The sequence below is a fragment of the Pleurodeles waltl genome, chromosome 6 (genome assembly GCF_031143425.1).
Source record: "Pleurodeles waltl isolate 20211129_DDA chromosome 6, aPleWal1.hap1.20221129, whole genome shotgun sequence".
Taxonomy (NCBI): Eukaryota; Metazoa; Chordata; class Amphibia; order Caudata; family Salamandridae; genus Pleurodeles; species Pleurodeles waltl.
The window spans coordinates 992,143,080-992,287,258 of NC_090445.1; positions in this window are offsets into that span (position 1 = coordinate 992,143,080).

Sequence of the window (144,179 nt, forward strand, 5' to 3'; positions counted from 1 at the left end):
TCCCGTTGGACAGAGCTGCTGTCATCACTGTGGGCCTCTTCTGTGGGTGGAGTGGACATGTCTGGAACCTCCTGTCCGGTGACGTTGGGTAGGGGTCCTGCAGGGGTTGAAAGGAATGATTATTGCATCTGTGTGTGCCATGGTGTGCAATGGGTGGGTGACCCTGTACCCCAGTGCTTGCATTCCTGTGTAGGACCTTGTGTCCTAATTGTTTAGGGGTCTGTGTGGGTATGTGTAGTGGACATGCATTAGTGATGGGTATCCATGCTTTGTTGTTGCATGCAGGGCTTGGTGATGGGATGTGTGGTTTGTGATAGTGGGACATATGTGAGGAGCTGGAGTAATGGAGGTGAGGGCGAGGGTGGGGGTATGTGATAGCATGCAGGTAGGGTGGGGGATGAAGTAGTTAAAGCTTTGCCTTACCAGAGTCCATTCCTCCAGCTACTCCTGCGAGGCCCTCAGGATGCAGTATAGCCAAGACCTGCTCCTCCCATGTTGTTAGTTGTGGGGGAGAAGGTGGGGGTCCGTCGCCAGTCCTCTGAACCGCAATGTGGTGTCTTGAGACCAAGGAATGCACCTTCCCCCATAGGTCGTTCCAACTCTTCCTGATGTCATCTGTGTTCTTGGGTGCTGTCCCACTGTGTTTACCCTGTCCACGATTCTGCACCATAGCTCTATCTTCCTAGCAATGGTGGTATGCTGCACCTGTGATCGGAATAGCTGTGGCTCTACCCGGATGATTTCATCCACCATGACCCTGAGCTCCTCCTCAGAAAACCTGGGGTGTCTTTGCGGTGCCATGGGGTGGTGTGGGTGATGTGTGAGGTGGTGTGTGTTGTGATGTGTGGGGTGATGTTTAGGGGTAGGTGGTGTTTTGTGCGTGGATGTGTACGTGTGATGGTGTTGTGTGCCTCTGTATGCTGGTGTTGTCTTTGCTTTGCTGTCTCTCTGGCCTTCTTCTACATTTTTGGTAGTAAGGGTTTGTGGGTAATGTGGGTGTGTGTTTTATATTGTATTGGGTATGTGGGAGTGGTGTGTGTATGTGTATCAGGTGTGTGTATTTCGATTTGTCCAATGGGGTTGTATTTTGTAAATGTGTGTGTATTTTGAGCACAGCGGTGTGTACCGCCAATGGAATACTGCGGTTGAAAGACCGCCGCGTGGATTCGTGGTTCGTGATAGTGTGGGCGTATTCCTGTTGGCGTGACGGTGGAGGTTGTGTTATCGCCAGTTTATCACTGACCTTTGGTGTGGCGGACTTGTGTGGGTGTCTAGATTTTGACGGATTCTGAGCTGTGGGTCGTAATAGCAGTGGCGGAATTCAGCAGTGGCGGCGGTGTGCTGGCGGTCTTCTGCACGGCGGTAAGCGGGATTTACCACCAATGTTGTAATGAGGGCCTATAATTGGCTGACACAACCTGACTAGAAATTTGCGGCAGCCATTTTATTTCACGGGACCCAGTCCCCAGGGGTGAAACTCCTAATTGAAAGTGGCATAAGGGGTCAGAGTGATGGTACCTTGACCCCAGGGGTGTGATATAGGTGTGTTTTAGGGGCAAATTATGGGTTTAAAATAATTTAGCTTCACCATGTGAGATAGTCATGAAAATTTATGAATTTCCATGAATTATTCACAAAATATTTGCAAATGTGAACAAATTTGAAAGAAAAACCACAGACTCATTCATACACTAATTCATTCACTCATACATGCACTCAGAGAGACTCATGCGCCCACTCAAACACCCACTTAGACCCACTCATAGACTCCCACTCCCACTTTCAGATCCACTCAGACACTCACGCACCCACTCACAGATCCACTGACAGAAACAGACCCTTGGCCTACCTGTGTTGTGCATGGCTAAATACTGTGCATGGCGCAGGGTTGGGTGATTTAATAGGGTTTGACTGCAAGGCCTTGCTTCAGACCAGGCCCTGCAACCAACCCCGGTCATGCCAATTAATTAATAATTCAAATCACTTCACATTAAAAAACCATAGAAATTCACTGACGAAAACAAATGTTACAGGGACATTATAGTTAGGTTCTGAATTAGTCGTAAAAAAACCATAGAAATTCAGTAGTTATAGTTAGAGTTCTTTTGAGTAACTATAACTCACCCCCTAAGGTCATTATAACTTGCACCTTTGCAATGCACAGCTAATTACAACACATATTATGTCATTGATGAGATCTTGTTTGGCATATTTGATATTATCACTGCAACATTTGCAATATATTTAATGATAAGAAAACTGTGCATGGCAAGGACACAAGTCATAGTTACCTAGGGTACTTGTTATAGTTACTTAAAAGAACTCTAACTCTAACCGCTGAATTTCTATGGTTTTGTATGAGTAAACATTGTATTTTTCAGTGAATATGTATACATAAATATGTATAAAAAATCTAATGGCTCTCACCAGTAGGTAGTTATAGTTAGGGCTAGTTTCCATAGGAAAAGCTTTTTTCGACTTACCTATATTTTTGGCATCGTTTGATGAATCTTTATGACATTTTCGAAAAAGGTGTCCTCTAGGGTCTTGTGCATGGAAAGTTTCTTGGTGATCCCATCAATCAGGGGCCAGGAAAAAGGGGATGGTGGTCAAAAAAGTATGTTTCCCATGTCAATTTCCATGGAGATTTTAGACATACCTGCAGACTGACCCGCTGAATTGAATTGCACCAAATTTGGCACAAAGGTAGCTCTTGGCCTACAAAGCACACTTCTTTGATGTGGTGTAAATCCGTTCAGCAGTTTTTGAAATATTAAAGGAAAATACATTTGCATATTTGGGCAGAGCCTAAGCACATATCTTATGTGAGATCTGATTGTCAGCACTTCAACCAGAAAGTGATGGCAGCCAACTTGGGACCAATAAACCTGATAACACCCCTTTGAAATGCATTGTAGTGAATGGCAGGTTTTGAGGGTCACAAAGAAGAGAACGTATAAAGGGTGATACCAGATTTTAGTTACAATATAAATCATTTGTTGCTAAGGTGATTTTACACTGTCAAAAAGCCTTCTGCTGGGATATCATGAATCAGGTGTGAGAAAACTATTTTCTCATGATTGTCCCATAGAGGTAATGGAAGAGGCTCCAGAAGCTAAAAGTAGATAACTTTTTGTCTGTAAATTCACATTATCTTTCTCATCCATATGAAAAAGAAGTCTGGAATTCTCAGTAAAACATGCTCTTCCAACTGGAGCAGCCTGTCAGTTGATTCCCTTGTGTTTCACACAGTTTCCCAGGATGTTCTAAAGAACAATAGAGCACTAACAATCATACTTATCAGAAACATGCCGCACACCTGAAGCCATCTTGATGAATTCAAACTCGTCAAACTTAAAACTTTTAATTTAGAAAGGAACAAAATGAGAGGTTTCAATTTGTCATAGAAATTATGGTTAGTGCAGTATAAAGAAAAATTAGGAAACACAAATATCTTCTTCTTCTATGTCATTAAAACATTCTGACATACAGACTGAAATATGCACTTTAAACACCAGCAGCAACCTGCCAGTTAACCTGCCAGTTGATTCCCTGGTTATCAGCAGGTTTACTACAATGTTCCAATGAGCAACTTGAGTGCTAACATTCTGAATTTATGCCAAAAGTGTGGCACATCTGACCGTCATTTTGATTTATCAGTGTGGAAAACAGAAAGCATTTTTTTTATTGAGGATACTGCAGTAAGTAAGGAGATTAGGGAGCTTCATAACAAACAAGATTTCCAAGATGGCTACCAGAAAAAAAAGAACTCAAAGGTAGCACAAATATCACCTGAATATACCACGAGTATAGCCCAATGACGAAGTGTGCAAAGCACTGAGTTGTTAGTTTTTTTGCAGTTGTATATAGCGAAGACCTGACCCAAAGGTATTGAAGTGCTTTACATGAGCATCAGTTACATTACACAAGGACATATTCCTTTTGGGCTCTAGGTATGGGAGATTAAGTGATTTGCCCAGAATCAGAGGATGTCAAGCTGATGTCAGAACTTAAACCTGGTTACTCAGTTGAAAAGTCTGCAGCTCTGGCCATAACACCACATTCTCTCCCTTAAGCATAATATATAACCAAGTGAACATCAATATAGCAAATAATTTAAAAGTGCTTTGGGCCAGATGTAGGTAGAAACCAATTTGCGAGTTGCAAATTGCGAGTCCTTCTGACTCGCAATTTGCAACTCGCAAATTGGTATGCAGAAAGGTGTCTTAGACACCTTCTGCGACTCGCTACGGGGTCGCAAAGACCCACCGCATAAATATTTATGAGGTGGGTCGCAGTTTGCGACCCCATAGTGAGTCTAGGCACTCACGGGGATGGTGGCCTTCTGGAGACAGCAGACCACCATGTCCGTGACTGCTTTTAAATAAAGCAGTTTTTTTTTTCTCTTTGCAGCCCGTTTTCCTTTAAGGAAAATGAGCTGCAAATAGAAAAAAATGCAGAAACCTTTTTGTTTGGTTTTTTTTCAGAGCAGGCAGTGGTCCATAGGACCACTGCCTGCTCTGAAAAAACATTGTTGTGAGCATTCACAAAGGGGAAGGGGTCCCTTGGAGACCCCTTCCCGTTTGCGAATGAGTTACCATCCACTTCAAGTGGATGGTAACTGCGGGTTGATTTGCGACCGCTTTCGCAGTCACAAATCAACCCTACATCGCGGTGCAACTCGCAAATAGTTAGGGAACGCCCCTTCCTATTTGCGAGTCTGAAACACATTTTGCGAGTCGGTACCGACTCGCAATATGTGTTTCAGCATCGCGTGAGGGCATTAGCGCCTTGCAAACGGCGTTTTTCGCTGTTTGCGAGGCGCTAATGCCTTCCTACATCTGGCCCTTTGTCACTACTCCATAACCTAGAAAATATGTCCTCATTTTAGTTTTTTTGGAGTACTAGCCATAATTTCTATGGGAATAAAACCTTCTCATTTTTATAATTTCTGAAGGAAATGCTTTAGGTATTACAGTTTTGATTACATCAAGATGAAGTCAGGCGTACCACTCTTTTGTAATAAATATAGAATGTTAGTATTCTAGTTGTTCATTAGAATACTGTGGGGGGGTAGATGTCACGAGCACAGGCTCAGATAATTGAGGGAAGGGAGGAGGGTGCAGAGGCACCAAGTTGACCATGTTGGGCAGGCGGGAGGGGCAGTGGCAGCACAATAGACCGTGGAGAGCAGGAGAAAGGGGTTAGGGGAAACAAACCAACCAGGCAGAATGAGCAAGAGAGGATGTGGCAATATAACAGACCATTGAGAGCAGAAGGAAGAGGCAGCACAACCATACATGACAAAAGACCTGATTCAGGCAGTCTACTCCTGATGCTTTTAAGCCCAGAAGGGTTTTATTGGATCTGACTCCTGACTAAAATCTCCTCTTGTTCAATATAAGTCAATAGGAAAAATCAATACTCCAGTTTATTTTTTTCTTGAAATCATCCTCTTACCAAGTTAAAAATGTTGGCAAGTATGGTACATTGGCTCACTGAGGGGAGGAGGATAGGAAAGAGATGGGTAGGGTGCCAAAATGACCTTGCTGGTCAGACGTCAGGGGTTGCAGCAGCACAGTACACCGCATGGGGTAAGGGGGACATCAGAGCAGTAAAATGGACCATGGGAAGCAACCGGGAGGGGCCAGGGCCTGGCACATTGACAACAGAGAGCAGAGGGGAAAGAGGCAAGGGCAGTAGGCTGTCCATACCGGGCAGACAGGAGGGACAGTTGCAGCATAACTGACCATGAAGGGCAGAGGGAGAGGGCAGGGCGGAGGGGACAGAGGCATGGCGATGGACCATATAAGGCAGGAGAGAGGAGTAAGGGGCATGTACATGCAAACAGAGGGCAGGAGGCAAGGGGGGCAGGACTGAAGCAGCAAGCTGACCATGGAGGTCAGGCAGTATGGCACTGGAAGCACAACACATCATGGAGGGCAACAATGGGACTATAATGGCATACAAACAGGCAACAGAGGGAAGGTGGAAGGGGGTCAGGGCCAGCAAGCTGCCCATACAGGGCAGGTGGGAGGGGCTGTGGCAGCAAGGCTGAGCATGGCAAGTAAGAGGGTTAGTGGGTGTGATGGTGGGCAAGAGGAGGGGGCAGAGTCATGCACAAAGGACCATGAAGGTCAGAAGGGATCGGTAGGGGCTGGACACAGACAAGAGAGGGGAGGGTAAGGGACTTCACAACAGACCAGGTCAGGTAGGCAGGTGGAGCAGTTGTAGCACAACAGAGCATGGAGGACAGAAGGGAGTGGCAGCAAAATGGACATGGAGGACAGAAGGGAAGGAATAGGGGCATGGAACTCAGACAGGCAGGGTGGAGGTGGCAGGGACAGTTGGCAGTCATCTGCTAGGCAGGTGGGAGGCATAGTGGTAGCTCAACCGAACACTCAGAGTAGATAGAGTGGGCAGTGGCAGGTCCATGGAACACGGTGGGCAAAAAGGAGGGAACAGGTGCAAGCACACAGACATCAGAGGGCAGAGAGAAGGAGAGTAGGGGCAGCAAGCTAAGCACAGAGGCTAAACAGGAGGGCAATGATGGGACATAGATTTGGGCAGTGGAGAGCAGGAACAGTGGGCAGGGACATCAAGCTAAATGGAGGGTAATGACAGCACATTGTACCATGCATGGCAGGAGGGAGGGGGCTGGTGCATGGACTCGGACAACGGAGGGTAGGGAGGAGGTGAATGCAGCAGCAAGCTAGCTGTTTAGGGCATGCCAGAAGGTAAGTGGCAGAGCAACAACCACACAGGGCTGTAATGAGGGAGCAGGGGCATGGACTTGGAGAATTGATGACAAGGAGGAGGGGGCAGGAACAGCAAGCTTGACAGACAGTGATATTCTGACGGTAGTGGAGTGCTAGGATATTGGCCTCAGCTCCCTTAAAGGAGCCGAGAGCAACATCCTAACACTGTTCCCACTGGTCAGCCTGGCCGGAACACATATTAAAATGTTCCTGTCGGTCAGCCTGATGGGAACATTGTAATACGCTTGGGGGAATGTCACTGCTATGGCAGTAAGGTCCTCCCTGTGAGTTTGGTGGTTCTGTGGTGGGACCGCTAAACTAATAATGAGGCCCACAGTCACAGGCCAACACAGCCATGTACACACCCACTTACACAACCACACATACCCATACATCCACTCACTAACTCACAGACCCAAAGCAAGGGGTGAGCTGCATTGGCCAATCACCACCACACATGGCTGAAGGCCGTGCACAGCGGTGGTTGGATTAGCATATGGTAATTAAATATTACTTTACTCAACAAAAAAAAAAAAAAGAAATTCACTGAACAAAACAAAGGTTACAGGGACATTATAGCTAAGAAATATAATTAAATAAAAAAACCTTAGAAATTTACTACAAAACCAAAGATTACAAGGAAGTTATAGGTTCAGATTTTACACACGCAAAACCATAGAAATTCAGCAGTTATAGTTATAGTTATCTTAAGAAACTATAACTTGTGCCCTAAGGTAACTATAACACATGCCCTTGCCATGCACTGATAATTACCCCACACATTACATCACTCATGACATCTTCTATGACATAATTGATAATATGTCTGCAAAATTTGCAATAAAATGTATTTCATGAGAAAACCGTGCATGGTGGGGCATGAGCTACAGTTACCTTAGGACACAAGTTAGGTTTGTTGTGATAACTATATCTGTAACTGCTGAATTTCTGTGGGGTTATGTGTGGCACTAAATTACAAAAAGCATGCTTTTTGCATGAAGATCTAGCTTTCTGGTAAATTTAGTACAATTCTTTTAGCCATTTGCCTTTAGCGCTGTTCAAAAATCCCTATGGAACTTGCTTAAGCAAAATGCATTTTGGGATTCCCCTTTTTCTTGGCTCATGCTTGATGGACCACCCTGAAACTTTCCAGAAAGGAGCCGAGGTGAGTGAAATTTTTGTGAAAAGGTAGCCAAAGTTATTAGCAAAACAAAAAATCAATTCCCTATGGTAACTAGGTGCTAACTGTAACTACACAGTGGCAAGCACCACTGTGTAATGAATATTTGTGTGGGTGTGTGAGTGTGTGCCTACGTAAGTGTGTCTGTACATATATTTATAGATCTATAGCTATAACTATACAACCTATACTTATTATACATATAGTAAAGAGTATATACAATATGTATTATATGTAGTAAAAATTATATTATATATAATTATTAATTAATTGTTTTATTACTTTACTATTTAATGATAATTAGACTTAGTTACAGTTAATTTAGTACTACTTATAATAAAATGTACTACATATCAAATGAAAATATAAAGATGGGAGGAAGTTTAGAAAATTATTGTTTACACATTATAAATTAAATCTAAATATTAACAATAGATACTTTAATTAATTCTAGGTTAATAATAAATATTTAAAATTAATTTACATTAAGTTTACATGATAAAACATTTGTATAATTAGAAGAATAGTGAACTTTAAGAATCTTCCCTATACCTTCCCACAAAGATATCTTCACCAAGGTAGCGCAGATCTCCATTTATGTGTCAATCAATCAATCAATCAGTTTTTTTTATAAAGCGAAGCACTATCGCCATTGAGGGCACTGGGGAGCCGTATCTCAGTCAAAGAGAAGTCAAGTCATGTCTTGAGTAGTTTCCTGAAAACTGCCATAGAGAGTGCCATCCTGAGGTGTTTGGGAAGGCTTTTCCAGTATTTGGATGCAACATAAGAGAAGGAGCGGCTGCCACTGCGAGGTTGAGGGAGGTGGAGTGAAGCTGTCTTGCAAGAGTGTGGATTTTCAATCTGTGGTTGATGTATGCCAATCCTTGATTGTATAGTGCCTTAAAGGCCAGCGTGAGGATCTTGAACTGTCACCTCTTCTGGACCGAGAGCCAATGATGGGTTCTGAGGTGGGGGTGATGCGGGTGCGTCTAGGGAGGTCCAAGATGAGTCTGGCTGCTGCGTTTTGTGTGGACTGTAGTCTATTAAGTGGCTGGGTGGGGAGCCCAGTGTAGAAGGTGTTGCTGTAGTCGAGATGGCTGGTGATCAGAGCGTGCATGACTATTTTATTTTCGCAGATGGGTATCCACTTGAAATTTCTGCGGAGCATCTGGAGGATGTAGAAGCAGGAGGAGGCCACCACGTTGATCTGGTGACTCAGCGAGAGCTGGCTGTCAAAGATGCTGAGGTTGCTAACATGGTCAGAAGGGGTTGTGGAGGTCCGAGATGCACTTGTAACCAGCTGTGGTCCCATATGTTGGAGTTGTCAGTATTGAGCTTGAGGCAGCTGTCCTTCTTCCACATGGCCATGTCCTTCATAGCATTGAGGGATTTGGATTTTTGGCATTGTGGGTGTCTTTGGTGAGGGAGAAGATCAGTTGGATATCATCTGCGTGAGAGACTATGGTGATGCCGTGGGATCTAATGATGTTGGCGAGGGGGGTCACGTAGATGCTGAAGAGGGTATGGCTGAGGGCGGATCTCTGGGGTACCCCATAGGTGATGGCTGTGGGTGCGGAGATGAAAGGTGGGAGGTGAATGGTTTGTGTGTGGCCTGAGAGAAAGAAGGCGATTCCTTTGAGGGCACTGTGTCGGATGCCAATGTCATGAAGTGAGGTGGGAAACCATGTATAAAGACTCAGAGAGGTCTAGTAGTATAAGTACTGTTGTTTCTCCCTGGTCGAGGAGGGTTCTGATGTCATCCACAGCCGCGACCAGTGCAGTTTCTTTGCTGTGGTTGGCTCGGAACCCAGATTGTGAGTAGTCTAGTAATTGGTTTTGCTCTAGTTATTCCGTATGCTGTTGGTTGATGACTTTTATGATTACCTTGGTGGGGTACGGTAGTAGGGAGATGGGTTTGTAGTTTTTGTGATCATTGGGGTCTGCTGAGTGCTTCTTGAGGAGTGGGGAGATCTCAGCATGTTTCCAGGTGTCAGGAGGCAGAAGAAAGGAGGTGTTGATGATGTTGGTTAGAAGTGGGCTGATAGCACTGGCTCTGGCGTTGAAGAGGTGGTTTGGGGCAGGGGTCAGTGGATGTCCCTGAGTGGGTGGAGGCTATGCTGTTGGCTGTGGTCTGAGTGGTGAATGGGGTCCAGGAGGTCAGTGAGTTGACTAGGGCTGTGGCCAGAGGTCCACATCAGTGGTTTTGGGTTGAGGGTCGAAGTTGTAGATGGTGGCAATTTTTCTGTGAAATGGCTGTGGATTTGGTGAATTCATTGAAGATTTTGTGAAGTTCTTTGGAGTGGTGGTTGCGGCGTTGATGTGAGTGGTGATTGCTGCTTTCTTAGTGACCTTGATCTGATTGTGTTAGTTGCTAAGGGCTATCTTGAAACCCCTTCTGTCAGAGGGGCCCTTTGTTGAACGCCATTTTTTCTTGAGTTTTTGGCAGCTGCGTTTGATTGATTTGAGCTTTGGGGTGTACCAGCTGGATGGATTGTGGGCGTTGGTGGTTTTGTCTTTTTTTAGAGGAGCAATTTTGTCGCCGCACCTGGTGGTCCAGTTGGAGAAGTTCTTGATAGCCTGGTCATTGATGTGCAGTGTTTAAGGTCTGTGACCAGAGGTTTTCAGTAATCTTGCCCCAGCTGTGGCGGGGGGTGCTTCAATATTTGGCGGTGGGGTGATGAGTGACGTTGATGAGGAAGTGGACGATGTGGTGGTTTGACCATATAGGTTCCGAGACGTGGGCCAATGAGATCCGGTTCCTGGTTGTGCTGGACATGAAGATTGCATCAAGCGCGTGCCCTGCTTTGTGGGTGGGCAGTTGGCTGAGTGTGGGTGCCAGTTGGCTGAGCCTGATGTTGTTGCGCTGTTCTAGGAGGGTGGAGGAGTTGGTGTCATTGGTATCATGGACGTGGAAGATGAGCTCTGCAGAGTAGGAGGTAGTGCTGGGAGTCGACAGCAAAAGGAGAGATTAGGTTGGTGATGGTGTTGCTGAAGCCTGCTCGAGGGCCTGGCAGTGTGTATACTAGGGTGCCACTCATAGATAGTTGTAAATTCCTAGTATATATATATATATATATATATATATATACCTAGATATAAAATGTATGTATATATAGGTATATATATATATATATAGGTATATATATATATATATATATATATGTTTCTTTCATAGTGTAAATAAATGTTTATAAATTCTATTGTAGACTGCTCCTCCATCTGACTTGATATAAGTCTAAAACTTGGCTAAGTCCACAACTGTAAATGTTGGAGTGCAAAAAAAAGTGGTGCCGATCAAGGGGGTCAAGTTACACCTCAATGTAATAGTAAATATACACACAAACAAATTTACATGTGTATATTTACCTTTGTGAATTGGGCCCTATGCATTTTGTTCACTGATGTGAAAGTTCCTAGGACTACATAAGAGTACAATACATCTACCTATTTTCTTTTTCAGTCTATTGTGCCTGAAAGTTGTTGGATATTTACACTGGTTTCAACTTATACCTTATCTTTTTCAAACTTTATCCAAGTATGTAGTGGATGATTGCTTAAGACCAGTCTTGAGGCTTATCTTTCCATTTACTAAGAATTAAAGTTGCCAATCTCCCACAATCAAGATAACACACACCTCAGACTATTCTATGTTAGCACGGTGTATAATTAATAAATCTTCTGTGTACCTATCCTGATCTTTCCTCCTATATAGCCTTTCTGTCTCTAAAGAAATAACCTGGGGTCCTTGAAATGCATGCACATAGTAACACTCATTTTAGAAGAATTTAATATGTAAATATTGTCCGTGTATTCAATGTTGGCTTCAATCCAGCTTCTCATCAGTCATGTTCATTAAACTGGTGAAGGTCAAGTGTCTGCTTTATAAAAACAAAATCACTCTTGGGCTAAAATCCATTGCTTGGCACAGAATCCCAGAATGGCAGACCTAACTAACAATGTAGGTCACGGTTCATTCTTCAACTCTAACGTTTATGTGCATAGAAGTTTCTCATAATGGACCCTATTCAGAAATGTATGTTTGTAGAACATCTCACAATTAGATTTATACCTACACTTAGGTGTAAATATCCTCATGGTTGTCATTCACCATTCCATGTTTATATTTCCATCTAGATGTGGAACATTTAGATCTACACTTAGGTGCAAATATCACCATGGTTGTCATTCTCCTTTCGATGTGTATATTTCCACCTAGATGTGGAACTACAAGTCTCCACCCCTTCCACTGAGGGAGCAGAAACATCTATGGTTAAATGGGTGGTCAAAGTTACTACTAGCACCTTCTGCCTCTTTTTAAAGATTTCCACCACAGAGGTGGAACTCTCCCTAGTGAAACTAGTAGGGAATTTTAAGAAAACCAATTTTAAATTAACAAAAAATAGTTATTTTTCAATTCAAAGTGTTAAAACACATTCTCATAACTCCTTTTCAGCTTCAACTAACACAACAGCAAAGGATAAAACAACTGTATTGAAACTTCACATATTATCAAATTGTAACTTAATTATTTTTAATAATATTCATTTTTTTTAATTAAATTCAATGCAAATGTTTGCTCTTCCATCTTTTAGAGTATTATTTGCATCCAATGTGTCACAATCTTGAAAGCAATTGATACATAATTTTATTTGTGATTTATAATATATATTTTTTAATGTTATTGTGATGGGATTCTGTTTGGGGTATTTAAGGAAGACACACAAATATTTTAGTGATCCTTATGGGATTTTTTTTATTTTAAGTTTTATATATACAGATAAGTGGTCTTAATCTATTTTGTCTCACAGGAGGCACTGTTTCAGCAACTCAAAACACCAGAACAGTGTTAATTTGTTGAAAGACCCCTGTTTGGCAGCCCTCAATGTAAGTTTGCTCTGCTGGAAGGATACCATTTGTATAGTGTGTGTAGTAGAGTGACTGCCATGACTTCTAAGGCCAGGAGGGTCCCTCACTGTTACTTCACTCACCAGCCCACTGTTCTCTCCTCCAAAGACTCCTGTTTGTTAACTCACAAATGAAGTGTACTCACCTGGAGGAATATCATTTGTATGGTGTGTATAGTACAGGGACTGCCCTGACTGCTAGGGCCAGGAGACCTTGTTTCTGTAACTGTAAACACCAGCCCAAAGCTCTCTTCTACATGGCAGTTCACTCCTAAGTGAAGCTTACTCACCTGGGGGGGTATCATTTGTCAAGTATTGGGGAGTAGTGAGAGCGACCTGACTGCCACTTCCGGAGGCACTGATTCTGTAACCCCAACCACCAGCACAGTGGTCACATGCTCCAGTATATCTGTTGGTAAACTCTCAAATAAAGTTTAGTCACTTAGGGTGAGAACATTGGTCAAGTTTGTGTACTAAAGACCATCAGGCACTGTATATGTAACTCCAACCACCATACTAGTGTTTTTTGTCCAAAACCCCTGTGTCTTAACTCTCAATTGAAGTGTACTAACCTGGGAGGATGATATTTGTCTAGTGTACTTAGTACAGAGATTGACATGACCTCTAAGGTCAGGAGCCACTGTTCTCTAACTCAAAAAACCATTCCAGGGTACGGTTCTCCAAATACCCTTCTTTGGAAACTCACCTGTGGGGATGACATTTATCAAGTGTTTGAAGTAGAGGGAGTGACATGACTGCTAATGCCAGGAAGCTCTGCCTCTCTAACTCCAAACACTAATCCAGTGCTCTCGTGCCCAAATATCGCTGAGCCTTAAAACTCAAATTAAGTTTACTCATCTGGGAGGATACATTTTTATGCTGGTTGGAAGAAGAGGAAGTGACCGGAATGCCAAGCCCAATTGGCACTGTGGGGGTTATTCTAATTTTGGAGGAGGTGTTAATCCGTCCCAAAAGTGACGGAAAAGTGACGGATTTACCACCAGCCGTATTACGAGTCCATTATATCCTATGGAACTCGTAATACGGCTGGTGGTATATCCGTCACTTTACCGTCACTTTTGGGACGGATTAACACTCCTCCAAAGTAAGAATAACCCCCTGTGTCTCTAACTCCAACCACAAAAACAATGTTCACTTGTCCAAATCTCTCTATTTATTTACTCTCAATTGACGTTTACTCACCTGGGAGGATAACATTTGTCCAGTGTGTAGTATAGAGAGTGACCTGACTGCAACCCCCAGGAGGCACTGATTCAATAACTCTAAACACCAGACCAGGGGTCACTTGTCCAAATACCCCTGCCTGCTAACTCTCAACTGAAGTTTACTCACCTGGGAGTGACCAAGATACAGATTAACTCTAAGATGTGTCTGGCCACCTAGCTCCATCAAGACCAGCAACTCAAGATTAAACTATTGAGTACAGGAAGGACACCTTACCCAGTGAACAAAACAATGATCCCAAAGGCTTAAAGGTGCATCACCAGAATGGGATTTACAGCAGACACATTCACAATGTACTGATCACATGAGAACTCCAGTCACATATACAAAAAAGTCCTGGGTCTGCCTGCATCACAACCAATTAGGCCTCAAAATGGCCAAAGGCACATCTCTCCTAGCTATTGTTTTGCCTGCACTGGTGGCAAGATGGCATTCTCAGGCGATCCTCCCAAGTGCTAATGATCTGCACATTTTAGCAGCTGCTTAACTTAGATGGGATTGGCATGCTTCACAGATGTCCTCAATACAACCAATATCATGGCTACTTTCCACAATAAGATTAACTGCAAAATAGCTTTGTACAAGGTCTATGCTTAATGTAACACTAAAGTGTTGGAGGTAGATATCACAATACAACCAGTAACATTGTAGCTTTCACATCAACAGGTAGAGCTGCCACTGGACACACAGAGGCTACAGAAGAGACTGCCACTACCAACCTGCATGAAGCCCTCAGTGAAAAAGACACTCCTAGACATCTAGACGTGGAGGATAGTTCTAGCCCATCTGGGCAACCTGGTCAGACACCAACAGTGAGTCCAACTGTGGCCACATCAACATCTCCCACCATGGTTGCCTCACTATCACAGGCCACTTTTTGCCCACGAACCTGTGTCCCTAGCACAGTGTCTATAATCTCATGCCACCCCAGTCCTGGATCCTGAGTTGCAACCAACACGTCTGACAATGAGGGTCCAGGAGAGAGCACCATGTTGCAAGGGCGCAGGCCTGTGTGGGTAGGGTGTGTGGAAGGGATGCTGTGGCCAGCGGGGTGAGGCAACTGGGGCTGCTCCTGGCCAGGACATCATCAGCCATGTTTTGGGGGGTCCAAGGTGTGATAGGCCAGGTAGTGACCGAACTCCGGGAAATCAACAACTACAAAGGGGCATTCATAGGGATTTGTGTGAACAATGGGAAGCTCACAATCCCAACATGACCACCCTAACAGTGGTGATGCGGGAACATTAACACCACCCTGAGCAGGGCTCTACAACACCACTCTACACCGTCCTTTGGTGCATCAACACAAGGCCCTTCTTCATCAGTTCTAGCCACTGGAAGGGAGGCCCTTGTAGAGGAACAAGCCCCAGACACCCCTGCCTCTGTAGCAGCAGATTTCCCCCGCCACGCAAGTGGGGATGTCCGGCAAAGAATCCAGGAGATGCGGATGGCAAGACACCAACTGCTGCCAGCAAGTGACCTCTTCCTAAAGGAACTGTTTTTGTGCCACACATTCACTCTGTTGACTGATCCTGAACTACCTACCAGTTCTAATGGGAGGAGCACTCTGGACTTTGGACTCCCAATGGTGTGGCATTTACTCCAATGATTTTATTTATCATGACTGACACCTTCACTTTATTATTTTCCTTCTTTTCTGTAAAAAATGTATTTACTGCATCAGCACTGTAATAAATTCCCCCACCACAAGCGCATTGTCTGCTTGCTCAATTTCAGCATTTTCCTATGCAGAGATGTACAACCCTGTGAACCATATGATGAAGACATAGCTTACTTGTGCAAGGTGGGATGTGTTACAGGTGCACAGTGTCCTGCTCAGGATTACAACCATTACAATCAATCAATCAATCAATCAATCACGATATTTATAAAGCGCGCTATGTACCCGTCAGGGTTTCGAGGCGCTGGAGGGGGGGGGGGGGGGGGGTGGAGGTGTGCTGCATTTAGCGGTCGAAGAGCCAGGTTTTGAGGAGTCTCCTGAAGGCGAGGAGGTCCTGGGTCTGGCGTAGAGATGTGGGGAGAGAGTTCCAGGACTTGGCGGCGAGGAAGGAGAAGGATCTGCCGCCGCAGGTCTTGCGCTGGATTCGGGGGACGACGGCGAGGGCGAGGTTGGCGGATGGAAGTTGACGTGTGGGAGCGTAGAAATTGAGTCTGGAGTTGAGGTAGGAGGGTCCGGCGTTGTGAAGTGCCTTGTGAGCGTGGGTGAGGAGTTTAAAGGTGATCCTCTTCTCCACCGGGAGCCAGTGGAGTTCCCTCAGGTGAGGGGAGATGTGACATCGGCGGGGTATGTCGAGGATCAGTCGGGCGGAGGCATTTTGGATACGCTGGAGTCGTTTGATGTCTTTGGTTGGGATGCCTGTGTAGAGTGCGTTGCCGTAGTCAAGTCTGCTGCTGACGAGGGCTTGGGTCACCATCTTTCTGGTCTCTGTTGGAATCCACTTGAAGATTCTGCGGAGCATGCGGAGGGTGTTGAAACAGGAGGAGGAGACGGTGCTGACCTGTTTGGACATGGTGAGTGCAGAGTCCAGGATGAAGCCGAGGTTTCTTGCGTGGCTGGCAGGGGTCCGAGGTCGGCGGGCCACCATGAGTCGTTCCAGGCCGAAGGAGAGCGCCCGAGGATGAGGATTTCCGTCTTGTCGGAGTTGAGTTTCAGGCGGCTGTTGTTCATCCATTCGGCGATGGATTTTAGTCCTTCATGGAGGTTTGTTTTGGCGGTGAGTGGGTCTTTGGTCAGGGAGAGGACGAGCTGGGTGTCGTTGGCGTAGGAGATGATGCTGAGGTGATGCTGGCGGGCCAGTTTTGCGAGGGGGGCCATGTAGACGTTGAACAAAGTAGGGCTGAGGGAGGATCCTTGGGGGACGCCGCAGATGAGGTTGGTGGCTTTGGAGCGAAAGGGGGAGAGTCGGACTCTCTGAGTTCTGTCGGAGAGAAAGGATGAGATCCAGTGGAGGGCTTTGTCTTGGATGCCGGCTTCCTGGAGGCGGGTCAGTAGGGTGCGGTGGCAGACTGTGTCAAAAGCGGCTGATAGGTCGAGGAGGATGAGGGCCGAGGTTTCGCCGTTGTCCATTTGATGTCTGATGTCATCTGTGGCGGCGAGGAGAGCAGTCTCCGTGCTGTGGTTTCGTCTGAATCCGGATTGTGAGGGGTCCAGGATGGAGTTGTCTTCGAGGAAGTGGGTGAGTTGTGTGTTGACGATCTTCTCGATGACTTTTGCTGGAAAAGGGAGGAGAGAGATCGGACGGAAGTTTTTGAGATCGTTGGGGTCGGCCTTGGGTTTCTTGAGGAGGGGTTGGATTTCAGCGTGTTTCCAGCTGTCCGGGAAGGTGGCGGAAGTGAAGGAGAGGTTGATGATCTTGCGGAGTTTGGGGGCGATGGTGGCGTTGGCTGTGTTGAAAACATGATGAGGGCATGGGTCCGTGGGGGAGCCTGAGTGGATGGTGTTCATGGTTGCCATGGTTTCTGCGTCATCCACGTGGGTCCAGGCGGTGAGGCGGCAGTCGCGGTTGGAGACGTCGGGGGGGGATCTGGTGGTGGGCCGGTGTTGAAGCTGTTGTGGATGGTAGCGATTTTCTAGTGGAAGAAGGTGGAGAGGTCGTCGCAGAGTTTCTGGGAGGGCGGGATGTCGTTGGCATTGGCTTTTGGATTTGAGAGTTCTTTCACGATGCCGAAGAGTTCTTTGCAGTCGTGGGCGTTGTTGTTGATGCGTTCGGTGAAGTGGGCGCGCTTGGCGACGCGGATCCGTTGGTGGTGTTCACGGTTTGCGTCTTTGAGGGAGGCGAGGTTGTCGGGCATGCGTTCTAGGATCCATTTCTTTTTGAGCTTCTGACAACGGCTTTTGGAGGTGGTCAGTTCGTCTGTGAACCAGGCTGGTTTTTTCTTTCCTTGGTTGGCGGTGGGCTTCTTGAGTGGGGCTAAGGTGTTGGCGCAGTCGAGGATCCATTGATGGAGGTTGATGGCGGCTGTGCTCGGGTCGGTCGTGTCGGGTGGAGGGTTTTTAACGAGGGTGCTGGTCAGTTGGTCTTGGGTGACTTTGCCCCAGCGGCGGTAGGGGGGTAGATGGATGCGGTGCTGCTCGGTAATTTTCTTATAGGAGAAATGGACGCAGTGATGGTCGGTCCAGTGGAGTTCGGAGGTGTGGCTGAAAGAGATGTGGTTGCTTGAGGTGAAGAGGGGGTCGAGGGTGTGTCCAGCGATGTGGGTGGGAGTGTTGACCAGCTGGCGGAGTCCGAGGTTGAGGAGGTTGGAGGTCAGTGCTGCGGTGTTGATGTTGTTGTTATTTTCCATATGGTAGTTTAGGTCTCCCAGGAGGATGTAATCCGGGGAAGCGAGGGCGTGGGTGCTTGCGAGGTCGGCGATGGTGTCGCTGAAGGGGGCTCTTGGTCCTGGAGGGCGGTATATGAGGGTTCCTCTGAGGGTCGTGTTGGGGTCTGTGTGGATCTGGAAGTGGAGGTGTTCGGCTGTCTTGAGGGTGTCGTCAGTGTGGGTGTGGATTTTGAGGGTAGCTTTGTGAGCGATGGCTATTCCGCCGCCGATTCCGTTGGTTCGGTCTCTTCTGGTGATTTTGTAACCGTCCGCTAAGGCGATGGCGATGTCTGGAGCCGAGGAGTCGTTCCACCAGGTTTCGGTCAGGAAGGCCACGTCGGGTGCAGTGGAGTCGAGCAAATCCCAGAGCTCGATGGCGTGTTTTCGTGCGGAGCGGGTGTTGATGAGGATGCAGTTCAGGTGGTTGGGGTTGAGTGATTCTATTGTTGGTTTTGTCGTTCTGATGCAGGAGAAGTTGCAGGAGCGGCAGGAAAAAGGTCCTTTAGTGTGCTTCGGGGACGCCAGGAAGCACTCCGTGGAGGAGCCAGTGTTGAAAGCGTGGAGTTCGTTGGCTGAGTAGCGGACGCGGGGGGCGTGAGGACCAGGGGGGTGGCGCTGGGCGCGGTCCAGGCGCGGACGGGCGCAGACGGGCTTGCCTCTGGCGCGCCTCTGGCGCGCCAGCGGCGCGCCCGCTGCGCGCGGATACGCAGCGCCAGCCATTAAGAAGGGAGGGGGGAGGGAGGAGCAGCTGGGAGGCGGGAGGCGGGAGGCGGGAGGGAGCGGCAAATGGGGGCGCGAGGGGGGCGGGGCCGCAGGGAGGCAGCGGCAGGGATCGGGGAGCGCACAAGGGGCAAAAACACAGAAAACAAGCAAAATTAAAGGCAGTCACAATAAGAAAACCACACAATCAGAAATACAATAATGGCACAATACACGATCGGGGAGACAGCAATCAGGGGGGCACAATGGGGGCAGAAGCGCCAGCGGCAAGTCGCAGAAAAAGCGAAAAAAAAAAATTACAGGACGGCGGAACCGGCACACGGGTCAAGTGAGCCCACTAGCCACCAGGGATGAGGCGCAGGAGGATGCCTGCGGGTGGAGGAGGGCCTCGAACACGCAAACGGCAGCGTGGACGGGGGACACAGGCAGGAGGCAGCAGGTTGATGCTGCGGTCGTGGGGGGCGAGCTCAGGACCTGAAACAGGTCAGAGTTCGCTCACTCGCGACGCGCAGCGCCAGCCATTAAGAAGGGAGGGGGGAGGGAGGAGCAGCTGGGAGGCGGGAGGCGGGAGGGAGCGGAAAATGGGGGCGCGAAGGGGGCGGGGCCACAGGGAGGCAGCGGCAGGGATCGGGGAGCGCACAAGGGGCAAAAACACAGAAAACGATCAAAATTAAAGGCAGTCACAATAAGAAAACCACACAATCAGAAATACAATAATAGGCACAATACACGATCGGGGAGACAGCAATCAGGGGGGCACAATGGGGGCAGAAGCGCCGGCGGCGAGGCGCAGAAAAAGCGAAAAAAACAACTTACAGGACGGCGGAAGCGGCACACGGGTCAAGTGAGCCCACTAGCCACCAGGGATGAGGCGCAGGAGGATGCCTGCGGGTGGAGGAGGGCCTCGAACACGCAAACGGCAGCGTGGACGGGGGACACAGGCAGGAGGCAGCAGGTTGGTGCTGCGGTCGTGGGGGGCGAGCTCAGGACCTGAAACAGGTCAGAGTTCGCTCACTCGCGACGCGCAGCGCCAGCCATTAAGAAGGGAGGGAGGAGCAGCTGGGAGGCGGGAGGCGGGAGGGAGCGGCAAATAGGGGCGCGAGGGGGGCGGGCCGCAGGGAGGCAGCGGCAGGGATCGGGGAGCGCACAAGGGGCAAAAACACAGAAAACGAGCAAAATTAAAGGCAGTCACAATAAGAAAACCACACAATCAGAAATACAATAATGGCACAATACACGATCGGGGAGACAGCAATCAGGGGGGCACAATGGGGGCAGAAGCGCCGGCGGCGAGGCGCAGAAAAAGCGAAAAAAACAACTTACAGGACGGCGGAAGCGGCACACGGGTCAAGTGAGCCCACTAGCCACCAGGGATGAGGCGCAGGAGGATGCCTGCGGGTGGAGGAGGGCCTCGAACACGCAAACGGCAGCGTGGACGGGGGACACAGGCAGGAGGCAGCAGGTTGGTGCTGCGGTCGTGGGGGGCGAGCTCAGGACCTGAAACAGGTCAGAGTTCGCTCACTCGCGACGCGCAGCGCCAGCCATTAAGAAGGGAGGGGGGAGGGAGGAGCAGCTGGGAGGCGGGAGGCGGGAGGGAGCGGCAAATGGGGGCGCGAGGGGGGCGGGGCCGCAGGGAGGCAGCGGCAGGGATCGGGGAGCGCACAAGGGGCAAAAACACAGAAAACGAGCAAAATTAAAGGCAGTCACAATAAGAAAACCACACAATCAGAAATACAATAATGGCACAATACACGATCGGGGAGACAGCAATCAGGGGGGCACAATGGGGGCAGAAGCGCCGGCGGCGAGGCGCAGAAAAAGCGAAAAAAACAACTTACAGGACGGCGGAAGCGGCACACGGGTCAAGTGAGCCCACTAGCCACCAGGGATGAGGCGCAGGAGGATGCCTGCGGGTGGAGGAGGGCCTCGAACACGCAAACGGCAGCGTGGACGGGGGACACAGGCAGGAGGCAGCAGGTTGGTGCTGCGGTCGTGGGGGGCGAGCTCAGGACCTGAAACAGGTCAGAGTTCGCTCAATTACACACAAACACATACATAAAAGTGTCTGTTCACACCAAACATTTTATTCCAGTGTACAGCACATAGACTGTCTATATGTCTGGGCTTTTATGACACAAGAATGTGTGACTCATACTGAGTCAAAGTACATATTGCAGAGTACACCTTCCAGACCACGGAAGGGAGGGATTTGTCAGACATTGTCCAGTAGAACTGGCAAACATTAAAGTGGATGATGACAGCAGCTTGAACCTTATCACATACCACACCAATGTAATCCAACATGACATAATCCAAGATACAGATAGATGGTAGTACAACAGTCCCTGATCCTAGGGCCATCATAATCCAATGACCATGCATCTGATGGTATGACACAAACATATGTCAATATTGTGGCACAGGCACTGTGGCCTGCAATGATGAAAGACATCTACAGCTACATACAGGTCATCCAAGAATAGTGCTTAGCCAGTATGAAGAGCAAATGACTCGCAATCAGTGACTACATATGTCATGCTCACATGATGACACACATAATGCAATTGGCCCCACACATCACAAAAACCAGTCCAATGTGCACTTCTGACCTTCCACCCAAACACTGCCTTGGCACAGGTCTCATACATCCCAACTCTGTGACTTACATTAGCTAGAACAATCCATGTCCACTGTGCATGTTAGAACTGCGTTAGATAGCTGCTAATGTCACAACTCTGAAATGCCCAGATGAGCATGTCATGGTGAAGGTACCTGTACAAAGATAAAACAAGGAGTATAGGTTTGAAAACATACCTATTACACAAATCACATAGCAAGCAACTGGAAATCTAATTACATTGCAAGGAAACCAAGACAAACAAATCAACATCATCAAGGTGGGGATATATTGAAGGGTAAATCTTCAAGCAGCTTTTGACTGAATAATGCAAAGTATCATCTGCCTTGTTTTTGTTAGAACACTCAATTGCACACTTTCTCACAACTATAGTCCATTGTACAGTCACAGTCATGACATCACCTGGCATACTTGCACTCATTAAAAGTAGCTGTCGAGATCTTCCCGCAAGTCAGCTCCTTACTCTTCACGACTGTCATCCTCACTTGGCATTTCAGGATTCTCACCCAGTGGCACTGCGGGCTCTCCCTCTTCTGGGATATTTCTCTGCAGGGCAATGTTGTCAAGCATGCAGCATGTCATGGTGATCTGACACACATTACTGGGTGAGTAGGGGTGGGCTCCACCAGTCCTGTCCAGACACCTAAATCTGGCTTCAGGAGCCCAAAATCCTGCTACACTACCTGCTGTGTTCTTCCATGGGCCTCATTGAAGCTGACTTCCCCTGGCACAGTTGGCTCACTTGTCTCCTGACACTGCTGCCAGCAACACCTGCACCACCTGAGCTGTTGTGTGCCGCTTCTGGGATCAATAATGTCATGCCCAGCAGGTGATAGGGCCCCTGCCTTCTCACCAGAGGAGCTTGAGAGACTAGTGACTGAGGCCCAACCCCTGTATGGACAGCTCTATGGTCACCAGAGAAGCAGGTAAGTAACCCATTTGCATAATTTTGTCTGTACTTCACCATCCTTTCCCTCTTCTCAGGCTAGAATGTGCTCATGTGTGCCAGTTAGACTTCTTGTGTGTCTTTTGTTGTAGTCTGTGCAGCATCAATAGGATGTACAATGAGCAGGTATTGGTGGCCAGTGCCATATGTTTGGTCAAATTCTGTTGTGTGAGGTTGTAGGGGTCCTTGATTCTCCTTGCATTGGATGCATATACTAGGTTAGGTGACATTACTGCCATCCACTGACATCTCTTTCCTCATGATTGTTGTAAATGTCAGACAGCATGTATGTGCATGACAGTATGAGCTTTGTATGCATGATGTATGAGTTATTTGAGAGTGATGTGAGCAATGTGTAAACTGTTCTGTAGAAGGCATACCATGAGTCCCTCTGCCCTTCAGGTTGGCTCACACACCTCAAGACAAATTGCTGCTGGCTACACGATGTACTGTCATGCATGGAAGTGATGGGAATGGAGTGTCATGTAGGTTCTTTCAGCTCAGCCTGCAGAGACCAAGGCCTGCCAAATGTATCTCCCAGTATGAGACCTAGTCTGGGCTGTTGTAGAGTCACTGTACTATGTAATTATGGCACTCTGCCCACTCTATATACCCCAGCAGATCCTGTCATGTGACCAATATGAGGCTCTGGTGGAAAAACCTGCCCTGAATGCCTAATTTATTTTGCTAGATTTGGAATGGGTTTAGAAGTAAATCATTAGTCTAGTCCGTATGTGCATTTACCATTCTTGTCAATGTGTGTCTTAGACTCATGACAGGTTCCTTACTAACACACCACTGTTGTCTCCTTCACATAGATCATATTTTCTCATTACATTCATATTGAATAAATGACAGTCCCACAGTGCAGACAGTGTGCTGATTCTTGGGAGGCCTCTGTAGCTTGGTCATGTAGCAGAAACTGTACAATACATGCCTTTGTTTGTTGGATGACACCTCTGTAGGATAGAAACATATGTCCAAAGGAGTGTTCTGTGGTACAGGTACATTATACAGAACACTACCCCCTGAAGTGGCATAAGCATGCATTTCTTAGGCCACTTGTTAACAAATAGACATGAAAGACACTTTCTGTACCTACCATGCTAGCCCATTGATTGTTAGTCATGTATAATGTAGGGACTGTATGCAGTGCATCAGTCTCACAGAGTGTGAATATGTTGGTCCATTCCTGCCTTAAGAGTTTACCCTGCAGAAGTTACATAGGTGTGTAGTGTTTCATTGTGGATTATACCGCAGTACAGATTGCTAGAGCATGGGCTACCTGATGTCATTGAGTTTGCTTAGTCATTGTATGCCATGAGAAGGTTAGTGGTTTAGTCTGCAGATGAAAATACATATGTCTATAGTCATGTCCCTGTACTTATTGGCTTGTGTGTTTTTCACTTGGGGAGTATTAGAAAATAGAAAAGTCATAGGTTGCTGTTACTGACATTTATGTGATTCAACCACTTGCGATGAAACTTGTGATTAAAATCACTTGATTTTTCATTTGCATCCATGCAGGCCAACACAAATGAGAAAAAGGAACTATGCAGAGCCATTGCCAAAAGGTGCAGTCCCTGGGATTCGACAGCCAATGGCGTGCCCACTGTCAGAAAAGGTGGCATGACCTGAGACGCAGGGCCCAGGAGATTGCAGAGGTCATGCTGGGGATGACCACCCCCCCCACCAGTTCTGGTGGTGGCCTACCCAGACCTTGATGAGTGTTTGAGAACAGAACAGCAGCAACAAGAGAGTGAGTTAAGGGCATATTCCTGCCTGTCACATTGCCAAGTGAATGTGTTAGGTTCTGACAGCTCCCCTTGATGATTAGGAATGAGCTATATGTAACACAGTAGATGAGTGATTGTGTAGACTTGTCATGTGTTGTATACTGATGTGCCTTGCCTATTGGCCCAGGGACCTAGAACACAACTGTGTACACTCCATAAACAACTTACTCTCTAGGTACAACATATGGCTGTGTACAATGATTAATCAAGTAATGTATGTTGTTGTAGTGGGTATAAGTTCAATGCAACAGACCACTACTCCTCAGTGTTACAGGACAAAGACAAGGAAGTAATGGATCACTGTCCTCAGCCATGTGTTTGGGTAAGTGAGCATTCGGCATCTGCCACCCAGAGGCTAGTTGTCTTCAGTGCATGATGGGTGCTAGTGCCTCACTACAGTCTGTAATGTGAAGATGGCCATCATACATGTGACAGAGAATACATTGTACTTTGGGTGCAGCTACCGATCAATACTTTCCCTTGGTAAGTGGGGAATGTCCATTGACATGATTTATGTGCCATCAATGTTGCCAACATTCCTTGTGCCTATATATCAGCATTTGTCCCTTTCTCATTAGCAAATCATTTGTAAGTTGCTCTTTCAAACATGGTCTAGCTGTATTGATGGGATGATGTCTGGATTCCCTCATATATATGCATGGCAACCTGTGTGTGGAATAAGAAATTTACAATGGGGATACATTTCATGTTGTGCCAAATACAGGTGTGTTTCACCATTGTTTATTGGCTGACTTATATCCTCACGCATCCTAACATGTCATTTGGCATGTACCATTGCAGTAGCAATGAGGGACATGACAGGTAGGGCTAGAGTTTTTAACCACAATGTGCATTTCTATGCCACTGATGTAGAATCATATAGCAAAGTGCTTTGCACATGTGAAATGGGTAAGGTTTGTAACCTGACTGTTGGCATGCATCACAGAGTGACTTGCAGTTATGTTGAAATGACATGTGTTGAGGTAAAACCATTCATCCTAAGTCTGCATGACCATAATGGAGACGATGTAGCTTCCAATTGGGCAAGATGTTGAGGACCTTCAACAAGTAGTTGCAAATCACTGGGCCTCTCCAACATCCAAAGGACAAATGCCATCTACTGATACTCTCAGAGTATGCCACTGTAAAGGGTGCCAGACATTTGTGGTGATTTCTCTGGGGCTTGCTGATTCATTGTGTTGTGGATTTTAGGGACATCTCTCCCTGACCTAATGCACATGATCTCTACATTGTCCATTTCCATGTTCAATGCGTGGCCTACATGAACAACAATAGTACTACCTCCATGACTCCATTGGAACAAATATTACTCGGTAAAATGTGTATTGTAGAACTGCTTCCAGGGTATTTTTATGTTCTCTTCTCCAGGCCATTGTACTTTTGTCAGCAACCTGGCAGGATTTTAGAGCATCATTTCTTTTTGTTCGGTCATTATGTATGTGACAGAGAGATGCGTGCATGACCTTGTTTGGGATCTGTGGGAATGAAGTTGTCATTGGCCGACTATTGTATGACAACAGGTATCTGAGGTCTGCTCCATGGGGCAAAGTTTTGAGGATGATGAGGCCTCCTACTAGTTCAACAGTTACTGTGATTACACAACTTCAGACATGTAATTGTTGTTGTCTGAGATCCTGATTTTCCTGTGGGCAACTGTTGACAGTACAGCTGTCATGCATACATATGGTATGGCACATTAAAAGACCATTTAGGTGGAGTTTATTGCAGGGACCTACTTGACATCATGGTAATGTTTGCTAATCAGAGCTGTTCTTCATGTGTGATCATGGACATGTGATCACCCTATTTCTCTTTGTGCATGCAGCATCAGCCCAGGGAAGCATAGGAGGCAGGGCACAGCTGAGTGGGGACGCATCTGGCCATAATACCTTGGGTCAAGACATCACGGACACAGAGGGACCCAGTGGGCCAGAGGGTAAGGGGAGTTCCATGGGGGAGACCGGAACAACATCATCTTCATCATCGGAATCTTCCTCCAGTTGACACTCCCTAGTGGTTGTGGACCCATCAGGCCGTACTCCTGTACCATCTTGGTCCGCAACCCCCTGTTCTAGCACCCCATCCCTATTGCTTCCCGCCCAGATGGCTCTGCCCACTCACCCAAGAGGGTGGGCTTCTACTTTTCCACAGGCACCTCTGCCCCTGTCCTCAGTGTGGTGGCTATTGACCTCCTGAGGAGTATCTCTGTAGGTCAGAGAACCATTGGGAATGCCATTCTGGGACTGGCAACACAACTGCAACAGACAAATACATTCCTGGAAGGCATTCATGATGTCTGGCCTACAGAGATCTTTTCAGACTCTGGCCTCCACAGTGACAGCAGTAAGTCACCCCCCACCTTCTGTCCCCCTTCCTCCTCCCTCTTCCCTGTCCAGACCCCCGTTCCCCTACATACCCTAAGCACACAGACTGATCCGCACGCACCCACCTCAGCACACAAGAGCAGCAAACACAGACACAAGCACCACATTTCTTCCACCTCCAAGTCCTCCCATCACACCAACCTCCCCTGCAAGCACCCAGACCCCTTCCCCCAAGAAGAAGCCCACCCCACCTAAAAAACAGTCCACCCCTACAAACTTAAACCCAGCCATCCCAAATCCAACCCCCTCCAAAGATGATCCCTGAGGTGCCTGCATGCCCAATTGATGCACCTTCCTGTGGAGGTTCCCTGGTAGTTTGGAGTCAAGTAACAGCACAGAGATGTGCCTGTGCATATAAAAATGGACTTGCCAATGGCCTTGGACTTTTCAAGTTTAAATGTAATAAACCCAATTATTTGTTTTGTTGGGTACACATTTGTCCTGCAATTCCTTTTCTACCTCCATGTTCCTGAGTGACTTGTGTTGTATGTCTACAGTTGCATATGTTACAGCCTGCTTGCTGCTCCATTTGCTATTGTTTGCAGTATCTGACTTTGTGGGCAGTGCTTGTGTCCCCCAAGACAAGGGTATATGTTGACTGTATGGATATCTAGGTGTAAATGGAATGGTGGTGTCATGGCATTGTGTGCTGTATTGTATGGTAAGTATTTAATCTTGTGCTGTCCAATGTGAGCATGTATGGTGTTACAATTGTCCCCCGGTATGGATTATGGATTCATCTACTGTGTGGTAGCTTTTGTTTGTGCAGACATGGAGTGTGTTCAATTGTGCTAGCTTTCACTGTGCATGTGTCCATTTAGCTGTGTGCACCTTGCAGCTACTTCATGTAGAGGTATGTCCCATGCAATTGGAGTTGTATGTGCTTTGTTAACTTGCACTTCCACATTGTGCAGATAGGCATGTCATTTGGGTCTAGTATTGTTTGCCCCTGAGGTTCATATAGGGCCAGTTCCTGTGCAAATGTTGTCTAAGGGTCATGTGCAAAGTGATATGTGTCCGAGTGCAGTATACTTCCCTGAGTGCTCCTGATGCCCCATCCCTATTGTGAAGGTATTGTCTGCATAGTGAGCTTTGTATATTTGTCTCTCTGTCTATTGTGCATTCCATTGTCCTTCCATTGTGTTGTAATGTGGGTAATTTGTGTGTCCATTGCAGAGCTGTTTACTGAAAGTGGTGTTTGTGTTCCAGTCCACATCCATAAATATGAGTGTTGAATGTGACAGCAGTTGATGGCATGTGAGGAATGTGAATTTGTGAGCTGTATTTGTAGATGTGATGTTGCTGTGTTGTTGGTGTTGTGTGAGACAACGTTGTGTACACTTCACTGCTCCTGACTGAGATGAGCAGATGTGTGTTTTTGTGTCGTGTTGTGGTGCAGTGTGAGTGACCTGCCCAAATAGGGCGTTTTGTGACTGTGAATATGTCCTTTTTCTGTCTGATTCTGACACTGGACACATTGACAAGTGTACTTGGTGCCTGTAGTGTGACCCCATATGATGTGGCTGATGGCGCAATGATCTGTTGTCGAGCTTGATGACACAGGTAAGTGTGTGTGTGGTTATGGTCAGTTGTGCCCACTTTGGCGTGGATGTTGTGTACCATTGCGGCTCAGCAACAGCGGCAGGACATGTGTGATGGGCTCCATTGTGGCATCAAAAGTCTGAGGGTGCCTGCAGGTGAGTGTTTCCCTTTATACGCCCAGTGTCCTCCTGCTGAGACATCGGAGCTGGACCACCACATTGGCTGTGTGCCACTTCATAATGTGTTCGGCGGCAACAAAGGCTCTGATGGCCTGTTTGTGCTGCCTTGTGACCCCAGCAATCTCTTCTGCCTGGGAGTGTCAGCAGAACAGTAGCATTTTTTGCTCCATAGGCCAACATGACTCGTAATACGGCAGTCTGATCACCAACCCAACGATGGCCAGACTGCCAACACTGCCATGGCGGTCGACATACCGCCAAACTCATAATCAGTCCCTTAGACCTAATCCAATGCTGCTGGATTCTTACAAAGCTTCAATAGGGTGGAGCATTATTACAGGTTACTTTTTTTATTTACGGAGCTTTGTACAGCATGGGCAAGACCTCATGGGCTTTGGAGCACTATATAGTAGACTGTGGATTATACAGAAATAATGCATTGAACAATTTGTCAACAAAGCCATAGGGACTGATAGGGGTGGTAATGTATACATGAATATGAATGCAAAACAGGAATATATGAAAAGTAGAAAGGGAGATTTTTTGAAAGACATTAGAATCTAGAATCATAGAAACACCATCTTTATGCATTTCTACACATCTTAGTGGGTAGGTTCTGAATAACATTAACAAGGAAGGGGGTTTAATGATGACAGTAGCAGGGATTTTCATTGTTTGTGGGGTACAGTTGAAAAGGTTTATGAAAAGATCTCTGCCTTTAGGTTTATAAGGATCTCTAGGCACAGAGAGCTCTTGCGCCATGAAACTTAGGTGACTTCAGAGACTTTGAGCTTGCATGCTACGTAATTTTGTGTGTTTTGGCGCTTTGTAGGTTAGATATGTATCATTTGACTTCTAGACAGAGCAATTTTAGATCCTCAAGGAATAATCATGTATGTTTGCAGTGGCCTATTTTGGCCCCCAAACTAGCAACTGCATGAAGGACTACTTTTATTGGTGCAAATCTTGATTTGGGTTGACATATTAAGAGTGCCTTTGTGTTACTAATCTTGTAAAGAACAAGGGGCTGACGTACATCACACTCTGACAAATATCATCCCCATTGATTTCACTGATTTAACAATTTTTGATGTGCTTTCAGGAGCCATGGCAGAGCCATGACAGAGGTTCCATTAAATGTACAGAGATGACTGCTGGGCTGGTAGTCACCTTTAAGTTGTTGGACGACGGACATAATGTCACCCACCACTCTGCTTTCAAATGATCTTAACACTAAGCAGGAGAGGTCTCATTATTCTCTACTTAGAACATTAAATTTGATTAGTTGAGCCACTGGATTGCCTGACAACAGAATTAACAAACTTAGAGCTAGATTTACGAGGCCCTAGGGCCACCGAGCATCACTGTGCAGTGCGCCACATTTACAAGGTGACGCTAAGCCACTTTTTGTGGCTTAACGCCACCTTGTAAATATGGGATCCTCTGATGCAGTTTTCTGCGTCAGAGGTGCGTGCAATGGGTGTTGCTGTGGGCGTTCCACCGCAACACCCATTGCTTTTGACGCTGCCCCTGATTTACAAGAAGGCGTGAATCTGTGGCAAAGCCAAAAAACTAACTCCACCCCAGGAGTGGTGTTACCATTGCACAAAGAGGAGAATACCTTTTTTCCTCTTCGTTTTAGCTTTTTCCATGTGTGCTGCATACTGCAGCACACAAAGAAAGAGCAAAAGGCCATGAATTATTGTTTATGTGCAGGAAGGTACTCCTTCCTGCACACAATCATTCAAAAATTGCGGTTTGCTACTTCTAAGTGTGTTGCATTCTGCAACACACTAACAAGTGCGAAATCACCATTGTAGATTGTTCATGTGCAGGATTGTTTATGTGCAGATGCCCCCTCAATAGAGACACACTTGTACTATGGTGCAATGGTACCTGTGTTGGCGCTGACAGCTACATTTAGCATCAGCGTAGGGGAAAACACAGGGGTGTACCGTGTTTGAGTAGATTCAAAACTTCCCTGGATTTCCTAAGTGACAATTTGCAGCAAATTTTGGCGCTGCACCACTTTTTAGTAAATCTGGCCCTTCGAAATTTGAAGACCTAAGAACCAGATAAGTGGATCAGAGCCCTCTGCAATACCTTTGCCACAGAAGTGAATACAAAACAGCAACATTTTTACAAAGCATTGGCTGACAAAAGAAATGTGAGGGAGAGTCCATTGAGGCGATGATAGTGGGGTTTCCAAACAAGTAAAGCATCACCTGAGCTCAGTAAGATTTCGCTCTCTTTCTCTCTTAATCCATTACATGCTACATTTATGGGAACATTTTATTCAATAGAAGAGATTAGGTTATGGCCTCATTTATATACACCACTCAACACATACAAAAATGACTGCATCTCCTAAACGTTTTACTTGGGTATAAAGATAACTCATAAAAGATACAAATTTAAAAGTCAAAATATAGATGAGAAATATAACAAAACAATAGTTTTATTCCATCATAAATGTTTTTTTTATCTCATTCTAATATACATGACAACAATATACAAATAAACAAAAACAATATGAATGAATGAAATATAATACAAATATTTACTAATAGCAAATATGAATATTTGCATTATATTTCATTCATTCATATTATTTTTGTTTATGTGTGTATTGTTTTCATATATATGATAATGACATTTCCGTGTATAAAGTTGTATCGTTTATAACAGTGGTTCCCAACCTTTTGACATCTGTGGACCCCCACTTTATCAGTACTGGAACCCGGCGACCCCCACTAAACCATTATTGGAATCCAGGGACCCCCCTAATGAGTCATTACTGAAAGCTGGGTACCTAATCTGTTAATAATATTAAATTCTCTAAGCAGTCGCGGACCCCCTGAGGAGGCTTCGCGGACCCCCAGGGGTCCCCGGACCACAGGTTGGGAACCACTGGTTTATAGGTTATCTCCATACTCAAGCAAAAAGTTTAGGAGATGCAGTAATTTTTGTAGGTGTTGTTTACATTCCTCTGGAGGCTGCTGTCCATATATGTAGAGGGGCCCTTTACGTTCTTGGTAGATTATAGTCCACTCGAGCCAGGTTTATAAAATCGACGCATGCTAGTGACAATAAAACTATGTTTTCACTCATCTGAAATTGCAAATATTATCTCAGACCTAGAAAGTGGGGGTTCCTGTGAAATATTTCCAAGTGGTTTCTCTTCAAAAGCGTAGAAAACGTGTATTTTTTAAAGGCTCCTGTCACTCTCTTTCCTCTTAATCCTGAGAATGGGTCATGTATCCACTATACTTTCTAAGTTCTTAAGTCTTTTGCAAGTGCCATAAGCTGCTGCTGTGAACACTTATAAAAATGAAATGGCTTGGCTTGTCCAAAGTAAAGAAATGATGGTCTTGTCAAGGTTAGGTTGGTGTGTTTGAAGATATTATGTTAGTGCTTACCAACGGATAAGATTTCTGGGTTAAACCTTGGAATTGTATACAGGAGATTGTTGCAGACTGAGTCTGCTGCATCTGTGTAGGCATTTGAATCAATAAACAGAGGAGCAGTCGTTGACATTGCTCCGAAGCGCTACTGGAAATTAATTTAGCGGATCCATTTACAAACAGTGACTTTCATTTGAAAAATACCAAAGCTAAAAATAATTGATTCTTGCTGGTACCCACTCTATTACACAATGGAGCAAAATAGCAAGGACCCTGAAATTCAACGGGATTAGTGTTAATGGTAGGTAATAGTTACCTATCTACTGCAATACGGGTCCTAGTTAGCAACGTGGGAGGATCACTGTAAATCTGTGGTGTTCCTGTCCTACGGAATTTGCTCTTCTCCTGTTTTAGAAATAGTAAATATTGTGATTACAATGTAAAGCTTCTGCTGGCTCTGCCACTGTAAACCTCTGACCTGGCCATCCTCCATAGGCCCATCAGGTCCCAGTGACAGTTGGCCCATCTTATTAAGGGTATCGCTGATGTTTTTTTTTTTTTGCACTGAGAAAACAAAGTCCAACTTTGGGTGTTTGTTTTCTCAAAGCAAAAAAGTTTGCCAAGGTGGAAATTTCAATATAAAACTCTCTTACCAAACCTCTGTGCTCATAAGGGAGCCATTGAATAATATAGAGATAGACACAGACAGACACAGGCAGGTGGGGTTGTTGAATGAATCTAACATGAGTATTCGCGTGCCTTTTTGTTCCATGTGTTTTTGTAGGTAAATAACATTTTATCCATTTTGGGGACATTTTTGTCCTATTTTTGTTTAAGACTTAGGTATGTCTTTGCCATAGACAGTTTCCTTAAGATTTACGTATTTCATTAAGTATCATATTATTTGTGTTTACAGAGGATAAACAACTTGAAATTCTTCTACTTAGCATTTAAATGTGGAACTCTGGCCCCGAATATGAGTCTGGCCGTCCGAAGACAGCAAGACTCACTGTGGGAATCAGATCGCTACTGCTGTTGGGGTCTGATCTCCATATTACAAGATTGGCAGTCGATTTCACTGAGAGACCACCATTTCCACCAGGATCTCCGATGGGTTGATGGCAGTCGTAGTTGCAATCAGCCACGGCGGCACTGAAGTCTGCACCGCCGTGCTGATTACAACCATGTTCTCCGCCAGCCTTTTCTTAGCGGTTCAACCACCATGGAAAGGGTGGAGAAGAACAAGTGCAGGGACCTCCTCCCCAGCACTGTCGGAATGCGCACTGTCTGCTGTGGGGACAGTGCACAAACCTTGTTTTCCACCGGTCAGCCCAGTGGAAGATTTGTAATGGGTCCGGTAGGGACACAACCAGCTCCATGGTGTTCTCCTCACCACTGGTCTGGTTGTCAGGTTTTCTGACTGCCAAACTCGTAATCAGGCCCTCTGTCTTTTCTAAGTGCTTCCACTAATAGATGGTAATGTAAAACAGTTTAATGGTGAATAATGTACTGACCTTACATGTTTTGATTGTATGAACATTGACCTCAAAGCTGGTGTGTCGCAAACATAGGAATAGTATCTTCTGTGCATACCATGTGTTACCAGAATAGCTAGTATTAAAGTATAGTATATTAAAAATAAAATGAAATATAACTAAAATATATAATAGACAATAATGTGCAAAAATATCAAGAGTTGAATAATAAAAATATTTCTAAACAAAACTATTAAAAGTTAACATAAAATGTTAATTTGTAAACGTATTTAATAAATTTGTTTTATAGAGTGAGAGGCAAATTTAGAAAAATTAATTAAAACAGATATTTGTTATCATAATTTATTTAATCTTGCAATCATCCAAACATTAAATAAAAGGGATGGGGTAGATGTGAAATGCTTACTTTATTTCTACAAGCTTTGGGAAAGGTCTATAAATCAGGTAGTGAGGCTTAACACTTTTTTGGCATTTTCTAGAGCATGCAATTACCTTTACTTGCATTGTTGCACTATGAAACATACCAAACAGTAATATATTAGTAGGATGTGGATGATTAGTCTGGAAAGGGTTTTAGAGATTTCTTGAAAGCCATGTGGTCAGAACAGAGAGGCCAATAATTAGGAAGAGATCTCTAGCCTTAGTAACTGTAACAGAAAATGAACATGCTTCAGCTCTGAGACTATGATCCTCAGCAGGAACTCAAAATCAGGACATTGTTCAGGAAGGTTAATAAACAATGATCAAATTATGCACAAAAGCAGGGCTATTTTCATAAATGGTTTGATGCCGATACAGACACTCTTAAGCTCAACAATAAGAATCAATGGCAATAGGAAACAAATTAAGTTGTTGCAGAGTGATCTGGAATAGATACCAACTAGAGAATCCTAGGTAAACTCTGGATGCCAATATTGTGATGGGCTGGTGTTTCAAACATTGTCATTTAGGAAAAGTCAGATAAACGCTGGCAATATTGAAGGCACAAATTGTGAGTCAATAGGAATATTACAGCATTTTCATAGATGGAAAAGCAATCTTGGACATTTTAGCTCACTCATCAAAAATAAGCCCTAGGAGCACACCATACACAGGTATGGAGCTGGTGCCAGTTGAAGTGGACCACTAGCCTTGGGCCAGGGCAAGGGAAATCCCCCCAATCAAACTTTCTGTCTTATCAGAGTTGAGCTTAAAAAATCCTACTCATCCATAAAGCTACAGCACAGAGACATGTCCAAAGGTTTGTTTGCACTGTGTGAAAGTTATCATCCAATCTGAGTATAAGATTGTGTCATCAGTGTAAGCCAAGACCTCAAAATGAAAAGGCCCAACAAGCCTGTTTGCTGAGCAAAAAGAATATTGAAAAGCATGGGGCTCAGGCAACAGCCCTGACAAGCACTGCACAAAGATGGTCCTGAAGGACGAAGTATAACCCTAGACTCCCACATCAGTACCAATACGTATACCTTCAGTAAATGAGATGTGCTTAAACAAATTTATTAATTATGAAAGTGTTCATAAACAAAATGATTTAAATGTAATTTAGAAACCTATGTTGAAAACATTATATTGATTTCTGAAAATCAAATATATCACAAGCACATAACTCATTGCATTCTTTATCAAGTATGGAAATTACATCTATAATAGATATTAGTTTTTGATTCACTTATTTTTTTGTAACTTTTACCATAAACAGTTAATAGGGAAATTGGCCTAAATTGCTGCCGACAGATGGCTCCGTAGTCAAACTCCATTTTCAAAAACTTTGGGTGAAAGGGCATAAATTAGATGGGTAAAATTTCCTATGCTTACTTCAATCCAAATAAAATGAGCAAAGTTGTATATATAGGATGAGTGTGATTGAATATTCTAACTATAACCCACAAATATTGAGGAAATTGTATATATTAGGGCAGGGGAGATATTCCATTGTAAATACTGTAGTACAAACATTGGGGAAAGTACAGTAATTGGACAGATGATATTTACTGTTCTATCTTTAATCTAAATAATTTTACTGATGGTACATAAATAAAGGAAATCAGAATTACTATTCTAACTCCAGTCACATAAATATTGGGGCAAGTGTATATATTGTGATGGATCAACTTTATTATTTCTTCCCGAGTCCCACAAACAGATAGATTTGTGGGAGTGTCATTTACTAGCCTGAGTCCAGTCCCACAAGATTTCAGAAAGTGCACATATATGAGAGAAGGGGGGGGTCAAATTCACTGTTCTAACTACAGTACCACAAACTGGAGGAAGAGCACATATTTTGGAGACTCATATTTACTGTCTGATTCCAGCCCCATATCATTTATGAAATTGAATATATTGAGGTAGGGGGTTTAATTTACAATTCTTACTGCACTTCCGCTTAAATTGTGGAAAGTACATACATTAGGGTGCTCAGATTTACTATAACTACAGACCAACAACCAATGGGGAAATTCTGTATACAGATGGGGAGCCCAGTTAATCTTAGTTTGGGGAATATGCAAATAATGGAGGGATGTGAGTTTGGATGGTTAGATTTTCAACTCTAGCACTGAACACTGGGAAAGTAGATATATTGGAGAGGAGTAACAGATTTACTATCCTAATTCCATTTCCAATGACACCAGGTAAGCTGCATATGTTAAGGGGCTGATTTTCTATTTAATCACCAATCAAAAACACAATCCTACAAACACTGAAAGAAATATACTAGTGGGAAAGGTTCTGTTGTAATGTAATAACTGCAAGTAAGCAACATTTAGTAAAATTATCTATGTTAGACAAAAGTGGTTAAGTACCATACCTTTACTTAACCTTTTAATATACTATACAAAATTATTTTTTATGTAGTAAATTAAATTAATGTTCATTTTTCCAGATGTCAATATACATACATTTTGTAAATTAATATTTGGTCACATATGTATTGTAAAGTATTTTAAATCTGAAGTATATTGGAAAAGACATTTTTTAAATTAAAACTAAATATGAACCACTAATTAGTTATTAACAACAAAATCCCCAAAAGTATATAACTGTGGATTATGAACTCAGTTTTGAACCCCAGTATTTTATTTAAATAAAAATGTTTGCAATATATTATTAACATAAAAAACAAACTTAATCCAAAATATATTTAATTTAATTTTCAAATAATAACATACATGACTAATGACCCTAAGAAAGGAATAGCTTTATAATTGTTTAATTTCAGTTAAATGAGATTGCAACATTTTAAAATAAGCAGGTTCAATGTAACGTTTTAATTTAATTGGAAACTTAAATGTATTTAAAATACAACACGGCCTATCACCCAAAGAGCATTCTCCTCTCTCCATGTGTTGGTGCATATATCCTTCCATGTGGCAATGCACACCCTTATACTGTAGTTCAGAAGTCTATGGGTTCTGTCAAGCATAGTTTTGCACTGGAGAAGGCCCTTCTAGTTGTACCCAGGTGGGCTTTTGTAGCAGGCAAATTGAGAGGGAACATGATGATGGTGCACAGAATACCAAGATTAGGGGGGTATGTATGGAGAGCAACTGGAGTGCATCTGGGGAATGGGCATGGAGATTGGGCAGGTGTGGCAATCAATGGACGTAATTTAGGTGTTTGGTTGATTGTAAGTGTGAAACACTGATTGGTAATTAGATAACGTATGAGTTTCATCTGGGACACTAAGGTCGATGACACATGGTGGGGTTCAGAAGGGATGATTTATGGTGGGGCAGATAGAGAGGCAAGGTTAGACGTACTATTGGTGGGCATTTGCATGGCTAGAGAGTCAGTATATGGAGCAAAGATAAATGGGATACAGGGTTGATTTATGGGGTAATAGGCAGAGCATTTGAGGCATAGAAAGTGGTATCTGGGGCACTAATAGAGTTCAATTAATGTTGGTACATGAAGGGGATACATGCCACAAGGTTGTGTATTTGATTCTTAGTGGAAATAGTAAGTAAGAGACAGAAATAGGAGGTGCAGTGGGCCCTTGATAAAGACACCTGAGGGAAATGGAATTGAAAGGTGGCATAGAGGGCACACAAGAAGTAATTGACTGCAAGTGATGATTGGGGGGAGAGCATAGATGTGGAAAATGTGAGATACAGGCTGGGAAGTGATTGGTATTAGGGGCACTGTTGGAGAAGAGCACATGTAGAAAAGAACACAGGTAAATTAGGGTTGGGGGTCAGGACCTTTTACAATTTGAGCAAAGGAATGAGTCAGAACTAAGCAGTACCTAAAGAGCATTTTGGTAACTTAGTGCTTGGTGAATCTGAAGAGGATGAAGGTGGATAGAGCACTTTTGGCAAAGGAGGTAGTACCTGGAGAGACCTAATTCAAGCAATTGTTGGTGGGGATACCTACACAATGCAATTGTCAGGGGGTTACAGAGGGCAGTCAGCCTCCACATGGAGTCTGACGGTGAGGTGTTTTTCCCAAATATCACTAGTTGTTGAGTGTGCGACATCTGGACTTTATCGAGGTGGCTACCTTGATCATGTAAGCAGTGAACTTACTTCTTGTGTTGGAGGTTTTGTCTGAGATAGACCATGTGAGTTGTGTGTCATAGCATAAAAGAGAATGTTGATGTGGGTGCAGATAACGTTGGCTAGTGGAGTTGAGGAGAGTAGGCTGAGGGCTAAACCTTGAAGTACTCCTCAGATGAGTTTTTGTGCATCCAATATGTACCATGCCAGTTTGACCCTTTACATTCTCTCCATCAAAAAAGAGCAGGTTGGCCAGGGAGCAAGCCTTTGTGCCGATCTTGGGTAAAGGTTTGAAGAGGATGGGGTGTAATGCAGCATCGAAAGCCACCAAAAATTCAGGTAGGATGAAGGTTACAGTCTCTCTGTCCAGAATCATGCGGATGGCATCTGTTGCAGCCACGAATAATGTCTGTGTGCTGTGATTGGGTCTGAACCTTGACTGTGTGGTGTCTAGGAGCTGCTGGTTGACAAGGTGGCCAGTGAGACATCTGTTAATTATTTTTCTAAGATCTTGGGCAGGTATGGGGGAAGAGATTGGCCTGTAGTTGGTGATTCTTTATTAAGGAGGTGACAGTAATGTGTTTAGAAGCTTCCTGAAAGGTTGCTGAGTTGATTTAGGCATTGAGGATCTGAGTGAAGATTTCACTGATGGGTGAGTCCCTTGTTTAAGGATTGGTGTAGCAGGAGTCTGACAGATGTTCTTCCTTAGTGAGGGTGGGCCATATGGTCAAGGTCAGTTTTTCGTCCAAGAAAAAGGGCCTTGGTTGCAAGTGAGATTGTTTAAGAGGTCTTGAGAGGAGTGATGTTGATGGAGGTGGCTGCAGGAATGGCAAAATCTTTGATAATGGTGGAGATTTCCTTCCTACTGTTGGCACCATGTCAATGTGGTCTTTGAGGGCTGTGCACGTAAAGCTCTGAATTTGTTGGTAGTCGCTTCCTAGGGCAGACTTTAAAATGTCTTTGCCCGTGAAGTCTTGCTTATTCTGCACTTGCCCTCCAGATGTTTACAGTGTTGTTTCATCAGCCTGAGTTGTTCTGTCTACAGCTAGCTTGTGTTTGTGTTTTTCTGCGCTTGAGGGGGCTTGATTGTTGGCGCAAGTAGTGATCCAGGTGTTGAGGACAGGAGCCAAATCCATCTCTGGGATGTTTTTCAGTGGGCAGGTGCAGTGATGATGGGATGGGAATGCTGAAGTTAACAAGGGAGTGATCTGTTCAGGTAACAGGCAATGGTTGTTGACCTTGATATTGTTCAGGTAGGAGAAAAGTATGCCCATGAGATGTTTGTGGCATGGGTGGGGCTAATGTTCATGAGATTTTCAAGAAGGGCGATTGAGTTGGGGATGAAGGTGCTAGAGTCGATTATGAGGGGAGCAACACAGTCTGTGATATTGCTGCTGGAGCTGGCACTGGGCCCTGGTGGTCTGTATACAAGGGTTTTGCATAAGATAAAACGAACTGTGATTTACAGCATGAAGGTGAGATTCCCTACTATAGCTGGTCGCTGTGTCTGTGGTGTTGTTGCATCTGAAGGTGTCCTTGAAACTAATAGTGACTTTTGCTTCCGGGCTTGTGCTGATGATTTTGTCTGATGATCTTGTAGTCAATGGGGATGGCAGTGGCTATGTCTGCTGCCAAGGTTGTGGTGAGCCATGTTTCTGTGTGGCTGTGCAGGAGGTCCCTGATCTCTGTGGAGTGTTTAGTAAGTGAGCAGGTGTTGAGGATGCAAGAGAGTGTTGAGTGGGTGTTCTGTATGGGTGTGAGAGGTGGGATTCTGGGTGCAGTCAGTGTGAGGGTGCTGAGAGTGGTGTGTGTGAGAGTGCAAACGTGCAGGTAAATGCTTTCTCTCTGTTGTGGGGAGCATTGTGGCAGCAGAGAAACAAACAGAAGGGCCACGGAATTGATGGGAACAATAAGAAAATGACAAAGATAACTAGACAAAGAAATGGCAAAACAGACAAGCAATGAAATGGCTCACATTTTACTTCTATAAAACTAATGAAATCCAGCAGTTACGGTTACCTGAGCTAACTATAATTTATGACCCCACAATGGACTGCCTAAGACCTCAAATATTACATCACTCATGACATGGTCAGTGACATCACTGATGATATCTCAAATGACATCACTGATGGCATCATCCAGTGAGTGTGAGTTGTTTCTAAAACTCTATGGGGCATATTTATACTCTATTTGCACGAATTAGCGTCATTTTATTTTACTCTAATTCGGTGCAAAACTACCTCCATATTTATACTTTGGTGCTAGACCCGTCTAGCGCCAAATTTATGGAGTCAAAGTCATGTTTTGGAAGTGGAAACCTACCTTGCCTTAATGAGATGCAAGGTAGACGTTCCTGTGCAGAAAATTACTCTATGGCCTTAACACCATATTTATACTCCAGTGCAAAAATGGTGCACGGGAGGGATAAAAAAATGGTGCAAATCTTGCTTTGCCCGTTTTTTAACTCCTGGGTCAGGGCAGGCATTAGGGGACCTGTGGGCCTCTTTCCATGGTGGAACACCATGGAATAAGCCCACAGGTGCCCTCCCCAGGCCCCAAGGGCACCCCCACCCACACCAGAGGAACTGCAGAGAATGGGGGACCCCATCCCAGGTAAGCACAGATAAGTACAGGCATTTTATTGCATTTTATTTTTTAAAGTGCCATAGGGGGCCCTGAAATGGGCTCCCATACATGGCAGAGGGTGCAATGGCCACGCCCAGGGGACCCTTGTCCCCTATGTTGGGCATTGGGGTGGTGGGCATGACTCCTGCCTTTTCTAAGACAGTAGTCATGTGGCATGGTAGGTTTCGGACCATAAAATGACACTAATCCGGTTAGAGTCATTATTTTTTAAAACTCTAACCTGTCTAAAGTCATTTTTTGATGCTAAACCCCCTTCTTCTATACCGCCAGCCACACCTGACTAAAGTATTTTTTTTTTTACTCTAGCCTATCCTTTGCACCGCTTGCACCATTCCATAAATATGGTGCCCGGCTGGTGCACAGAAATAGTGCAAGCCTGTGCTAAACATTTTGGGGAAAAACTGCATTAGTGCAGTTTTGTACCAAAAAGTATAAATAAGGGCCCATGAGTATTAAGCATACATCCAAGGTACTACAAAACTTAAAATAGTATACCTTCTGTACTACTAATTAGTGATACTATTTCTAACATATATTATGTGAATGGCTGTGTGACTGTGTGTATCTATGTGTGAGTGGGTGTCTGAGTGCCTGTATGTGTGTATGAGTACGTGCATGACTGCCTGTATGGGTATATAAGTAGGTATGAGAGTAGCTGTGTGGGTGAGTGAGTTGCTGTGTGATTCACTATATTGGTGAGTGAGTGGGTGTATCAGTGGCTGTATTAGGGAATGAATGGTTGTGTGAGTTTCTGTATAGGTGGGTGAGTGGGTGTATAAGTGACTATGGGTGAGTGAGTGGGTATCTGAATGTTTGAATGAGTGACTGACTGTGTAAGTGGCTGTATGGGTGAGTGAGTGGCTGTTTGGTTAAGTGAGTTGGCGTGTGAAAGGCTGTACTGTAGAGTAAGTGTCTGTGTTAATGGATGTATGGATGAGTGAGTAGATGTGTGAGAGCTTGTATGGATGTGTGAATGGGTATGTAAGTGGTTGTATGGGTGTGTGAGTGTGTGAGTGCTTGTATGTGTGAGTGAGTTAGTGGCTGTATTCTGAGGCTGCATGAGTGAGTGGGTGTTTTAGTGGCTGTACAGGTGAGTAAGTGGGTTTGTAAATAGCTTTATGGGTGTGTGTGTGTGTGGCTTTGTGAATCACTGTATGGGTGAGTGACAGGTTGTATGAGTACCTTTATGGGTGACTGAGAAGTTGTGTGAGTGCCCGTATGAGTGAATGAGTGGGTGTGTGAGTGGCTGTATGGATGAGTGAGTGGTTGTGTGAGTTCTTGTATGGGTCTGTGAAAGGTTATGTGAATGAATGTGTGGGTGCATGAGTGGGTATATAAGAGGTTGTAAAGGAGTGTGACTGGATGTGTGAATGTCTCTGTAGATGATGTCATCAATGATGTAATCTGAGATTCATCAGCGAGGTCAATAGTGATGTCACTGACCATGGCATGAGTGATGTAATATGTGAGGTCATAAGCAGTGCATTTTGGGGGCATGAGTTATAGTTAGCTCAGGTAACTATAACTGTTAAATTTTACTGTTTTTTACGAGTGAAATGTGAGCATAACTTTAACGTCTCTAACCTTTGTTTTCTTCAGTGAATTTCTAAGGGTTTTTAAAAACAATTCTATTTCCTAACTATAACGTCCCTGTAACCTTTGTTTTTTTCAGTGAATTTCTAAGGTGTTTTTAAATTCTATTTCCTAACTACAACCTCCATGTAAACTTTTTTTCTGTGAATGTCTATGGTTTTTAAATTCAATTTGGTAACTATAACGCCCCCATAACTTTTGAATTTTTTAGTAAATATAGATTGTATTTTGTAACTATAATCTGCATGGTTTCAAAATGGAAGTGTGACTGCTTGTATAGGTTGGTAAGTGGATGTATGAGTAGGTATATGGGTCTGTCAGTGAGTGTGTGAGATGGTTTTTAGGACTGTGAATGGGTGCATATGTCTCTGAGTAGATATGTGAGTGAGTGCATGAGTCTGTCAGTGGGTGGGTGAGTGGTTTCATGAGTCTGACTTGCTATGTGTGGGATGCATCAATGTCTAAGTGAGTCTGTGAGTATGTGCATGAGTGTCTGAGTGGATCTGTGAGTAGGTGTTTGAATTCTGAGTAGCTCTGTGATTGGGTGAGTGTATGAGTGGGTCTGTAAGAGGGTGTGTGAGGGCCTGGGTGGGTCTGTGACCTGATATGAGTCACTGAGCAGGTCTATTAATGGGTGCATGAGTGTATGAATGGATCTGTAAGAAGGTGCATGAGCATCTCAGTGGGTCTATGAGTGGGTGCATGAGTCTCTTAGTGGGTGTGTGAATGAGTGTATGAGTGTTTTACTGCCTGAATGAGTGAGTGTGTGATTGGGTGTATATGTGTGAGAGTGGATGTTGTAGCATTGCTCTACTAACATAACTTGTGTCATGGACTTTTTGAAGTTATGATGGGTGTTCCATATATCACTCTTATGTAAGTGCCTGATGTGACATTCTCCTCTATCACATGGGGCTAACCTTATAAATATGGGGATGACCAGTCGGGTAAGTAGGTATTGACCAAACAGAGTTCGAGTTGTGTGTTACCAAAACTTTTTAAAAAATATAATGGTAATTTTTGCAATGATGCTGTTGTTCGCGACGATGCAGGGGAAACTTAGGGCCAGATGTAGCAAAGGGTTTGCGCCTCGCAAACGGCGAAAATCGCCGTTTGCGAGGCGCAAAAGCCTCTTTGCTATGCAGAAATGCATATTGCGAGTCGGGACCGACTCGCAATATGCATTTCAGAATCGCAAATAGGAAGGGGTGTTCCCTTCCTATTTGCGATTCCGAGTGGAATGCAATACCATTTGCGACCGCATATGCGGTCGCAAAGGGTATCGCAGTTACCATCCACTTCAAGTGGATGGTAACCCACTCGCAAATTGGAAGGGGTCCCCATGGGACCCCTTCCAGTTTGTGAATAGACCAAAAACATTTTTTCAGGGTAGGTAGTGGTCCACGGGACCACTACCTGCCCTGAAAAAAAACCGAAACTAAAGGTTTCGGATTTTTTTTTAAGTGCAGCTCGTTTTCCTTTAAGGAAAACGGGCTACACTTAAAAAAAAAAAAAACTGCTTTATTTAAAGCAGTCACGAACATGGAGGTCTGCTGACGACAGCAGGCCTCCATGTTTGCGAGTGCCTAGACTCGCTATGGGGCCGCAATTAGCGACCCACCTCATGAATATTCATGAGGTGGGTCATTGCGACCCCATAGCGAGTCGCAGTCGGTGTCTGAGACACCGTACTGCATACCAATTTGCGACTTGCAAATTGCGAGTCGCAGGGACTCGCAATTTGCAAGTCGCAAATTGGTTATTTGCTACATCTGGCCCCTGGTTCCCGTTGATGCGGTTAATTGTGACTGTGGCATGTTTTTTTTAAAGTGTGACACACATATGTAAACATATTTTAATTACTTCTTGACATCAGTAGTTTATTAATATAATGTGGAAACTCATATTTTGTAACTAATTTTATTATAAAACACTCTCAAAGTATATTTCTCTTTTTGCGACGATATTGGTATTCTCAATGACATAGGTGTTCCCCATGATCATTTGACCTAGAAACAGAGAGATGTGATTGGCAGAGACAATTTTCATTCACCTTCAAAGAACGCTCCCATGTGTTCCTTCTTGAAGAATCCACTTGCTATTAGGATCATTCCAGGAGCTCTCCTTTAGCTTAAAGTGCAGGAACTATGTTGCATTCCTTTTTTGTCATTGTTATTAAACAAAATGGAGGAGTTACCAGCTGGAGCAGAAGACTCTCCTGATGAGGAACCATCGGCTAAAAAACAAAGTATACCATCAGGCAAATCAAAAATAGTGGCAACACTGGTGAAGTGCACAATGTGCAATAAAACTCTATCAGTGGCAGTGCCAAAAAATATCCATGTGGCACAACTTCTATGCCCTACCATGTGAAAACTTATCATAAAAGTCATTTTAGAAGGGCACAGACAGGGAGAGATGGAGAACAACCGTCCACCTTCAGGGCTGCACCGTCTGAGGCTGGAGAGAGAGTGCCAGTGCAAGTGAAGAAGCGGGCCCAGTAATGTCACCGGAGCTAAGGAGAGTTGGCTCTTATTACCTTGACTGTAACATCGGCCTCACATCCAGTGAGCAGTGTGTAGATGTTATTTTGGATGCAGCACGATTATACACCTGTTAATTTTTTCTATAATTTCATCCAGTTTGTTTTGAAGTTACAATCGTTATTCACATTGTTGCTATTTTATTTCGCAAAAAAATGCAGAAAGTTAAACGAAACAAAAAAATTAAAACACAAAGAAAAAAAGAAAAAAAAATGTTCTTCTCAGAACTGTCTTTCATGGTTAAAAAAAAATCAGCTCTATGGTTGTATATATGTACGAAAGACTGCATTATAAATGCATGACTGTGTACGGTTGAGTGACTGAATGGATGAGTGGTGTATAGGCGAGTGAGTGTGTGCATGAGTTGTGTACGGATGAGTGAGTGAGTGCATGAGTGGTGTATGGGTGATTGAGTGTATGAGTGCATGAATGAGTAAGTGAGGAGTGTATGATTGCATGTATGGGTGAGTGAATGCATGAGTGCTTGTATGAGTGAGTGAGTGTGTGAGTAATGTATGGGTGAGAGATTGAATGTATAAGTGGTGTATGGGTGAGTGAAGGAATGTATGAGTGATGTATGAGTGATTGTTGGAGTGTATGAGTGAGTGAGTGCATGAGTGGTGCATGGGTAACTGAAAGAGCGTATAAGTGCATGTGTGGGTGAGTTGAGTGAGTTCATTTATGAGTGAGTGAGTGCAAGAGTACCAGTATGCACGAGTGAGTGTATGAGCGGTGCATTGATGAGTGATTGAGTGCATGAGTGGTGCATGAGTGATTTACTGAGTGCATGCGTGCATGTTTGGGCGAGTGAGTGAGTGCATGAGTGGTGTATGGGTGAGTCAGTGAGTGTATGGGTGATAGACTGAGTGTATGAGTGTATTTATGGATGAGAGAGCGAGTGCATCAGTAGTGTATGAGTGATTGACAGAGTGCATGACTGGTATATGAGTAACTAAATGAGTGTATGAGTGCATGTATGAGTGAGTGCATGAGTGGTAAATGGTGGGCTCAAAGAGTGTATGAGTTCATGTATGGTTGAGTGAGTGCAAGAGTGCATGTATTATTGAGTTTGAGTGGTGTATGGGTGAGTGAGTCTATGAATGATGTATGGGTGATCAACTGAGTGTATGAGTTCATATATGGGTAAGTGAGTGCATGAGTGGTGTATGGGTGATTGTATGAGTGCATGTATGTGTAAGTGAGTGCATGAGTAGTGTATGGGTGATTGACTGAGTGTATGAGTGCATGTACTCTTGCTGAGTGCCATGTCGAGTGGAAAACCGGTGGGAAAACTTAGTCAGAGTAGGAGGAGTGGCCATTCTGTGCCTGCACCTCCTCTCAGGTGTAGTAGGTGAGGTGACCATTCCATTTAATTTTCCTCCATCTTGGAGAGTATGAAAATAGCCAATCAGGGTTAGGGATGAGATCCCTTCCCACAGGATGTGGCACTTAGTGGGTGTAGCCACCCCAAGGTAGGTGGCCCATTGGCCTCTACCAGGTACACCCCCATATGCAGTATTTAGTGGACATCCCTAGACTAACAGATCAGATTTGATGAGTGCACGTATGGGTGAGTGAGTGGGTGTATGAGTGAGTGAATGAGTTGTGTACGGGTGACTGACTGAGTGCATGAGTGGTGTATGGATGATTGACTGAGTGTATGAGTACATGTATGAGTAAGTACATGAGTGCATGTATGGGTGAGTAAATGCCTATGTGGGTGGCTGTTTCTGTGAGTGACTGGCTGTGTGAATTAGTGATTGGGAGAGAGAGTGGTTGAGTGAGTAGCTGTATGGGTGAGTGAATGGTTGTGTGAGTGATTGTATTGATGAGTGAATGGTTGTGCGAGTGTCTGGGTGAGTTAGTGACTGTGTAATGGGTTGTACGGGTGACTGAGAGGTTGTGTGAGTACATCATGGGTGAGTCAATGAGTGTGTGAATGTCTGTATAAGTGAGTGACTGTGTGAGTGACTAACAGGGAGAATGAGTAGCTGCTTGGTTGAGTGAGGGGCTGTGTGAGTGGTTGTATGGGAGAGTAAATTGTTGTGTAAGTGGCTATGTGGGTGACAGAATGATTATGTGAGTGGTTATATGGGTAAGTGAATCATTGTGTAGCTGTGTGTGTGTGTCTGACTGGCTCTATGGGTGAGTGAGTGCTAGTGTGAGGTACTGTATGGGTGGTGGGTGATAGTATGAGTAACAGCATGGGTGAGTGAGTGGGTGTGAAAATGGCTGTATGAATGAGTGAGTGACTGTGTGAGTCCTTGTATGAGTGTGGGAGAGTGTGCATGAGTGACTGTACAGGTGAGTTAGTGCCTGTGTGAGTGGCTGTTTGGTTCCGTGAGGGGCTGTGTGAGTGGCTATATGGGTGAGTGAGTGAATGCTAGTGTGAATGGCTGTATGCATGAGTGAGTGCTAGTGTACATTGCTGTGTGGCTGAGGTATTGACTGTGTAAGGGGTTGTGTGGGTGAGTGAGATGTTGTTTGAGAACTGCATGGGTCGATGAGTGGGTACATGAATGGCTGTATGAGTGACTGAGTCCTAGTGTGAGTTCCTGTAGGAGTGAGTTAGTGTTTGTGTAAGGGGCTGTATAGGTGACTGAGAAGTTGTGTGAGAACTGTATGGGAGAGTCAGTGAGTGTGTGAATAACAGTATGAGTGGGTGACTGTGTGAGTGTGTGAGTAAGAGGGTTCATAAGAAGCTGTTTGGTTGAGTGAGTGGCTCTGTGAGTAACTGTATGGGAGAGTAAGAGTGAGTGGTTGTGTAAGTGCCTGTATGGGTGAGTGAATGATTGTGTGAGTAGCTGTATGGGTAAGTGAATGGTTATGTGAGGGCATGTATGATACAGAGAGTGGCTGTGTGACTGGCTCTATGGGTAAGTGAGTACTTGTGTGAGTGACTGTATGGGTGAATGTGTGCTAGTCTGAGTGGCTGCATGGGTGAGTTAGTGGCTGTGTAAGTGATTGTATAGGTTAGTCAGAAGGTGTGTGAGTACCTGTACAGGTGAGAGAGTAGGTGTGACAGTGAGACTGTATGGGAATGAATGGGTGTCTGAAGCCCTTATCAGTGACTGAGAGGGTTTGTGAGTACATTATGAGTGAGTGAATGAAGGTGTCAGTGTCTGTTTTAGTCAAAGAGTGAAAGTGTAATCTACTGTGTAAGTGAAACATTAGGTATGTGATTGGCTGTATCACTGAGTGACTGTGTCTCTGAGAGGCTGCATAGGTAAGTGATTAGTTGTTTGAGTGTGTGCATAAGCAAGTGCTTCAATGAGTTATTAAGTTGTTGTATTTTAACTACCTGAACATTGGCTCTATTAGACTGAAAGTTTTAGTTGGAAATAGAGAAAAGAAATTCATGTAAAGGTATGGGAAGAACACAATGGCACCTCAGAGCAAAATGTATGTGCTTCAAGAAGTGTTTTGAGATATCTATTGTCATTCAACTTCAGCTTCTGTTGAAAAGCAAAGAAGATCAAGATATGTTAGTGTGTAATCTTCATAGCTACACAGTTGTAACAGTCATTGCTTATTCTGTAAGACTGGATTACAAAGTGTTAAAAATAGAATTTTTCCCTTTTTTACTGTTCTCAGCTTTTATATTTTTTCAGCGTAAGCAATGGTTTGTATAAAGCATCATCTTCAAACAGTGGATTGTAAAAACAATACCACTGTTGCACAGTAGATCAAAGCAAATATGTGATACTATGGATTGCCCTCACCACAATTCATTAATTAGTAGATTTTTATAGAGGTGCTATTGTAATCTAAACAAGCATATTTTAAAACATTTTCTTATAAGTTTATATCTGGTACAAAATCAGAAATAAATGTAAAGTACTCTTAAAATTTAGAAATCCTATAGAAAACATCATCCATGGGAGGCCAAATGATGTTTACACTGCTTATGATCCATGGTAACAATATCCCTCATAATAGTTTATTTCCACAATTAGGACGTAGAACTTTGGTTAGACAAACAAAAGGAGACTTTATTTTTGGTTTTGAAGATTTATTTTGGTTCCAACTTAAGGCTGATACCATTGGAGGAAGTCTATCCAGTTTCAGAGTTTAATTAGAGAGTATTGCATTGAATTGTTATAATAACTCCTTTCTGGAACATTAAAAGGAATCTTGATTTTTGAAGATGTTTGTTTAAAACATTACCACTAATAGGCCAAATCATGTCCAAAAAAGAGGTGAACCACATAGATGAAAAACTGTACACCACTTCATAACCAGAATTCCTTAGAACTTTGGTTGGAGAAAGAAAAGATGCAAGTTTGGTAGTTTGAAAAGAAGGTTTGGTTTGTATTTTAGTTTGATGTCATTGCATTCTGTCCATCCAGTTTCACTCCTTACATAGACAGTGTAATATCTGGAGGTTATATTGACACCTTCATGAAAGATTAAACCAAAGTAGTGAAAGTTCTTCCTGAAAGTGATATTTGTTCAGCTTTGAAGTTTGTAATCTGAGTGACCAATTTGGAACCATCTGCTCTGCGTTGTTGTAACATTACTATAAGGTATTTTCCAGTTGTTTTTATAGGCAATGTAGACACAACATCTGATCTGCAGTTCTGGCATGTTATATCTTAGTTAGCATTTCTGTACAATCTGTCAAAAGGCACAGTTTTAGAATCTGATAATGTTAATCAGAGAAATCGTTCAGAATTGACCACAGTGCTAGATGTGAAAGAGCAGTCTTCGCAGTCATGGTTCGATTTATAACCAACCCCAAATAAATCATAAACATTTACTTCTTCTTGCTCTAAAACTCCAAAGATGATCATAATAAATTCTTGTGCATCATGTTGAGTGTTGAGAGTAAACATTATTGATCTGCTATATGTATCCAAAAGATGTCGGATCCCTTAAGAAGAATGTATTACATTTCTGTCACTCATTAAAAGGTGCAGCAAATTATATAGCGCAGAACACATTTTCTTATCTGATTTTTGTTTAATTTGGTTTACTACAAGTGGTAAGTGGAACAGTACATTGAGAACAACATTCACATAGAAGTTGACACCTGGACTGTTTTCTAACTGGTAACCTACAATTTCACCATCATTTTTAAATTTTTTCCTCTTAGGACCATCTGTGTTCTCCTTCTGTGCTTTCTTTTCTAGAGGGTCTGTAAACTGTTTTGTTATTTTCTGCTGTGGACAGATTATCCGTTTCTCATAAATATGGTACTGTCTTAAATGAGGAGTGCATAGACGTCTTAACCGATTGTACTCTCTTACACAGCTTGCATCAGCACTAACCTTCTAGTCATCTAAGGCAATCAAAAACAAACTGGACAATGTTCTAATTCACAACAATCCTACATATGACATTCCTTCACTGAATACAGAACTTTGAACATTAACTAAAGCTGCATCAGCACTTAAGCCTTGTGATTTATAGATGGTTATTGTGTATGCCAGAGAGAGTGGGAATTGATGCTGCGTAATATGTCTTTTACAAGCAAAACCATACAATACATCGGCCAATCTTCTTCACATCATTTGTCTGATCACATTTTATAGCCAAATATTCTACATCATCTCTATTTGGAAAATTAATGAAATCAATAACTTTACCCATTGCATCAGTTACTAAGCCGTCCTCAACAGTTAAATTATGTTGCAAAATGACTCAACAATTTTTACAGATACGTAAACGATTTTTTAATCCTTCTGTCTTGGATACTGATTTCTCTAAATAATCCAAGTTTGCTTGCAGTTTATATGTCAGTGGTATTGTGAGTCCCTGGTATTTTATTTCCTCAATAGGTGCAATTTCCAAATTCTTTTCTTTATCCTGTTGTTAAAGTTTTTATTACAGTTGGAGCGCTCTTGAAGTGTTGGCATTAAACAAACTATAGATTTGTTTTCTTTTATGAAATTGAACATTAGTTCTGATGCTGTAATGTTAGATGAGAATTAACTCTTATAAAGCAGCTTTCTAAAGTACATTTTCCCACTTTTGGGAGCACTCCCACTCTAATGTCTTTCAGTATATCTGCATGTTCCATATCAGATGATTGGCACATATTTTTAACTAATTCCTTGTATTCAAAGTTTAACCAAATATTCACATTGCCAATCCTGGGAATTTCTTGTTTCATTATGAAAAAATGTTTTTAAAACAGGTTGTCTTTATAAAGGGGTAAGGTGGAGTAGATCACTAAATACAATTAAATGTTTTCCTCCAAAGAGTACATTATAGTTTGTTCTTAAAATCTGCTGTATGAATGCAAGCATTATGTTTGATACCATGCTCACTTCATCAATGAACAGAAGCTTCAGTTTTTTCAATACTTTTGATACCTTATGGCAAGCATTACCAAATAAATTCCAGTATTCAAATGTATTGTCATGTTCAACCGGTAGCATTAGTTGTTGATGTGTGCAGGTAATCCTGTTGGTGCTGTTACTACACATTACAAATTTGAATCTGTAGAATTCTGTAGATAACCAGTGAGAACTTTAATTAGAAAGCTTTTCCCAATGCCTGCTTCTCCACTGATGTATGGTAATATTGGATTATATGAAGAACATCCACATTCTTTCTTCTCATGGAGAAATCCATGCTTTATTTTATCTTTAACTTTGTTGTAAATTTCTGTCCGCTCATTGTTCAATTGCGTCATTAATTGTTCAAAATCCAGTTTCCTCTCTTGCCTGTTGCATTGCAATCCCCATATCATTCATAGCTATAGCTGCTTCATTTTGAATTACTGGTTCTATAAGAGTATCTTGACTTGCTGCAGTAGCACTTTAGCTGCTTTGTGAACTCTCCCAGGCTATTTCAGCAACAATTGTTTGTTCCTTTTCAATCTCATCTTTCAACATTTGTAAGTACGTTGGAAGCACAGAACACTAAATACTCTCTTTTATGGCTTTGAATGACTCTTCATAACAGTCATAGTGTTCAAGTAAATCTGATTCGGCACGCCATGGTTTGAACAGTTGCAAATGTGCCAAGTAGAAAAACTATCTTCTCTCTGAAGTTTGCCAGCTAATCTTTCTATCCTTAATTCGATTGCCTTTTTTGTGTCTCATCAAACAACCACTACATCCAACAACTGCAAATCTTCCTTCTTCTATGTTTTCAGTTAAATTAGTTCTATACGTATAATGCTAAAGTACTTCATAGAAACATGTGTTTTGAAGATGGGGACTCCTTCTTCGGTAGTATGTATCCAGCATGTTAGTATTTAGAATGGCTGTACTCTCAGGATCAAATTCTGTGAAATACTGTTTTTCTGTATTATGACTGCTTGCAAGGCCTAGGCTTACCCGCATGATTCCTCTAGAGTTTAAGAACAAACTTGCCAAGCTCAACCTACCTGTGCATTCATAAGATCCAATGTCTCTTTGGGAAAGCATATTCAAACTGAAACTATATAATTTCTTGGTAAGATTCTTTTCTGCAGAAATCTCCTCCCACGTCTCTTTCATCTCTGTCTTCTCTGTTATATAAGAAGTCACATTTGGAGAAGCAGCAATGGAGTTATCTACAACAAATTGTGGATCCATATTTGCATTGCACATCTTCAGAATAACAGGGTTGTAGTCATGTATATATTTTTATGCTTCTGTTCTTTTAAGGTTGTACGTAATTTTTGTGATTTCTGTGTTAGGGTGTGTCTCACTGAGGAGAAAAAGCTGTTCACTTTTCCTTCTAAGATGACAGGTCATAGGAATCCAAAACAGCACCTTGTGTAAAATTTTGCCTTCAATCTATATTTTCAACTACAGGATTTACCACACCTATTCTTTTGAAATCATAGAACTTGTTGTCTCAATCCCCTGTCAGCAGTTTCATTTGGGATGGCGCATGCTACCTACAGTTCGATGAAAGACAAGAGAGACTCATCAGTTCTGTGCAAAGGGCATCTTTACCCATAGCAGCATGTGAGTATATGGACACCTCTAGCTTGGTATTATTTGCACCAAAATAAATCAGTAACTTCGCCACAAGGAGGATTAACTTTGCTGCAGATGAACGCCATCATTGCTTGAAATCTGTGGTTAAAATATCTGCAAATATTTGCTAGGTCCAATGAGCAGAGTTCTCCTGATGTCTTCAAATTGATGTCTTTTATGTTTGGATTTGATTCTAGAAAGAAATCAAGGAGGTCATCCGATGCATAGCACAACAGAGTGTCAGAAACCAGGTAGGTGTTCTTAGGTATCTCAACATGCATTTCAGCTCACCATTATAAAAATACCAAAACTCATCGGTACCACGTTGACATGCCATCAAATTAAACCAGTTGCATTCCAGATTTCCGTCTTTTCAATGAACTTTTTCAACAAAGTTCCTTACTGACAGATTCTGCATATTCACCCCTGTTTTGAGAATGTGATTTACAGTGAAAGATACGTCAGACAAGTCACTCTCAAATAGCAGATGAAATATATAGGGAATACACTGGCAAAATCTCAGGTACTCTGAGTAAAGTCTAGTTGATATCTACTCTGCTGCTTGTATTTATATAGGCTGGTCATCATACCTACCACCTACTCCAATAGGAAACAGATGTGGGAACAGCAAGCTTCTAAGCTTTTCTCTCAGGCTCTTAGGGGAGCTCTTTTCACTTCTTTCATCTGAAAGAGATCAATAGCATATCCAATAACCTCTTTGAAATGTAGAGGATGAATACTGTAGAGTTTATACATTTCTTCTGATCTGGATCGATCTATCTTTTCAATTTGACCTCTTGATCAAAGTGTGTCATCCTCCATATGTGTAATATTTTGAAGATCATCTACATTTTTATAGTAAATATTATTTTCTACCACATATAATGTTGCTTTTTTTACTTTGTTAACTTCTACTAACTATTGCCATATCATTTTTCTCTTGGTAGGGAAAACATTGACTTCTTCCAAAACTCTCTGCACCCTTACAGTTTCAATATTCTGCTTGAAATCTAATGGCAAGTACACATCTCTACCTTTAAGACATTTCTGGAGCTCAGTTATAGGTAACTTACTAGTCTTTGGTTCCATACAGACTATGAGGGTCATTAGGACCCCGGCGGTTGGTGTAATAGTGGTGGTATTACCACCAACAGGGTGGCGGTACATACCGCCACTTTTATGACATTGACGGTTTGGCCAAAGCCAAACTGCCAATTTAACACACTGACCTCTACAGCGATAATGACAGCTGGGCTGGAGACTGCAGTCTACAGCCTGGCGGCTGTCACTAGGCCACCCATGGCATTATGACCCCACCCACCTCAGTGGTTTCTGTGGCTTCTGTACTGCCACGAAAACCATGGCGGTAGGCACTATCAGTACCAGGGAATTCCTTCCTTGGCACTGATAGTGGTCTCCCCCTCCCCCCTGGCACTCCCTAGAGTCCTCCCCCACCATCTCCCTATCTCTCCTGACCCCCCCGACAAACACACCTACATGCACATACATACACACTCATACACACACGCATACCCACATTCACCTGCGCATACATTATTTCATACACACACACAGCAGCACTCACAAACATACATACTAGCACACATGCAATCACACAACACAACATACACCTACACTCACACCCATTCATGCACACTCGCATTACACCCGCCTCACACCTGCATGCACGCACACAATCACAGTTACACACACCCCCCACACACAACATCCCCACCCCTCTTTCCTGTTGGAGGACCCGACTTACCTGCTTGCAGGGGGTCCTCTGGCAGGAGACGGGACGCAGTACTGCTGCCAGCAGCACCGTCTGCCAGCAGAACACCACCAGGCCTTATCACGGCTCATGATATGGTCGGCGGCATTTTGCTGGCGTGGTGCTGCTGCTGGCAGCAGCGCCACCTTACCACCGTCCGCCGCCATGACCGTAGCCGGACTTCCGCCAGCCTTCTGGTGGAATTCTGGCTACGGTCATATTTTGGTGGATGGTTGGTAGCCAAGGCGACTGTATGTTGGTGCCCGTCGCCGTGGCGGTAGGCGCCATTTGCCGCCAATGTTATATTGAGGGCCTATACCTTAAAAAGGTTGTATACATTGTATAAGTATAGATTCATGAACATTCAAAGTGCCTGTGGAATCGAAACTAGTTCTAATTTGTTATGGACTGCTCTAGCTGGCATTTTATTGTCCTCTAACATATTATAACAATACTTACATATAGTTTGATGTGTGAAACAATCAAACCGTTCCTCTACAAATAAATAAGCTGCAAATTCTTGCCACTTATCTCTATTGTCTTCTTCAGTTTTCGAAGACACAATAACATAGCGAATTTGACTTTTGTAGTGAGTTTGTCAACAACATATACAAACACAGTCTTGTTCCTCTGAACAGGCTGTTTTAAACTTTCTAATCTCATCATGAAAGTTATCAATCGTAGTACCTGTCTCTTGTTCTGCTACACCCGCAGATACAAAGCCTTAATTTTCCCTTCACTCCTCTTTATGTCCAAAGGAACAAAACTGTTCATCATCACAAACCTTTTCCACCTCTGCCACTGTACCATGCAAAGAGCTCCATTAATTTCTTCTAAACATAGCACAGGAGTCTTCACATGATAAGGCCTCCTAACTAAAGTGCGCATTTCAGAGTGGTGTACTGCTGACATTCTAAAATGATAAAAGGTGCTTTGGCACATTTTCTTTGATAGACATGCTAGTGAATGTCCCTGTAGATTTCTATATTTCCTTATTTTGCATGGATTTAATCCTTGCAAAATAGAATTTTTTGTTGCTTAAGACTTTTTCATGGAAAGAGAAGTAGAATATTTCTCAATGTGTCAATTGATTGCTTCTGAACACTACAAATAGTGCTGCAGTTCCACTTATATACAGGGGCCTGCCTATGCCTTCTCTCTACCTCTTCAGCTATGACTTCCTCTACATTTCTAGGTACCATTACGTTTTTTCAGTAGGAGAACCATCTTTCATCTCATAACATCATCCAGATTCATCAACTGCATGCACTAATGTATTCTCATGCAAGTAGCTTTCTTAATTAAAGAAAGGCTCAGTACTACAAGTAAGTCTCCAGTCACCACTGAAAACTTTGCAAACGTTGGTTCTATTGACTAGTATTTACCCTTGACTTTTTCATCTCATAATCAACACTATTTCATCTGGTGTTTTCATTCTGTTTACAATCACAATAAATAGCTTCCTTTTCACAGTAAAGGCCTTATCTACTACACCCTTAACAAATTCCTTTTGTGTGACAGTTTCTCACCTTCTTTTATGCTTTGTCATGTGTCTCATTAGATTCTGATTTACTCTGCTGTGGAACATTCTAACTCTAATTTATTTAAACTGTCTATGCCTTATGGGTAAACTCTGTCCATCATTGTAGATTTTTCTTCTATAACATACTTTTAAAAAACATGGTTTTTTATTTACTTCATTTTGCCGTCTTTTGAAGTTGACCACATTTACATTTTCAGAAATATCTGTGTTCTCTTACTTATCTTTTCTCCTTTTTTTTTTTTTTTTTTATTTTGTCCTCATTTCGTCACCCACGCTTTGGTTAAGGGGGAAAAGCACAGGTCACGGCGAACAGTAGCATGCCTCCAGGTATATGATCCATACCTCTGTTGAGCCGTCCCACCTGTTCTACTTATTATTCTTTTCCCAATCGCATGCCATCGACCAAGTATTATTATTTTCTTTGCAACCTGATCATAACCAAAGCAGCACCCAAAAGGGTAAGGGGAGTTCTAATCATTGGACTTAAGATTTCAAGATTTCAAGAGGAGGAGACCAAACAAAAAACCTAGAAAACACAAATTAATACACTATTGATAAACATTTTCCCAGTACATCCAAAAATTGTCTCTTCTAGAAAGGGGACCTCGTTGTTCCATTTTACACATTCGATTTACCGATGTTTGCCAGTCCAGAACACGGGGAGGAAGAGGTTCAATCCATTTACGACATATTTCTCGTCTAGCTAAAAGCATTAATATGAACAGCAAATGCTCCTGGTGTACTGACAATTTCTGGTAATTTATACCCTGTTCACAAACCCCAAACACCACCATAGAAAGATTTAATTTTAAGTTAACGTTAAAGATTACCTTTAGGATGTTTCCTATATCCCCCCAATAGTTCAACAACTTTGAACATTGCCAAAACATGTGAATATCATCTGCCTTGTCTTCCCCACATCTTGGACAGTTTTTCTGAATTTTCCCAATGGCTGTTAATCTAGCCGGTGTCCAATAAACCCTGTGGAGTGTGAACAAATGATTTTTCTTCAACCCTGCCGGTTTAGTAGTAAACCACAGTTCTGAACAGGACCTTTGCCACAATGCTATAACATCTAGGGTTGGAAAAATCTCCCCCCACTTCGACAAGGGAAGGGATGCACCATCCTCTGCTGTCTCCAACAAAGCATGATACCACAATGCAACTTCTTTATTAATGATTTTCTGGTTTAATTTCCCTTCCCATACGCTCCTCCCTATTTCTCCTGTTCGTCGAGATTTCACCCAACTAGATATCTGAAAATACTTAAATCAGGAAACTGTCCCTCCAGTACCTTCCTGAAATGCAGACCAACTTAACAATTCAGATCCTTCTATTATCTGACCCCATCTTACCATCCCACTCACTCTCAAGGGAATTGATAATTTGTCGATAAGGCATTCAGGAGTACCAGGTGAGTCCTAGATGGGAGCAGAACTATAGAAATAAGGTATCTCTAACGCCCTCCGAAAATACATCCAAACATTACATGCATGTCTAGGGAGCTTCAAACGTACCTTCTTAAAATACGTAGGATGTCCAAATTTATGTAAGAAATGGTCTGCTCCTTCCTCAAGATGTGCCGTTAAAGCTCTCCAGACTAAATTATATTCTGACTTCTTATTCAATAAAATTCTAATATTTTTTAGTTGAAAAGCCAAATAATACCTAAACAAGTCCGAAGACGCAATACCCCCCCACTCTTTTTTTCTACTCATCTTTTTCCACAAAACCCTTACTCCCTTGGAGGCCCATACAAATGAGGATAAATCCCCCTGTAGTTTTTTTAACCAGCTCTTCTTAAACTCTAGTGGAATAGTGTTAAGTAAAAAGGTAAATTTTGGGAGAATGCACATCTTCAAAATATTAGATCTTCCGATTATCGAAAGAGGAAGAGCGGCCCACGCCTTTAGCAGTTTTTTGGTTTCCCTATACGTTATGTCAAAATTTAATTTGGCTACGTCATTAAGATCAGTTGTTAATCGAATACCCAAGTATCTGATCTCATGTTTAACTAAGGGGGAAGCATAAGTCAAATTCCAACACATTATTTCCGTCTTTTCTGTGTTTATACTATATCCGGAAAATCTACCAAATTGTTCCATCAAGGTATTGACCCTAGGTAAAGTAGACCTGACATCACTCGTGTATATCATAAGATCGTCTGCATATAACGCTACTTTTTTTTCCCAACCCCCAATTCGAAATGGAGTAATGTCCTTACAGGACCGAAGTAAAGTTGCCAAGGGTTCAATGTATAAATTGAAAAGCAAGGGAGATAAGGGGCACCCCTGTCGCGTACCCCGCCAGATCCTGAATTCCTGTGATGATTGGCCATTGACCAGGACTCTCGCTGAGGGGCATCTATACAATTCCCCTACCGCCCTAACAAAAGGGGTTCCCAAGCCCCCTTTTTCCAACACAGCCCTTAAAAAAGACCAATTAACACGATCAAAGGCCTTTGCCGCATCAAAAGTCAAGATCGCCAATGGAGCCTTTTCTTGTTCCGCCAGGTCTACTGCAGCAAATAACTCGTGAGTTACCTCATGGAGTTGCCTCCCCTTCATAAAACTCTTTTGATCCAAGTGAATCAGATTGCCTATGGCTCTCCCCAATCTCCTAGCTAAAATCCCTGTATAGAGTTTTTAATCCGCATTCAACAAGGAGATGGGCCTATAGGATAAGCAAGACGTTGAGTCCTTACCTGGCTTTAACAATAAACAGATTATCGCCTCTCTCCAGGATTTAGGTATGTGGGCCCCTTCTACCAACATAGAATTGAATAGCTCTAATAAGAATGGAACAAGTTCATCCCCCAAAACCTTATATAATTCATTAGGTAGGTTATCTGGACCAACTGCCTTTCCTTTTTTCAACGCCTTTATGCCTTCAACAAGCTCAGCCTCATTTATCTTACAATTCAATAAGAGCATTTCAGATTCCTCTAGAACTGCGAGATACGCTTTATCTAAGAATTCTCTGACCGACTCCTCCGAATTAACCAAGCTTTCTGAATATATTTCCTGAAAAAAAGATACAAATGCCCCCTCAATCGTTTCTTGCTCCATACAGATCTGGTTCGTAAGATCAGATTTAACTGATAAGATATGCCTTTTAGAAAGGTCCGACTTAACCTTCCACGCTAATAGTTTACTACAACCTTCTCCATATTCATAGTGTGCATATCGACTACTTTCCCACTTTAACCTACTGCGATTCTCCAAAAAAGCATCTAAGCTAATCCGAACCTTTTCCTCTTGGCGTGTCAGCTTCTCTAATAGGTCGTTCTTCCCTTCTAATCGTGCATTATGCATTGAACCTTGAAGAGTTTTTAGTGACGATTCCATGTCTCCCAGCTTTTCCCTTCCTTCACGATACTTATATATTGCCAGGCTCACAAGCCTCCCTCTTATATAGGCCTTAAACGCATCCCAAACACACCATAAACTTGCTGTTCCTTGATTCAAGTGAAAAAAATCTCTTGTATCTTTTTTTAACACTTCTACTATTGAGTCATCTAGGAATAAAGCGCGATTAATTGTACTCCTAATACCCTTACTTATGACCCTGATGTCCAAGTGTAGTTTTACTGCTGAATGATCTGAAAGGTGTGCTATGTTGTGGGCTACCCTTCTCACCTCTGGGCATAAACTTTTATGTATTAGAAAAAAATCTATTCTAGATCTATGCCCATATTTTTTATTGTAAAATGTGTATCTATCTCCTTCGCCCACTCTCCAATGCCATATATCTACCAGACCTAAATCCTGCATGGCTTGTTTCACCAGTGCCCTCGTTTAAGTTGAGTTAACCATACCCCGGGGGTTGACTTATCATGAGCAGGATCTAACAGTATATTAAAATCCCCACCTAATACCACTGGGTACCTAGCTAGAAGTAGAATATTAAATAGATCTTGAAATGGCGTTGGGTCATCTAGATTAGGCCCGTAGTAACCCGCCACTGTGACCCAGTAACCGCATACACACAGTTCTACCACTACCCATCTTCCCCTAGAGTCGACTTGCACCACTCCTACCTTAAACCTTGTGGATTTTTTAATCAGGACTGCCACACCTTTTATCGTGCTAGTTTGGGAAGAGCATACACTGAATGAAACCCAATTCAACCGTTTAAGCCAGCTCTCCCACTCATTTTGTTGAAGATGGGTTTCCTGCAATATAATGATCTCCTCCCCCGCCAATCGTAAATATTCAAAAATCTTCCTCCTCCTACCTAGCACCCTTAAACCGTTCACATTCCAAGAGAGGAATTTCAACCTTAACTTGCCATACTTAGACATTCCTAAAAGGAAGGAAAATAAAAATCATGAACACGGAACCCCCGTCCTATTTAGGCAAGTTATGAGGACTTTCTTATATTTATCACTTTCAACCCACCTAACCCGAACCAAACCCCTACACCCAGTGACTCCCACACCCACAACCAACACCAACACACCACCAAACCCGCACCCCCCCCCGGGGAACCCTCCCTATTTCTACTAGGATAACCATCCTGTTATCCTCAGTTCGAACTCCCCGTCGGACGGGACTTTCTACTAGGTCTTATTGAGACGCCTTAATCTGATCTATAAATGCACTAACCTCCCCCGGGTCTCTCATGTTATACATTTTATTCTTCCACATGATACGGAGAGCGGCCGGGAACCTTAATTGGACTGTACCCCCAAGAGAGCGAAGCTCCCGCATAAAGTTTCCCAGTTCCCACTGCCTATCTAACGTTGCTTTGGACACATCTGATCTTATCCTAAAAGACCAATCCCCCTTGGGGAAAACTCCAACTTTAAGGGCTTCAGACAAGATTCTTTCCTTAATAGTATGTGTTGAAGTTTATCAAAATCCTCCTAGGGTTTTTCCTTCCGGGATTTTACTTGAATGGGTCACGATGGACTCTTTGAATATCCTCTTCCAGATTAAGCCCTACTATATTAGGGATGACCTCCTTAATCAAAGCGATCACATAGCCCTTAATGTCTTCCCCTTCCATTCCCTCCGGGACTCCCAAAAGCCTAATATTATTTCTCCTCATGTTGTTTTCCAATGTCTCTAATTTATCCTGCAACATCTTTTCTCCACGTTTTAATTGTAAAATATCCTTGGATTGAGCTAACACGCGCTCCTCGTGGGCCTCCACCACAGCCTCCAGCTTACCCAACCGATCTGTTAGCAAATTGATTTTACTTTCCAAAACTTCACAGGCTTCCCGAATCCTAGTTTGATTATTTTCTGAGATCTCAAATTTTCCCCTAATCTCTTTAGTAAGAGAGATTAACAAAGCCTGTACATCCATATCGTGAGACATTGATCCACTAGGAGAATTACCCTCTGCTTCTAACAAGGCTAGTGTCTTAGAAGAGCCCTCTCTCTGCCTATCTAGTTCCTTGTCTAATGGATTTTGGGCTGAGCCTACAGCTAGACAGCCTTCAGCTAGATTTAATGCCCCTAAATCGCCTAAGATCGGTTGAGCGTCTGCCATGTCTTGTGATGGAAGAATTGTAGTCCGAAAATACCTTGTGATCAAAGATTCGCTCTTTCCCTGAGGCTCAATTTGACCTTCCTCCAGGAGGGGTTGGGGGTGCTCCACGATTGACACTGTATGATCAATCCCCCTTACAAAGCCCTCACCGTGAGTCTTAGATCCGGAATCTGCTGTAACTGCTGCTACAGTCTCAGATGGCTGAGTCCGTGGGTTAACACTCACACCCAGGGGGCCGGGCTTACTTTTCCTCGCACCAACCAAGTCTTTAATTTCTGCCCGTACACCCCTGGGGCGATGTTTAATTGGAGACATGCACCGTGAGGCTCCAACACTCTCACAATCTCCTCTTACCCAACTCCCATTTAAGTTTCTCCTAGTAGAAGACCCCGGAGTCTCCGGTAAACTCCCACGAAGAGAACAGCGAGAGGTATAAGATCTCCCACGTCGCACACCCCTCACTGCTTCCGCCCAGATACTGGAGTTTGATGCCTGCTTCCAGGACACAACCTCACCACCTCTCGCCGAAGCCAATAACCTCTTGTTCGCCGTTTTCTCTTTTTTTTATTTTTCCCGACCTAGGCCGGAAAAAACGATACAGAGGGGTAAATTACGGTAATGACGTTTTTTTTTTTTTGGGTCACCAGCCCACCATGATGTTTTCCAGGCCCAACAAGCTGTAACCGAGGAGAAGCCGAGTTAAAAAGACTATTACCCAATATCTTTATGTCTGTAACGTACTCAAGATGAAGAGGACTGGTAATGCTAAGAAACAAGATACAAGATTTAAGGGACCAACCTCTAACAAGCCCCTCCCAAGGAAAATCAAGCTAGATGATAATGCCACACTTTCTGTCACAAGAGCCTATTTATAAATCTGAAATATTCCCAATGAAGCAGTAACTTGTGGTCATCAGTACTTCGTACATAACCATGCCTAAAGGCTTGCTCTACCTCACGAATACTAAGACGCTCTGTAAGTGGCATCTATTTGTTTCATAATACATTTCAGTGCATTGGTTCACTTTGTTCAGTCTAGCAACAATTTTTGGTAAGTATTGTAAAATGTCAAAAATATGCCAAAACTTAACGTTTTCTGACAGAATGCAGCTTATGAAAACGCACTACCAAGAGCAAGGTGCTCAGTTTCTCCACAAGAATTCTGTGCCTGCTTTGTATGGCTGCGTGACAGGCGACGTGTATTAGATGAAAACAAGTTGATGAACTCTGCCTCTGACCTGTTATATCGGGCACCAACCAAAAAATGAATACCCCGTTTCTCCTAGGGAGGCAGACAGTTGTTGCAGCTCCTCGCTCTGTTCACAGGATTTCCCTTCGGACGACTCTGAAGGCCCCCGAATGCCGGTCGAGAGCTCCGGCTCTCAGACCCAGCGCGCAACGCTAATTACTCTTGGATGGCGTGCAGGGCAGATTCTTCCGACTTCCCCCCGGCGTCTCTCCAACCTCAACCCCCCCGGGGGGTTCCTCCGAACGCGGAACCACATCAGCAACTCTCTCGAGCGCCAGCCGGAGAGTTCTGCCTCGCGTCTCGAGTCACGTGTCGTTGGCGTCTCTCGTCCGACGAGAGTTCACGGGCAGCTCGTTAGCTGGCCGTCATGTTCCCCGTCGCACCCTCGGCCAGCTTATCTTTCTTAGTTGATCTCACACATGGTTTTTTATTTACTTCATTTTGCCGTCTTTTGAAGTTGACCACATTTACATTTTCAGAAATATCTGTGTTCTCTTACTTATCTTTTCTCCTTTGTTACATTTTCTGCATTTAGCCCCTTTTGTTTCTCAGTTGCGACAAGATATTGTTCTCTCTGTTTCTTTCGTCACTCACTTTTTGACAGCATTGTAAATCTGAATAGTGAAGTAGAAAGTTATATCTGAAAAGTAACAAAAAAGGTAGATTTATGTTTTAATCATATAGTTTCGCATTCAATATTTTAGTTAGTTAACTAGCAATATAAATGGTTATCTTCTTATGATGTTGATAGCAATATTGTATTAGTTTACAAGTTTTATTTCAGTGTTTTTCTATGTGGGACTGTATGCATTACGCTATCACTGCGATACTACAATATTTAATACTGTGTTCCTATATCTGCATTTTAAAGGACTACTAGTCTTGATAGGTTAATAGGGTGTGTCAGAAATTGCCTACATAGCTGAATGAGTGTATATGCCCAGCTATTTAAGTAATTCTGGCAATATATGACTGTTGTACTAACTGTATGAATTTCTGAATGGGTATGTTAGTAGGTAAACATATCTTACTGTTAGAGAATACAGGGGTATGTGGCCGTGTCTCCAATTGCTTTTCATACTCTTGCATACATAAATACTTTCTGAGTATTTGACTGAATGTAGAACTCTCTATGTTGCTCTGTGACTGTGTGAGACAGAGGATATATGCTTTGGAAACATGTATATTACTTCCTTTATGAGTGGTATACTCTATGTAGTGTTTGGCTTAGGGGTCTGCAAGTACATGAGTAAGTATCTAAAATTGAGAAGAACATCTCTCAATCTCTTAATCACAAAACACCATACTTGGCAGCGTACCTACCGAATATCTCAGAGGTGACTTATTTGTACTAAAACATGGGTTTAAGAATTGACAAATGGGTTTAGAGACCAACTTGAGTGGGCAGTGAAAGTGCACACACATGCTCCACAGTAGTAGGCCTCACCCATGACTAAAGCAGTACTTGTCTACATACATAACAGGATTATGCCACTACTTTCCTATATTTCTTACTGAATGTAGGACAGTACCTACAGAAGTACTATGAGATGTTGCGATAATTGTGTCGGTATGTGATGTTTTGTTTTAGTACCTCTATGGTTTTCGAAATAGGCATGTAAGTCACTGAATAAATATCCTAGTGCCTGTGTCACTAGGTGTGATAGATTCTGCCTTCTTTTGTGAATATGTATATCACTTGCTTAATGGGAAGCATACTGTGTGTAGTACTTGCTGTAGGGGCCTGTGAGTACATGACTTACTTATTTCTTAATGGGTGGACACTCTATGTAGTACTTGGCATAGGGGTCTTCAAGTGCATGAATAAAATCTTCATCCCAAAAACAAATTTCTCTTCTTTTAAACACAAAGCACCATAGTTTATGACAAACTAACAGCATATTTCAGAAATGAGTCATGGCTACTAAAACATGGGTTTCACGGTTAACAAACACCTTGTACATGCCATAAGACGTGGCTGGGCTGACCCATATTTATGCTTAGCAGTCTTGTAATACACATGTGACTCAGTAGTAGTTTAAAGAACAAATCTTACCATATAAGCACATACAAACCAACCTTATTATTTACCAACACCTACCCTAAATAAGTATCTAATACATTCCTCTCAACTTGCACAGTTTCATGCTTCACATACACCTACAGTGCATGTTTTTCCCTTTCAACTTTGAGTCTTGTAATCCTTGCTTAAAATTGAATAAATAGGACTATAACTTCCAGAATTCAAACAAAAATAATCTTTCTGAACAGCACATCATGTGCAGATAAGTAAAACTTTCACATCTACTGATACATTGTTAAGTATAAGCATAACCCTTAGTGTACAGTTTTTTTTCTAGCAATCAGACTGTTAGGGTTTGTGCACAGCAAAGAGCATGTCCCCTCTCACTGCACTAGTGGGTTCTGTAATAGCTCCCTTTTAAACTTACTATTCAAACCCTTTCTTGTTATCTCACCTTCCCCCCCCTTAGGCTTCTGTGTATGTTGTTTAATGTGCTGTTTTGTTTACACATTGGGCCTTACTTTTACCAAGGCTTCTTTAAAACACTCCTCCCTAGGCCATGTGTTAATTCAACTCATTTGCATAATAACTGAAACTCTGCACACCTTTCAAGAACATGTGCAGCATGTGAGGACCACACCCAGCCCTTCGAACCACACCCAGCCCTGTCTATAAAAGACAGCCCCCGAGCCTCACCCAGTGCTTGTGCTCGTCTACCTCCCGCTTACCTGAGAACAGATCCCTCGGCGCTGGCACTCCTGCTCTCTACAGACTTTCATTGGCTTCAATGGGCGCAACTGCTGGCTCTTCCTTCTTCTGGTTTCCGGTTCCTCCTTGCCTCAGCCTCTCTCCTACAAACAACCTGCAAAAGAGAAAGAAGACAAGGTTAGACTGATCAGTATCTCTTGCCAGCAACAAGTAAGTGCAAAACTTTTTATTACCTGAAGGAACTTTGACAACAATTTCTGGATTCGTGTGTGGACGGTTTGAAGCAAGATACCTTCCACGAACATTGTGATTCAGGCTCTTTGTTGCAAGAATACCTTGCGGAGCTTTGTGAAACAAACATTGTTTTTTTTTTATGGAACTTTTAAGAATCGAACAGTGGAAACCATTAACAGCAAGGCAAACAGTAAATCAAGGACTTGCACAAATTACATGCTGTATTTTGATGTAAAAGTACAGTATTTGTTTTCCAAAAGATTCTGGAGATATGGGAAAAGTGAGTCTGCTATTGGGAATTTAGGCTTTAGTTATATTAAGATGAATGTTTGATATTGGTAATTCTGATAACGGTATTTGTTTAATGTTTTAGAAGCTTTACAGTAATAGAAAGCACATCCCAGAGCAGTAACACATTCCAAACCTGGAAACTCGAGACCAGGATCCAAGAGGTACTTTTAGAAGAGAATTTCTAATAAATAAAGGGATAGTCAGGAACCCATTTAGGAATAGGTTGCACTTATCTGTTCTTTGTTTATGTTTCATTAGGCACCAGTTTCTACAGAAGTCAGAAAGGGCCGCAGATTTGTGCAGCACTTCAACAGTGGAAACGCAAGAACGGTGTTGTCTCTCTTTTTTATTTTATCCACTTCCCCCCTACCCTTGAGCTTCTGTTCTTAATGCACTGTGTTAAAAACTAGTGTGCTGGAACAAGCAGTTTCAGGGTGGGGTCGGATTGTCTTCAACCTCCATCAGAACTGAACAAGAACTCAGGTGAGCTGGGCTTTGACAGAAGCACAAGCCTTAAAAAATTTCAGTTCTGGTGGACGATGAATACCGGGGAAGAAATAGAGGGCATTGACGTCACGGATATGGCGCAGGCCCTAAATGAGGACTTGGCTCATAATGAATCAGTGTCTGGCATCTTACAACATATGCAAGAGGATATAGAGAGATTAAAGATGGAGAATACCTCTTTAAAACAGGATTTAAGCAGGTATAAATTTAGGGGATCTCAGTGGAACACAGCTTTTACGCCTTTGTTTAAAACCACCTCAGAGACAGGGGCGCCATCAAAACATACAACTTTGCCTCCCCCAGTTGAGGTTACTGTTAATGTTCCTAATGCTGTGCCCTTAGCAGCACCTGAACGTTTTCATGGAGATAGTAACAAATTCCATGTTTTTATCCATCAATGTCAATTACACTTCGTTTGTAAGCCACAACAGTTCCCTACTGATGCTACGAAAGTGGCATTCGTCTTGTCTTATTTGGGTGGCACAGCAGCCAATTGGTCAATTCCTTTCGTGGATAGAGATGATCCCATCCTCCATAATTGGAATCAATTTAAACGTACCATGACCAGCCTTTTTGCAAAACACACTTTCATGCAGGCAAGTGATAATGAGCTTTTAAATCTTAAACAAGGTAACAAGGATTTATTGACCTATCTCACTAGTTTTAATCGTTTACTCACCGAGACACAGTGGCCAGAAGGAAAGCGTGTCTCCCTTTTTTATAAAGGTTTGAGAGACGAGTTAAAAGACGCGCTGGCTCATATCGTTGATTTGCCAGAAGACTATTCGGACTTTGTAGATTTAGTTGTGAAATTAGAACATAGACTAGGAGAAAGAAAGGGAGATAAATACAAACTGGAATCACAGTTAACTTTTATTAAACACGAGAAGAAAGACACAGATAATAAACTCCCTGAACCTGAGCCTATGCAAATAGGGACACTCAGAGGTCCACTCACATCAGAGGAAAAAGAAAGAAGGAGAAAACTTCAATTATGTTTATATTGTGGCAGGGCAGGTCACTTTGCCAGAGAATGTCCAGTAAAGCCTAAAACTCCACAAAAGGGTGCTGTTTCCTCCACCTCCTCAACTGAATCGGGAAACGATTAAGCTCGACAAGGGGAGAGGTTACTTGTTCGAGAAAACATTTTAATCAAACCTCTAATGCTGCAGCCTTCATGGTACCGCACACACCTAGACATTTCATAATTCAGGTCGTTTTAATTGTTACTACCCAAGTGAGGCATTCTCTCCCTGTCCTACTGGACTCAGGCGCGACAGGAAATTTTGTGGATAATAAGTTAGCTGAAAACTTAGGACTTCCTATGTGCCTAAAGCCTTGTCCAGAAGCAGTATGTGCAGCGGATGGGTCAGAATTGACCTCTGGATTAATCACAAAACAAACAAGTCCACTTGTTATGGTCTGTCAGAACGGGCACACAGAGGTGATTAGCTTTGATCTGATAGATACTCCTAATTTTGGTTTGATTCTCGGGGTACCCTGGTTAACAACTCATAACCCAAAAATTGACTGGGTGAACAGAACTGTTACTTTGGATTCCTCTTTCTGTAGAACCAATTACTATCAAGAAGCAGGTACAGAACAGAGCACAATATTACACTGTGCTAGTGTTACACAAGATGAACCAAGTCTCCCTCCTGAATATTCTGACTTTAAAGACGTCTTTGATCCAGTAAAGGCTAGTGTGCTGCCCCCACATCGGTCTTATGACTGCCGTATAGATCTTATCCCAGGGGCCCCTTTACCTAATAACAGAGTATATGCTTTGACTGACGAAGAAACCAAATACTTAAGAACCTACCTAGATGACCTACTACAGTCTGGGTTCATCCGTCATTCCACATCTCCGGTATCATCTCCACTCTTTTTTATCCCGAAGCCGGATAAATCCCTGCGCGCGTGTATCGATTATAGAGGACTAAATAAGGCTACAATAAAGAATAAATATCCTCTTCCTCTAATACCTGTGTTGTTGGATCAATTAAGACATTCTACTGTATACACTAAACTAGATCTGCGGGGAGCTTACCACCTGGTCCAAGTAAAAGAGGGGGATGAGTGGAAGACAGCTTTCAAGACAAAGTTTGGTTTATTTGAGTACACAGTAATGCCCTTTGGGTTATGTAATGCCCCTGCGGCCTTTCAGTTCTTTATAAATGAGGTCCTACACGAATTCCTGGACGTTTGTGTCATAGTATACATAGACGACATCCTCATTTACTCTAAGAACTCAGAAGAACATACCCAACATGTTCGTGCAGTATTATCAAAGTTAAAAGAAAATCATCTTTTTGCTAAGTTAGAAAAGTGTACTTTTAATGTCAGCAAGGTGGACTTTTTAGGATACTGCCTGTCACCTCAAGGAATAACTATGGATGTAAAGAAAATCAGTGCTATTGCTGATTGGCCAGAACCATCCTCTGTAAAAGATATTCAGAAATTTCTGGGTTTCGCCAATTTTTATAGGAGGTTTATTGCACATTTTGCAGACATTGCGGCCCCAATAACTACCTTGTTGCGGAAAGGGCAACGATTTCTTTGGACTGATGAGGCGGCACACGCCTTTCAACTCCTAAAACAAAAGTTCACTTCAGCCCCAATTCTGAAACATCCTGATCCTGACTTGCCCTTTTTTGTTGAAGCGGATGCTTCACAAGTAGCTTTAGGAGGAGTTCTCTCTCAACGAGATATAGTAGATGGCCAGTTACATCCTATAGCCTTCTATTCCAAAAAGTTATTACCAGCTGAACAAAATTACACTGTGGCTGAAAGGGAACTACTAGCTATCAAAGTAGCCTTTTCAGAATGGAGGCATCATTTAATGGGAGCCAAGTACCCAGTTACAATCTTTTCTGACCATAAGAACCTACAGTTTTTTGGATCACTTAAAGCACTAACACCACGTCAGATGCGCTGGTTAATTTTTTTTAGCACATTTGACTTTGTTATAACCTATAGACCAGGTGCACAACAAATTCAATCTGATGTGTTATCTAGATACGGACATACCTCAGACATGAAACAAGATAAAATAGGAGAACCCATTATTCCTCCCCAAAAGTTTTTGGCACCAGTACAACAGAAGGATTTCATCACAGATCTATATAATGCACACATGCAAATAGCACCTCAGAATTGGTTAAAGGATTCCCATAACACAATACAACGAGGTTTATTGTATCACGACAACATGCTGTTAGTGCCCACCTCTGAATTACAAACACAGGTGATAATTTGGCATCACACCTCACCGTTGGCAGGTCATCCTGGTTGGGTAAAAACCCTGGAAAATGTGCAAAAACACTTTTGGTGGGACACTATAAGAAAGGACATTAAGCAATTTGTCACTACCTGTCCAATTTGTGCAAGACATAAATCTTCTCATAAGGCCCCTGACGGCTTGTTAATACCAATGCCAACACCCAAGCAACCTTGGCACAATGTGAGCGTAGACTTTATTGTAGGCTTACCACCTGTAAAATCCTTCACAACAGTGTTGGTTATAGTGGATTTTTTATCTAAAATGGCACATTTTGTACCATTACGGAAATTACCCACGGCGGCAGAATTTGCCGATATTTTTATAAGGGAAATTGTGCGTTTACATGGTTTGCCAAGCAAAGTGGTGTCAGATCGAGGGAGCCAGTTCAACTCTAGATTTTGGAAAAAATTATGTGAAAAACTGAAAATAGATGTGGCATTATCCACTGCTTTCCACCCAGAGACAGATGGACAGACTGAACGACTGAACCAAACCTTACTTCAAACGCTACGTTGTTTATTGGCTGATTATTCTAGTGAATGGTTGGAAGCTCTCCCTGTAGCGGAGTTTGTTTATAATAATACTGAGCATTCAGCTCTACTTTGCTCACCATTCTATTTCTTGCAGGGGTATCATCCAAGAGCTATACCCATTTTGTTAGAAGAGTCCCTGTTGCCTACAGTAACGGATAGACTAACGAGGTTAGGACATACAAGACAAAGCCAGGAAACATTTATTAAAGTACAAGGAAAGCATGAAAAGACAAGCAGACAAACACAGATCTGAGGCCCCAATGTATAAAATTGGTGACAAGGTATGGCTCTCCACAAAGAACCTAAACATAGAGGGATCCCGAAAGCTGCAACCACGTTTCATTGGACCCTTTAGTATAACTGCCATAGTAAACCCGGTAACAGTAAAATTAGATTTACCAAAAGAATATCCAGTACATACTACATTCCATGTGTCCTTGCTTAAGCCGTACAACCCAAAAACCTGACCTGAACCACCACCTCCACCCATACCAATTAAGGGAAATCTAGAATATGAAGTGAAAAACATAAAAGACTCAAAAAGAATTAGTGGACGTCTGTTTTATTTAGTAGAATGGAAAGGATATGATGAATCTGAGAATTCATGGGAACCAGCATCATATGTACATGCCCCACAGCTGATTAGACGGTTTTATTTAAAAAACCCAGGAAAACCCCGTCCTGTAGGAGGGCCTTTGAGGGGGGCAACTGTTAGGGTTTGTGCACAGCAAAGAGCATGTCCCCTCTCACTGCACTAGTGGGTTCTGTAATAGCTCCCTTTTAAACTTACTATTCAAACCCTTTCTTGTTATCTCACCTTCCCCCCCCCCTTAGGCTTCTGTGTATGTTGTTTAATGTGCTGTTTTGTTTACACATTGGGCCTTACTTTTACCAAGGCTTCTTTAAAACACTCCTCCCTAGGCCATGTGTTAATTCAACTCATTTGCATAATAACTGAAACTCTGCACACCTTTCAAGAACATGTGCAGCATGTGAGGACCACACCCAGCCCTTCGAACCACACCCAGCCCTGTCTATAAAAGGCAGCCCCCGAGCCTCACCCAGTGCTTGTGCTCGTCTACCTCCCGCTTACCTGAGAACAGATCCCTCGGCGCTGGCACTCCTGCTCTCTACAGACTTTCATTGGCTTCAATGGGCGCAGCTGCTGGCTCTTCCTTCTTCTGGTTTCCGGTTCCTCCTTGCCTCAGCCTCTCTCATACAAACAACCTGCCAAAGAGAAAGAAGACAAGGTTAGACTGATCAGTATCTCTTGCCAGCAACAAGTAAGTGCAAAACTTTTTATTACCTGAAGGAACTTTGACAACAATTTCTGGATTCGTGTGTGGACGGTTTGAAGCAAGATACCTTCCACGAACATTGTGATTCAGGCTCTTTGTTGCAAGAATACCTTGCGGAGCTTTGTGAAACAAACATTGTTTTTTTTTAATGGAACTTTTAAGAATCGAACAGTGGAAACCATTAACAGCAAGGCAAACAGTAAATCAAGGACTTGCACAAATTACATGCTGTATTTTGATGTAAAAGTACAGTATTTGTTTTCCAAAAGATTCTGGAGATATGGGAAAAGTGAGTCTGCTATTGGGAATTTAGGCTTTAGTTATATTAAGATGAATGTTTGATATTGGTAATTCTGATAACGGTATTTGTTTAATGTTTTAGAAGCTTTACAGTAATAGAAAGCACATCCCAGAGCAGTAACACATTCCAAACCTGGAAACTCGAGACCAGGATCCAAGAGGTACTTTTAGAAGAGAATTTCTAATAAATAAAGGGATAATCAGGAACCCATTTAGGAATAGGTTGCACTTATCTGTTCTTTGTTTATGTTTCATTAGGCACCAGTTTCTACAGAAGTCAGAAAGGGCCGCAGATTTGTGCAGCACTTCAACAGTGGAAACGCAAGAACGGTGTTGTCTCTCTTTTTTATTTTATCCACTTCCCCCCTAGCCTTGAGCTTCTGTTCTTAGTGCACTGTGTTAAAAACTAGTGTGCTGGAACAAGCAGTTTAAGGGTGGGGTCGGATTGTCTTCAACCTCCATCAGAACTGAACAAGAACTCAGGTGAGCTGGGCTTTGACACAGACCATGCAGTAAAGCAGCACATGGCACACGTACAATATGCAGTTCCATGGCAACAGTTTGTGAACCAACCTCTCATACATCTAGTCTGCACCTCAGAAAAATTGCATCTTAGTCAACTATTAATAAATGTATAAAAGCACTCATGCTACCACTCTTATATCATCTCAGGTACTTATAATAAGTTTCTATATATTTTGTACTATCTTTTAACAATCTCGCATAGACATCTGCATTTTAATCAATTTTATCTTCTTAGAATTAAATGTAATTTACATACCTAAGCATTCAGTTTGTTGGAGAAATATTTTTTTTGTTGCTCTTATTAGATAGAGTCAGTAGTCTCAGCAATTGTGAAAACTAAGCATAAGAATGGCACACCACTCTCATGCTAACCAACCATAAATGGCAATCTTTTCAACTTTGCACTGTCTGATACTGTGGAAGTCAGCAAATAAAAACATACCTTTTATATTTTAGTTTTGTACGTTCAGTTCTGAATGGTTAGTATGTGTTAACCCTTTCATGCACTTTTCTAAAGAAGCCCATTATGGTGGACTTTTTTTGCACATATTAAAGTCTTAATCACAATTATGACACATTTGTGAGAAAAAAAGGGGCTTTCAAAAACATGTTTAGTTTGATATTTTATGACTTTAGGACTACAGAACAATTTATTAGCAATCCCTCACTAGGAAATTAAACCTTTGTTAAACAATAATGCATACAAACACATTTTTTATGTTTTAAAGACAGAGCTCTCTCTTTAACACCCTTCCCCAATACAGAATTAGCAAAGTTTCATAGCGACCCACTACAACTAGTAAGTCATAAGTTTGAAGCACATTCTAGAAGGGGCATGGTAGTGACAAAATGAGCTGCAGCAGGTGTAATTTACTGTACAGATTGAAAAGCATGTCCAAGTCTGTATTACGATTTTTTATTTTTACCATAGATCAACTTATTAATCTTTTCAAGACATTACCTAATTATTTTCGCCAGCATATTCACAGCATCCAATCAAGTATGTTTTTTTAAACCTGGAGCATGCCTTCATGCCTTCATTTTAACTGCCTTCCATTTTCAAAACTGCCTCATTCATCCCCAGCCTTCCACTGTGTGGATTGTGGGCCACAGGTATGTCTTTTGGGCTAGAAAGGCTGCTTGAAAGAGTGGTAGTGATGGAGACTTCGGTTTGGCGAATGTAGACATTAATTGGATTAGCCATAGAGGGTTAAAGTGGCGTCAATTGCTCCCTTTCATTCAAAGCGTTGTGAATTCCCAACCCCCCTGACCTCATGAATGTGCACCAACTGTGGTTGAAATGACCTAGGCACATTGACTGGAGTAGGACTGGAAACCCTAATGGAGGATACCTTTGCCCAAATTATGTCACTTTTCCTTCACACTGCCTTAGTGTACTCCAACATATGCCAAAGGTAGAAATGAAAGAGGTCAAATCAATTCTGTCCACAGGTTAACAAAGCCAGGAAGCATGTTAATAAACCTATTTCTTCATTCCTTCAGAGACCATAATATGGGCTGTACCTATGACAACAACCTGCGCTTTGACATGGATGGTATTTATAGAACTGACAGTGTGCACTTCACAGACAAAGGCAACAGGGTGATTATTTCCAACCTGAAACTATGCATCTGATCTTACATGTAGCTGTCACATATTCACACAAACACAAAGGCTTTTCTTAGAGCCACCCTATTGCCCGAATGGTTTGCTAATTGTATTCATTAAAATATATATTTTTTCAATTTTGTAAAACATTTGCGACAATGTCACAACCTTTGCAACATTGTTATGACTGTGCCAAACAAAATCAGTCATTCAATAGAAACCAGTCCATTCAAAATTCATAACTATATATGTAAGAAATGTTTTAAATCACACTATGGACATAACTTTCTGAATAACTCTATGAACCTATCTGTGACCTTCTGAGTGTGTCTGTGACTGTGTATATAAAGGTTAGAGTGGGTCTGTGAGTGGGTGTGTCACTACATGAGTAGGTCTGTGGGTGCATGAGTGTCTGAGTGGGTCTGTGGATGGGTATATAAGTGAGTCTCTGAGTTGGTGCATGAGTCATTGAGTGGGTCTGTCAGTGGGTGCATGAGTGTCTGACTGGGTATGTGAATGAGTGGGTGCTTGAGGGTCTAAGTGGATCTGTGAGCGTGCGTGTCAGTATATGAGTGGTCTGTGAATGGGTGCATGATTGTCTGAGTGGGTCTGTGAATGGGTGTGTAAGTGTCTGAGTGGGTCTGTGAGTGAGTGTGTGAGTATTCAAGTGGGCCTGTGAGTGGGTGCATGAGCGTCTCTGTGAGTCTGAGACTGAGTGCGTGAGGGTCTCAATTAGTCTGTCAGTGGGTGCATGAATGTCTGAGTGTGTCTGTGAATGGGATGGGCGTATAAGTGTCCAAGTGGGTCTGTGAGTGGGTGTGTGAATTTCCAAGTGGGTCTATGAGTCGCTACATGAGTGTCTCTGTGGGTCTGTAACTGGGTGCATGAGTGTCTGAATGGGTCTGTGACTGGGTGCATAAGGGTCTGAGTGGTTCTGTGAGTGAGTGCATGAGGGTCTGAGTGGGTCTGTGAGTCAGTGTGTGAGTGGGTGTGTGAGGGTCTGAGAGGGTCTGTGAGTGGGTGTGTGAGTTTCTGAATGGGTCAGGTGAGTGGGTGCATAAGTGTCTCAGTGGTGATGTGAGTGGTGCCCCAGTGTTTGAGTGGTTCTGTCAGTGGGTGCATGAGGGTCAGAGTAGCTCTGTGAGTAGGTGCATGTGGGTCTGAGAGGGCCTATGAGTGGGTGTGTGAGTCTCTGAATGGGTCTGTGAGTTGGTAAATGAGGGTCTGAGTGGGTCTGTTAGTGGGTGCATAAGTATCTTATTGGGTCTGTGAATGGGAAAGTGAGTGTCAGTGGGTCTGAATGGGTGCGTGAGGGTCTTAGTGGGTCTGTGAGTGGGTGTATGAGTGTGTCTGTCAGTGTATGTGTGAGTGTCTGTATAGGTCTGTGAGTGGGTGTGTTAGTGTCTCAGTGTATCTGTTAGTGGGTGCATCAGTGTCTGAGTGGGTCCATGAGGGTCTAAGTGGATCTGTGAGTGAGTGTGTAAGTGTTTGAATGGGTCTGTCAGTGGGTGCGTGACGGTCTGAGTGGATCTGTGAGTGGGTGCATAAGTGCCTGAGTGGGTCTGAGAGTGAGCGATTGTCTGAGTGGGTCTGTGAGTTGGTGCATAAACATCTGAGTGGGACTCTGAGTGGGAACACAAGTGTCTATGTGGGCCTGTGAGTGGGTGAGTGAGGGTCTGAGTGAGTCTGTGACTGGGTGCGATATATTTGTTAATATCACGCTGCGTAAAAAAATTATTTTAAGGTCCTAATTCCACCCTCAAAGATCCCCAAATCACAGCCCTGGAAACAGTACTTCCACCCTGACTCCTTATGCCACTTTTTGTTTTATTTTTCAGCCCCGGGTACCATTTTCCGTTACCTAAAATGGTGGCCGCAACATTCTGGTCAGGTTGCGGCCAGCCAACGACAGTATTCCTATTGGCACGTGCATTCATGAATATGCCACGATCTCTTCAAAAACATTGCAACGGATTGTAGCCCTAGATATACAAATTTATTTTCCCTTTAATATCTCAAAAAGTATGGAATGGATTTACACCAAATAGCAAAAAAGCGTAACCTAAGTACCGAAACGTACCTTTCTGCCAAATGTGGTGCAATTTCGCCCAGCGGTAGGTTGTAGTTGTGTTCAAAACTTCTATGGGAATTAACATTGGAAATGCACGTCATTTGACCCCACCTTTTTGGTGCCCCCGCTGGACAGATCACCCCGAAACTTTCCATGTGCAACAGGAATCACCGACACACTTCTTTGGGAAAATGTCATGAAGATCTGTCAAACTGTGTCAAAGATATAGGAAAGTCAAAAAACACTCTTTCTATTGAAACATGGCCCTAAATACACCTACCACCAGTAAAAAAAAAAATACAAATATACATATATATATATATATATATATATATATATATATATATATATATATATATATATATATATGTATATATATATATAGGTATATATATGTATGCACATATTTATATGTATATATATGTATATATATATATATATGTATGTACACATTTGGATATATATATATATATATATATATATATATATATATATATATATATATATATATATATATATATGTATAGTGAGAGAAAGAGAGGGGGGATGAGAGAGACAGAGAGCGAAAGAGTTCTTTGTCTATAACAACTGAGGAATAATTCTGCTGTTTGTGGCAGATAAGGGATAGCCCTGTTGACTGTACTGAGTAAAAGATTAAAAAAGCTGATAAATTACTAATGTTTGTCTATGATTCTTGTGGAATTGCCCTGCTGTGTTTAGTGCTAGAGGGAGCTCTGCAGCCTAAACTGAGCAACGGATCAGTCAGCTAACTGCCGGATAGTTTTGCTGTCTTTAAAAAACAAGCTTTTGCAAAGCAATGGGTCTCGCGTTAGCTCAAGTAAGAGCTATTAGCGTTGTAATATCCTAACTGGACCTTTTCTTGCCACATAAATTGAAAATGAAAAGTAAAACATTTGGCACAAGCGAGCGTATTCAAAGCGCCACAGCCACCATGAGTGGGAAGGAGAGACACAAAAGGAAAAGGAAGTTCGCTTGCAGTCAAACGTTATCGGCAAGCATGCAATTATCCGTGTAACAGGGTCGATGGCCAAGGTGGTGACAAAGCTGCCCAGAGGAGGGACAAACGTAAAGCATTTACCATTGATGACAAAGGATTTTTGAAAGGCAAACCCATGAATGAGTGATAGTGATGGGCATGTGGTAGGCGAGGTTAAATGCCCACAGATAGATTACAACACATCAGAGCTCTTGAGAAATGTACTCAGACAGGATGTTCGTTGAGCAAGAGGTGGGTCTACTATCTTTGACAAGTGAGTGATCAACTAAATCTTTCACTGTCCGGGGGTCACTTTATTTCGTGTATCTGTGTTGGTGTGTTCCCAGAAGGCTGCATGATGCTAACATTGCTACCTATATCAATGGTGCTCAATTAGCAACTTCGGAGTGATGGAAGCAAAAGTACCCCTGCACAAATCTGAACTCATGGCTTGCAAATTACAACAGATGTCAGAGGTGATTGATTATTGTGCTATGTGCTTATGCTGCTGTGGTATCCAGCCACACCAGTAAATACATGCAAGTTGTAGGTATGCCACACACAGGGTTTTTACTGTTTCCATGTACAATTTGGCTCACACTTTTTTAATAATGACAGTTACACTTTGAAATCTTTGATATTCGCTGTGGTCTGCATATACACATTTTACCCACTCCATGGTTCCAATTATCTAAGGTTTTACTGGCAACAATGAAAAACAGACAGAGAGCGCCCTGGGCTGCACCAAGTGGACCCTACTGGTGGGCATACTAGTATGCATGGACTACTTTTAAGAAAACTAGTTTAGGGTTCGGGGATTCACTTGTACACAATTTGTAACATTCGTAATCAGCAGTATCATATACATCTCATAGTAAGTATGTAGAATATAGGCATATTCAGACTTTCATTAGGTAAAAGAATTGCAACATTCATCTTAGTACATAGAGAAGATGAAGAAGAAGGGCTAATAAAAATCCAATATAAAGTGGGATACATATGCATTTTATATTTTACACACGATGCCGCAACAGCCAAAATTTTTCGTCCTATTGTGGTTCACAGGCATGGGACCTTTTCAAGGCGTATGGTATTTAAATAAGGGTCAAGTAGCCATCCTATGGTATGCAAAGTAAAAACAATAGTCATTATGCAAGTCTGTAGAACCTTGAGAAATGATTTAACCAGAATGATTAGCTCTAGAAATCGTGAGGATCGTGTGGTCCCGGCATGGTCTCTGCTGGGTTCGTCAAAAGAAAAGAGGAGGTGTGGAACACTACGGTATACGATACTGGTTATCACGAATGCTACACTTTGTGTGCAAGTACATCCCAAATCCTGAATTAGTTGCTGAATTGTATGGGGTAGTGGTCCTTCTCTTAAGGGAATATGCACACAGGTCTATGAAAGTTATCACAATTTGGAATTATTTGAGTATTAGGATCTGGAGACCCCTTGTTAGAATTCTTTCACTTTCAAGGTAGTGCCACACGCATTGCTTTAATGTACTGTTTCACTTCTTAGGTTCTGGTGTAATCTGCCAGAGTTCCCAAAGTAAAAGGGCTACAATTGCCACTGTCTCCCCGTTTGTCAGTGCAGACCTGAGGGTATTAGTGTTGGGGGAACTTGAGATTTCTTCCAATGGTACCTTGAAGTCGCCTGCAAGGGCTGCGGGGACGACGAATGTCTCGCCGGTACAGTGTGGTCACCGATGCACTGCTCAGACCTGCGCCGGAGATCCACAGGACGCCCTTTGGTAAGGACCTAATGCCTGGAGATTGCACCCCATGGTCATCATGATCATGGCATGAGATGGAAACAGATTGTAGTCAGTACATGACTGATCTATAATCTGCTGTCGATGATGAAGAACTGAACGCTCCACCAGCATATTCTGCGTGCCCAAAAGATTTAGGATGGGTCTCACATGGCAGTGCCCTGGGGCTTACAAAAATCAGAGTTTTATGCTAGAGAACTATGAAGAAAGAGTGTGTGCTGTTTCACATATCTGGTAGGAAATCGGAGAGACAATGAGTCCTGTGCATTGAGGACTGGATCGTAAGGCAGTCACTGTTCTCGCTGCCTCTGATACCCCAGCTCACATTCACAAAGTGGCAGCTGCCCCGTTCCGGCAGCTTCCACTTTGCATGTCGATTCCACCACCGTTCATTGTTACATTTTCTTGCAACTAACTACAGACCTTCCGCCCCATCTCCCTTCTGCCTTTCCCAGCCAAAGTAATAGAGAAGACCGTCAACAAACAGCTGACCACCTTCCTGGAAGACAACAACCTGCTCGACCCCTCACAGACCGGATTCCGAACCAACCACAGCACTGAAACCGCCCTCATCTCAGTCACAGACGACATCAGAACCCTGATGGACAACGGTGAAACAGTCGCCCTCATTCTTCTCGACCTCTCGGCTGCCTTTGACACCGTCTGTCACCGCACCCTAATCACCCGCCTCCGCTCCACCGGGATCCAAGACCAGGCCCTGGACTGGATCGCCTCCTTCCTCGTAAACCGCTCCCAAAGAGTCTACCTCCCTCCGTTTCGCTCAGAACCCACTGAGATCATCTGCGGCGTACCTCAAGGCTCATCACTCAGCCCGACACTCTTCAATGTCTACATGAGCCCCCTCGCTAACATCGTACGCAAGCACGACATCATCATCACCTCCTACGCCGACGACACCCAACTTATACTCTCCCTCACCAAGGACCCCGCCAGCGCCAAGACCAACCTACAAGAGGGTATGAAGGACGTCGCAGATTGGATGAGGCTCAGCCGCCTAAAGCTGAACTCTGAAAAAACTGAAGTCCTCATCCTCGGCAACACCCCGTCCGCCTGGGACGACTCCTGGTGGCCCACGGCACTCGGCACCGCACCGACCCCCGCAGACCACGCCCGCAACCTCGGCTTCATCTTGGACCCCCTTCTCACCATGACCAAGCAAGTCAACGCCGTGTCCTCCGCCTGCTTCCTCACCCTCCACATGCTCCGCAAGATCTTCTGCTGGATCCCCGCCGACACCAGAAAAACCGTGACCCACGCCCTCGTCACGAACCGCCTGGACAACGGCAACACCCTCTACGCTGGGACCACCGCCAAACTCCAAAATCGCCTGCAACGCATTCAAAACGCCTCAGCCCGCCTCATCCTCGACGTACCCCGCAACAGCCACATCTCTGCACACCTGAGACACCTGCATTGGCTCCCAGTCAGCAAAAGGATCACCTTCCGACTTCTCACCCACGCACACAAAGCCCTCCACGACAAGGGACCGGAATACCTCAACAGACGTCTCAACTTCTACGTCCCCACCCGCCCCCTCCGCTCCTCTGGCCTCGCACTCACCGCCGTCCCTCGCATCCGACGCTCCACAGCGGGTGGGAGATCTTTCTCCTTCCTGGCGGCCAAGACCTGGAACTCCCTCCCCACCAGCCTCAGGACCACCCAGGACCACTCCGCTTTCCGGAGACTCCTAAAGACCTGGCTGTTCGAGCAGCGATAACCACCCCCTTTGTCCCTAGCGCCTTGAGACCCGCACGGGTGAGTAGCGCGCTTTATAAATGCTAATGATTTGATTTGATTTGACCTCCTAATGTTACAATTTGAAAGGACTTATAGTATGAACATTGGAGTCACAATAACTTTTGTGGTTTTCAGTCTCTTTTGGACATTACGATTTGCGTTGTGTGCTTGCAAAGGCTGCAACTTACTGCATTGTAGGCTTTGTGAGTGTAAAGATCTTTCATACACCTAGCCAAAAATTATTACAAATAAACGTTAATTGGCGGAATAATATTGCTAGCGTTTTTATTTTCCATTTCTTGAAGTAGTTTAAAAGTTGAGTGGTATTTTGCAGAGGATTTGTTTTCTAGTTTACTTATGGATTTGCCTGTTTATAGCTGGACATTGAATTATTTCGTATTTTCTGTTAAGTGCCACCAAATCTTAATTTATTTATTTCAGGTTAAAGCTGTATAGAGGTACGCTTTTTAATTCCCATATTTTTGTATATAAGCAGTAATTGCCGTTTACGAAAGGACTCCTGAATGCTAACCATTACACATTCTTTTCTCGTCTGTGAAGACTATTTTATGCCATGATCAAGCAACGAAGGAATGCAGCAATGTTGCTCCTGAAACCTTCCTGTGCCTGGAGTAATTAAACCTACAAATTATCCGAAGGCTCCACTGCGGAAAAGGATTGGTAGACTGTGGTCAAGACACATATTTATGGATTTTCCCTTAAGCTGCTTTTGTTGAGGAAGCTTTGATAAAGAACATGTGATATCAATCACCATTAACTCTGCATGGTTTCCATGTTTGGAACGCTCTGCGTTGCCTTAGACTTACTATCAAAAACCCTCTTTAATCTCATGATATCTGTGTGAAGAAAATATTGCCACTTTTTTCATTTTATCGCAATACCGATGAAGCATGCAGAAAATTGTGCACACACACAATAACGCTCGCATGAAACATATAATGCACGAACACAAAACGGCAGCCTGACGCATGCACCCACATGTATACGCAAAACAGAAGAGCTGCTTTTGTAACTCTAATACTTTCCCCATGGAAGATCTATAGGCTACAGACAAGCGAGATAGAAGAAAATATATGTTGCAGAGTGTATTTCAATGGTGTTTTTGCAAGTTTTACTTGAATTTGATATTCAAAATCCATTCCATGTTAATAATTATTGTATGAATGTATTGTATGTGTCCAATTTCTGGCCTCGGTTTTGCTGAAGATAACGTCTGCAGCTCAAAATGTATTTCCTGTTTCTGTCCTGGTCATCTAGGGCCATATGTACGAACACATTTTCCCATTGACACAGAATGGGAAAAACCCTTTGCTACATCTGGCCCCTAGAACCTGCTGAGACAGACCCTTCACCATCTTATTACCAGTGGCGCGAGAGAAGTGTAGTGTGTATCCCCGATGAAGCAATGCAGGGTCTAAACCTGTTGTATTTGAATTCAGACAAATAGAAGCATTGGCAAAGGCAGTAGATCTTAGTTGTAACTACGCCTGCAAACAAAAACATGCAGAAGCCACCTTACATGGGATAGAAAATTAAAGGCACACCTATTGGCTTTACGAGTGCTTACTAGTGGTGCCAGTTATGTGATAATGTTATTATTGGTGGAGGTATTGAAAATAGGGATAGTGGTGGTGGCTTTGTTGGTTCTACTGATGTTAGTGATTGCAGTACTATTGATGGCCCCAGTGATGACGGTACCAGTAATGGTATTGGTGGTGGTGGTGGTGATATTGGTAGCATTGGTTGTGGATGGTTGATGGTGATGGTATTGGTTGCTTTTGCTTTGTGGTGGTTGTATTAGTCGGACTGGGAGTGGTGTTGGGGGTAGTGGTAATATTCTATTGTGTGACTTTGGCAGTGAAACAAATAGTTGTATTGCTATTGGCAGTTTTGGTACTAATAGTGATGGTGTAATATAGTGGTGGCTGAACTGATGCTTCTGGTAATGGTGTTGGTAATGGTACTGCTCACAGTACTGTTGTTGATATTAGTGATATTAGCAGCAGTGACATTGATTGTATTAGTGGTACTGGTGGTGATATTTGGGATATTGGTGATGATATGAGTGGTGTTGGTGCTAGCATAAATAGTGTTGGTGTGATTTTGGTGCTGGTTTACTATTGTGCTGGTGATACTTGATGTGGAATTAGCAGTTTTGATATTGGCGATGGTATTGGTGGTAGTAATGGTGGTGCTGGTGATTCCACTAGAGGTGCTGGTGATGGTGATGGCATTGGTGCTAGCAGTTCTGCTCTATTTGGTGGCGTTGGCGATGGCATTGGTATTGTTCATGGTAATGGTGGTATTATGGTTGTGGTATTGGTGATGTAATGATGGAGGTTGTGCTGGTGATGGCTGTATGGGTTTTAATATTGTTGATATTGTTAATGGTGGTATTTTGCGCAGTGGTATTAGTTAGCACAGGTGGTATGGTATTCTCTGTGGTGGTATAAGTTGTGGTATTGGCAGTGACTGTATAGATGTTAGCTTTATTCGTTCAGATGATATTTTGTGGGGGTAGCGGGGAAATTCGTATTTGTTTCATTGGTTTTGGTGTGTGGTATTAGTGTTATTGGTGATGGTAGTATTGGCGGTGGTGATATTGTTGTTGATGATTATGTGGTATTAATCATGGCACTATCAATATTGTTGTAGTGGTATAGATAATGTTTGTGTATCATTGGTTGTTGTTGATAGTGACATCATGTTATTTGTGGTGGTACTGATATTGATAATATTAGAAGTGTAGTGGTATTGGTGGTATTAGTGGTGGTAATATCTGTTTTATTGGTATCAGTGGTGATACTGGTGACATGGATGATGGTACTGGTGGCGGTGGTGGTATTGGTTTTGCTGGTGGTATTGGTGTTATGTGTCACAGGTGGTGATATTAACGTTGGAATAATTGTACATTTGGAGGTACTTGTGATCTGTGGTATTGGCAGTGTGTGGTATCGGTTTTAGTCTTGGTAATAATAAAGTCAGTGGTAGCGCTGGTTGTATAAATGAGACTAGTGATAGTAGGAGTAATGTTGGGAACCTGGGGAAACACAGATAGCAAAGCACATTTCTTCATTATTTGTTTCTGGGGTGTTCTGATTGAGAACAGTTTCGTCGTGAAGGTGAAGGAAAGCATTAGAAGGATTCCGTTATATTTTTTCACTCTTGAAAAATGAAGCAGAAATAGTGTTTTCCCACTTTGTCAGTTTCCCCGATGAGCACTTTATTCACTGTGCTCTGGTTCATCTTCCGCTGTGCCACAAATGAAATACTAAACCGTTGAGCAAGAGTTTTCATTATCTGCACACCACGTTCTGACGAGGGCTGGGAAAAATGTGGGTCACAGTCAATGAAAGCAAGCATAACAGGTTTTTAAGTTTTATTTGCAGAGTTTGTATGGGTGAAATACAGACATGTGCTTGCCAGAGTAAAAGGGATAAATAGAGGCGTGCCTGGTGCCCGGGCTCTCTCAGCTAAGCAAGTCCCACGGCAGGGAGGAGTGGGATGAAGTCATGTCATAGCTGTTAGCCCAACTAATATGTCTGCAGCAGTGATCATCTTCAGCCAGACATTGGTCAAATAAGGCCTTGTGGGAAAATACCTTAAACACAGATCTAACCAGGGAGGGAACCATGAAGAAACCACACCATAATGGAAACTTTTTGTTTGGCCACTGCTGTTAAAAATCGTGGGTGCTGTGCATCTGTATAAACTTTATGTATGAGATTAAGAACTGAGGCCCATATTTATACTTTTTTGCACAGCATTTGCGTCATTTTTTGTCGCAAAAGCGGCACAAACTTGCAAAATATAATTGTATTTTGTAATTTTGCGCCACTTTTGATGCGGCGCAAAAAACGTATAAATATGGGCCTGAGTGTGACACAATATATGATGGTTAAGCATAGTTTTAGCTGAAAATAGTCCCTCATGCATTGTAATGCAAATAATCCATAGGAGGCAGAATAAAACACCAATGGCCAATAGCATTAGGTGAGACAGAAATGCTCCTCTGATTGCCATTGTCTCAAACTAGTCGCTGAAAGAAACTCACCAACATAAGTAATTGGTTGAAGGGGACTAAATGAAAGCCCAGACAATGTTTTTTTCTAAGCAGTAGGTCTAGCAGATAGCTGCGTTCTCAACCCACACCTAAAAACAAACAGATAATAACTTGACAGTCTAAAGAAATCCTGGCGAAGCTGGGTTTCTATATTCTGTAGAACATATATTTTGTCAGGTCTATACTCTGCGCAAAGTAGGACGTGCTGGTGTTAGTATTAATATTGTGAGTTCCACTGCAGAATAACTTTGTCACTTACCGCCTTTGTCAGCCGCTGGATTATGCCAACTGTTGCCCCGCCTTACGTAGTTTTCAATTGCAGTGAAACATCTGTTTACCAAGGTTTAAAACAAGCCACATAACCTAGGGGGAAATACATTTCAAATGGCAAATATAATTCATTCAAATTTAGAACAAAATAAATTACAGACTTGCAAACTGATAGGCGATCATGATTCATGAACAGACGAGGAAAGATTAAGCACAACCTTTTTTGACAATTACACCACGCTCACACACACACATGGTTGGTTTTAAAAATGTCCACGCATTTATAATTTGGAGCAGACATGGCAAACCATTAAAAAAAAACTCAAACACATCTAGAGGAAGAAGTGTCTCTCCCTGCCCACTTAACTATTTTTATCTTTTAGACTCAGTACTACATCCCCGAGTCCTATGATGGCTGCCTTCAACATTTTAATTCATGGCAGAGTGCTCGCTTCTGCAGGTGCATGGTTCTTGCAGGGGCAAATCGACGCGTGGGAAAAAAAGCTCCCTAGCCCTATCAGATGGCTCTATTTTTTTTCATTGGGATTAGGGACTCTAGTGAGATTCCCTCAAACATAACCGTCCATGCATACACATATTTTTCTTCCCTAATATCTTGAAAATTACCTAATGGATTTACACAAAATCACAAAAAACACACTTCCTAGACCAACACCTAGCTTTGTGTCAAATTTAGTGTAATTCCGTTCAGCAGTTTTTGAGGTACTGATTCTTACAAAAGTTTATAGAAAATGAATAGGGCTTTTGTGTTTTGATACCCCTCCCTTTTTCTCAGCTCTTACTTGATGGATCACCCCATATATTTACATGAAGAAACTCATTAAATAAGGAAATCTTTTTGGAACGTTTTGTGAAAATTTGACAAATTGCACCAAAGTTATTAGCAAAGCAATACAGGCATTTCCTTTGGAAAGACTGACCTAACTATAACTTGCGCTCCCCCTACTCAAGCCATTATAGGACCTAGGAAGCTGACCCCCCTTGGCCAAAACTTACAAAAATAGGTGGGGACCATGCAGCTCCCCTCCCAGAGTCTCTCCGGCAATGGGGACCCTATGTCTCACAGCTCTTCTCCCCTAGAAAACACGTCGGACACCAGAGGATGGGCCCCCAGGGGTTCACAATTGGCACACGGAGACTAATGGAAAGTCGGCCCTGGGGGACCTCAGTGCTAAAAGTGGCAGAGGAGAGAGGCTGTGTGCCTCCTCCCCCTTACAAATACATTGGGCTCTAGGGGATGGGGTCCCCCATGGCCAAAAAGGGCCCAGGGAGTGGTGCCACACACTCCTCCCTCTCCCCCAAAAAAACAACTACCATCCCCCACGGGTCCTAGCCCACCTCAGGGGTAATTAGAAAGAAGCATGGGAGACCGTGCATCTTTTTTTTAAAAATGTTGCCATGGATTTGCTGGTCCTCTGCTTATCCATAATAAAATTAAAGAAAAAAATTTGCTCCAGGCGTGCAGAGGACCCTTATGTCTTGTTTTTTTTACATTTTTGTTAGGGCATAGGTCCTGAGTCATATGACATGGATGAGGTGGTGCCAGCTAATCAGATCTCATTTTAGATTTGTTGGCTCAACGCATCCTCCACAATGTGAAATATATTTGCATTTTCTGAACCTTAATTTTTCCAAAACTATAGAACAGATTTACACCAAATTTGGCAGAAAGCTCGATCTTGGTTCCTGAAAGAGTGTTTGTTTGTCATTTGGTGCTAATCCAGTCAGTAGTTTTGGAATTATTAGAGGGAAAAACAAATATAGCTATCTAGGGATGCATTACCTCCGTGGATCTGCCCCCAGAGCAGCGCAAGTTAGCAGATGCCCTTGGGGAAGCACATTCATGCAAATACAGTGCATTTTCCTTGTTTGCGCCAAGTGCACCTTTTAAAAGGTGCACTCGGCACAAACAAGAAAAATGCGCTGTATGCGTAATAAATCCTGGATGCACTTATTTCAAGCCTCAAATCATAGCCCACAGATAAAACCACTGACAAATCACTCCACTTGCAGCCCGCAGATTAGAGAAGCCATTCTCCTAAAAAACCACAATGAACACTACTTCCTTTTCTTGTTAATCAGAAGCTAGATTTTTTAAAAGTTAAAGACGCGCTCACAGATTGTAAATCGTCTGGCAAAAAATTAGGTGAGGAGATGCCTTGAGTTGTGCATGCTGGTGCAAGTGACTGCCAACACGATGAAGACGGTACAGGTGGACAGGATGGGGAAACAGGAGAACAATGAATTTATAGTAGTGTGGAAACCAGAGAGAGACGTGGAAGAATGAGAGACAGAACAATAGAAAGAAACACACAAAAATACTACAAACACAAGGAATTTGGAAAGAGAGTATTGAAAGATGATTCACCAGGAGGTGCAGTAAAAATTAAGATGGATGGATTTTTGAAACATAGTTTACCTGTATTAATGTCCATTCTTGCACCTCCGGTGTATGGTTCCACTTTTGGGCCCAGTATTCAAAACAAGTAGTATCCTAGTGAAACATAACACTAAACATCCTTGCTAAATAAATTACTAACTGTCTGTATTCTCTATATATCCATTATTTATTCTAAAGGTTCTAAGCAAGAGTATTAACTGCTTGTATTGTGTGTATTCTCTGGTTCTCCATCACACACAGTAGTGCAGACTGCCAAACTCTAAAGGTGCGGTTTACTACAGGGACATTATAGTTAGGAAAAATAATTTTAAAAAAGCTTGGCAATTCACTAAATAGCCAAAGGTTACAGGAACGTGAAAGTTAGGAAATAAAAATTAAAAATCCTTAGAAATTCACAAAAAAAACAAAGGTTACAGAAGCATTATAGTTAGGTTCAGATTTTACACACACAAAACCATAGAAATTCTGGAGCTATATTTATCTCAAGTAACTGCAATTCATGTCCAAAGATAACTCTAACTTGCGCCCTCGCTATGTACTGTTAATTATCCCACATAGTACATCACTCATGACATCTTGTATGACATAATTGATAATATCACTGCAACATTTGTATTGAAATCATTGATGAGAAACCTGTGCATTGTGGGGGCATGAGTTACAGTTACATTAGGGCACCAGTTATAGTTACTTTAGATAACTATAATGGCTGAACTTCTACAGTTTTGTGTAGGTAAAACCTGAACTGTAACATCCCTGTAACCTTTGTGCATATATATATATATATATTAAACCTACTGGTGGTCGCCAGTACTTAGTTATAGTTAGGACCTAGTTTCCATAGAAAAAGTGTTTTTTGACTTTGCTACATCTTTGCCACCATTTAACGAATCTTCATGAAGTTTTAGGAAAAAAAAAGTTTCCTCTAGGGTCTTGTTGTGCATGGGGTGATTCATGGAGTGGGGGCTGATAAAAATAGGGGGGTGGGGGAAGTGTATTTCCCATGTTAATTCCCATAGAGATCTTACATACCACTGCAGCCCAAACTGCAAAATGGAATTACACCAAATTTGGCAGAAAGGTAGCTCTTGGCACAGAAAGTGCCCTTTTTGTTATTTGGTGTAAATCTGGTCAATAGTTTTTGAGATATTTAAAACCAAATGTCTATATCTGGGTGGAGCCTAAGCACTGATCTCATGGTGAGATTTGACTGGCTGCCAGCACTTCAACCGTGAAGAACTTGCAGCCATCTTAGGACCTGTGTACATGATAGAACCCTGTTGAAATGCATTGTAATGAATGGCAGGTTTGAGGGTCACAGAAAAGAGAACATATAAAGGGTGATAACGGATTTCAGTTACAATATAAATCATTTGTTGATGGTACCATAATCTTTTAGGAATTGTGATGTGTTCTAAGATGATTTTACCGTGTGAAAAAGCCTTCAGCTGGGATTTCATAAATCATGTTTGGGAGACAACTGTTTTCTCATGAATTTCCCATATAGGTGATGGAAGATGCTCCAGAAGCTAAAATGAGAGCATATTTTCTCTAAATTCACAACATCTTTCTCAGCTATATGAGAATGAAGTCTGATATTCTCAATAAAACATGTACTTCCAACAGGCACCATCTGTCAGTTGATTCCCTTGTGGTCTACTGCACCCTCCCAGAGTGCTCTAAAGAACAACTAGAGTGCTGAGTGTAACTTATGACAAAAGTGTGGCACACCTGAAGCCATCTTCATTGGATCAAACTGGTAAAACTTAAAACATTTAATTTAGAAAAGAACAAAACGAGGGGCTCATTTTGTCATAGAAATTATGGTTAGTGCTGTAGAAAGAAAATTAGGACACGTTTTAAAGTGAGTTCTCAAATATCTTTGTCTTCTTTTCAATAAAGCATTCTGACATGCAGACTGAAACATGCACTTTCAACACCATCAGCAGACTGCCAGTTAACTCCCACAGCAACACCCATTGCACGCCCCTTCCAGGTACAGTGCTGCATGGGAAGGGGCCATATTTAGAAGGTGGCGTTAAGCCACAAAAAGTGATTTAATGCCACCTTGTAAATACAGCGCTGTGCTTAGCACCACCGGAGCAATACAAAAAGTGACACTACTGTGGCGCTAGGGGCCTATGAATACGGCCCATGGTTTTCCAGTTGCAAAGTCTACAGCTCTGGCTGCAAGGCCACATCCTCTCCCCTAAGTGTAACAAATAATTAAGTGATCAGCTGGATAAAAAACATAAAGCTAACAAATACTTTAAAAGTGCTTTGTCACTATTTGAGAACTAAAAAAAAAAGTTGTTATTTTAGTTTTTCAGAGTACTAACAATAAATTCTATAGGAATAAGACCCTTTCTCTTTTATAGTTTCTAAAGGAAATCCTTTAGGTATTACTATTTTGATTACATCAAGAAGACGTCAGGCGTACCACACTTTTGTAATAAGTGTAGAATGTTAGCAATCTAGTTGTTTAATAGAATCCGCTGGGGAGACAGACGTCAGGGTCATGGACTCAGATAATTGAGGGCATGGAGAAGAAGCAACAAGTTGTCTACGCTGGGCAGGCGGGAGGGGCAGTGGCAGTACAATGGATCATGGAGGGCAGGAAAAAGGGGGGGGCTGTAGCAACAAACTAACCATGCTGGATAGGCAAGAGATGCTGTGCCAATATATCAGACTACTGAGGGCAGAGGGAAGTGGCATTTGCAGTAAAATCATACATGCCAACAGGCTCGATTCAAGGAGGAGACTACCGATGTTTAAGCCCGAAAGTGCTTTATTGTATCTGCCTCCTGCCTAAAATCTCCTCTTTTTCATTGTAAGTCAATAAGGAAAATCAACTCCCCAGGTTTTTGTTTATAAAAATTTCCCTCTTACGCAGTTCAAAATGTTGCAAGTATGGTACATTGGGTGGGGATATGGACTCGGATAACAGAGGGGAGGAGGGAGATTGGCAGAAGCACCCAACTGACCTTACAAGTCAAGCGGTAGGGGTTGCAGCAGTTCAATGCATCACACAGGGCAAGCGGGACAACAGTGTAGGACAATGGACCATGGAAAGAGATAGGGAGGGGACAGGGTCATGCGTATGGACAACAGAGAGCAGAGGGGGAAGAGGCAAGGGCAGCAAGCTGATCATACCCAACAGACAGCAGGGACAGTTGCAGTATAACGGACCATGAAGGGCAGGATGGACAGGGCAGTGGCAGTGCATCAGACCATGCAGGGCAGGAGGAATGGGGTTGGTACATGGACTCGGACAACAGAGGGTAAGGAGGAGATGAATGCAGCAGCAAGCTAACTGCTCAGGGTATGCCAGAAGGGCAATGGCAGAACAATAGCCAAAGGGCTGTAATGAGGGAGCAGAGGTATGGACTTGGAAAATGGATGACAAGGAGTGGTGAGAAGGAGCATCAAGCTTGGATGGGGGCTGCCCAATGCCAGGCCAGGCCCTGCAGCCAATCCCTCACCCCACTGTGCATTGTGATGGGCATCTTACTTAACATTAACAAAGCCTAGAAATTGACAGAGGAATCCAATGGTTACAGGGATGTTATACTTAGGAAATAGAACAAATAAAAAACCTTTGAAATTCACAAAAAAAACAAAGGTTACAGGGATGTTTTAGTTAGGTTTAGGTTTTACATGCACTAAGCCATAGAAATTCAGCTGTTATAGCAAGAATTATTTCAAGTAGTAAAGCTCGTGCTCTACGGTAGCTAAAACTCACCCTATGTTTTTGTATTGTATTTCCTAACTATAACATCCCTGTAACCTTTGTTTTGTTTGGTGGATATATATATAATATATATTATGTATATATATAAATTACCTAGTGGCGGTCATCATTAGGTAGTTATAGGTAGGTTACGTTTCTATACAAAAAATACTTTTTTACTTGCCTATATTTTTGGCTTGATGAATCTTCATGAAACTTTCCAAAACACTTTGCCAGTTCCATCAGCTGCTGCCTAGAAACTTTTGGTTTGATCCGTCCGGGGAGGCCGAGAAAAAAAGAGGGGTCCCAAAACACGTTTCCCCATTCAATTTTTCCTTAGGGATTTTGAACAGCAATAGTGCAAAAGCTACAGAACGGAATTACACCAAATTTGGCATGAAGGTAGGTCTGATTCAAAAGGAGTGTTTTTTTGTTTTGGTGTAATTCCGTTCAGTAGTTTTTGAGAAATTAATGGGAAAACAAATTTGTATATCAAGGAACATGAAGGATTTGCGACCCCTAATGATCTTGTGCTGAGATCTGATTGGCTGATAACACTTCAACAGAGAAGATGCTGTTGAAGAGTTGTCATCCATCTTGGGACACGGCTTCAGCCGAGTCCCAAAAAAAAGTAATAAAAAACAAAAGGGGCCGGTGTACAAACACCCTGACCCCTTAGCTCTGGTGCTAGGGTCCCAAAGGGACCCTCCCAGGGCTAAAAAGCATTCTTTTTATTGCTTTTCCGAGCTGAGACATGGTGGATCTGCACTTTGTTAGACTAATGCTCCCAGGTGGGCCAAATACCGGGTTTAAAAAAAAAAAAAAATGCAGGGGGAGCCACCTGGTGTCCTCCCACCGCCCCGGGGACAACCACCTCCCCAGCGCACATTTTTTTAATACAGGGGTGCCTTTAGCCCTCCCGCTGCCCTGGGGACCTCTACCTCCCCAGGGCATTATTGTAATACCACCCCGGGGACCAGCACCTCCCTGGGGCGATCTTGTAATTAAAGCGGGGTGCCCTGTGTCCCCTCTGCTGCCCGGGGACCCCCTCCTGGGCAAATGTTTTAAGCACCTGGGACCACCACCCCTGGAGCTAAGATCTAGTTTGAGGGTGGCCGTGTGGCCCCCTCTCAAGGAGACTCTGATGGCCCTGGGGACCGCCACCCCTAGGGCCACTCCTGCTATGTCCCAGGGGTGCCAACCCTTGGGAAATAGCTATTTGCTGTGGCTCGGTTGCAGCACTGTAGCTGCAGCCAAGCCACAGCAAACACTTCGGGTATTGCCTGCGGGACCTTTAAAGCAGGACCTGCTGTCAAAATCCAAAGTTTCATCTCTGTCCCCTGCACGCATGCAGGGGACAGAGATAAAGTGTTTCAGCAAGCAGGGAGCGGATGTCAAAGCAGCTCTGTACTTGCTGAAGCATTGGCACTGGTGGGAGCGCCTTAAGTCTTCCCCCACAGTGCCAGGTAGACCAGAAGGGCATTGTTTTAAAAAAATATATATAAAAAGTAGGGAACGCGGGGGAGCCCTTGAGGACTCCCTCGCTGTCCCCATTAAAGTAGGGCCATGGGAGAGCCCTTAAGGGCTCCACCCGCTGTCCTTTTAAAAAAAATATATTTGTTTCACTACAAAGCCCTCAAAAGACAAAATAATAATTCAAAAATTCCCATAGCTCAGTGTAAAGGGCTCAGCCCTTCCCATTGAGCTATTGCGGTTCGAGTCCAGCTTGACTGATTTTCCTCTTTTTATTTATCTTTTTAATTAAACATTTTTACTTTTTTAAATATATTTAATAAATTTGGGGGTGTTAATCTAGCAAAAATATTTCATTCTAAAAATGTGAGATATTAAAGTCTACAAAAACGATTTTTCTCCCGCTCTCACTTACTCTCTTTCTGTCTCCCTTTCAATCAATTTCTCACACATTCACTTAGACACTTACGCACCCACTCACAGACCCACTCAGACACTCACGTACCCACTCACACACAACTGACACTCTCGTGCAACTACTCAGAGACCCACGCAAAGACTCATGCACCCACTACAACACTGATGTATGCTCTCTCACACCCAGACACTTTGATAGCCACTCTCACCCCCAGCTACACCCTCTCACATCTAGTCTCACACCCAAAGAAGCTGTGGCTAACTCCTGCTGCACATGGCGAAAGGGCTGTGGTGCTAATGCTAATACTGTGGTGTTGGTGGGGCTAGGGTGGAAGGCGAGCTCTACATCTTCCCACACACTCTGACTTGCATTTGATTTGACCAGTTGTGTTCTGCACTGTAAATTTGAGTCCGGTGTTTCTAGACCGGGTAATCTCGGGTGCAGGGACACTGGAATACTGAGCAGACTTTAGGGAAACTGCCCTGGCCACTCGTAATTAGCCCTTAAGATTCTGAAGACATTTAATACCTGACAGGCAGTACCAGTCAGCATTCATTAACAGCAAAAACAATAGTGGTGGACAGTACCACAACCCCACTGAGCAGAAGTTCACTCTCGCAGTTATTACTGCTTGCAGCGGGCCTCCTTGACTCCTGATTCAAAGCAGTTTAGAGTCTACCTCTCAGCTCTTGCCAATGTTGTGCATGTGCATCCCCTAGAGGAATGCATCTTACACCTTTGCTCTTCAGTTGGCAAACATTACACTGACATTACACATTGACTTTATGATGTGGGTTTTTCAATTGCATTGATACATGTTGCCACATGGCACTGTTCACCAACTTCAGCTCCAAAGCTTTTCTCCTTTTAAGTGATAGGTATGGCTGAACAATGGGCCTTTATTCTCAACAGCACAAATGATGTGGGCTGGCGTGCCAAGGAAAACACAAATCCTTTCTTAGGCATTCGGATTCCTTTTAAAGTTAAAAATGCTTCTGACTTCAGTCTGAGTAATTCCAATTGAATTTAATTTGTTAAGCTGATCAATTAATTTTCCGCTATCTGTGGTGCTTTTTGCTAATCCAGAGTAGCCCTCCATTTTGGTTAATTCTCTCCAGAGGAATTTTTATTTCATATAATGCTTTGTGCGGATAAACAGCCATTCAGACATGCCAGCTGTGCCTCCAACAGAAATATTTAAAAATGTAGTTAGTAATGACAGAGGCATAACTGGTTGAAATTAAAATCGTAATAAAGGAAAAGAGAGCAATGTGCCTGAAACTGGTGAATTTTAAAATACATCCAATTTGAATCTGGGTTCAAAAGAGTTTTATAATACTTTCAAATAGACTTTAGCTTACAAAGTTGCCCAGGTTTTGTGTAGATTGTAGTGTTTTGCATGTTTTAGAACAGAACATTTCTGGCTTCCACAGGACTTCTATCATTTTCACATAATCACTAGTATAGAATGTAATGAAAGCTTGGTTTAGAAAGTTAAGAGTTCACAGGAACACACAGTGGAATAAAGGTGTGTGATTTACAGCTCTGTATGTGGCCTAGTCATTCAGTGGGTACCTGGCAGGGGAAGCTACAACTGGCTACGAGATTGGGGATAAATAACCCAAAAAAGAACATGCTGTCCTGGAGAGTTTGATCTGGTCCAAGGAAACTGCTCCTGTGAGTGTCACATGTGCCTCCCTCAAAGTGCTGAGCCGACGTTTGCAATATGTGGAGTCAAAGCACATCTCCAGCCAGTGTGAAGTGTGTAAATGGAAAGACAGCCAAGAAACTATGACTGAGTTCCTACAGAAAGGTACCACAAGGCCACACAAAAAAAAGTTATACAGTATGCGGAGCGGTAATGCTGAAGGTTTATTCAACCAGGTGTACTAAGCTAAAAAAAAGACAATTTATCAGATACCAAATAGTGCTGGCTGACAGATCAAGTAAAAAAGAAGCATACTATTATTACTCTTAACCAAGTCTTGATAAGTGGAGCATTATGACCTCAGCACCGAGAAGAAACACTGGAATTGTGTTTACTGAGCTGTCCAATACCTTTAGCGGCCTATCATCAAAGCAGCTGGCTGGCAGCTCAGAACAGCTCCAGAGGACTCCATGAGTGACAAAGCTTTTAAGGAGACCAAGAAGAAGGTCAAAACTTCAAGACTGTTTTGAATGACCCAGGGGCTGAAACATTATCAGGCCTTATTGCTGATGCAAATTCCCTGGGACAGTTGACAATGTTTGCTAGAGCTCCACCCTGGATGCCAGCCACTCCCATAAACAGTTACAATACCGTCACCTTCTTCGAACCACCATGTGTGAGGGAACGGTGGAAATTCAGCTTGGGAGGCTAGGTTTGTTTGTGAATTGTGGCGTTTACTTATTGTTCTCAAAACAAAACAGAAAAGTATTGCATTCCTTTTAGGCGGTATATATTAGTCCTCTGAAGTTTCTGGCAATAGGGCTTCCTGTAGAGTGGCAATCTTCTTTCCTTTTCTTTTCCCCTTTTATAGGTACCTTGAGACAGGCGCCACCAGCATCCTCAAGAAAAGGAGATACAATGTGATAATTATAGGTTCATACCAATTTCACAACCATCACCTTATCACCCATATCAGTGGGGTATAGTGGGTTGGACAATTGAGGTGGATTGTGCCAAAAACCATGGGTGAACTCCCAGGAGGAGATAAATCCTTTGTGCTAAAATATAAAAAAAATGAAGGTAGGCAAAATAACAATCACAAAGACTAGTGTACAGAAGCAAGTGATTAATCCCCTGGAGTCGTTTTCCCACAATGCGATGCCACTGGCGCCATTTACGGAGTCACATAGACCCCAAGTAGAGTAACTTAGCAAAAGTGTGGAAAACAGGCCGGTGCATGGAGTAGGGGAGCGAGGCATCGCTGGATCTGATGGGGTGACAGTTTCGTTGCTGTGGGGCGAAGGAGCAGAGGCATCACGAAGAGGTGTCAGGTCCTTGCTGCGGAGCGATTTAGGTAAGGCACTGTCAGTTGTGAGGAGTCGGTCCCTGGGCACCTCTGGCAAAGTCAAACTCCGGTGAAGTCACAGTGCTGTGGGGTGACTTCAAAGGGTCACGGTCACGTCACAGGGTCACAGGCGCTACAATGGAGTCGGGTGTCACAAACATCGATGCTATGACACTCCAATCTTGCGAGTTCTTGGGACATCAGCAACATCGGTAATGCAGGGCCTGCAATGTCGGTAGGGTTGTTGCTCTTCTGCGAGGTCCACGGCTTGAGGTGCAGGTGGCATCACGGGTTCCAGGCAGCGGAGTCCTTACAAAGTCGCACGGCATTGTCCGGCATAGTTTCACAGGATTTTACCTGAAATTCTCTTTTAGGGGCCCAGGAACTGGAATGGCACCCTCTGACGAACTAGAGCCCTCAGCATGCAGACTCAGAAACTGGTTGGTGAAGCCTTTGCTGTCCCTGAGGCTTCAAAAACAGGAGGTAAGCAAAGTCCAAGCCCTTGGAGATATCTCTCAAGCAGGAATGCACAACAAAGTCCAGTCTTTGTCCCCTTTCACAGGCAGAAGGGGCATCTGCAGGATAGCCCAACAAAGCACAGTCACAGGCAGGGGCAGCACTTCTCCTCAGCTCTTCTCCTAACAGAGGTTCCTCTTGAATCCTTGAAGTAATCTTGAGGTGATCAAAAGGTTGTTTTTTTGGGGTACAATACTTAGACCCCTTTCTGCCTTGAAGTTTCCCAACTTCAAAGAAAATTCTCTGTTGTTTACAGGATCCTGCCTTGCCCAGGTAAGGCCCCAGACACACACCAGGGGTTTCAGACTGCATTGTGTGAGGGCAGGCACAGCCCATTCAGGTGTAAGTGACCATTCTTCCCTCTATTCTAGCCCAGATGGCTCATCGGGATATGCAGGCTACACCCCAGCTTCCTTTATATTACTGTCCAGAGGAGATTCACAAACAGCCCAACTGGCAGGCTGACCCTAACAGGGAATCCACAAACAGGAACAGAATGGTTTAAGCAAGAAAATACCTACTTTCTAAAAGTGGCATTTTCAAACTAACAATCTAAAAAACAACTTCACTAAAAGATGTATTTTTAAATTGTGAGTTCAGAGACTCCAAACTCCAAGCACTATCTGCTCTCAAAGGGAAACTGCACTTTAAGAATAATTAAAGGCAGCCCCCCTGTTAACCTATGAGAGAGATAGGCTTGCAACAGTTAAAACCGAATTGGCAGTATTTCACTGTTAGGACATGTAAAGCACATCAGTACATGTCCCACCTTTAACATGCACTGCACCCTGCCCATTGGGTTACCTAGGGCCTACCTTAGGGGTGCCTTACATGTATAAAAAGGAAGCTCTGGACTTGGCAAGTGGGTACACTTGCCAAATCAAATTGCCAGTTTAAAACAGCACACACAGACTCTGCAGTGGCAGGTCTGAGCCATGTTTTCATGGCTACTCATGTGGGTGGCACAACCAGTGCTGCAGGCCCACTAGTAGCATTTGATTTACAGGCCCTGGGCACCTCTAGTCCACTTCTCTAGGGACTTACTAGTAAATCAAATATGCCAATCATGGGGAAGCCAATTACACACACAATTTCACATTGGGAGCACTTGCACTTTAGCACTGGTCAGCAGTGTTAAAGTGCCCAGAGTAACAAAAACAGCAAAAACAGAGCCCAGCACACAGCAACAACCTGGGAAGTAGAGGCAAAAAGTTAGGGGAGACCACGCCAATGATGCCAGATCTAACACAAACATAAACTATGGATGATATGTTTTCTGTCATGAACATCAAAAAGTAGGTGAAACAATTGATGAATTTGTCGAAAGACAGCACATTCATCAAACACTGTACGTTCTATGAATTTAATGATGAAGAAGCCACATGGCTTACAGTGATTAATGGATGCTTGTCCGATTCATTCAGACGATTAATGCTCAGAGAAACTCTTACGGCCTGATTTATATCTTGGCGGGAATTGTCTCACAACACGTTTTCCCTTGGAAAACCCAACCATCACTTTGGCGGTCTACCTGACCAATTCAGATGTTGGCAGGACCGTAGGCGAAAGAGTGATCAAGTCCCGCTGACACTGCCAAGAATCTCACGCTGCCTCGATGGCGGCACTGGGAAAAGGGGCTGATGGCAGGATTATGGCCACCCGTCCTGACAAGCAGATTTGGATGTGCCTAACCGCCAAGCTAACTGTGGCGGTCCGACCTACACACCTGAATTAGTGGGTTGGAGGATAATTGGGGTACAAACCTACCTTTTTTCCTAATTTCACTTCTGTTTTTGATTGGACACAACTGGGCATGACCTTCCATCGCTGCTGCCACTAGACCACGAGGAAAACACAACCTCTGCTTCATCAGACTTAAAGATAGGTAATCTGTATTGGTTGTGTATGTCGTGCGGCTACAGCATATGAGCTTGGGACCACTGCAGTCATACATATGTCACAGTAATGTTTTTGAATAACTATGCCATGCATATGTCAGGAGCACATTTGTGTGGGACATGGATTGGAACACACTGGTACATGACACACATCTCACACATACACAACTATCATTTTGGTGTCAGTATTCACTGCTAAGTGAATGCCAGCACCACAGTGATGTTACATTCACACTCGTCAACTATGTTCATGTGTGCACATTGCAAGGGGACCTGTAGTGTTGTACTTCCAATTGCGTACATGAGTCATTGCATTCATGTGTGTGCAATTTGTTTGGCTAGTTGAGGCAGAGGGAGTTGGAGGGGGTGATGTGGTTTTATCTGTATGCGTGCCACTTGCATGTGGTTTCAATGCTGTGTATGTTTGGCTGTGTATTGTGTTGCTTTGTGCAACATTCAGATGAGTGTTGTTGGTATGTGGTTGTTGTTGTCGTCGTGTTACGTGTATTTGCACTTGTGAGTGTGTTTGTTTAGATGAGTGTGGAGTTATGTTGGTTGTTGTGGTTGTCTTGTGTGTTGGAGCAGTGTCAATAATGTGTGTGTGTTGTGTCATGTATGTATGGCAACGTGTGTTTTCCACATGTACGTGTTGTGTGGTGTTGGGAAGGCAATGGATTATAGTGTGTTGTGTAGTGTGTTGTGCAGGGGAGCATAAATGGCTAAGGTACAGTGTGTGTGAGTGACTTACCTCTATTCCATTGCCACTGCCATTGTACAATGTCCAATAGGTCCATCAATGGCTCCCTCCATCAGAAATCCGCCACTAGCATAATGCCTGCAGGACTGTATCATCTAAATAGGGTCAGCAGGAACCCACCATCCTGACAGCTAGAAACAACACTCCGTCATAGCAGTCTGCAGCTCAGGCGCAATACATCTAAATATGGCGGGCAGAACACTGTCAACTTGACTGTATTTTTGGGTCCACTGCTGCTGCGGATTGGTGGTCAAACCGCCAAGTTCAAATCATGCCCTTAGTATAGAGTGTATGTTGATTACTGCCAGAGCTGAGGAACATGCTGAGAGACAATGTGCAACATGGGTCATGAATATGAAAAGTAATTCAAAACAAAAGACTGAAGGACACAATGTTATGTCTACATTCAAAAAGAAGTTGTGATTCAGGTGTGGATTTGCATTTCCACATGAAGGAAAGTATCCTGCCATTGATCAGATATACAAAGGCTACGATAACAAGAACCATTTTGTGATCATGTGCAGAGCGAAGGAAAAAGTAAGTGTGTCATGATGCAAAGACTAAATGGCTCCCAGAAGGTTCATGAAGCAATGTTCAATGCTCCCCAACAAGGCCAAGCAGCGGCATCAGTTGAGGCAAATAGATACTAAACAAAGTTGATCATTATCTAACTCATTGTCAAACAGTTCTTCAGGCTCAATAATAAGTGAAAGCGAAGAAACTGATTGTGCTGTGTCAATGCTTATGTCAGAAAAATGTTCACATATCGGTCTGGTCGCCTATGAGGAGGAAAGTCAAAGTAGGGACGACATGCCAAAACAATATAAATATATATAATGCCTGAAGAAAAGTGCAATGAACTGTCTCAGTTACTGCAGCTTACGCCGTCAAAGACCAAAGTGTACACTTTGGCTGTATTGACAGCCATGAAAAGTAAAGGTTCATTTATGGCAACAGTGAAACATAAAAAAAACAAAGGTACAAGCACTGATCTATGTGCTTCAAAGTACAACGGCACGTGTCTGCTTCCTAAGTTTCAACGTATCTGCTGGCCTGGAACTGATTTCAGTGAATTACAATATGAATGCTCATCATGAAATAGTAAGTCAATTACCTTCATTGTTTCATGGTTTAGGAAAGCTAAAGACTATGAAAGTAAAACTGCAGAATAACGACAATATGTGTCCTGTTGCTCAGAGACATAGACGAGTTGCTTTTCATTTACAAGAAGATGTTGAAAAAGAACTCGAATCATCACTTAAGCATGACATTATTGAACGTTTCACGGGTCAAACACCATGGGTTTCTCTGATAGTAGTAGTGCCTACAAAGGACCGTAAAGGAGCTGTGCGCATATGCTTTGACATGCGCCAGGCATACAAATGTATTGAACGAGAGTGACACCCAGGGCTGCACATTGCTGACATGATCATGTAATTGAATGGTGCCAAAATATTCTCTTGACTTGATTTGAATAAAGGTTATCATCAGTTAGAACTAGAAGAAAGCTGTAGATATATTACAACATTTGCAACACATGTCAGTTTGTGTAGATACAAAAGACTTAAATTAGGTGTGTCATCAGCTGCAGAACTGTTTCAAGACGTCATATGACGCATCATACAACTTCTTGTGGATGCATTTAACTATAGTGGTGACGTATTGGTTTCCAGATCTACGCAGAAGGAGCATGATAGAGCCCTCACACAAGTATGTCAATTACTCCATGATGCAGGTTTGACTTTAAATGCAGAAAAGTGTGAGTTCAATAAGACAAAACTGAAATTCTTTGGCCATATCTTTTCTGATGTGGGCATGGCTCCAGATCCTGTAAAAGTCCAAGCCTTGACAAATTCTGCTGAACCCTCTCAAGATGTTTCAATGTAACATTCTTTTCTTGGAATGACCAGCTATTGTTCACAATACATAAACAACTTTGTTAATGTCAGTGCTCCATTACGAGAGGTAACAAAGAAAAGCGGTTCTTTTAAATGGTCAAGAGACTGTAAAAAGAGTTTCAAGAGCATCAAACACGCCATCGAAAATGGTACAGAAATGGTGTACTTTAATCCAAAGCTACATGCTGAGTTTGTGGATGATGCTAGCCCCGTTGGGTTAGGCGCTGCACTTGCACAGCATAGTGGACCCTCAAAGGCAAGATTACATATTGTGGCCCATGCTGGTAGAAGGTTGTCTCAAACAAAATGTGCTTACACACTACCTGAAGAGGAACGTTTGGCTGTATTATGGTCTTGGCATCTTTGGCATCTTTGGCAATGCAAAAAGACAAGATGCCTCCTCGAATTGAACGATGTGGACTATGATAGCAAGAGTGCGACTATACAATTGTGCATCAATCAGGAAATGATCAAAACCTGCTGACAACTTTTCAAGAGTACCTATTCAAGGTCATGGTACTCTATCCAAGATGGCTGAGGCCTACATCAATTTCATTGTCAAGTCAAGTACACCAGCTGCTGTATTGTTAGCCCAGATTGTCACTGCTAAAAGTCATGATAGTGGCCTGCTAAATTTAAAAGATGTAATTACGCATCAGTTATTGAACAAACACATTCAACCTCTCAGTAATGATGGTGAATAGCAAAAGTACTAGAATGTTAAGGATGAATTGTCCATAACTCAGGAAGGAGTTATACTTTGAAGAAGCTTAATTGAAGAGAAATAGTTGTACCTGTTTCTCAATATATGTAGACGTTTCTGTCTGTCTCATGATTTTCCAAAAAAAATTGTAATTTCACATTTAGCCGAGGGGGAGATGTGGTGTCTTGCATGATTTAGAAAGGAACCTTTTTTGCTCCCCAAGGACTCCTTATCAGCATGATGTAATTGCTTGAATAGAGTGTAATGAAAGCTTGGTTTAGAATGTAAGATCACAGGTACACACAGAGGAATAAAGACATGTGATTTGCAGCTCTGTGTGTGGCCTACTCATTCAATGGGTACCAGGCTGGGGAAGAAACTACATAGGTCATGGCCAATGTGTAATTTCAGGATAAAATTAGAAAACAAGGCAAAACATAGTTGTCAAACACACTAAGGTGAATAATCCTTGCTTAGATAATTTGAAAACTACTAAAACACAATCACTGCAGTACCTAAAACAAAAAAATATATGAATCAAGGTTTGCATATACTGCGTGGGAGTCAATATAAAAATCATGACTGACAGAAAGCAGCTAAATTAGAAAAAATCATATTGAGCTCAGATAGAACTGTGCGAAGGATGCAGGCAGTTATCTGGAACAAAATGAGGTGGTGATTCTGTTTTAAACATTTGCTGGTGGCTAAGTGTTGATGAGGTTAGTCCCCAGGAAAGATCTAAACAGGGGCATAACTTAGTCAGTGAGATTCTGGGGGAGTGGGTGATGAACCTTCAATTTCCCGACTAAAAGAGCAGTGGGCTGCAGGGTGGAGAGGTGAGATGTCCAACGTCCAGGATGGATTGTGAGCCTAAGTCAAGAGTGGCACAGTAGGCAAAAAAAAAACAATAGGTTAAAATGCTACCGAGCTATCGCCACTGGTTAGTCTATTGCAAGCATTCATCCCGTTACCTTCTTGGTATTTTAAAGCCAGCAATATGCCTGGAAACCTGAAACTGGTGCAATTCTTCTATTGCCAATGTTTGCAAATTCCAAAAAATAGCACATTTGCACACATTCAAGGAGGAGCAAGGAGGAGTATTTCTACATTTCTACTTTTTTCTGATAAACCACTAAATCTATCTATTTATCTATCTATTTATCTATTTATCTATCTATCTATCTATCTATCTATCTATCTATCTATCTATATATACATATATATACTCACTAATATATATGTATATATGTACATATATATGTATATATATATATATATATATATATATATATATATATATATATATATATATATATATATATATATATATATTCAGACACACACACAGCTCTTAGTAAAATGAGGGCAATAAAATATGACACCAGCATAGCAGACCTTACTCAGAGCCTACAGACCAAACTACCAAGCCAAGAATGCACTTCAGGATGTCAGAACCCAAACACCCCCCTGAAACTATGACCTTGCCTGTCCCACCTGACCATGGTAGTTCTCCCTGGGAACACATGACTACGGACATGTATAACACAAAGGCATGGCTTGCTGAGCGGGATCACTTATGTTAAATGTATGTTCACTGCACACAATTGTTTTTGTTGCTGCTACATGTAGCGTTTATCATAGATTTGTCAAATCTGTGCATGTAGACATGGATCCATGTTACTGGTCTCACATTTTCCAAATCAGTTTATCACGTTACAGACAGCTCCATGTCTTAGGCCTGAGTCACAAATAGAGGTTAGTATGTCAGAAAATTAACAGGGTGAGCCAAGACACAGTCAAGCCAAGGGGATGGCTACCTCTAAGAGTCCATCCATGAGGCAAGCCATGAAGACATTTAGCATTTATAACATGCAACAAACATAATGTAAAAATATGATGCAGCCTCTTCAAAACAGAAAAAATGCATTTCATTACCATACAAAAACATTTCACCTTAGTACATCAGATTGTATTTCAGCACATACAGATAAACAATAGTTTTTGAGCATGAACTTAGAAACAATAACGGCTCACCCACCAACAAGAAAGCCATTAAAGAACTAAAAGGCAAGTCAGTAGTCATGTAAACCATAAAAGTCTCTTAGTTTCTTTTTATGGATGGAACAACAATATAGTCTATTAAAATAAACATAAGAGCTCTACGTACACTACACATTCTATATTCAAATGCTTAAAAGTGCTTTCATATGTGATAATAGAGGAAAGGAGGTTCTGTGAAGTAAATGTGTTTTAGGCTAACACAATGTGGACAAGTAAGGAAGCCAGCGTTGGTCCCAGATGTTGGAAATGGCCCTCTCTGCAGGGTCAACCCCAAACCTTTTGCCTTTTTCCCTCCACATTTTGCTGATTTTGTTTTTGCTGGCCATAGGACTTAGGGCACTCTACCAATGCTTACCAGTGCTAAAGTGCATGTGCTCACTCCCCTAAAACATGGTAACATTGATGTACCCACAATCGACATATGTAATTTACTTTTAAGTCCCTAGTAAAGTGCACTATATCTGCCCAGGGCCCATAAATTAAATGCTATTTGTGGGCCTCCTTAATACGACAGGGCAACCCAAAATTCCCTCAAGGAAATGGGTAATGTAATCTACAGACAAAATATGTTCCTGGAGGAATTATTTATGCTCAACTCAGAATTATACTGGTCATTAATATGACACAACTATACAACATCAGTAAATCACTCATGTAATGGACCAATAACATATTATTTATGAACATGAATGTATCTATAGAGTACATCAGTATAATAACACTTTCGCCAACTCACGATCATTGTAAATTAATAAAATCCATTAAATCTAGGGAAGCTCAAAAATACTCTGAACTGTACAGGCTCACAAATCTACAGTCCATATGATTCAAATCATTATATTTCAACAGCTCAAAAGAGGACTGGAGCTCCATGGGGTGTGAGCAGTGATGTTAAAGAGGACAAACTGTTGACGTTTCAGTTTCACAAAGCTCAATTACCTTGCCACAAAGTTAAGTCACTTCTGCAAAGAGGCTCAGCATATGGCTATGCAGTAAACAATTCTCACTAAAATCAATGTAAGCACATGCAAAGTAGAGCTTTCTCTACAGCCACGGTGAACACAATAACACCTGGTGGTACAAAAACGCTGGATCTCTTACGTAAACAAAACGCTTGACAGTCGAGTAATACAATCTACAGGAAAACAATGCCAATTAGTGTGTAAATGCACAGGTATTCAAAACTCGTAATGCTGGGGGCTTGTTCAAACACAGAACTTACTTTTACTTCAATACACAGGCCGTCCAGACTGATCCCGTAACACTTATAAACCCCAAGGTACTGCTAAGGGCTGCAGTGGCCATCTTGTAATGCGTAGAAAGACCACAGGCAGGATAGTCCAACACACAGACCACACGAGTTATAATCCCACAAAAGGATAAGTAAATAGAGTGTCCCTGAACAAGTCTAAGGCCCCCAAATGTCACCGGATACAAGAAGTGATTGCAGCTTTGTTCACCACATGAAACGCGTGGAATGCAGGTAATCCCACTCTGTAGCTCCATTATACACACGTTTTTAAAAATAATGCTGTGATCAAACACTGTCAAATCCAGCTTCTCAATGTGAAATATCTATATCAGATCAATAAGCACACCCACTGCTGGTCACATTGACTGATACGGGCTATAGGGGCCATCATGGAATGGCTAAACTTAATTCAAGGACTATTGATAGCGAGGCCCAACTAAATCAAGACCAGAGAAGAGGTAATCACCATAGCCACATTCCCACAAGTGCCCATCATACGGAAAGCACAATAGCCACTGTAATGAAAACCATACTGATTACATCAAAAGTCATAATTCTTACTGGCATGAGTGTCATACTCCCATTTCAAAATGTAAGCACAATAAGAGGAAACGTGGAAAAAACCTAAAGCAAGGACTCAGTCCTAAAATAAAATAAAACTATTGTGCCAGTTATAAAGCGCCCTGATCTACATAGGGAGATAAAAAACTCCATAAACCCGTACTTGGGAAGGTATAGACCATCCTAAGAGGAACTTAAAAGTCCATACAGCCACAACCACAAGTATGAAGGTAAAAAGTGGTATGTATATAGACAGATCTTAACTCAACTGCTGCTCCTGGACAGAGGGGTTAAAATGCCTCAGAGGTCCATCATACCATACTACGAACTGCAATTATAGTGTGGCTATTGAATGCCATTCCACATGTTGATTCATACTCTTATTCACTCTATTTGCAATCCAGATCCCTCTGTTCTCCTTTATTGTGAGCATGCAATCTACATCATCTCTACATCTCAAGCATTTAATCACTTCCAGACCACTCGCTTTCTGACTTCTTGAATGGTTTTACCATTATATAACACCATACAGGGCCACTCAATGCAGTGTATGACATTCTTTGAACCACAATTAGAATGATGTTTCAAATTTAAAGATCTATCATTCAGTACACAAGTTGTTACCACCGACGTAGTGGTACATGTAGAACAATTGCCACACCGGTAGTGCTCACAAATCGGCCTCAAAGCCCAAAGGTGGTTCGATGACACTGGTTCTGGCTCACTGTAAGCCCTGACCAGTCTCTTAGGTTTCTACCTCTCTTAAAGACAAACATGGGTCCCTCCCACCATGTGTTTCTTGTGTCTAGTGGGTGCCAATTCTTGAGTGTGTTCTTTTTAATCCTATTGGACTTAGTTTCAAGAGTTGTTACACAGAGAAGCCTTGTGTGAGCTGGCTGTTCTTTGACTTGCAGCAATGAATCTCGGTCAGAGTACCAATCTCTTTTTAATGACTGCTTAACCAAGCTGTAAGGATAACCTCTCATTGCGAGTTTAGAAAACAACATTTTGGCTTCAGTAAAATTATCTTCCTTTTCTGATGCAGTTGTGTTTGATTCTTAAAAAATGTCCAAATGGGCGATTATGCCTGAGATTCCTTGGGTGATGACTTATGTATCTCAAAAGCATATTTCTGGCCATGGGCTTAGTATAAAGACCTACGAATAGGGTGCCATCATCGTTAGTGATCTGTAAGTCTACAAAATGTATTGACTGGGTATTACATTCCACAGTGAACTGTCTTCGTTAAGCAACTCGTGGAACTCCGGCAAATGAGCCATGGAACCATTCCAGATTATTAGGACATCATCTATGTATCTTAGCCATTTATTAATATTTCTACTAAAAGGGTTGGTGTTATTATAGATGGCTTTATCTTCAAATGCGGCAACAAAAAGATTAGCTAAGTCTGGGGTAAAAATAGCCCCATTACAACTCCTTTTAATCTGGGCATAGAATTCCCGGTTACAGATGAAATAGTTATGTTCCAAAGCAATTCTTGCATAGTTCTAGTCATTAACAAATGAGGCCTAGGTCTAGAATCTAAGGTCATTTTGACGACTGACAACGCCTCCGATTGCCAATTGTAGGATGTGTGTGTAAAAACTTTCAATGTCCATTGTTACCAAAATATCACAATCATCATTGAACTCTAGCCCTTCTATTTGTGTATTCACTGAGAGGCTATCTCTCGTATAAGCTCTAGTAAGGGGGACAAAAGGTTTTATGAAAAATTGATATTTTCAGCTAACAGTTGCAAAACAGATTGGCAACTAGCAAACATTGGTATCCCTGGGGGTCTTTTAACATCCTTATGAATTTTGGGAGTGTTTAAATGCTGGTATGCTGTAGTCCTTTTTGTTAAGATAGTCAAAATATTTCTGGCTAAGCCATAGGCCTTTTAAACCAACTATTGTGAGAGTGACAATTTCTTCCCTAATAGATGGGAGTAGGATCCTTGTTAAGGGTCTGATTAGGACCTTGGTGGTTGGGATAGTCCATTACAAACGTAACGGATATCCAAACCACTGTATTAGGAGATGGCATCTAAAAAAGTAAAGCCTTTTCTGAAACCCTGCTGGAATATTTGGACCCTCTTGACAAAAAGTCCTTTCTTAAGTAAGATATGTACGTTCTCTACTGTATTTCCTAATATCTTTTTGGGCCTGCAGAAGTGATTGTGCCTCCCACGTAAGTAGTCCTTTAATCATGTCTCAGGCATGCCACTGCGGCGTCTGTTTGTTACAGTTCACTGCCATATTAACTTGGCATTAAATACCCCTCATCAAGTCCTAAAACTCTCCTATTGTTACCCATAAAACACCCCTGAGGTAGGCCATAGGTAGCCCATAGGGCAGGGTGCTGTGTAAGTAAAAGGCAAGATATAAATGTTTTGGTAGTAAAAAACTCCTAAATGTGTTTTCACTACTGTGAGGTCAACCCCTCCCATAGGATACCACTAGGGATTCCTTAATACACCTATTAAGTATAATCCCTGATTGAGAAGGACTAGGACTGTTGTGGTTGCTAACTATGGATTTGTAATAATAAATCCTCCTTAATGGTAGAGTTGGATTATTACAACTGTAAAATATGGCACTTTTAGAAAGTGGGCATTTTTTCTGCTCTTAAGCCCTGTGTGCCTGCCTCCAAAACATGTCTGAGTTAGGTGAGAGCTAGGCTTTGTGCATTCCCTCTAGATAGTCACACACAAAGGGAACAGAGGTGTGCCTGCTGGGCCACCACCAGGATGATGATCCATCTTGGGCAGGATGCGAGGGAGGAGCTGACACTTGCACCTGAATAGGGATGTGCCTGTTCCCACACAAAGAGCTGCATACCCCCCTGCAGTGTGTCTGGAGCAAGGGCAGGAAAGGAAAGACCTGTGTGCACTTCAAAGATGCTCTTTGAAGTCACCCCCACTTCAAAGGCACCACTGGGTATAAGAACTGGACTTCTGACTATGAAATCAGTACACTTCTAGGCTTGAGGATAGTCTGCCAGTAAGAAAGGACTGCTGTGGTAAAGGGACTGTCTCTCTGCTGGAACTCTTCTGGACCTTGCTGGACCCCTGCTTTGTTGCGCCTGCTCTACTCTCTGCTGCCTCCTTGCCTGGGAGTGAGAAGGACAGGACCTGAATCTCTACATGCCCAGAATCAAGCGACTCCAAGGGCTTGCTGCTCTGACTTCTGTTCTGAAGTCTCAGGTACATCAAAGACTTCCTGCATCTCTCCTACAGCACCTGAACTCTGCCACCTGTGAGTCTTCCCCTGCCAAATGGAGCCAATCCATTCCTGGCCTTTAGAGATGGGTTCTTTTATGCTGCATGTCTCGACGTTGAAACATCTCCACCATTGTCCCAATTGGAACTGCTGCTTCGCTCCTTGGTGCCAATGCATCTACGCTGAGGGCAAAGACATGGCAGCTCCAACTGCTCAGTTTAGAACTGGCGCATCGCATAGAACCCCAATGCATCGCCTTCCCCTCACCTGGCTGTGCAGCATGATGATGATGATGCATTACCTTTGCAAACGGGTTTAATGCCGCACCACTGTTCGCTGATCACCGATGAAGCATCCCCTGAGTACGTGGAACAGAACCAACATATCGCCTTCACATCGTCTTCTCTGCTCCTCACATCAGATCCTTGACATTGACGCAACCCTCCATACAAGGTACTCTTTCAGCAGAACAAGGTTGATTCCTGTAGCCAGCCTATGCTCCATCGCAGTCAGCCTGAATTTTGGATTTAGCCCTATATTGTGTGACCAGATGGCCCCGGTTGGCCCTTTATGCTTCTAAACACAATAGCTACATTCAGGGGGTCATTCTGACCCTGGCGGTCTTGGACCGCCAGGGCGCAGAATGACGGAAGCACCGCCAACAGGCTGGCGGTGCTTCAAAGCCCATTCTGACCGCGGCGGTAAAGCTGCGGTCGGAAAACCGGGGGCGACGGTTTCCCGCCGTTTTTGCCCCGGCTCGGAGAATCCGCCAGGGCAGCGCTGCAAGCAGCGCTGCCCTGGGGATTCTGACTCCCTTACCGCCATCCTGTTTCTGGCGGTTTTCACCGCCAGGAAGAGGCTGGCGGTAAGGGGTGTCCTGGGGCCCCTGGGGCCACTGCGCTGCCCATGCCACTGGCATGGGCAGTGCAGGGGTCCCCTAACAGGGCCCCGGCCAGCTTTTCACTGTCTGCCTAGCAGACAGTGAAAAGCGCAATGGGTGCAACTGCACCCGTCGCACGGCCGCAACACCGCCAGCTCCATTCGGAGCCGGCTTCTGTGTTGCGGCCTCATTCCCGCCGGCCCAGCGGGAATGTTGGAATGCCGGCAGAGGTCTTTTGGCCGCATGGCGGCCGATTGGTGGTTCCCCCCTGGTGGGCGGCTACTGCCGTCTGCCAAAGTTGGAATGACCGCCTTAATATTTAAAAATGCATATCTCAACTTCTACTCATTGAACTTTAGCCATCTCAGTCTTGGTTTTCTCATAAAATGTTTATCTGTTTTTCTAACTTGGTGTGGAGTATCTTTGTGATGTACTTTACACATTGCCTGCCTGCTCTGTGCCAAGCTACCATAGGGTGATCACAGGTTAATTTATGTAGCATTTCTGAATTACCCTGACTAGGATTGCAGTTCCTGCTCAGACAGGGAGCATACCTCTGCCAACCAGAAACCCTATTTCTAACACCAGATTATCAGGTTTCACATTTTGAAACTCAGCAACCAAATGATATCTCTGTCTTTGTCTGTCTCACCTGTGTTTAATTAAAGATCACTGTTTTGTTGCCACGGGCGTAACAGACCTGACTTACGGCCCCAGACCCAAATACAGAGCCAAGGATGCATTTATTTGGGATGTTGGACCCATGCACACAGTGTCACAGAACCCAGATATACCAGACTGATGAACTCTAATAAGAGCAAAACCGGTCTTGGGTTGCTTGTGTTCCAGTTCAGGGAGGACCTAGCCTAGCAGTTTGGGCTGAACTGTTGCTATCAGAGTAGGGTCAAGTTTGAATTGCATATGGTTACGTCCAAACTGACGTGGCACGGTGTGCAAAATAACAATGGACTGGGATGTAGCCCCCGCAATTACCAGTGGCTGAGAATAATTTAAGCATTCCATCCATCACTTTCTTGTATGCTTCAGTATGACATCCTAAGTGGGCAGGTATGGCCAGACGTAGGTCCTATGGACACTGTGCCTCTGGAACCAAGCTGTACCCAGCTGATTAGCCCTAATAAAGGTGAAAACGATCTTAGGTTGTCTGTGTTCTGGTTCAGGGAGGACCTCGCCTGGCAGTTTGGACTTGACTGTTCCTAATAAAGACGAGTGCAGAATGATTTTCAAATGGCTAAGTCCATACTGAGGTAGAATCTTGTGCAAAATAATGATGGACTGGGATGCAACCCTGAGTAATTGCCACTTTTTTGTATACTTTAGCAGTGCACCAGGAAGAGGGATCACCTGATTCTCGATGACGAAGTTCAAAAAGCAGACAAGCAGTAGGCACATATTCTCCATGTAGGCACACAGGATCGTGAACAATATTACACTTATGTCAGAAATTCTATGCTCCCCCTGCAGTTCAGGAAGAAAATGAGTATGCTTCTCCTCGTATAGCAATCCCTACACACATACTATCACTTACCAGTTGCATGCCCCTTTTGTAAATTAATATGATCATATTTGCCTCTTACCCTTATTGAGCACTTCCTGTCTTTCTAGATGGGTATGCTACATACAAATAATGCTACATACAGACATACATGATTCAAATGTAGTCCTCTGAGTAGTGGAAATCGAAAGAGGGCTTGCAGTGGTGACAGACCTCATCTCTATGTTGCAAGATTTATAGTACTTTACAAAAAAAAATATCAGCAGCATCCACCTAATCACGAGGTTAGTCTCAGTAAGTAGATGTGGAGATAATTACAGCAATTATATACTTTCTTTGACAACCTAAAGGATGCAATAGTTTTGCAGATCTATCTTGTTGATCTCTGTCTAGAGACATACAACAATACAGCTGTACTCCAATAAAGGGAATCCCAAAATCAGTAATAGCTATTAACTTGTACTTGTTTCAGTTTGTAAATTAATAGAATGGTTTACAACCAGTGCTGATAGTGTGGGCACTGTTTCTTAGAATGAAGATGGTGGAATTATTTATATGCTAAAGGAGCTAGTCTAGTGTTGGTAAATCATGTAGTATTCACTTATGAATGGAGGCATTTTGAAGTAATAAATTACAATATCTTCCTGAGTAAAAAATGTATTTTGAGTGAAACTATTTTTGGTTTTCTTAATATTTAAAACAGATGCAATTATATATTTGATAAGGGCTCAAATAGACTCAGGAAATCAAGAGAGAGAGAACTGCACTCCTATTGTTTTTACATCTTCAGAAGAATTTACAAAATCATGTGAAAGCCCTCTGAAAAAAAAAAAAAGGTTGGGTGCTGTGCAGTGCCTAGTCACTAAGAACTGAACCGGAACAGCAAACCTGTTAGATATGTCATAAGTATCTCTGAAAATCAGAGGCAAGTTATGTTCTGTTACAGTTAAATATATCAAATTCCAGTAGCCATTTTACAGTATTTGGACATTTCAACATCGAGCTGCAGAAATATTGCAAAAGAACTATTGTTATAGAAGAATATCATGGTGCATAAATATCATTGTGAAGAATATTGATTTTTCTCACCTATTAGCGTTTTCAAAGAATATCATTGTTTTTAACATCGTTTACAATAATATAGCTGTAAGCAATACAGCTTTTTAATTATCTTTATGTGTTTTAGTTCATGTATTTTTGTTTGTATAATTGTAAATATTTTTAAATAGAGCTTGTAATTTTAAGTATTTTATAATTTTTAAATTTATTGCTAATAGTAATTGACAATGTCTAGGTTTGAAGGTGTAGGTGTATAGAGTGGGAAGATAATTAGGTAATAATTAACAATCAATTATTAAATTATTTTGTAATTATTTGATTATTAATGATGTAACATGTGTTATAATTATATTTATTAGATATATACTAGGTGAAGATGGTGCGACTGTAGGGGTTTAGGGTTGGAAGTAACTAAGCAATAATTAATTTACAATACATTAATAATTATTTATTATATTGATTAATAATTATGTAAATTATGAAATAATTATACTTTATAAGTTATATATCAGTATGGGCTGCTGGGTTTGTAGGTGAAAAGGGTGGGAAGTGGATTGAGTAATAAATAAGTACCATGAATTATTAACTTATTAATAAATATTTCGTTAAGTTAATTTTGTTATCCTTATTTAATTTAGTTATATTTTTAAGTATGGGCTAGTAGTCATGTAAATTGTTTAGTTGTTTTTTATTTTTATATATTTTTATGGATAATTAATGTTCATATTAACAGTCTAACATCTGTTGTGAACTAACAGTGTTATTCAAATATGTTATGAGTTTAAAGTGAAGTACTTTCCCTACTATTGCAAAGACTGGCGTGGGAATAGTAAATATACCTCCTCTGAAGTCCAGTGTTTTCCCTATTACAGCACAGACTGGAGTGGAGTGCGTTCCCTACTGTTGGACAGACAGAAGTGGGAGTAGTAAATTTTACCCCTCTGAAGTCTAAAGTTTTCCCGCCTGTTGCACAGACTGGAGTAGAAAAGGTTAATTTTACTCCTCCAAAGTCCAATGCTTTCCCTATTGTTGAACAGACTGGAGTGGGCATAGTAAATCTTACTGATCCAAGTCCAACACTTTCCCCACTGTTACACAAACTGGAGGGGAATAGTAAATTTATCCTCGCCAAACTCTAATGCTTTCACTTCTGTTGTACAGACTGGAGTGAGAATAATAAATGGAATCCCTTAGAAGTCTAACACTTTCTCTACTGTTGCACAAACTGGAGTGGGAATAGCATATCTTACCTCTCTGATGTCAAACACTTTCCCTACAGTTGCACAGACTGGAGTGGAAATAGTCAATCTTACCTCCCAAAAGTCAAATGCTTTCCCTACTGTTGCACAGACTGGAGCTGGAATAGTAAATGTAACTGTCTGAAAGCCTATGCTTTCACTACTGTTACATAAACTGGAGAGGGAATAATATACCTACTATTCCCAGACTTCAATATTTTTCTTAATATTGTTTCAATATATATTATTACTATTGGTTTGTTTGTTTAATTTTACATAATTTATATATTACATTTTTATAATATTTTTAGAAAATGCCTTTTTTTGGATTTTTATATTTGTCATAAACAATATGAACTTTCCTCTTCATAATTGTATTATTTTATTTATTTTAATCACTTGCTTTAGACTTCCTTACTTTACCTTTAGGTTCCTAAACCTATACAGGTCTGGTTCCATGTTATCTGCCGTTTCTATTTTAGTTGGTATGTTTGTAATTTGGTCCACATTTAGGATGACATTATCATTTGCAGAACTCCTGAAAGTGTCAATTCATCTAAACAATTACTTTGCTAACACATGAGGTGATAAAAGTCTGCAACAAGCCACATGATATCTATAACTCAAGATTTTTAGAAGACAGTAACTGTAAACATGAGCTAAAGATGACTCAGTTGTTTAGAGTCTTTTTAAGGAGTTGATGTATTTCATCATGATGGTTCATACCAATTTTGTTTGGGATTTAATGGAAAGTCCTTCAATGTAGTTAACGTCAGTGGTCAGTCCATTACATAAACCCCATTTATTGTCCACTGAAGGAGGGAAAAACTTCACTCGAGGAGCAGATCCAGATCCAGATGCAAATCCAGATGGGCACAGCACCAGATTCCTCCTTAACTGAAGAAGGCTTTAGCAAGACTCTTTGAGGCACTTTAAAACATTTTGCCTTCACTTACTGATGCCAAGATTGTCTTCTTACACAGGCACAATCTCTTTGCCAGTGTGCTCGAAGTAGCTGGCAAACTATTTCAAACAGACAACCTTGTTGTTCAGAGTACACACACCACATCTGAAACTTAATTTGAAAAACTGGGTTGCTGGTTGAAGGGGGTGAAACCCTTCTCACGTAGAAACCACAATACTTGTCAGGGTGAAGTCAGAAGCAAACCAAAAATTAACCTGTACTCAACCCTCAGGGAGCTTGCACAGAGCAGTCAGGCTTAACTTAGAGGCAAGGTGTAAAGTAGCTCTGCAGCACTTAAAACAATAATAATGTGAAACACAACACAAGAAAAATCCCATACAAATGTATACAAATAGACTAAAGTAAAATAATGAATAATGTAAGACCAAAATAACAAAAATCCAATGAGTAGAACCAGAACTATGCAATGTTAAAGATTTGCCTAAAAATAGCTCCAAAAAGCACAAAAGACCAATCTGGGTGTGCTAGACTGGAACACAATCACAAGTTCAGGCCATCTGTGAAGGAGCATGGGCCATCTACAGGGACCCAGTTAGGTCTTGCTGAACAAGAGTACCCAAAATCCTGGTTGCAGAGAGTTGCAGAATCCCAAATTGAGGATGTGTCACATGGCCTAAGCGATGCAGAGTTCTGGGGAGCTGCACGGCTGCAATGCAAGGTCCTGGCTGTTCATGGAGAATCTCATTGATAGGGGCTTGCAATGCGAAGTCCAGTGTCGAGGATGCACTGTGCATCCGAAGTAATGCGTTGGTTCTGAGGCGCTGCAAGGCTGTGATGCGAAGTCCTGTGTCATCATTGAGGTCGATGAGAGGCTTGCGACTACAAGGCTAAGATATGAAGTCCTTGAGCCTGGAAGTCCACGTAGCAGAAGCAATGTGTCAGTTCTGCTCAGGGTGTGCCACACAGTAGAGGAGAAGCGTTGGTTCTGCTGGATCCACAGATGGGCTGGAAGGCCACCTCCCAAAGGTCCAGGACAGTGGTTGCATCACTTGACATGGTAGGGATCACAGATGGAAGAGTCCATGTACTGGGTTCAAGGTTGTTGAAAGCTTCTGTCCCTGAGTCAGTCTCTAGTCAGGAGGGCAGTCAACTAGTCCTTGGAGTCATTAAAGGGGCCTTAGTTCCACAGTTGAAGGTCCAGCCCTTCTCACCCAGGGAAGAGAGAAGAAGAAGGCAGCAGGTCTGCCCAGCAGTGCAACAGTGCTTCAGAGCAGCAGTCCAGCAGTGTGGCCGCCCTTTCAGCAGCACCATAGTCCTTCTTCCTGGCAGAGTCCACAGGTCCAGAGTGTACTGAAGAGTAGGTGTCAGAGGTCAGATATTTCTACCAGGTACCTCCTCTAAAGTGGAAGAAGCTTCTAGAGGTTTCCCTTTGAAGTGCACACATTTCCTGCCTCCCCTTTCCAGGCTGCAGACTAACTGTAGAATGTATGCAATCCTTTGTCTGAAGGCAGGAAACAACCTATTTAGCCGTAAGTTGGGCTGTGCCTAACTCCGACCTCCCATCCTGCCAGTGATGGTCCATCCAGGTACATCTAAGCTCTCTTTTGTGTGTGGCTCTCTAGGAGGTATACAGAAAGACCAACTGCCAACTACACCCAGCCGTATGACCCAGACACAAGCTGCAGGCACTAAATGGAAACTTCCTAAAAGTGGCATTTTCTAAATGATAATTCAAGATAAGGCTTTATCAAGAAAGCAGATTTTTCATTATAATTCCAAAGACACCAAACATCAACTCATTACCTGTTCCCATTTGGGAGTTACAACTTATTAAATAAAAGAGACAACTCTGATATTATACTCTTGGAGAGGTAGGCTTTGCAATAGTAAAAGAAAAAAAAAAAATCACTATCAGGACATGTGAAACTTCACATTACCTGGCATAATGTTTAGGTATATTACACCCTGCCCTGTGGGCTGTTTAGGGCCTACCCTATGGGGTAACATATTTATTAAAAAAGAAGGTTTGGACCTGTAAAAGATTTGTTTTGCCAGGTTGAAATTACAGTTTGAAACTACGTACAAAGACTGTAATGGCAGGCTTGAGACATGTTCAAGGACTGCTAGTGTGGGTGGCACATTAAGTGCAGCAGGACCACTAGTAGAATTTAATTTGCAGGCCCTAGGTACATGCAATACAATTTATCAGAGACTTACAAGTACACTAAAATGTGCCATTGGTATGAGCCACATCTACCATGTTTAGAGGCGTGAGCATAAGCAGTTAAGCACTAGTTAGCAGTGTTGAAGTGCACAGAGTACTAACACCAGCAAATACGAGATCAGCAGAAATGGAGTAAGGAGGCATAAAGTCTGGGGTTGACTCTGCGGAGAGTGTCAGGTCCAGTACTCGTGAACTATGCCTATCATGTATTCATGTAGCTGATCTAGCATATTGCCTAAAGATAGCATAATGATGGTGTAAACGGCTATAAATCGTGATGCTGCATTTTTGATTGTTGTTTTCACTGTTCATGAAATGCTTAGCTGCTTTTAATTCTTATCTTCTGTGAAGTTACCAAACAATATTGTGTGAACTAGAGCTAGGAGTTCTAAATATACCTTTAAAAAAAATATATGTTGAAATGCACATTCAATTTCTAGTGATCCTTGGGTGTGTAGTTAATGAATGATCATTTGGATTACCACTGCATCCCTGTTAGAAACCCAGAAATGTGAGACCCATAGAAGCAGGTATGCTCAGTAGGTTGTATGGGGCTATGGTAATCAGGTATTCATTACTCATTGTTGGGCACTGATCTCAGTGTACCTAATCACATGGGCTGGGAATCCAAACCTTGTAGTACTAGGCCAGGGCCCTAGTTTACACAACACCTGTGACTGATCACTCTGTACAGCACAGTGGAATCTGAGATGATTTACTTTTTAGGTTTTAAAAAACATTGCTGGTAGGAGAAAGTAAAAATGAGTGAAAGCTATCACACATGTTCCATGTTTAAAACTATGTGAAAATCAAACTTATTATGTCTCTAAAATGTATTTAAAATAAAATTAAGAAAAAACATTCAATTAAAGCCTGATTTGTAAGCTTCTGCTTATTTCTATGTTCTGCAAATACTTCATTAATAAAATATTCTTGATGAGAGCTATTATTGCACCTTCAATTTACAAAGCCTGATGTCTGTCACTCCATTATTACATTTTCCAGTATTTGGATTGGAGTAGATGAGGTCTGCCCCATTTTAAGCTGGCCAAATGCTCAAGCACTATACCCGAAAGTTGATAAGAAAAATGGGAAGTAGAAAATGTATTTTATTTTGTTTCTTAAACTTAAAACTTAGATGATTAATTGAAAATTGTAGTTGAGAATGAAGACTGTTTCACAGGATCGAGATCAAGAATGAAAATGCTGGCTTAGAGCCCCTCATGTGAGTAACAATCCATCTGTGTGCGGGCACATATGGATAGAGTTTAACCTTAGAAAGGAGATGTGCTTTCCAATTAATTACCCAGTGACCAGTACAAATGGTTTTAAACTACAAATTCAGCAGTCAGTAGCCAATGGAGGATCAAATAAAGACATGGATGAGACAAATTTATTTACACTATGAAGACAATCTTTTCATAATTGGAACAAACTAAAATCAGGAGACAATTTAACTTACAGGCCATGGAGGCTATGATGGTGGAATTCAAGCATGACTGACAAGGGGTAAACTATATTGCCATCCCCAGAATACACTTCAATATCAATGACAGGGCAATGGCTTTTTAGAACAACCACTACTGCATTTTTGACTGAGGGGCATATTTATCAAGGTTTTACATCACCGTTGCTCATTGCGAGGGGACATGGGGCGATGCAAAATCTAAATGAGATTTATGAAACAACACAAGCCTACCTACTTTGTGGCAGGGAGATGTGCCATGGGTGAAGCATGGGTGTTCCACATATTCACCCAAGGATTATAACACATTCCCAGATTTACCAACATTGGTAGACCTGGGAATGCATTAAAATCGTACGCTTCCCATCCATAGTTGCAAAGAGGAGTCCTAACTTTATGTCTCCTCATTGTTTCCTCTTCCCACATGTGCTGCATTCGGCAGCGCACTTAGAAAGAGGGAAACGACTTTGTGGATTGTTTTTTGTGCAGGATGGTGTCCCTTCCTGCACAAACACAATCCTGCCTGTAGTACAGGCACCCTTGTAACATAATGCAACAGTAACTGCATTGGCTCTAGGCAGCCAAAAGTACAAAGCAATAGGAAAGGACAGGAATGTGAAGTATGATGGTAAATACGGCACATTCCTGCCCTTTCACACAGCACGGCATGGTGGCTTCCTGCATTGCATTGCATGAATTTTTTATAAATATGGCCCTGAATGCTTAGTGACCTCAGATGAACAAATTTTGATGCTTTGGAAGCTGGTTAGACATTTTACTTATTTTACAACCAAGAGTAATACAATTACGGCAAGTGGTAATGCAATGAGTACCAGCAGTAATTTTAGCACCATGCATTTGGTTTGCATTATGGGGATAGTCACAACCCTTTCTGTAATGACACTTAATATATTCTAATATACTGACAACAACAATATTGTCCTTAAGCTAGTTTTGTGTGTATTTGACTAATGAAGAATTGCACCCAGCCACCAGCTATAATATTAGTCAGAGTGAGATTGTTAACTGATCTTGGAAATTGAATGACCCCCTGCCCAACAGCTAAGAAACATCCTGTCACATTTTGGCCTCTTTCCCAGTGCAATGTTCTCCAGCCTGTTTTCTTAAATTGACAATATTTTTCTGAAGTGTTTTCACCATTACTACAGATACTCATACGACCAGTAATATCGACTGACCCTTTCATTAAATATGTGAAGATTGATGAAAGGATTGGAGTAAAGTAAAGAAGGACACTATGAAGGTTTTTCTGCTGTATCAGGCGTAGTAAAGTTCATCTGGCATTGGGTCTGATCTGGATCATTTCCTTCAGAAATGCCTACCACCTGATGGCAGGTTGAAAGATTTGAGACCAAGTGGTTCATCACGTTTTCTAGGTGGCTGTGTGACTCCAGAAATGTTGTTAGAGCCTTCTCCTCCTATGATCTCAGGTACAGCTGTAGATCTGCAGCAAGTTCGAAAGAATGCTACTCTTAACCATATCTGAAAGCATGGACTGTCACCTTCCATGTACGCTCATTCTACTTCTTTAAATATTCAATTAATTAGTGGTAGGTGGTAAAACACATTATATTTGCATATAGTTTGCCATTGCCTAGACTCTTTTCTGGACTTAGCTCAAAGCTTCCTAGAAGCTGAACTCTCTTTTTGACTTCTATATTGGCCAAAATGATCCACAATAGAAACTCTTTGGAAAAATGTGTCACTTCCTTCCACTTTGTTGTGTGTGTGTGTGTGTGTATGTAATAGCTACCCAGGAGTGAAAAGTGTTAGTGGCTTCAATGGGATAGCAACAGCGCCTTTTGAGCTGATGCATATAAATGGTATGATGAATCTGTCGAAGGCACTCGAACAACAAATTGTTATACAATGAAAGGCTAAATAATTGCCCTTTTTGTACCCAATTGACGGGAAGAGAACAATTGTATGCAACATAGTTTCGAGAAAGAACAAATACACATGGCTATTGTAATTAGACGGAGTCTATTTTCTTAAACAAGACATCTTATATACCTCAAATGAGTGTTCCCACTGGTGAACTAAAACTATGCAGTGCTAAAAAGGTTGGCATATCCAAACACACAAACAGTAAAGGAAAAATAAACAGAAGCTTGCTACACAATGATGTAAACTAAAAGTATATTGGCAAACAGTTGACTCAGTGTTAGGCCCACTTGTAATTCCATTTAAGCCACCATTAAGTTATGCAAGTGTCATAGCTTTGGCCCATTTGAAGATGATTTAGGGCTTGGCCTTCATCAAGAGAGAAGGAAAGGATAATCCTTAAAAAACTCATGCATGGGGAATGATGCAAAACATGTAAAAAGGATTAAAAGAATGCCTTCTATGCTGGTGGAGAAAACAGTGGTGTACTAATGGTAGGTAAATATCTGGGATGATGACCTCCACAGTACTCTTACACCCATCTGAACAAAAATGAGAGGGTGTCATTTTCACAAACTTGTTTGCTGCCATGGACACCATCCCTGTGATGTCTCCAGTCACAGTAAGCTACAATTTGGACCTGCCTTCTTCATATTCATGAGGTAGATTGAATGGTGACCCACTACGATTTAGAATTTTAAGAACCAACCTATTAGTACATAGGTTGTTTATTGACATGCTTTCCTGGTCGCAAAAATATTTTGCTATCTGTAAATAGTACATCTGGACCAATACCATGTGCATTTCACTGCTGGAGTGCATCCGTGTTTGGCTAAAACTGCATGATTGGAAAAAGAGTCAAGTTTAAGTGATCCTTTACTGTCCAAAACAGGGATATCCTCAGTTACGTGAACTGTATTGCGCTTTTAATTATTAAAAAATCATTTGCAGAGGAGATTGTGTTTGAAAAAGTGACCAGGTTTATGGGATTCATTTAAAAATAGGAATCATAATCTTGTGGCACAGGTTAATGCTAATCACATTGCTTGCTCTAAACCTTTTTCTCCAAGGCTCTTAAATTTGATAATAATCTCAGCTCTCTCAAACGAGGGATTATTCAATTAAACCATTCTTGTAACTTCTGCCTAAAATGTACCAAAAGATGAAACAGGATCAACAGTTCTGCTATTTTAGTATTTCATGCCTACAAACTGGTCTATGTCTTCTTAGTACTGGAGAGGAAGCATTGACTGTAAATCGCCCAACCTGAAATGAAAGCAGAAGAAATATATAACATGTTTCATGAATGTACGGTAAATACGACTGTAAACACGCACACATACCATCACCTTGAAAAAGTCTAGTTATGGGAAAAATTAACTCTTAATACAAAACCAAAAAGGCAGAACATGCTATAAAAGTGCTTAAATAAAGAAAAATTATTAGAATGCTGTTTTCCACTGATTGCTCCCAGTCGCGGCTGCTGCCAGGAAGCAGTTGGGGGTGGAGGATTTACCCCACGGAGGGGCAGGTGTGCAGTAAAAAAAAAATATTACCTGCCCCTCCAAGCGCTTCTGTCATGCTTTTACACAGCATGAAATAAGTGCTGCGATTGGCCTGAGCTTGCAAAAATGCCGCTCAGGGAGGGAGTGGGGCACTGCACTTTGTCTGTACCCAGCTGTAAAATACAGCCGGGTGGAGAGTTTCTAAGCGCACATGTCAGTTTGGCCGACCTTGGACAGTCAGCCAAGCTGACGTGCACTAAGAAGCACACTTCTACTCTTCTTCCACTTGTTGACATGGAGGAGGTTGGCCCTGTCCCGCCCTACGAAAGCAGAAAAATAAAGGGATAATAAAATACTTTTACTATCCCTTTATTTTTCTGCTTTCAGCAGTGGGGCGATGCTCTTCTGCCACAGTGGAGGGGCTGCTCCTGGTGGTCCTTAATTTGGATTGAACTAACACTATAAATTGTTCTTATATTTTAGAAAAGTTGAGGGGGTACGGAATCAACCCAAAATCAACCCAGGCTTTACACAGGCTGTTGTTGAACTCACAAAAACACTGCAACAGTTGGTACCCCACATCCACCTAGGTAGAAATGCATCTCAGTCACTTTTAAAGGTGTCACAAGGCATGTTTCTTGCACTGAATCCATTCTAGACTAATTCTAGCTGGTTGCTATCCATGTTGAACGGAGGAAGACCTTGGCATAACTACCACCTTCTATAGGTTTAAAGCAAAGGCAGTCAACTATGTTCGTAATAGGACAGGATCTGCCACAAAATAGGCACCAGAGAATATCCTACAAAGACTGCTTTTATATAGCTAATGTAATGAAGGCCTCCGTAGGAAGCTCATAGTCATTTAGTGGTCTCCTCTCCGTCTTGTGATCTGTACAGTCTGATGTGTGTCTGTGCTCCAAACCTGAAGCAACATGGGAGTGAGCAATATTTTCATGCATATACCCATACTGAAACTATTGTTCGATATATGTAATTATTTTATATTCTATTTGTGACCATTAATTGTCACAGTTTCAGTTTTTGACAATACAACTAAAATTGGGCTCTACTGACATTTGTATTTATGTTCAGCACTCTACTTGCCTGTATTTTACAAGAAAACCTATTTTTAAATACATACCTTATTAAATAATGTTCTTATTTATTGATTGATTGGTTCATTTATTTATTAGTCCTGGAGTGGTCCTAGAGCACCCTATTTCCCAATATATATGCTGAGGATGGGAAGGACCTGATTCACAAAAGGCATAATAAAGTACTACATCATGTATACTAAGAGCAACTCACAAAACTACAGCCAAAGATTCCCATCTTTTCCTCTCAGCACACGTAAATATAGGCTTTAGAAGCACATATGGGAGGGGAAAGGAGGAATGGTTGGAAAACAAGGACAAATGACCACAAAATGTGTAGGGTTAAAGGAAATTTAAGGGAGGGTACATGACACAGATCTTAATAAAAGTAAATTGTTATTCTCAAAATACATTTCTAATGCTACTATCACCTTAATTGTAACAAGACAGGCTTCAACCTACAGTAAACGAACCTTGGATTATGTCAAGCACCACACATGGCCGTCCACTGGTATTGCAACACACAACCATGGAAAACAATGGAGGCAGGGTATGCATAGTTTATCATGCAGTCTTTACCATGCACTATACTTCCTTGCAGTTAAGTACCGCATAGGTAAGTACCACACATCCCCACACAGGCAATGGGATAGTAGGACTTAGGAGCAGTTAGAGGTAAAGGGTAGTGTCCAGGAGAAGGCAGAGGTCAAGAGAGCTATAGGGATTTTTGGATGTAGGGGAGGGTAGAGGTAAAGGGAAGTAGTTAGCTATAGGTTGGACCATCTTTTCCCATAGACAAAACATTTTTTGTTTTGCTAATAACTTTGGTGCCATTTGACAAGACTTCAAAAATGTTTCCAAATAAAGTGCCCTTAATTGCCTAGTACTGCATGGCAAGATTTGGGGTGATCTGTCAAGCAGGGCCTGAGAAAAAAGGGGAAGTCCCAAACCACTTTCTCCCAATGCAATGTCTAGTGGGATTTTGGCATTTTTGGAGACAACTACAGCCTGAACCAATTTGCACCAAATTTGGCAGAAAGCTCCATATCTTGTTCCAGAAAGATCTCTTTTTGTTATTTGATGCAAATATGTTCAGAAGTTTCTGATTTATTAAAGGAAAAATAATATAGATATCTAGGGATGCAGATCCTTTATGGATCCTTGGGTACCTGCAGGGAATCTGCGGGTACCCCGAGTATCCCCAGATCCACTAAAGTCCACACCACTGCCCCAGTGTAAATCTGCTGTGGATCTGTGGATCCAGAGCCCAATGAAAAAAAAAACCTCACCCACTCACATGTCATACCCTCGCCGTACACAACAGAAAGTTGTATCAATGTATGGTAATTATATATTACTTTCCTTAAAAAAACATAGAAATTCACAGAAAAAACAAAGGCTTTAGGGACATTATATTTTGGTTGACATATTACCCTCACAATACCATAGAAATTCAGCAGTTTTAGTTAGAGATATCTCAAGTAACTACAACTTTTGCCCTAAGGTAAATAAAGCTTTCACACCCGCCATGCAAGTTTTCTCATCAATAATTTCACTACAAATGTTGTAGTCATACTATCAATTATGTCATAGATGTCATGAGTGATGTAATGTGTGGGGTAATTACCAGTGCATGGTGGGGGCACGAGTTATAGTTACCTTAGGACACAAGTTATAGTTACTTGAGATAATTATAACAATAACTGCAGAACTTCTTTGGTTTTGAGTGTGTAAAATCTGAACCTAACTATAATGTCCATGTAACCTTTTTTTCAGTGAGTTTCTAAGGTTTTCTAATGTGATTTCCTAACTGTAATGTCCCTGTAACCCGGGTGAGTGAGGGTATCAGTGGTTGTGTGGGTGTGTAAATGGGTGTAAATATGTGGTATGTGTGTGAGTGCGTGTGTTCCTGAATGTGTGAGTCTTTGAGTGGTTGTGTAAGTGGCTGTGTGAGTAGGTGCATGAGTGATTTTGTGGGACTGTGAGTGGGAGCGCTGTATGGCTGTATGAGTGGCTGTGTGACTGGTTGTGTGTGTGTATAAGTAGGTTTGTGAATGGGTGTGTAAATCGCTGTATGGGTGTGTGAGTGGGTGTGAAAGGGGTTGGGTGGGTGTGTAACTGGTTGAGTGCATGTGTGAGTGGGTGTGTGAGTGGATGTGTAAGTGATGTGTGGGTCTGTGAGTGGGTGTACGAGGGGTCTTGTGGGTCTGTGAATGGGAGTGTGAGCGGTTGTATCAGTGTGTGAGTGGTTTTGTGTGTGTGTAAGTGGGTGTGTGAGTGAATGTGTGAGTCGGTGTGCGGGTCTGAGTGCATATATGTGGTTTTTGCATTTGAGGTCTAGAGCTGCAAATTTACTGAAATCTCTCAAATCTGTGAGGATTGTTGGATACTCATGCACTCAAAAAAAGTTTTTGACAATTTCTTGCTCATGAGGGCGTCCCTCACAGACCCCTAAAACAATCAGTCCCATGTGGCCAGGGACCTCTACCCTCACCCCTTCTAACACTTTTACATTTTATTTTCCCTGCTGGAAGCTGACTCCCGATGATCAAAATGACAGCCACAGATTTCCTCTCAGGTTGTGGCCAGCCAATCACAGCATTGCTGTTGGCTCGTAGATCTGTGAATCCACCCAAATCCATGAAGTATCCACAGTGAATGTGCGTCTCTAGATATGCATAAATGTTTTTTCTTTAATAACTCTAAAACTACTGAACACATGTATGGCAAATTATTGAACCAAGATCTAGCCTTCTGCCAAATTGAATGTCATTCCGTTCAGTGGTTCGGCCTGTAGCCATATCTAAAATCCCTGTGGGAAATTGCATGGGGGAAAACGTGTTTTGGGAACCCCCCGTTTTTCTCAGCTCACACTAGCTAGAAATTTTGTGAAGATTCATCAAACGGTGCCAAAGTTATTAGCAAAACAAACAATGCTTTTCCTAGGAAAACTGGGTCCTAACTATAACTACTATAACTATACATTTATATGTGTGTGTGTGTATGTATATATATACATACACACACACATATACATACACATATGGTGGTCACCAATAGGTAGTTATGGTTAGGACCATGTTTCTATTGAAAAAGTGATTTTTGACTTGCCTATATCTTTGGCACCATTTGACGAATTTTCACAAACATTTCCCCCCAAAACGTGTCACGGTGATTCTTGTTGTGCCTGGAAGGTTTCAGGGTGATCCGTTAAGCAAGGGCTGAGAAAACAGGGGCTCTAAAAACATTGCAATTCCTATGTTAATTCCCACAGGATTCTTTAGACATGAATACAGACCGAACCACTGGACAGAAATATACCACATTTGGCAGAAAGCTAGCTGTCAGTACGCAGATTACGCTTTCGCTTATTTGGTGTGAATCTGCTCAGTAGTTTTTGAGATATTAAAGTGAAAAAATATTTTTTAAATGTTTTGCCGTGAATAATTCGCAAACTCCACATATTTTTTGTGAATATGCATGCAAAAAGAAGCATTGCAATCGACCGACCGCAAGCTGACTTCAAAGTTGCGACCGCCATTTTATTCTATGTCAATGGGGATTTTGCAATCTTTCGACACAGCTACAGTCTGAGCCTCTGAATTGAATTCAACCAAATTTGGTAGGATGCTAGATCTTGGTCTGCAAATCGCGCTTTTGTGATTTGGTCTGAATCTGTTCAGTAGTTTAAGAGTTATTAAAGGAACAAAATATTGATATTTAGGGATGCAAATCTTCTTGGATCTCAACAAAAAGCAAGGCCCTAATTGGCTTGCTGCAACCTGAAAGGAATGTTGCAACGGGCATTTTGTTTATTGGCTGGGCCCCTGGGTAGGTAAGTAAAAACACACATTCGAAGAGCTATGAGAGACAAGATGGCGGCTGGCTGATTGGCCGATTTGGATCTACGTCCCCACTCAGCTTGCCGCTTGGATGAAGAAACGCTACCACCTCCCGTTGTGTACTCCCCGGGGGATGAGAGGAGGCAGTATTGTAGCCGCGGTTTTGTGTTTTTGGGAAGCCTGGTGCCACAGAGCATGGAGCCGGGGGATTCCGGTAAGAAGTGGTGTGAGCAGCGTGAACCAGCTTATGGACATGTGGAGTGTACAGCGGCAACTGTTTTTTGGTACCTGAGGTCAAGCTGGAACTGCAGCAGTACTCGGTTGGCTCCTAATGGCCTCTAAAGTGGTGAGAGCATTTAAGGCTCCCCAAGTGTCACGGGGAAGCCTGGCCTGGCATCAAACATGGAAAGAAGGGGCCATAAACATCTCTCCTGCCCCCAAACAAAATGAGCCAGCAAAGACGTGGCTGCAGAGGATGTGGGACTGCAGATCTCTGAAATGTTTAAACAGACCCTGAGGACAAAGGCCCTCATTACAAAATTGCCCGTATTGCCCGCCTACTGCCACGGCAACGGCTACCAGCATACCGCCGCCGTGGCTACCAGCCGTCAACACATATTATGACCGCTGACAGTATTCCACCAGAATTCTGGCGGAACACTGCCGACGGTCATGGCGGCAGACGGCGGTAAGGCGGCGCTGCTGCCAGCAGCACCGCCACACCAGCAAAACACTGCTGACCATATCATGAGCAATGATACGGCCTGGCGGTGTTTTGCTGGCAGACGCTGCTGCTTAGAGCAGCTCAGCAGACCGTCTCCAGCCGGAGGACTCCCTGCAAGCAGGTAAGTTGGGTTCTCTGACCGGACAGAGGGGTGGGGGGTGTTGTGTGTATGTGGGGGGGGGGTGTTTTGGGATGCGTGCATGCGGGTGCGGTATTACCGCCGCTTTAACACCGACCACCAGGGTTGTAATGAGGGCTAAAGTGTGTAACTCCCCAAGTACCTGGTAACGAGGCGGTGCAAAACGCCCGGATTTTAACACACAATGGAAATGTACATGACAGCACAATGAGCACAGCTGGGGCAGCGCACAATCAGGAAGAAACAGGTATGACTTTATAACTTGGGGATCTTCGGATCAGTGAGTCGGACTCCCTGCAGGGTAGCAGGCCGGCAGTTTCCTTAAAGATTGAGGTTGGCGAAAGAGCAGATTTGGGGGGTGCTGGATTTAGCTGCTTAAGTCAACAGGATGCGCTACCTGAGGTTATAATTGGGGGGAGATAGGCACCCCCTGTACCGAAAACAGACTTACCCATTATTAGCCGGGAGAGGAATGGTGACAAACTGCCGGACATCTCGGGAAACCCAGGGGTTCTGTCTCCGGGAGCAAGAGCGATAAGAGGTGGAGAGACAGGACAAATGGAGATAGCAGATATTTTTTTCTCTTTATCTCATCAGTTGAAAGAGTCAGATGAAGATACCTCCTTGATAGAAATAGACTCAGCAGAAAGCTCTGCCGCTGGTATATGGGGATCAAGCAAGCTAACCTGCAGAAGGAAAATGAAACGCTCACAGCTCAGCGATGTATGCAGCCAGAGGGGAGCTTACAGAGAAAGGAACTTGGACAACAGGGGAGGAGCAGGGAAGATGCAATGGGATTATACGGTGACCCAGCAGATCTATTCAAATACATACATTGCTGATAATCTCCCTATAGGTCCAATGACTGGTCCTCAGAGCATTTAGAACCACCCTCTCTGGAGCTTATTTATCGTACAATGGGGCACAATCTTGAGCAAGTACAAAAAGAATGTAGGGAAGCTAAGATAGCATATAAGCAACTACAGACTTCAAACAAAAGAGTTGCGAAATCTTGCCATGATATGTGTGCGTATTACCACAATGGAGACCCGTACCGATGTACTGGATACAGAAGTCGAGGCTGCAGCTAAGCAATCAGCTGTGCAGGAATTGCAAATTTCAGACATTCAATGGAAACTGGAAGATGTAGAAAACCGCCAACGCCGTAATAATCTTCAGATTCTGGGCATAAGGAAAGCGCTGGAAGGGCAGGACACAAGGACCTATATAGTCTCATTGTTCAAAAGGTCTTTACGGAGTTTTTTGGTTGGAACTGGGATCTGGAGACACAGAGAGCACACTGGTTTCCACTTTTCAAGAAGAAACTGGAGGCAGGCGTTAACGATGGCCAGAGACATCCTAGAGCCATCATTAGATACTTTGGCAACTTTTTGCTTCGTCAAGAGGTGTTTGAAAAAGCCCGCCCTGATTCAGTGATAAGTGTGGATGGGGTATCTTTTTTTTTCCTGCCCAGACTTTGCACAAGTTACAGTAGAGAGGGGTTGGCGGCTGAGGCAAATGAGAGTGCCATTTCAGGTGAAAGGCGTGGATCCAAGCCCTTCTCACTGAAAGATTATATATAAGGGTGCAGTGCTCATGTTTATGTCAGAAATTAAGGTCAGGGAATATCTGGCGCAGCTGAAAGACAGCAGTATCAGCGGAGGATTAAATTGAATTTTGGAACTTAGGAACCAGGAGGGGGAAAAAGTTACTTGCAGCTTGGGGGGCTGGCCAGAGGTTTACAATGTTTTTCCCTTTTTTTGGGGGGGTAGATGGGTAGTAGTGGTAGCTTTGAAGATGTCTTTTTCTAAGGATAGCCACACAGAGAGCCGGGTGGGGGGGTAAGACGACGTCCATCTTACGGACCCAGTGGTCTAGCGGTCTCACTTGGTAGGGTGGGGGGGTTAGGGTAGGGCTATATTGTGGTGGGGGGTTTAGGCCTACAGTCAAGGTAGGGGGCTTTTAAGGGGACACACAGTGGCGGGATAGGTATTAATAGTGGATCTCAGGCAGGTATAGGGTGTGGAAAGAATAATTGGGTGATACAGTTAAGGAGCAGTGTAAAATGGAGAACATGGGTCAGAAAGGCAAAGTACGTATAGTATCAGTGAATGTTTGTGGGCTCACCGATGGTAAAAAATGGCAACTGGTAAGGGAAGGGCTAAAAGCTTTAAAGGCTGACATTGTCTGCATGCAAGAGACACATATTGCAGGCTCGCAGAAACACTGGTTGGAATTTCCTGGATGGAGGCTGGTGGCGTATACTAGTCAAAGTAAAAACACACAAAAGAAGTCAGGATAGATGTATCTTACCACATAGGATGCCCATTCTTTTTGGCCAATCCACTGATCAATGGACCCACTGTGGCAAGCAGCGCGACCCCAAGTGTAAAACTTTGTTGGATCCACGGACCAGAGGCCGAAAGGAAAGGAAAATAAATCACTCTGTCACACAATAACACCGGGAAGGCAGTGCACAGCGTGGGGTTGAGTGCAAGTGGGGGAAGGGTTGGAGGCAGGGCCTGGCCATTTCGGCCATATGCAGCAGTGGTTGTGTTAACAAAAGGTATTTATGGTGTCAGGAGCTGCACATTTATTATTCGCCGCTTCGAGCAAGGAGGACCCCATAATGCCTTGCAAAGGGTTTTGTAGTAAGATTTTTTAAACCTGGTGGTATCCCTAGAAGGGGCAGGGACACGACCAAGCATATTTAATGCTCTGGAATGCTGCAGGAAGCATAGCAGCTCCCATCAACGTTAAAAAGCACATTAAATCTCCTGGGCCATTGAATCCATTACCCCAGGACAGCTTACCATATTTTAAGCACTCCAAGCTGGCGCTCAATGCTCTTCATCTGGAGTACATGGACCCTTGTTGTTGGTTCTATGGCTGAATGTTTTGGCCTGAAAATGTTTAAAAAAGACTCAAAGATGTTTTTTGTTAAAACTGCATTATTTTAAATATTTTGTGACAAATCACTAATATCAAACATAGTGATGTGTGAATTTATAAAATATACATTGGATCATACTTTTTGGTGACTTTTTGACAAAGCCATTAAGTCTTCTTTATATATGTTGATGTGCTGACCATTTCATAAAGGCAACAGTCCAGTTGTTTTTTTTATTTTGCCATTCTGATCCTTCAACAAAGCAAGTAGGTCACCTTTATTTATAATTACACAATTTATATTGTTACATGACATAGTTAGCCATGTGACCCACGGGGTTGAGCCTTGCAGGGCTGATGGCTTGGTGCCCACGGGGGATTGGGCACATAACCTGGCCACAGGATAGGCCCTGCACCCAAACTCCCATCATGCAAGGTCAAAAGTTGTGCATAGCTAGGGTCGGGTGCCCAATCCCATGCTGCACATGAAGATAAACATCAAACATTAAAGTAAAAAAAATTGAAAATCACTAAAAACATAAAAATGAAAGGGATGTTATTTTAGGTGAAAATGCCAGTTAAAACATACTGTTTTAAATGCACAAAACTGCTGCATTTCAACAGTTAAAGTTATCACAACTAAATATAACTCATGCCCTTGCCGTGCACTGCTACTTACTTCACATACTACATCACTGATAACATCTACAATGACATCACACATTCCACCAACTGAACTGCAAGTGAGAAGGGAGATAACCACTAGTGGAGTGCCTGGAGACGTCGAGTCAGAGTACTTGAGCTTCTTGGTTAACTCCTATGGGTAAGACCCTAGAACCCAAGGCAGGGAAATATTCTGTGTTTTTCACTATTCTCTGTGGTGAATAAAGAGATATTTGTAAGAAGTCAATCAGCGTGCCAACCAAGTCTGTTGAAGGATGTTGAAGTATCGGAATAGTAAACATGAGAATCCACGTGACGGAGCACCCTTTCTTTTAGGGTCTGCAGTGACAGATGGAAACTGTGGCTGGGAAATGGACCGCAGCGGTGACCCACTGTAAACACCCCACTCAGTAGAAAGAGTGCTTCACAAGAACTCTCCAATGGGACTACAAGTGAGAGGAGATATTCCTGCTGGTTGAGTGCCGGGAGCTTCTCTGTTAACTCCCATAGGTAAGTCCCTTGACTGCAAAGCAGAGAAAAGATTCTGAGTTTTTCACAATTCTATGTGGTGAATATAGAGGTATTTATAAGAAACCCATGGAAGTGCCTGTTGAGTCCGTTGGCGTATTGGAAAAGTAAATGTGAGAATCCACTCTCACATGATGGAGCGCCCACTCTGTTAAGGTCTGCCATAGTGAGTGTAAACTAAGGCTGGAAAATGGATTCAGACTTCAGTGGTGACCAGCTGTAAACATTGCACCTTGTGGAGGGAGTAACGAGCTACATTACCTGGAGATGCCACATTAAGAAGTAGATTAGCTTCACGAGGACCCTCCAATCGAACATCAAGCGAGATAGGACATTCCTGCTAGTTGAGCGCAGGGAGATGTTGAGTCAGAAGACCCTCTGCTTCTTGGATAGCTCCAGTGGGTAAGTCCCTTGACCATAACGTAGAGAAAAGATTATGGCCCTCATTCCAACCCTGGCGGTCTCTGACCGCCAGGGCGGAGGGCAGAGGAAGCACCGCCAACAGGCTGGCGGTGCTTCCCGGGCTATTCTGACCGCGGCGGTAAAGCCGCGGTCAGAAAAGGGGAACCGGCGGTTTCCCGCCGGTTTTCCCCTGGCCCAAGCAGCGCCGCCATGGGGATTCCGACCCCCTTCCCGCCACCCTGTTTCCAGCGGTTTTCACCGCCAGAAACAGGATGGCGGGAACGGGTGTCGTGGGGCCCCTGGGGGCCCCACAAAGATTTTCACTGTCTGCTTTGCAGACAGTGAAAATCGCGACGGGTGCCACTGCACCTGTCGCACCCCTGCAACTCCGCCGGCTCCATTCGGAGCCGGCTTCCTTGTTGCAGGGTCTTTCCTGCTGGGCCGGCGGGCGCCCTTTTGGCGGTCGCCCGCCGGCCCAGCGGGAAAGTCGAATGACCCTCGCGGTCTTCCGACAGGGTTACTTTGGCGGGCGGCCTCCGCCGCCCGCCAAAGTCAGAATGACCCCCTATGTGTTATTCACAATTATAAGTGTCATGTGCTTGTGCATATATATGTGTTAATACATTGTGTATTGAAGTGCACACATTATAATAATTTGAATGTGGTGCGTAAATTCTAAATTAAAGGTATGAGTACATGTTTTCCTACTTCAATTTTTTAGGTTAAGTTGGGTTTGTAGTTAAACAACAAATAACGTTTTGTTAATTTGAAGGTGGTGCGTAAAGCCCACTCTTTGTGTATTGTTCACAAGAAATTGGCATTGCAAGACTTCAAAATGCAAATGCCTCAAGTACTCTTATATTTATGATTTCAAGTGCTGTTTCTCCATTTGCTGCTTTATGGGTGTTTGTGATCTATGTGTATAGGCTAATTTGTATAGCGTGCACCACAAAATTAAAAAGCACACAAATCTCGTTTTAATGGAAATACAGCAAGGTTATTTTAATCTCCTTCCTAAGAGATCTGGTTAACAACATGGTATCTCTTAATTGAAACTAGTTAGCAAGGAGTTCATTCTTAACTATCAAGTTGTATGGTGCTGTCTAGCCTAACTATGTTTTCATTAAGTCATCCTTGCATACATATGAAGTGCAAGAGCACCTTTCACATTAGCAATATGAAAAGTGGGTTTTGCAGCTGGCGGGCACCAGCAAACATTAAATGCCGGTAATTGCACGTACTTTATTTTTAAAGTCGATATTCTTCAGTTATCATAACCGAATATTATTTTATTCCAGTAATCTAGAGAGGCCCCTTATTTCTTTTCTACGTTGGGGAATTGCCAAACGAATTGAAAAACACACCGAAGGGCGTATTTGTGTGGTCACTACAGCAACAGGTGGGTGAGAAAAATATGTGCTCTCTTACATACTTGTCATGTTGCATACTATGCCCTTCTTCAAATTCTGTGGGTTTGTCTTGGCTCTTCAAAAACACAGGAAAGCCACACAGGGCTCTTTTTGGTTCACCACTGAGTAACTCTACTTGATTAATATATAATAAAAAGTTGTACAGAATTATATTGAGTGCATGCACCTGTGAAATAATGAATAGTATAATTTCTACATTTATCACCTCATATTCTCAGTATGTGTATGCAAGATGTCCAAAAATGTACGCCATTATCTTTTTAAGGCGTACAATGTGCAATAGGTAACTGTCATGGGAACTGTATAATGTGGCATGATGGAATCCGAAATTTTCAGGTTGCATTTTGATACAAAAATAAATATTTTGGCTAGGTCTATTTTCAAATCTTAACTTAATTCTGTGAACAGTATCTATTCATTATAATAATGGTCACATTTGTTCACTCTTGAGAACATTTGGGAAAGTTGTTTCCGTGGGCCTTATTATTGACTTCTCCATTGCAATACATTGAGCTGATACTTGGGATTTTACTATTTGATAGTTATTCCACCTGGTCAAAAACGATGGAGAGAGTTATGTTTTGGGAGCACAGCTGCGATTTGCCTATTCTGGGGTGCCACAGACTTTGCTCCAGTGGCTCCAAATTCATGGGAACAGCAGTGGGACAGTGTACGATTGCCCCTGGCATGACGTGCTACCCTAGTCACGGGCAGAAACTGGTGGCAGCATAGCATTTCCAAAGATGTACAGCAGGGCTTCTCTGAGGGTTCCCTTGTGTCCTGGGGCGCCTGTTAGTGCTATTTTGTTTATCAAAATTGTCAACAGTAAATTATTATTCTTAGGTGCTAATTTGTGAAATCAGGGGACTCGTGTAAATCTCAAAGGAGGATGACCCAGGTATAGAGATAAACCAAGTCAATTCAAACTTACACCAGATAATGTTCAAAATCAAAACCATGAATGTTTATTTAAATTTGGAATCATTATAGAAGTAAAAAAGTTAACTGATTAGTCATTTCAGTAATTTATAGTCATCAAAAGGATAATATAAGTCAACCTCCAAAAAAACCTATAGAGTCAACAAGAGAACTGACATGAAGTCTGCCTCTTGCTAGCACAAAAAACATTTGCCAAACGTCCTGAAAACAGCAATTATTTTAAGGGTTAAGGAAGTAGGGAATCCCACTCTCCACATATTGTAAGTTGGAAAGATAGGCAGCACTAATCATGTTACATGACAGAAACCAATCATCATTGCAGAAATTATATTACATAAAACAGGTTAGTCTTGAAACCCACCCAAGAAATAAATCGGCAATGAGAACCTTTATCCTACATACAGGGGAGCCTGATTGCTTGCTTTTCCCAATACATATCAATGGTGCTCTTCGCACCGTCCTCTATTAGTCATGTGTCTTTTCACTGCCTATCAAACCTTCTTCCTCATTTCTGAGAAAGGTTCACAGATCTTACTTCCACTTCCATTGTATTGGGTCTGACTAGTGTTTTTCCCATTCTGCTCATTGCTGGAGCATCCATGGAGGCCATTTATAGGTTGCCAGGGGGTGCGACTGCAACCTCTGGCTTGATCCTTAAGATCCCAGACACTGCCTTTGCGACCACTGGCCTGAGACATCACAAAGGCAGTGACAGGAACATAAGGAAAACAGAGCTCATATGTTTACTGGGCACATAAGGTGGCCTCCTGCATAATGCTTAAGAATTTGGGGTGGCAGAGGGAAACAGTAGACCCTAGCTTCGCAGCAAGAGGATACAAAGGTCCTTGCATAACCAGCACTTGAACAGGAAAATAATCACAGTAAGTGTAATGCATTGCAGCTACGTTTAGTTAGCCAAGAGACGTGGGTGTGAAACATTAAAAACATTCTTAAAAGCCTCATGTTTAGTAGTTCATGAACTTAAAACATTAAAAAGCACCAGACTTCGTTCTGATGGGCTCTAAATAATGTGGTAAACAGAAGGAAGTGCAGATGTTTTTTCTGTTTGTAGTTATAGAAAAAGTCACTGCAAATGAGTAGAGACTGAAGTGGAAGCCTCTGTTAAGATAATACAATGCATATGGTTGAATCGGTCTGTTTCTGCAGCTTCTCTTGGGGATCCACTGGAGATCTACTGTTCTACACACAGGTTAAACACACACAGAGGGTCATTACAACCCTGGCGGATGGTGTTAAAGGTGCGGTAAGTCCGCAAACAGGCCGGCGGACAAAAAAAGGGAATCATGACCCTGGCGGAAACCGCCAACAAAGACAGCCACTTTAACACACCGCCCACCACGGCGGTACAGACAAGCAGCGTGGCGGTCACCGCCAACAGACAGGCGGAAGACAATGTACCGCCCATAGTATCACAACCTACCAATCCGCCACCTTTTCCGGGGCGGATTCACCGTGGATAAAAACACGGCGGAAACAGCTTTTGCAATGGGAAAACGCTCACCTGAACACATCCCATGAGGAAGGAGGACTCCGTGGAGCCGGAACTCCAAATCCTACCGGCCCTTGTATTCCTACTCATCTACGAAGAGCAACGCCTGCACCGGCGACGACAACGGTGAGTACTGCACCTATGACATAGGGGAGGGGGGAGGCAAAAGTTAGGGGGACACACACGCAACACCCCCACCCCCACCCCACCCACACATATTACAACACACACACCAATGCATTCACAAAAATCACAGTAACAACCCACAACCCCCCCGTTAGAATGCAAAGACAAAACGAAATCAGTCCAAACATTGTAATGTATCAATATACATGTCTCAAAAATATACACATATATTAGAAAATCATACAAAAGTATATACATTCCGAGAAGTAGTGCAGATATGCACATATCAATGTCCGTGCACCACTAGTCCAAAAATGCATGGGCGAGGCCCACAAAAGATACCTGTCCACAAACGGAGAGAACACTGCTGGGGCATCAGATCGAAATACTGCAGGCACCTCTGGGGGAAGGGAAGGTGGGGCACCTCAGCCGGAGGAGTGCAAAGCCAGATCCACGACGGGGCTCCATGCCCATTGATGTATCCTGGGGAGTGCAAAGCCACAGTCTCTCAAGTCTCTACAGTGGGTGGGTTGCCCACTGTACCATCATGGGGAGTGCAAAGCCACAGTCTCTCAAGTCTCTACAGTGGGTGGGTTGCCCACTGTACCATCCTGTGGAGTGCAAAGCCACAGTCTCTCAAGTCTCTACAGTGGGTGGGTTGCCCACTGTATGATCCTGGGGAGTGCAAAGCCACAGTCTCTCAAGCCTCTACAGTGGGTGGGTTGCCCACTGTACCATCCTGGGGAGTGCAAAGCCACAGTCTCTCAAGTCTCTACAGTGGGTGGTTTGCCCACTGTACCATCCTGGGGAGCGCAAAGCCACAGTCTCTCAAGTCTCTACAGTGGGTGGTTTGCCCACTGTACCATCCTGGGGAGTGCAAAGCCACAGTTTCGCAAGTAGATAACAGCCTCCACTGGTTCTGGAGGGGGACTGGTGGCCAGACTGGATTAGTCTCCCCGTGGAAGTTCCTGTCCCGTCACTGTCCCACCTGCACATGGGATAATGATGCTTGAAGTGGCGGCCTTTTCATTCTTCCCCGGTGCATGCCCTGTTCAGCGGTGCTTTACCATGGCGGTGTCTGGACTGTTCAGCGGTGCTTTACCATGGCAGTGTCTGGACTGTTCAGCGGTGCTTTGCCATGGCAGTTCTGGACTGTTCAGCGGTGCTTTACCATGGCGGTTCTGGACTGTTCAGCGGTGCTTTGCCATGGCGGTGTCTGGACTGTTCAGCGGTGCTTTGCCATGGCGGTTCTGGACTGTTCAGCGGTGCTTTACCATGGCGGTGTCTGGACTGTTCAGCAGTGCTTTACCATGGTGGTTTCTGGACTGTTCAGCTGTGCTTTGCCATGGCGGTTCTGGACTGTTCAGCGGTGCTTTACCTGGCAGTGTCTGGACTGTTCAGCTGTGCTTTGCCATGGTGGTTCTGGACTGTTCAGCGGTGCTTTACCATGGCGGTGTCTGGACTGGGCATTGGTGTGTGGCATGACGTTCTCTGGACTGGGCATTGGTGTGTGGCATGACGTTCTCTGGACTGGGTATTGGTGTGTGGCATGACGTTCCCTCATTGCCCAGCGGGGCTGAGGCAGCCGGGGCCCTCCTGGGCACTGACTCCGGCGGTGGTCTCCTGACCAGTGACGATACTTGGGCCCTCCTGGGCACTGACTCCGGCGGTGGTCTCCTGACCAGTGACGATACTTGGGCCCTCCTGGGCACTGACTCCGGCGGTGGTCTCCTGACCAGTGACGATACATGGGCCCTCCTGGGCTATGACTCCGGCGGTGGTCTCCTGACCAGTGACGATACTTGGGCCCTCCTGGGCAATGACTTTGGCGGTGGTCTCCTGACCAGTGACGATACTTGGGCCCTCCTGGGCACTGACTCCGGCGGTGTTCTCCTGACCAGTGACGATACTTGGGCCCTCCTGGGCACTGACTCCGGCGGTGGCGGTGGTCTCCTGACCAGTGACGATACTTGGGCCCTCCTGGGCAATGACTCTGGTGGTGGTCTCCTGACCAGTGACAATACTTGGGCCCTCCTGGGCACTGACTCCGGTGGTGGTCTCCCGACCAGTGACGATACTTGGGCCCTCCTGGGCAATGACTCTGGCGGTGGCGGTGGTCTCCTGACAAGTGACGATACTTGGGCCCTCCTGGGCACTGACTCCGGCGATGGTCTCCTGACCAGTGACAATACTTGGGCCCTCCTGGACTATGACTCCGGCGGTGGTCTCCTGACCAGTGACGATACTTGGGCCCTCCTGGGCTATGATTCCGGCGGTGGCGGTGGTCTCCTGACCAGTGACGATACTTGGGCCCTCCTGGGCAATGACTCTGGCGGTGGTCTCCTGACCAGTGATGATACTTGGGCCCTCCTGGGCACTGACTCTGGCGGTGGTCTCCTGACCAGTGACGATACTTGGGCCCTCCTGGGCAATGACTCTGGCGGTGGTCTCCTGACCAGTGACGATACTTGGGCCCTCCTGGGCAATGACTCCGGCGGTGGCGGTGGTCTCCTGACCAGTGACGACGGTGCTGGCGGTGGCGTCCCGACCGCCGGGAAGGATGCCGCCCTTCTCCACCGTGCTGCTCACACTAGGCTGTGCAGACTTCCTCTGGCCCTTCCCCACCTTTGGAGGAGTCACAGCTGACTCTGCAATCCCCCTGGGACCCCTGTGAGTTGTTTTGCCTCCAGGAGTCTTCACAGGGTCCCGTCGCCCACTTTCCAATTTCAGAGCCTTTACAGGGGGTGGGCTGCCAGTGCCTTGGTTCCGGGTCACACTGCCTGCCCTGGTGGCCGGTGCACTCCATACACCTTGAACAGGCACCACTGGTTTTGGAGGCTTTTTGGCTGAGGCGCTACGACAGACTGATGAATTGGAGGGGGGGGCAAAAAGGTCAACTTTATACAGGGACAGTTTCTGACGAACACTGGGGTGGGTAGTTGGAGGGGGTCTGGGAGTGGAGGAAGAGGAGGTGGTTGTAGGAGGTGTCACTTTAGGTGTTTTGGGTGCAGGTGCAGGTACTGGAGGCTGTCGTGAGGTGGATGGATGTTGGGTGTGTGGGTGCCCGCGTTTGTGTACTTTGGGAGGGGGCGTCACAGACACACTGGGAGAGGACACAGGGGACGTGTAAATGGGAGTGGAGTTGGTGAGTGCAGGTGAGAGGGGTGTGGTGCTGGGTGTACTGCTGCGAGTCCTAGTGCCTGTAGATGTAGTGCATGCAGGTGAGAGTGTAGACGACACTGGGAGGGAGGAGGGAGACGACGAGGAGGGGGACACAGTGGAGGCAGTGGATGTTACTGTGTCTGCAAGTGGGTGATGCTTCTGTGTGTGCATGTGGGTTGTGTGGTGCATATGTTTGCCTGAGCTACTTTTGTGTGTTGAGGTGTGTGCATGCTGGTCTGATGGTGTGCTTGGGATAGGCTGGGGTACAGGGGATTGGGTCTGGGTGGAGGAGGTTGGAGGGGGGAGGCTAGACACAGGGACAATGGCTGCCATCAGTGCTGAGGCCAGAGATTGCAGGGTTCGCTGAAGGACAGCCTGACCAGAATGAATGCCCTCCAGGAATGCATTACCATGTTGCAACTCCCTTTCGACACCCTCGATGGCATTCACAATGGTAGACTGCCCAACAGTGAGTGACCTGAGGAGGTCAATGGAATCCTCTCTGAGGGCAGCAGGGGGGACTGGGGCAGGGCCTGAGGTGCCTGGGGCGAAGGTGATGCCCACCCTCCTGGGTGAGCGGGCACGTGCGAACGCTGAGTGGCTGCTGGGAGGGCGGTGCTGGTAGGGGAGGTGGCGGCTGTACCTGTAGAAGTGGGGCGCACAGATGGTGCCGCCACCACAAGGGAGCTCCCATCGGCGGACGAGTCCGTGTCGTTGGTTGGTGATCCGGTGGCCGACGTGAAGCTCCCATCGCCCTCCGTCCCACTGGTGCATTCTGAGTCCGTGGTGTGGCCCTCCATGGCCATGTGTGATGCAGCTCCCTCGTGCTCCGGTCCCACTGTACCTCCGCCTGATGATGCTGATGCATAAAAGAACAGGGAGAGCACAAAAAGGGGTGGGGGGGAGACAGAAGAAAGACAGGTTGAGTGCATGGCATACCGCGACCGTTGGCGGACAATACAGACACAGCAGCCCTCTGCACTACGCCGTGCTCCTGGCCTCTACAGATGCAATTCCTGGGATCTGGCCTACATGGCTATGGTGGACATCTGCACACATGGATGCCACAGGGGCATCTATACCTGTACATGGCACTCTACTGTGGTGGGGTAGGGTGCCACATGGCCTGCATTACGGAGGGGCCTAGTCTACCTATTTCTGCCTGGCCTAGGTACACCCACAGGCCTCCTCCCCCACCCAGACCCCTCCACTGCACGCAAAGTCAGCAGAATGAGGTTGTACTCACCTCCTTGTGTCTGCTGTGATGCCCTCAAGCGCCCATCCAACTCAGGGTAGGCCACTGCCAGGATCCTGAACATCAGGGGGGTCATGGTTCGACGGGCACCCCTCCCACGCTGGGAGGCCATCCCCAGCTGAGCCTCCGCCGTCTTCTTGCTCCAGCGGCGAATGTCGTCCCATCTTTTCCGGCAGTGGGTGCCCCGTCTCTGGTGGACCCCCGGGTCCGGACGTCCTTGGCGATGGCATGTCAAATGTCCTTCTTCTGGTGGGCACTGACCTACATGACATGCACAAGGGAAGAAGAGAAGTCATTAACAACCGCACCGTCAATGTGCATGGCCCCCCTCCCTACCCTAGCCATGTGGCACATTCATTCACATGCATTAATGTTCCCTGAACTCTGCCCCCTTCCCTCTTACAACCAGCCCTCTCCACCCAGGCCTAGCCCATACAACGTGCTACCTGTGTACTAACCTGTTGGTCTGGAGGACGGTAGAGTAGCGTGTACTGGGGGAGGACCCCGTCTACCAGTTTCTCCACTCCTGAGCAGTGAGGGCAGGGGCCCTTTCCCCAGGCGCAGCAGCCATTGTCGCTTCCAGACCGAGGTCACAGCAGTACTTGCAGTGTAGGTCCTCCCCGGTCGAAGATCAGTTATCTAGTGATTGAACAGATAGAAAATGGCGGTGATGTCTGTGGCGGTGATGTCTGCGACGGTGCGTATCATCACCGCCGGCGCACTTCCTCATTGGCTCGTGGGACCCATAGGGTCCAATGTTAACCAATGCAGCATTGCGCCGCGGTCTACGACCGCCTACCGCGACGGTGTGCAATGGCAACGCAGTTACCCCACAATCCCATTGTCCCAGTTTAGAGGTCAGGCAGCTGCCATTTCAGGGGCCCACATGGCTTCATTTACTACTGCGTCACACATAGCTAGGCCCACACTCAACACACATACAGGAAGGGTTTTGTGTTTGGTGTTGTGTTCTGTGTAGCTGTGGGTACATACCTGGAAAAAAGTTGACTCGATCCTCGCTGTTGTCCTTCCTAGGCGCTCTCAGCTGGGACATTTGAGAAGATGGCGGAATCCTCTGGTGTACCGCCCGCTGGTGGACCTGTTGACAATGGAGGAGCGACATTTAATTGTGACCTACAGGTTTGACCGTGCCACAATCCTGGAACTATGTACCCAGCTGGATCCAGACCTGATGTCACCAATCCGCCATCCCACAGGAATCCCCCCTGACGTGCAGGTGCTGTCAGTGCTCCATTTCCTTGCAAGTGGGTCTTTTCAGACAACAGTGGCCATGGTATCAGTGATGTCCCAGCCTATGTTTTCCAACGTGCTGTCCAGAGTGTTGGCTGCCTTGCTGAAACACGTAAGGAGATACATCATTTTCCCTGAGGTTGAAGATTTGGCTACAGTGAAAGGTGACTTCTATGCCCTTGGACATATCCCCAACGTCATAGGTGCTATTGATGGGACCTATGTAGCTCTGCCCCCCCCCCACAGGAGTGAACAGGTGTACAGGAACCGTAAGAGTTATCATTCGATGAATGTACAGATGGTCTATTTGGCAGACCAGTACATCTCCCAGGTAAATGCAATGTTCCCTGGCTCAGTGCATGACGCCTACATCCTGCAGAATAGCAGCATCCCTGATATGATGGGTCAACTCCAGAGGCACCGTGTGTGGCTATTAGGGGACTCTGGTTACCCCAACCTTTCCTGGCTATTGACCCCAGTGAGGAATCCCAGGACCAGGGCAGAGGAACGCTACAATGAGGCCCATGGGCGGACTAGGAGGGTGATCGAACGCACCTTCGGGCTCCTGAAGGCCAGGTTCAGGTGCCTCCATATGACAGGTGGTTCCCTATTCTACTCACCAAAGAAGGTGTGCCAGATCATCATCGCCTGCTCAATGCTTCACAATCTTGCTTTGCGATGCCAGGTGCCTTTTCTGCAGGAGGATGGTCCAGATGACGGTGTTGTGGCAGCTGTGGAGCCTGTGGAGCCTGTGGACAGTGATGAGGAGGAATCTGAGGAAGAAGACAACGACAACAGGTAGTCAGTCATACAGCAATATTTCCAGTGACACACAGGTGAGAACATTTTCATTTTTTACATTACATTCACTGTCACACGTCTTACTCTATCCTGTGTGTAATTTACTGGGATTATTTGGTAACTGAGTTGTTCCTTTCCATTACGGTTTCACAGGTGTGGTTACCAACGTGTGTCATCTGCATGCATCCTTCAAGGACTTGTGATGTGTGACATTGGTATGTTGCCTTAACAACTAAAAAAGCATTTTGACACTGTCATTGATAATACATTTTACTATATCATAGACTGACTCCAGAATGTTTTGTGGTTCAAGGGTGTTCATTTAAGTGCTCAAAAATGGAGAGGGGTTGTAAAATGGTGATGGGTGATGGTGGAGGAATATCCATGGCAGAGTCCAGTCTATTAGTCTCACAGGTGCACTGCCCATCTGGGCATAGGAAGTGGAGCTGGGGCAGTTTAAGTATGGACAGGGTAACAAAGTGGGACAGTGGGGGGACAATCAGGGTGGTCTCATTTCCTGGCGGGGGTCTTGCCATCTTGCTCTGTCCTGTTCCTGGATTTCAGGGACCCCTTGCGTGGTGGTTGTCCGTCTGCAGGGGGTGGGGTGCTGGTGTGGTGGTCCTGTGGCGGGGCGTCCTGTCCACTAGCGCCGGCGGAGGTGGTGGGCAGTTCATCGTCCTGGCTAGTGTCAGGGGCCCCTTGGAGTGCCACGGTGTCCCTCAAGGTCTGCTGTATGTCCTTCAGCACCCCTACGATGGTGCCCAAGGTGGAGCTGATGGTCCTGAGCTCCTCCCTGAACCCCAAATACTGTTCCTCCTGCAGGCGCTGGGTCTCCTGAAACTTGACCAGGACCGTCGCCATCGTCTCCTGGGAATGGTGGTATGCTCCCATGATGGAGGAGAGGGCCTCGTGGAGAGTGGGTTCACTTGGCCTGTCCGCCCCCTGTCACACAGCAGCCCTCCCAGTTCCCCTGTGTTCCTGTCCCTCCGTCCCCTGAACCGTGTGCCCACTACCACTGCCCCCAGGTCCCTGTTGTTGTTGGGGTGGTGGGTTATCCAGGGTTCCCTGTAGTGGTGGACACACAGCTGATTGACCTGTCCTGGGTACGGAGGTTTGGGCCCGCTGGGTGGGTGCTGTGCTGGTGTTACCAGAGGGTGGAAGGTCAGTGTTGGGCTGTGCCTGTGCAAGGGGAACCGACTGTCCCGAGGCCCACGATGGTCCAGGCTGGTCATCAGGCTCCAGTAGGGCAGAGCTGCTATTGTCACTGTGGGCCTCTTCTGTGGGTGGAGTGCAGATGTCTGGACCCTCCGGTGTGGTGACGGTCCTTTGTGATCCTGCAGGGGCATAAAAGCATGATTATTGCATGTGTGTGTGTCATGGTGTGCAATGGGTGGGTGTTTGTGTACCCCAGTGCTAGCTTTCCTGTGTGGGGGCTTGTGTGATGATGGTTAGGGGGTTGTTCTGGGTATGTGCAGTGAGCATGCTTTGGTGAGGGGTGACCATGCTTAGTTGTGTCATGCAGGGCTTGGTGTTGGGATGAGTGGTTTGTGTTATTAGTACATTATTGAGGATTTGGGGTGATAGGGGAGGGGGTGAGGGTGGGGGTGTGTGATAGCATGCAGGTAGGGTGGGGGATGTGATAGTTAAGATTAGACTTACCAGTGTCCATTCCTCCACCGACTCCTCCGAGGCCCTCTGGATGCATGATGGTCAAGACTTGCTCCTACCATGTTGTTAGTTG